Source organism: Pempheris klunzingeri, chromosome 17 (assembly GCF_042242105.1).
Source record: "Pempheris klunzingeri isolate RE-2024b chromosome 17, fPemKlu1.hap1, whole genome shotgun sequence".
Taxonomy (NCBI): Eukaryota; Metazoa; Chordata; class Actinopteri; order Acropomatiformes; family Pempheridae; genus Pempheris; species Pempheris klunzingeri.
Genome location: NC_092028.1, coordinates 8142992 through 8287170, shown reverse-complemented (window position 1 = coordinate 8287170; position 144179 = coordinate 8142992). Strand labels below are relative to the sequence as shown.

Here is a 144179-nt window from a genome sequence, read left to right as displayed (position 1 = left end):
AATATTGTAAATCACTAGCGCCCGTGTTTTTACTCTGCGCTGTAGATTTATAGCGTCTGTCTGCTCATGAATTTGTCGCAAGTCAACAGGAAAATCCATATGCTGTCTCTTCATCTTTAATGGCTTGTTTCATTTTCTGGAATATGCTGTAGATTTCAAATTATTTCCGCTGTTCAGCTCTGTTGAATCAGCCCCTCTCTGTCTCTGTCCCTGCTGCTCCAGTAACCTCATTTCTCACACTCATCATTTTAAGGGTCACTTGGCTAATGTGAAAATTAGAAACTGTGCACTGTCTCAAGGCCGCACCACCAGTCAATGTGAGTAGACTGTTGGATATTTTCAAGAAAAAAATAAAATAAAATCACACAGAAGTTTAGGATTCTGATGCCCACTTCAGAAAGGAGCCGGCCAACTAATCGAGGACAGTAACTTCTGTCCTTGCTCCCAGGCATGTGTGTGATACTACATTGCTCCTGACTGTTACTAGTTCCTTGACCCTTATTAAACAACTTTCTCCGAGCAAAGTGTACAGTCATAGTAAGACATGACACACTGGGCAAGAGACAAACGGCGTCATTAAAGCCTAGGGCTCATTATATTCCCTCCAAATCTAGATTACATTTCACCCAGTCATTTTGCGATATGTGGAGAATTTAATGAATGAATAGGATTGTGTTGCACTTTGCTTTTAAAACCTAAACTTCACAGTAATTGGAAATTAGCTGCCATTCAGTCTAAAATGGTAGCGAGATGGTGTATTTTACATCTTTGCCGGGGGATTTAAATTTCTAATATGAAAACACCTGATTCTGCATAGTTAAATGGGGACTTAAGTGAACTTGCAACAAAATCGAATTAAGGCTTCCTGTTGATTGTGATGGATTAACCAGCTCAAATAAAACCTTTATTCAAGTTGTTTGTCATAATTTACAATAATAGACAGCAGGTTTTTTTTTTATGACAGCAGGGAAATAACTGTAACTATGCTATCAGCTAGAGTGTGTGGAGTGTGTACAAATTAGAGTAATGCAAAGAAGGGGCCTATAGGACTAGTGATGTGATGATTGATGAGGATGATTGAATGAAGTAAAGCAACGTAAAATGGATAAGTAACAACATCCAAGTTCATGAAGTTCACTAAACCCCTCCCCCACCCGGTGATTGGGCAATCATTGCTTAGCAAACATAGCTAGACACGGCAGGCCTATCGAGCTCCGGTGCTGCACTTTTATCCGTCTTTGCTAAAGCCAAAAACTCCAGAGCACAAGTTGTTTACCACCGAGGCCTACCTCATTACACCTCGTTAGTTTGTCAGGGTTACAGGTTACGTTAAACAACCCTATGGCTGTATATGGAAGCTGGTCCTGGATGCTGTCAGTGATCAGAGTAACAACAGCAGCTCTTTCTGCCCTTTTATTAGATTATCCCACAAGCATTTCCTCTTAATGTCAACAGTGAAAGATGCTGTTGGAAAATACGACCAAATAAGCTAAGCAGGAGAGCAGGTTTATCTTAGAATGAAATTACAGAGTAGCGCCGCATTTTCTCTTATTATGTTCATTAGGACAAAGTAGCTCTGCACTGCAGTACAACAGCAATGCTGTTTCTTTATTTATATGTCTTGAATGTGGGTCATCAACATGCAAACTTATTTTTGTGTGCAGCTTTAGCCTCAGTCTTTTAGCACAATATCATGTATGTAACCACCACTTGCATATTGATATTTTTACAAGATTCAGGGTTTACAATAAGTCAGCTAAAAACATTTAAAAGTCAAACAATCTGGCTTGATACCAATATCTCAAGTGACATTCAACTCTACATACATTGAAGTATATTTAGCGCAGTATGGGTTAGCTGTATTCAGTCCACGGTGTCTGTATGACAGTATTGGCACACACAGGTCTTCATATGCCCATACGTTACTTTGATTGAGAGCAGCAGGTTGACATGTGTGAGGGGTAAGGGGACATGTGACACTGCAGGAGTCAGCAGCCGGTAGATTGACTAATCAAACCTGCATAGCTGGATATGAATAGGAGCATGTCTGCAGGGGGACATGGGGGCAGATGGAAAAGGGGGGAGAGGGGGGGGGAGAGATCACATCATGTGGAGATCCATTGGCAAACTTTCAGAATAGCCAAGCAGCCAGACTGGTTGTAGGTTTTCCAGGGATTTTATTTTTAATCATAATTGAGGCTTAAATTTATATATTATATATAAAAATAATGAAAAAGCCAATCATGTAAAATGGCTTGATGTTTTTTTGAGATGTCACTTCACCAGGTTTTATACATGTGCAGGGTTATATGGGAGCATGTGAGCGTAAAGGCCTACTGCTGGAGAACTGAGATAGACATTTCTAACAAAAGCCGTCACAGCTACGCTAAAAACTTTGAAATGCCATTATCATTGGTAAAATACTTCATCACATGTTCTGCTGCAGGTTGTGAAAGAAAGAATGTTGACAAAGAAAGAGATGCAGCTGAGAAAGAGAGACCAAAACAGAGCAACAGTGATAGAAGGAAGAGGAACTCTCACACCTGTGTTTACTGTCGCCTTTAAGATGTCCTATCTAATAAACCATTAAAAAGCAAGAAAATTATCTTTAAAAAAAAAAAAAAAAGAATCAGGCATAAGTTGAGGTGTAAGACAAAATCGAGAAAGTACTGTAAGTGGATCTTTGAAATGAATGACTTCACAGACAGATGGGAGCCAACGCATTCCATGGCCTCAAATGACCCCCTATGTATGAATTCAGAAATTGAATGCGTGTACTGTTTGTACAGAACATAAGGCTCTCTGTGTCTCTGTGCCACTTGTCTTATGAGCCTCAGTCCAGACAAACAGTACCCTCGTTTATTGTATATATTATTATCTGGTTTAATGGGGGCTCTGATTCAATATTGACAACGGCTTCTTTTGATGGTGTGTTTACTGATCTTTAGAGAGAGGGATGTCAGGAATGACTGTAGCTGGAGTGCACAAATAAAAAGTTCAGTCTAAATATAGTTTTCAATCAACAGTAGCATTTTATGAGGTATAACTGTACATTATCATACATCGAGTAACAACGGCAGGTGATTCAGTGAGTGAGGAAACTTCTTACAGTTACACGATCACATTTCCAAGTCCGTGAATGTCACTGGAGGGCAGCTAAATGAATCACTGAGAAGTGGGAAGAGTAGGACACAGCTGTAAATCTGACAAGAGAAGGTCATTCCCAAGAGGGATGATGTCCTGGAGTCCTGATCTCAATCCAACACAGATTTTGTGGTTGGACTTGAAGAAGACCGATCCCTACGCCACCTGACAGAGTGACAGCGCCTGAGCAGCTTTACAAAACTTCAAGGGGGGGGGCGGGGTATTAAAAATAGGAGCGTAATGGCATTCATTTTAATCTAATTTTAGTCTAATTTTTTGTTCTGATCAAAAACAGCCCATAGATAATTGGATAGTGAGGCAGGCGGCATTCATTAGGCTGTCGGTTAGTAAAAAATCTGACCTGGACCTTGGTGCCGATTATCTTGGATTCCATTGTCTCTATATCTAACTAATGATTATCATCTCATTGTTATACTATTGATTCAATATTTTTTTATGATTAGCAACAATAAAACTAAAGCAAAACAGAGGAACGTCATGACAGGTAGGTTTTCATGTGCATTTTAAATCATTTTTTCATAAATGAAAGAATAATTAAATAATAATTAGATAATTTAATCCTACAACTGTCGGTACCATGGCAAGGGCCTGACAAAATGGCACAACACTGTGGGTGCTGTAATGGTCTCACAGTCAAGTGCATAAAACCTAGAAGATGCTTTTAATTTGCACAGAACCGCAGAGCACAAAACTGACCTATTTTAAAGCAAAGTGATAGCATGTATGATTTATTAGATATGTTCTGGTCAAGAAGTGAGAGTGAGGGGGGAGAAACAAGTAAAGGGGTGCTGATTAAGAACTCCAAATTGCCTTGTGAGAAACCACCAATAAATATGTAATGAAGAAAATGACACCAGCACTACTGCAAAAACAAACTGCATTGGAAGAGGGTATGCCGCAGGCTTTATATGTACTGCACAGACATGACGGTGATATCGACCTTCTGATTTAACTCTTTTAGAAGCGTATTTCCCAAAATGACAAATCATCACTCAAGTGACAATTAGCATGTCCTAGCATATGGACAAGAAGCAGCTTAAAACAGCTAACCTGGCTCTCTCCAAAGTTATACTGCTCAATGATTCAAACACATTTGATCCCGTTCGTTCAATCTGTACAGAACGGTTTGTAATCTTAGAACTACTTTTGAACGGCGGCACAGTTCACCCTTTGCCTTGCACACGCGAAGTGTTATATAGGACATGTCGCCAGATGAAGCGAGCGCAGGTTTCAAGCAGAGGTGTCGGTACAGAAATGATGGAACCAAATTTAGAAGCCTCACTATGGTGACAAGATCTTCAGCATTTACAGTGTGTGGCTGCTGTTATCCACAAAATAGTTTTATAGTTTCGTTTCTCATGTAAGCAAACACATTTTAATGTATTCATTGATGAGGTTTAGAGGATATCGGCCAATTATTCGGCTATTGGCTTTTTTTCGTGCTTCAGAATCTTAGAATGTCGGCCTTTAACAATCCCACTATTGGTCCGTCTCTATTGGGACTCTGTGGAAATAAGCACTTTCATGTTAAATGCCATAATACTGTAATGCGTGAATGTATTAAAGATGAACTATTTACTTGTACATTATAGACAACACAAACTGGAAGATAACATAAACTACAAAAACTGAAATATAACACTACAAAATACTCAAGTATTCCTGTTTCACACATTTAAAAAAGATTGGTCATCGTTTTCCATCCTCAAAATGGGTTTCAGACCTCTGGTTTATATGACTGATTTCTCAGTTGACAGTCCTCACACCTACATGACCACACACACACACACACACACACAGCATGATTTCAGCAATAGTCTCAGAGAGCCCAATGATGTCTCATTCAATACTCCAATTTCTCGTACCTGAGCACACAAACACACAGGCACACGCAACGAGATAATGAGATCTCATCCAGCTCCATTCTGCCCCATGTGCCCTTTAATGCGGCAGCAGAGCAACTGGGCCACTTAGCAATGTACGTGAGCACCTACACACACTTCACTGAGCTGTCTGATTGGTCCAAGTACATCCTTGCTTCCTAGAAATGACTGGGCCACACAGCCACACACACACACACACAGAAGCACAAGTGCTTGTGCACATCATTGCACGCAAACAAGCAATCTGATTGGCTAACTTGGGCTCTGTGTCCTCATCGCTGCGTATCACAGCCACAGGTGGCTGGGGAAGGGTGTATGTTGCCGTGGCAACACGAAGCAGAGGGCGGGGAGAACTTATGGCGCTATGATGTGAGTAGACTATCAATGATGGGGGGTAATGCATGTGTGACTGAATGGGTGAGGGAGGGATGGAGGGAGAGGACAGAGGGTGTCTGAGGTAAAGCTTAGACGTTTTTGTTGGCAAAGTGACATCCATCTTTGTCTTTCTGTCCTCCCTCCCACATGGTTCTCTCCCTTTCCCATTCTCTGACTCCCACCTTCAGTCCGTCTCTCTTCGTAACCACTCCATCACTCTTTGTACTCTACTTTTCTTCTCCCGTGTCCTCCCACTTTGTCAAACTAGGAACACTAAGTGGCAACATTAGCAGAGTCCCAGATTGAATCGGTGTGTTCCAAAGAGTTAACATGCAGCAGCAGTGCTCTCATGAGCAGGTGTAGCTGTGCCACATTCTAAGTAGCTGAACACAGATCATTATGTAGGACACTGGACTACCTGCTTATTTCATTCCCTAGTGGGGGACCTAAATGTTCACGTTCATGTTGACATCTCCGTTTACATGAAAAACTGTGCTTGATGCAGGTTTTCCTTTATCAGACTAGAAAGAGAGAGAGGTTCCCTGAATGGTGAGCAATAGACTATTCCCAGTTCCTTCACTACAGTTGCAACAAGATTGATGAGTGTAAACTGGACTTAAGGTCAACTATGTCTTCCAAAACACTATTAATATATGCTTTTCCATTCCATTAGGATGCCAGAGTTTTTTTTACTACTGTTACAGTATGCATGGCAATTCAATTTTGTGTCAAATCAATAACATTCAAATATCAATAGCACCACTGACTGATACAGAAGCTAATCAGTATTACAGTTCCACCAATAAGAAACTCATACCTGATATTACGGTATGCTGCACCCCCCCCCCCCTCTCTCTCTGTCCTCCCCCCACCCAACATAGACCCCAACAGAAAGCCGCCCACCTCTGAGCCTGGTTCCGTTCGAGGTTTCTTCCCGTTAAAGGGGAGTTCTTCCTCACCACTGTCGCCTACTGCCTGATGCTTGCTCATGTGGGTATTCTTCTGGTTTGGATTCCATATACATTTTTTAAAAACTATCCCTTGGAGACCGTGAATGTCTGGAAACTCTGTTTACGCCTGACATGCACCAAGTGAAACATGAAAATCAGAAAAATCAATGCGTGTGCACATCACATCATAGTCTTAGGGTTGGTCCAAGCTACAAACTTCCTGGGGACTCGTATTTCAAACCAAGTCTGTAAGAGGTTCTGAGTTCTGGTTATGAGCGTTCTTTGGCAAGATGTATGTTATTGTAAGAGAGTTCAAATTCAGTGAGTGACCTTTACTGCAAGGCGTTTTTTCCATCTCTCTTAATCTCCTGCCTGTCTCCACTCTGGATCATCTAATAAGGCAGAAATGCCATTTAAATGTCAGTTAGTGATACGAATAAATGAAAAGATAAGAAATGAAAAATATGAAAACTAAAAGTACATTATGTTTATTCATCTGTATACAACAGCAAGAGATGAGAGCCAGAAAGAAACTGAACATGTTCACCTCCATCACCACCATCTTCACTAAATTACTGGTATACTGTTTATACGCTGGCCTGCACAGCAAGAAGAAAAGAGGGTGACAAATCAAAAGAAAGCATGCCGACAAACAAGCATTTAAAATAGAGGAACAGGAACTTACCGGTGCATCCTTTACAATCTTCACTTTCAATGCCTTTTTTCCCCTCTGTTTCACTCCGTTGACACAATATAGATCTTCTCAGGGTTTGCTCTTCTTACTTTCCATGGTTTGTAATTCTTTAAGTCAAATAAGCCAAGAAGTTCTTTATTCTTTGTGGCTTGCCCCCAGAGTAAGAAAAGCTGAAGAGGCTCCCAAGAACTGCTTCGTGGGTAGCTTCACTTCTCTAGGGGCTTCACGGTTTGAAGAGGAAGCTCAAAGCAGGAGGAACTTCTGAGTCTTTTCTGTGATCCCCGAAACCTCTTGGGCAATTGCAGATTTATTCTACCGCTTAGGTCGTGAGGCTCGTGTACGATGGGACTTTGTGGAGAAGCGAGTGGAGTGAAGTTGCCTGCCAGGCAGTGTCAGAGTCTCTCTCTATTTGCTTTTTTTTTGGAGGCCTCCCTTGCTAGTGTTGCTATACAACTGCCTGTAAGGTGAATGGAAGATGCTGAAGTAACTTGTCTACTGGGAATATTGAAGCACCAAGCTAGTGAGCACCTGTTATCTGCTTGGTAGACCGAAGCACCAGGATAGTGAATGCTGTTGCTGAAAAGTTCCCTTAAGTTGAGTGTCTACCTAGAAGCTGTTGAGGTATATAGTTGCCTGCCAGGTATATTTTATTGAAGGGTGAGGCTATTGTGAGTGCGTAGCTGCCTTTTCTGGTGATGTGATCCTTTTCCAGTAAGAACCAGCCTGAGGTCCCAGCTACAAGTGTGGATCAGTACAATTTTTAGGCAGTGAGCAGGTCGGAGTTGGCAGGTGGTAAGAGGTCCAAGGTCATTGCTGGTCGTCACGGTTGCAGTGAGGAAAACTTGAGAGGCAATACAGGTTGTCACGGTAATAGCAGTGAGAGGTCACAGGTGTGTTCCAGTCACAGGGTTGGTTGATTCAGTGGAGGAGGTAGGCAGTGGGAGAACATCCCTGAGGTAAATGGAGAAAATGTTGCACAAAGACAAGAGAAAAAAAGGAAGTGATAACGGATAATATCCTTTTCTATTTGTCTGGGAGGTAGAAAGTAGTAGAAGTGTCCTCTGACTGGATCAGAGGAAGAGGAGAGTGCGGTGGGAGGTAAAACTGTGCAGTGTTGTATCAGTCTTGCGTTAATTCTTCTGTCTTATGTCTTTTGAAAAAGACTGCTGGTGGTTTCCCAGGATCCATCGGAAAAAGTCTTCGCCTGGCTCTGCCTCTGAACATGTACAGGTGAGTTTCTTCAGTGTCGACGCCTATTAAAGACAAAACACAACGGCAGATTAGAACTTGACCCCAGCACAGCATTAATATTACTGTGATTATTGGACCAGGATTGGATGTGTCTTATCACTGACTCTGATTCTGATCTCTAGTCACAGTCTAGTATTGAGGCTCAGTTTGGCAACTTCATGACTCAACAAGCTCTCCAGACAGAAACAGCAAAGCATTTTAACAACTTTTAAGATTTTTTTTCCCTTTAAAGATTGTTTTTTCTGTATTTTCTGCGTGAGTGACAGGAAACTGTGTGAGAGAGGGGGTGGCATGCAGCAAAGGGCCTGAGCCTAATGGTACTCTACTGTCAAGTCCAGTTGTCCTTGACTTAGACATTAATAAACATAAAAGAAAAATATAGTATAATCTCTGTAGGGAGATTTGTCTGTCACATCTGAGTTGCACAGCAGCCAAACAGCAACACTGGGCAGAGGAATTGTGCAATTATTATCTTGGAATAAAAATAACTCACACAAGAGACAGTCCAGAGGACTAGCTGATTTAAAAACTCTGCACTGCACTTGAATGTGAATGGATTTGTCTGTATAAGTGTTGACCTTGCAATGGACTGGCATCCAGTGCATGCTGGGATTCTCCGGTCCGCAGTAAATGTAGACTTATTATAAGTGCGGTCTGTGCGGTAACATATGTACTGTACGTGCATGTTAGTGTATGTTAATAGTATAATAGGCATGAGTGGGCTTTGAGTGGGCTTTTGGCAGGTACTCCTGCTTCCTCCCACAGTCCAAAGACATGCAGGTTAAATGGTGACTCTAAAGTGCCCGTAGCTGTGAGTGTGAATGGCTGTCTGGTTGTATAGATAATGTTATGTTATGTTGATAATGCTGTTAATTGTGTACAGTATTCTATTATTTCAACATAACTACCACTATTTTGGATATTTTTGATGTAGGATTGTTTTTGGTGTCCTACGTATGTACTAGTTTTTGTTAAATGAGCTGTTTCATCCAATAGAGCCTTTAGCCTATTGGTCTATACACAGTATGGATGTGCTATCCATTTTGAACATTCTGACATGAAAAATATCTGATTACTCAAATGAACACATTTGTAGTTTGGAGTCAGTGTGCAGGCATCTTCGTTGACACTCTTTAGCTACCCGTGTAACCATGAACAAGCATATAAAGACTGGATGGAAGGAAATCAGAGGCTTAAACAGCCTTTTTTTTTCTCATGTTCTGAGTCATGAGGGGGCTGAGTTGTCTTCTTAAGCTGTGTTATTTGGTTGGATATGTTTCCAAAAAGGACACCACGATCAGACAGGTGCTTTTTCTACTGTAATTAGGGCACAGCAGTAAGGTGTAGTTAAGACTATTTGTCAAGCTGGCTCTGAAGCAGTGGTTGTAATTACCTGCATGCTGACGAAAGATTTTTGACGTGTATGTCAAAGACTAAAGACATCTTTGCACAAGAGAAAAGTGATACATGCACAAGAGTCTAAATAAAGAGTGTTTCTGCAATAACAAAAGCTACAGGACCAGTTCGGTATGCAAAGCAGCTTCTGGGTGTTGGCAAGCCACATTTGAAGGCATGGTATGTACAAACATACACACTCACACACACACACACACAATATGACAAGGTCTGTCCTCCATTTGAAGACCATTTCAAGACTCACACTCAACCTTCTTATGAAATATAAGGGTCATCTATTAACACTACAACTGACACAGGAACACAAAAGTGTGCCGTTTGTGGCTCTTCTTCTATCTCTTTGTAGTCATGTGTTCATTTTGTACTATTAGTGGCCCTGTCGTGTGTCTTTGTAGTTTTCTGTGTCTGAAGTTGTTTTAGACCTGTCTGTTGTCATTTTGTGTCTCTTTGTGATTATTTTGTGTGGAGAACAGAGCTGCAAACACAGCTGATGAAGCCCTCTTCAAAATCTTAACTCAGGGTGTGAGGGCCGCTGTATAATAACTCCTGTGCAGTCACAACAGTAAGGTTTGCACATGTGCACCTTTCCTTTTTTTTTCTTTCATTTCTATTTGTGGCAAAAACAACTACAAAAGACAGCACACTACTAGTTTCTTCTTCCTAACACACAGGAGCCTCAGAGGCAAACAAACGAGACCTCGACAGAGGGGCTAATTAACCGGCAGCAGGAAACGCCAAATGAAAGAGACATCAAGATTAATCTAGCGAGGGAAGACGGAAGGAGAGAGAACGGGGATGAGAGGAAAGAATCGTTTCATACAATATGCATCACACTGTAAGCAAGCGGGCAAGAAGGCAAGAAGGCTTCCCTCCCCCACCAGCTACTGTGACAGATGTACAGTACAGGCTGTTATCAGTATTTCACCAGAGATACAGTATGAGTGTCAGAATGCTAAAAGAAATCCCGAGTGTGAGGCTGGTTGGCTGCCAAACTGGCTGTGAACGTGGGGAAGAAAAGACCATCCTTAGCCAGATCAGCGCCCGCTTGGCTGTTTGAGAGAGAAAGAAGAGACAGATAGGGTGAGAAACAGAACGAGGAAGGAGAGGAGGTGGCTCGCTGGTGTTAGATATGTACAGTGTAAATGATCCGAGGCCTGAATCAGGCCTCTGGGGCTTGTCCTTCTTATTTCCTCTCAAATATTTCCTCTGTTGCTGACATTTAAGTATACTGGCAATTTTCTACATTTTTCCAACTGTCAATGTTTTTCCAACGTAGTAACAAAGTTCTTTTCAAACGTGTCCTGTCTCTGGCATTTAAACGTAATGTCACATTTTCAATATTTTTCTGACCGTCAAAAAAATGCCATGAAAAGAGCAAAGCCAACAATGTATTGATCCAAATAACAAGTATTATCAAATGCTTTCTCTACTGAATACCATTCCTTTGTGCCATAGTGTTCCATTTTGTCCACAAAATATCAAAGACACATTAAGTCACATTGTTGCACTGGGTGAACATGGGCATGAGTGGAAGGTACACACAATCAAAGAACAGTCTTGCATCCTGGTGTACTTTATTCTTAGAGGGGGAAAAAAAAGAAACTGAATTGTTATTTGGCAAAATAACCAGAGAGGTGTGTTTTTAAGCTTGCTAGCAGCGTGGCTCTATTGATGGTCCTCATGTGGTTTACAGTGAAATATTGGATCAACAACTATTGGATGGATTGCCATAATATTTGGGACAGACATTCATGCTAGGATAAAACGGCTCTGACTGCTAGAATGATTGTGGACTCTTAGTCTTGTTGGGTAACCCAGCCAACCCAAATAAACATTATAAATGCACATTATAGACAAAACTATCAATGAAAGGAATCATTCTTCATAGGCGGCAGAAAAAACATTACATTTCTATATCTGACTAAAACCAGTGTTATTGTACTGTAACATTTTTAACTCCTACTGTATTCTGCATGCTGAGTGGAGCATTTTAAGGTTGGTTGGCAAGTGAGTCCTTTTTTCCTGTATCTCACCCTGACCTTTGACCTCAGAGACGAGGCAGGAAACCAAAAAGGGAAGTTATCCTCCAGGCATCAATAAACTATCACATTGGTGTTTTCATTGTCTCTGAGCCCACTGACTTGTCTTTGACTATTAAGACTGACACACTGACCTAGAAAAGTGTGTGTGTGTGTGTGTGTGTGTGTGTGTGTGTGTGTGTGTGTGTGTGTGTGTGGTCAGCACAGACTCTTGGCTGAGGCTCTGTCTCAATATTTGGCAGCAGGTAGCAATGAGGTCATACAATACTCGAATCTAGGGCTACTTTTTTTCATGACTCAATTTTGAATGTGGATTTGGAGCCTTAAAAACACCTGCCAATCCGCCTACACACACTCTGCACAACAACGGGTGCTCAGCCAAGTGTGTGTGTGTGTGTGTGTCTGTGTGTAAGACATTTCCCCCCCGTCTTGGCAGTGCAATGTTACTCTGCACAAATCACACCAGGCTAAATGAAATGCTCTTCAGCAACTACAGCTTTACTAAGACAAGAAACACATTTGCTCCAAAAAGCTAAAAAAGATAAGAGCATAATATGTAACCATAATTGAAAATGTCTTTCGCCGCTTTGAAGCTCCACTTACATATGCGCATTTTTTAATTTCATAAGTAGCTAGGCTGTAAAATTAGGATCACATGCTTGTTAGTCTGTGTGTGGCTCCGCAAAGTGCTGTGGTGCCAGAGTGGTGTATATTTATTGGCTGTAAGCAAATATGAAACTACAGGGCAAAAGAAATGAGACATATGAGCATATGATCCTGTGGAACTGGTGGAGCATGTTTAACGATAAGAGTGTATGCTACAGTTTGATGGCAGTTGACGGCTACAAAGGACGATAACATCCCAGTTTTCATGTTCGGCGTGGTGCTCCTGATATGACTTTATAATGAATAATTCTGAACGTGTTCATGCCGGACTGGAGCTTTCCCCACATTCCCCGACCAGAAAATAATCTCTTCCCCTTTATCTGAAGGAGATCGAGACAGAGACAGAGTTGGAACTGCAATAAAATCTAGGAGAATATGCCACGGAATGAAATCATCCTATGAGAAAAATACTATAATCTCACTACGGAGCTACAACAAAAAAATTGGTATAGTAACTGCTTTGAAAATTCATCTGTGTAGAATGAGAAGGAAAGGAAAGCAAAGGCTTTATGACATGAAAGTAAAGAAGCCAACACACTTTATTTACAGGTCTGTAAATTCATAATTATTATCCAATAATTCCCAAAGTTTCTGACAAGAAGGAAGTAATTTGACACCAATTTTTCAATTGGCTCACTACGAAATTCAACGTACGTGTAAAATTAAGTTTCTAAAATCTAGTGAATGAGACAAATGGAGCAGTTCTGAAAATCAACAACCATTTTTATAATCAGCAAAGCAAGCTAATCTGTATGAACAGTCTCAGAACATCTCCTTTTCACTCAAAATGAATACCAAATCACAGCGACTTTCAACAAGTAATTACTAAACCGTTCGAAAATACAGAACTGTAAAACACAGCTTTATCGAAAAGAAAGAGAGGTGGCCTTCATCAGGTAAAGAGAGTGTCGGATGATGATACGAAAAAGCTTATCTTGTTCAATGCAACGGAAAAAGGGGAGAGACCTCTGATTATCCTCTGTGTACAAACTGACACCAGGCTGTCAGAGACCAAATAAACTCAGATGACACCCACGAGCCACAAATAAAACTCTGTTACGAGCAGAACCGTCGCTTTGCAACAGCTAGGCCTGTCACGATAACAAATTTTGCTGGACGATAACTTGTCCCAGAAATTATTGTGATAAACGATAATATAATAATAATATAATAATAATGGTAGTAATATGCAAGTACACCCTTTTAAAGATGAATAAACTTTTATTTCTTAAGAATATTTAAAATTGGAATTATATTATGAAAAAAGACACTGTAAATATCCCAAATGAATAATCAAAACAACCTAAAACAATAAATAAAATGGACTGTCAGTCTCTGTTAACAAAAAATGCACTTGAATAAAAACCACTCACAACTGATGGTCAATGGTATGGTATGGTCAAGCTCATATAGGGGGTCATGTTTGAGCTTGACCACTACGGATATGTGGATCATGTTGTTGTACAGTTGTGGAATTGCCACTTGTGACACGTATGTTTTCCCTGGCAATTCATACTGCCGGTCAAATGTTTGTAACATTTGTCGAAATGCCGGCTTTTCGACGGTGTTAAAGGGCTGCATCTCTTTGGTGATGTAGCGAACTACACCGCCTGTGAGTGCGCACCATTTGGCACTGTCACGTTTATATTTTGTTTGCTTCATAAACGCCCCAGTGATGGTGGACTGTCGGGAAGACGTTGATGGCCCCTCTGCCTCTTTCGTAGACGTTTTTTTTCCCAGTTGGGAAAACTGCAACGGGTGGTTGTGTTTGAGGTGAAGGTGCATGTTTGTTGTGTTGCCGCGTTTAGCATGAACTGTTTTAAAACAAATGCAACATACCGGCTCATTTATGTTTTGTATTTCACCGTGGTCATTTGGCTTAAATCCAAAGTGTTCCCACACGTCAGCTGTTGCTTTCGGCTTAGAGACCAATTCCATTGTTATCTATTCCTCCAAATCTCTGCCTCTACTCCTCACGGGGCTCTCATGCTGTACTCTGTGGTGCGCCAGGTGCCCCACCTCCCCACACAGAGACAGAGTGACTGACAGGAGGGTTCACTCCTCATTACGCTAAGGAACCGAGAGGAGTCAGTCGAGACGGATGCAGCGAAGTTAACTCATGATCCAGTGTCTTTGGTAAATTATCGAGCCCGGCAAACTTATCGAGCTCATTTTTAATTATCGTGCGATTAATTGATTATCGCGACAGGCCTAGCAACAGCAGTGTCGAGTGATGTATTCTGAACACCTTCCATGTGCACAATGGAGAGCTGAAGGGAAACTGTAGTACATGTCCTTCATAATAACATCGCAGTTAAATGACATTCAGAGCAACTCACTTTGTAACACATTTATACATTGTACATTAATAGTACAACAGTTTCACTAAACCCTATCATATACCGAAGTCCTTCTAAGATACAGCACTTATTGTAATATCATAAGGAAAGATAAGCTGAGGGAATGCAGCACTTAGCACACTCCATAGCATTTCCCACACCATGTATCACCCTTAACTCTCTATAAAAAACATCTTGAATGGCAAATGGAACCCAAATAGAGTGGGCTATTACGGCTGCGTGTTACCGACATGGTGATTAAAACTACATTTTTCACGTAGTCGTCTTCAAATATCTGTACCGCACTTTCTTTACTCATTAAATGAACGAGCACATCTGGCCTCTTTTGATCGCCGCTTTTGCTACAAACCAGAAAAGATCCACCTGCGGCTTGAGAGCTATATTTGAAGTGTATATCTTTTTAAAGAAAATGCCACTGGATGCTGTCTAGAATGGGTCTAAGATTAAAGGAGTCACTGCTGCCTTACGAATGTTTGAAAATGCCCATTCTTCACAAGTAACACGAGGAGACATTCACACAAAGTTAATATTCAAAATGATAAATGACAAATATATTTTAATTAATATCAATGTATTGAGGAACTGATGTGCCGTTCATGTCGAGCCAGTTAAGTGTGGAGTTTGTCTCCCTGACACACACAGGTTGTATAGATAAGAAGCAGGAAACCTGAACTGAAAGGAAGAAGCCGGATAAGGCTGGGCGACGGGACGGAAAGCCGATCTACAGAGCACCACGTCTGATTATCAGTCCGCTCAGGATGCTGTAGATGGAATTTGAATTTTACAGTAATGTCATGCAAATGAATGATCGATGGTACAAGATAAGGCTGTTAATGAGACCCTGACTCAGTCTACAATCCTGTGCACTGACAAATGTTACTCCTGGTTTTTAGATCGCAATGAGCGAGCTAAAAGAAAAAAGAACGAAAGGCTGGAAATCACTGGGAATCTTATCCGATACGTAGGGTATATGTAGGAACCCTTGAGTTGAATTTATTACCTTTCAAGAGCCTTTCCAAACATTTTTAGATCTACATTTACTGCACATTGATTGTTAGAATGTTTCAGTCTCATAACTCGTTGGATCAAAGTATTAATGTTAAGATTAAGAAGATTTATAAGAAAGAGTAATATAGCTAATACATGAGAGTTAGAAACAATATCATCCCTATCCCTACAAAACACACACACTCACACACATACATTAAACTCTGTTATATGGCTACTATATACCAATTCTGGGAGGCTTCGTGTCAAAATCTGTGCAGAGTTAAATAGGAAGATTTGTTGGATTAAAAGCTGTATTATATGATTTTTGTCAACTTCAGATCAGTAGAGCAAGCTGTGAACACATTAGTGATGTATCATCAGCTTACAAACATTTTAACAGTATTGTGCAATACTGTGCATACTACTGCAGGTGACATTTAAATTTTAGGGCAATACGAGACAAGTCAACACTGTGTCAGGTAACAAATCAAACTGAGAAAAGACAGGAGACAGTTAACTGTGCAACATGACAGATAAGAGATTGGTAGGAGTAACAGACAGTTTTAATATACAGACGAGTCTGAGACATTTACTGTCAGACAACAGGGACACGAATGAAAGCACCTGCAGGGGTATAAAAGAAAGTGAGATACAGTATGCAAAGTACCAGTGTGCACATTTTACAGGACTGAATTCATAATATTGACTAGAAGATTGTTAGGGACCCGTTGGCCCTCAGGGCTCGACAATAATTGTAAAAAAGTTGCACACACAAAACGCTGGGCTGATGATAATGATAACCTGTCAGAGGACCGAATATGAACAGAATGAATAAGGTATGGCAGACAAACCTGCACATAACTGTAAAAAAACAAGAGTTTAATGGACAGCATGGGAACAATAATGTATGTATGTAGGGTAGGCATGCATGTATACGTGTGTGTGTGTGTGTGTGTGTGTGTGCCACCATAGCTTCAAAATCACCAGAGACAATATAAATCAATGAATATCAATTAATCTACAATAATGACTCCACCTGAATGTTAATATACTGCCAATAAAGCCCACAACAAGTTCAATTATCTTGCGTGCACTTACTTTATTACAATTAGTGTCATAATTTATTTGCACATCAGAAAAACATGTTGGCAATTGCAGCCAATTATTGGATTCATCTTTCTGCATGCGTTCTGTTATAAAAGCGACTTGTGCAGTCACTGCTGGTCGTTGCGAAGACAATCCAGTGTGTGCATCATTTCAAACGCGTATGGGCGCACAGCTGGGGGATGATTGCTGTATGTATAACTTGGTTATGTCAGTTCCTGACGCAGCTGTCAATATAATAATAACAATAATAATAATAATGTTGCATATCTTGTGCAGCTTTAAACCCATTTCCTTCGTCTATAATGACACATCTCTTCTAACCACAGACCAGGACTATTATTTGCTGGGTGAGTTGACAGATAAACAGATAAACAGCAGGGGCTGCATCATTCACACAGCATGCAGCCTCCTATATCACCACCTAAATGACCTCAGGGGACAGTTCTACACGCAGGCCACACAAGGTCACGCACAGGCACACGCTGGATGAGGACAGCCACACGGGTATCACTGGTGTGTAGGACAGCGCACATAAGAAATTAGGAACACTCACTGATGTCATAGACACACACACACACACACACACACACACACACACACACAGAAGCTATCATTCACACCCATGAGTATATACAGTACATATGGGTAGGGATGTAAAATATGACCAAAATCTCATATCCTGATATAGGTCATATTTTACATCCAGATAAGGGTAAATATCACAATATAGCACATTTTCTGCAACTTCAATGATTAAACAGGCCATTTCCTATTATACATTGAATTATAGACTTGACAAATTAAAGGTAATTACTTATATCTGATTATTTTTCTGCTTTTATTTAGAACCTTTGCGCAAATTTAAGCATGTAAGAGAAATAATTAAGGTTTTCTTGGCCAGTCGGAGTCTATTTCCCTGCCAAGAATGATCCCAATATGTGTAACGCTGATTCTCCTTCATGTTTCTTTTTGTTCTCGCCCTCATGCGACTTTCCTGCCTGCACCGTGCCGAGTGGAGGAACACAAAGCCTTGTCCAAATAATCACAAATACTGCTGTTAAGAGTGTGATTTGCGGCACAACAAAATAAATCAGGCATAATCTGAAACAAAGTTTTTTCTGTTGCTGTGTATCGTTCTAACTCACAGCACGGGCTGGAGGCAATTTACCAGACAACACATTTCCATCACCTCTGCTTTGCATAAACTCTTTAAAAAACAAGCAAGCTTAAAGATTTTGTCACGTCCATGCAGCTTTTGTCATTGGATCATTTACAAAAAAGTGCTTGGATGGAAACGTGGTGTAATGAGAGTGGTGCTGCTCTGTAGAGGAATCGTGTGTAGTGAGTGTGTAGTAGTGTGAAATAGAGCGGCGGTGTCTCCGAGCACACAGGCGTTGTTTATGGAGACAAAATCAACAGTAATCTCACTCAAGATCTTACACAATTATTTGAAGCCAACTATGTCCCTCTAAACTTGAAACTAAAATCAGACATTTCTAGATGGAACCTCCTACCCTTCCTTAAATCTAACATCAAGGATTGACTCAATTAAAATGGTTATTCTTCCTCGCCTGTTATACCTTTTCCAGACACTACCAATTGAAATAAATGACCAGCAATTCATGGAATGGGATAAATTGATTTCTCGTTATATTTGGATTGGTAAGAGACCAAGAATAAGATACAAAATGATGCAATTAGCAAAGGAAAAAGGGGGTATGGCGTTGCCAATTTTAAGGGATTACGATTATGCAGCACAATTGAGACCACTGGTGTGTCTTTGTGATCCACAATTTAGGGCAAGGTGGAAGGAAATAGAGGAGGCAGAATCTATAGGACCCCCACTACAAGCCATTATAGCAGATAGTGAATTGACAAAGAAATTTTATGATAAAGACAACCCTTGGATAAAAGTAACTCTAAAAATATGGCAGAAGATAGTTAAAAACCATAACCTGAAGGGTGCAGAGAAGATGGTGGTGTGCATATGATGCTGATTTTAAGCCAAATAGGACAGACTCTAGATTCAAAATATGGAGGAGTACAGGGGTAACTGCATACTGTTGTTTTATACAAAAGGGAGTGGTAAAAAGTTTTGAAATGTGTAAGAGGGAATATGAATCGGAGAACAAAGACTTCTTCAGATATTTACAGATACGGCATCGGTTGAATGAGATCATGGCTGAGGGATCAGGAAAATTGGGCAGTGACATACTAAATGTTTTTAGTGACAGCCTATGTATCTGGGAGTGGACGTGGAATAATATCAAAATTATACAAACATTTACAGAACTCCTCAAACTCAGCATGTTAAAAGTAAATGGGAAAGAGAAGGAGGAGTGCAAATATCTGAAGAAGAATGGGAGAATATTTGTAAACTACAGTGGAAAACTACTCATTCACACAGCTGGAGGGAATTTGGATGGAAAAGTACCATGAGATTCTTTATAACTCCTGCTCAAAAGAGATATCAAGGCGCTGGTACAAATTGTTGGAGGTTATGTGGCTCAACCGTAGCCAATCATTACCACATATTCTGGGGTTGCCCGAAACTCACACCCTTTTGGCGAGAAGTTCATAAATGTTTGGAAACTGGATTTCAAATAATTATTCCATCTGACATTTTCACATTGTATTTGGGAGCGGTAGTACTGCATATTCAATCTGCAGCAGACAAATATTTAATGAGAATATTACTGGTGGGAGGGAAGAAGGCCTTGACTAAGAAGTGGTTACAACCAGATGCTCCAACACTAGATGATTGGTATAAAATTATACACGATATTTATATCACGGAAAGACTGACATTTTCTTTAAAGATGCAATCAGAGAAATTTCTGAGATGGTGGACAAAATGGGTCGGGTATATTGGTCCACGGAGAACAGACTTGCTTTAATTACCCTTCTATAAAATATTGATTCTACAGGATTGCCAAATAGATCGGGTTGTGAGTGTACCTTTATGAATAGATGGGCGAGAGTGACAGCTTCTTTGTTCATTTGTGTTTTGGTTCAAAAATGCATACATTTGTTTAGAATATAATTAAAAAATGACAGGGAAAGCCGAAGCTGAAAGATCAGTATTATTGAAACATGTCTTGGACTACTCAATGATACTTGTGCAGTGTATACTGTGTGTGTATGTAGATGTGTGTAATATCTGAATGTATTGAATCTGACATGAATATTCACTGTGTATGATCTCCCTGATTAAAAAAATAAATAAAAAAATAAAAAAAATCAACAGTTGCGTTGTCTTGTCGCAGTGAATGTACAGGTTAGATTTGAGTTTGCCTGAAAAAAATCAGCTGCAGCTCTTCAGTTCAAGCACAACGGCATTACTGTGTGTCTGTGTGTGTTAAAATATGAACCAAAAAAGACAATTAGCTCGTTAATCGCAATCTGTATGACTATTAATTGTCAATTAAAGTGTCATAATTGGGACAGGCAAGACTCTCTGTCTCTCTCTCACACACGCACGCGCGCACACACACACTCTCACACACACACACACACACACACACACACAGAGCAGCCAACTCAGACTGAGAGCACAGTATAGATGACCTTGAATGCCGTATGCTTTGCAAGCAGCCAAGCCAACAGAATGGCAGGGGGGGCAGGAGGCAAAAGCATGGTAGATGGATGAGGGGAGGAGATGCCGACGAACCAAAGTATGAACCAGGGCTCCCCCCGACCAAAGGTTTTCCTAGCCTACTAGTAGTCGCTAGTTAAATTAGTCGACTTTCTGTTTATGATATTAACAAAAAGAAGTGAAAAACTGCTTAACAGTCTCCACAATTCAGCACTAGCTAGTTCAGTGTTTTCACATGTTTTCAGCAGTCATTTTCTAACATGTGTAATGTGTTCAGAAACTAATCTCGGGGTTTTCAAAACCAAACCTTTACGCTTTACCCAAATGATTTGATGGGGAATTCCTGCCCAACTGTCTGTAATTATTACTCAGCGCTGAATACTTGATTGTGATTGGTCAATTACAGCTTTCACCAGCCTGTTTTTTCTGTATAGCAGACTACTGCCATGTATAACAGACCAGTGCTGTAGATGCAGTTCTGATAGCAGAAGCAGGAAAATCATCGTTAAATCAACAAAACCATTTTTAAGTCAGTAGATTGTGTCTTCTTCTGCACGAAGCCGTGTAATAAGCAGGATAATTCACAGCCAAGTGTTGCAAAGTGAGCCTCAGCACGGCGCTGCAGAAATCTTAAGTCATCCTGCTCTGGCTCGCTGTACACTATCCCTTACATAACCATCTAGTAACAGCCATGTAGGCGCTAACATCTATCTGTGAAGCCACTTCCTGTGTTGAAAATGAAATGTCCTCAGGCATATAGGTTATGACTTCATTTGGTAAGGGTGCAAAATGGAGTGTAGGTTTTTTTTTTTCTGTGACCAAGCAATGAATGAATGAAAACGTAGCCGACTGAGACTCTTCTCATAGACTAATGTTTGGTCAACTAACAGGGGGCAGCCCTAGTATGTACATATAATTTAGAAAAGAAAGGGAGATGATGAAGAGGAGAGATGAGAAGGAACAAACAATAAGACGGAGAGAGAAGGAGGGGATGATGGGGCGGAAGAGTGGAGGTGTGAAAAGCTACGTATATATAGATTAGCTGGAAATGTCTTAGAATTGTCTATAGTTGCATAGCAACCATACAAGAGTCATGAAAATGAAACCTGTGCAATCTGCCAAAAAGGGAAGAAAAGTACCACTCTGCCTTTCAGGCACTCAGAGGCTGAATAACCCCCCCCATCTGAGCAACATACACACACACACTCATACGCACACACACACACACCAACCTATGCACATACAAATCCTACACAGCTTTCGAAGGCAGAGAGGATGTGGCTGAGGAGGAACGAAGGAGGAACAGCTTTAGGGATGGGGAGATGAAACGAGAGAGAAACTGATGACAGCGGAGAGGAAGATTAGGGGAAGGAAGTTATAAAAAGAAAGGTGGAGGTGAAAGAGCTGGAAGCTCATTATTTATGAACAACACCACTTCCACCAGGAAAATGCTGTCTCCATTAGCTTCTAGATATTGTCAGGTGCTCTTAGTTACATGCAAAAGAAACGGTAAATAATCTGAAAAGCTCTCACACTGACGCTCACGTCTATCATTTAGGATCTTTAGATAAAGCAAATTGAGTTGGTCTGGTCAAATAACAATGACTGCACTTAAATAATGAATGAGCTGTTGTGGAGCATTAGCTTTGTTGGCAGTTGGAAGTTCCCTGAGCTTTGCTAAGCTTGTCTATTAGCAGCAAGAGGCTTTTGTTGTTTGTTATTTTCTTGCCAGCCAAGTTTTGTATCAGAATCTAAATCAGGCTTATTGCCACGCAAGTTTTCACTTTACATGGAATTTACCTTAGTATATTGGTGCATTATCAAGATACATAAACTGAAAAAAATAAAATGGAGATATTTACAACACAGAATATGAGAAAAAGATCATTGAAGAAAGTATTCTAGATCTGTTTCTCATTGCACAAGCAAAAACAGCGGCCAGTGGCATTTCAAATAATTCATGCTCCTTATCTTATAACCACACTAACTCCTATTTTTGTATAAACAGTGGATTAAACAATGAAACAGCAGAAAAGTATCACCACACGATGAGAACTGATGCTTAGGTTTTGTTCAAATTGATAAAGGTATATCACAGAGGTAGATGCACTTAATGTTTAAACAGTCAGCTGTGACTTATCTGCAGTTTCTTTATTACTTATAACAGTCGAATTTATGAAATGTACCTTTAACAAGGTGTATACTGGGTCGCCTAGTAGCGACGTCATCAAGCAGCGCCTGTATGTGATTTTGCTTCGAGTGACGATATGCACCCCCGCGCTGGTCGGACATGATTACTTCGCTCCTATTTTCTTTGTTTCTCAGAACAACAGTGATGGTTATGTGGTGGCAACTATTTTGTTCATGTGTGAGTCGATAGTAGCCGTACAACCGGGCTTGGTAAGGTTGGAGTGCTTATTAAAAACGACAAGCATCTGAAATCCCAGCATTTGTGTGGACGTGAGTTTCTGCCTGCCGTTTTCCTCCGCTCTCCACGGCCTCAACCGAGCTACACAGACCCAAAACCATTACATACTGCAACAACACAATTGCACAATTCTGAACTGCCAGGACAGCTGGAAAATACTCATAATGTAATATTTTGTTAAATGTGAGCTAAACTGCTCAGTAAGTTTGCTTTAAAGCGGCCTCTTCTCTGACCGACTAGTCCGAAGAACAGAACCCTGGGAGGCGAGTAGCACTTCATGTTATGACCTTCCTGCACAAACTAAGGGAGGAATGCAGTCATGCTTGGTGGATGTTTAGTACCATGTTGCCCATCAATACAGTCAGTCAATTTCATTTACAGAAATTAATGACAATTAAAGTTGTATTCACGGCCCTGTTTCGAAGAAATGCAAATCCAATATCCAATCTGTTCCAGTGTTTTAAAGGAGCGCAGTGAGGTCCTCCCCCACCGTGTGCGAGGGGCTTCCATAAACATAACATTTAAATTGGTTGGGCTCTATACAGCTGAAACTGAGCCACAAAAATGCCGTTTTTGACTCTAATCCTGGAGATCAGGAGATCACGACCAAACACACTACATTGTCACTGCCACTTCATTTGGCTGGAAAAACTAAAACTGGGTCATCAAACAGATGTCACAGCACCAATGGCAACCTGATGATGAGTTCATCCCACGGTCAGCTATCAGCTGGAGTCTTGACACTCAAATCAATCAGCCGCATCAACAAAACAGGGAGATACAGTGGATAAAAGAAGGGGGGACAATAGGACAATAAGGGTGGTGGTGGTGGTGGTGCTTTGGGGGACGCTCAGATGGGAACAGGGGTTTACTTGTCTGGGGTCCACCCTTGCTATCTGGGACTCACGCCAGATTATCCAAACCTACCCGGCAGCACTTTATGGTTTAGTAAATGAGGCCTTGGACACAACAATAGATGACGAACACTGCTCAAAGTACTGCATTATTAATGCTTCATGCTGCCCAGTGTTTGGAAAATGAGCTACAGAGTTTGTTGTGCTGTCAGAGCATTAGGCGCTCCAATCATGTCCTTGTCAGAATGGACAAACAAACAAACTTGTGTACGCAGGAGATACTGACACACAGAAAGACGTACACACACACACACACAAGTCAACCCCCACCACACGTTTACCGCACAGTGTGGAGACGCATGATATCTGACCGAGCTTCAATTTGGCCCGCAAAGTAAATGTCACACAGGCTTTGGAATGATGGACGGCTTTGCTAAGATGGTACGCCCACACACACACACACTATATAGGTTACAGAAAGAGTGACAAGTCTCGACACTGTATAGTTATTGCTATTTGTGTAAGAGTTTTCGTCATTTAGACACAGGAGTCAGTTCGTTTCAGCTTATTTCATACATGGCCAGACAATTACACTGCATAAGTAATGGATTTTATGGAACTTATTTTCCTGATGAAGCCTTGATTGATGCCCACTGTCAGTGCTTCTTGTAATGAATTCCCTTAATAAGCTTTCTAATCAGTTTGATCATTTAACATTAACAGACAGAACTCTGCTGACATGCTTTTAGGTGACTTTAGACTCTTTTTAAAAGACAGAGGGGTTTTATGTCCGACTGTGTGGCCACCCCTCAGAAAACATTCACTCTGAGCCTATAAACAAATACAGGTTTTGGAAAATCTGCACTATTTTAATATGTTGAATGACCTACCAGCAGTTCCTGTCTGTAGTGTGACCATGGATGTACAGAGAATTATCACTGAATTACTTACTGGTTGGAGAGAACATGAAGATTCTTAGGAAAGTTCTGTAGGTATAAGGAGCATCTTTTTTTATGTTTCCATGCAAAAGTATTCTTTTTTTATCAATGATGGAGAGACAGAGATAATGAATGATGAATGAACACAGTGGTTATTACTATAGTATACTACTATATGTTGCCTCACATCAACAAGGTTTCAGGTCTGAATCTGAATCTGAATTTGCATGTTCTCCCCGTGCTTTTGTGGGTTCTGTCTGATTGTGTTCTCTCACTCCTGCTTCCTCCCGCAGTCCAAAGACATGCAGCTTAAGTTAATTGGTGGCTAAATTCGATGTGAGTGTGAGCGTCTGACTGACTGGCGACCAGTCCAGGGTGTTGGCTGAGGCTCTGATGATAGTAAGGCCCAACATGTGTCTTTGGTTATCCGATCGCGTGCATGTTTGAACGCAGCCAAGACACATTGAGGACGCGTTGATGTCTGATTGCTTAAACAACATATGAAGGTGCTCCAGGCCACACATGACAACATTCTTTTCACCGCGTCTTCATGCATGCAAGACTACGAGGAACTACGAGGTATATGGTGGCTCCGCTTACAGCCCAGAAAAGAAAACCACGTGCAGAGGGTGGCTTTATAAAAGGAGTGTCGCTGTAACGGCAGCGGGCAACTTAGCAACAGCCAAGTTTCCATCTAAATTTGGGACAAAGTTTAGAAATTTGAGAAATTCTACAAAAGAAAATGCGGGTTAATGTGTGTTTCCATTCACTTCTGTTTACACGATAAATATTAGAAGTTGAGCACTTTGAGATGAGCCGTTGGTGGCGCAAATTCTCCAGTTGGTAGCGTTAAATCACTGCAGAGGGTGAGGCCGCAATGAAATAACATAACTAAAATGATACAAGACTTACAGCTGACCTGACAGACATTCTTCAGTCTAAAGCCTGAAGCACTGAACTCATTAGGAGTGATATTTACCGGTGACTGAGATTTATAAGTGATTAAACTCGCTTATTAAAAATCGTAAATCAAAAGGCTTGTGAGGCAAGTGCCACTTGGCATGAAAAGTTTGTACACTCCTGATCTGAAACATGCAGGAAAATGTTTCTCTGTGTTAACGTGGGATATTCTGAGGCACATCTGGGGCTGAAAACTAAACTTTTCGCTAGTTGGAAACAGCGCATTGCAAATGAGGACGTCAGCCGGGGGCCCTCTGGCTCTGATCTTGTGCGTGAATGAGACAGAAAATAAACCGAACACTTTGTACATGTTCTCCCACTGGATGCCTTTTTCTGATTGCTATGAAAATAGCATGGATTATTTTGCAGAATATGGGAGCTCATATGACTGACTCAACCAAAATCCCCCAGCGAAAAAACAAAGAAAGTGTTGATGTACTCTTCGGAGATCCCTGTGAACAATGTTACGAGGATTATCTTCCAAGATATCTATTTCTGCTCATCAGAAAGCAGAAAAAAATGGTGATATTTTTGCGAAGACGTTTTTTTTTATTTTTTAATTAATTCAGGCCCATGGCAAGTTCCAGTCTGCTGTTTGAACCTCTCATGCTATTATGTTCTTAACCTGGAATGAGGCCCTTTGGATGAAATCGCAGATCAAATGGTATGTGTGAGCTCATTCACTTCCTACTTATGGGTCCGATGATCAGGCCTGCTGCATCATCTACCTTTACAACATGTGCCAGTATTCACGCATTTAGTTGTGTGACAGCCGAAGTGTCTGTTTAGACGGCAAGCAGTTTTTTTTGCCTTTACAGAGAAACATTTAGGCCTAAAGTACATAAATATTTCAATATAATTTTGAGTGTTTTCTGCTTATATAATTGGGAAGGAATAAAGACAATAATATGACATTTAACATGAGAAGTTTTATGTTGGCATGTCAGATGTGCTACATTATTCTTGTCAATCAAATTTCAGATACATTCCAAATACAAGGCTAGAAATGACAAGAGCACAACAGGGATTGACCTGGAAATTATATTCCCACAAAATAAATACAATTTCCTGTTTCAAACCCTTGTACCTAGTATCTTAGCATCCCAGTATCTAGTATTCCATTCCTTCGGCTGTGGGAAGCACAGGGCAATTTAAAAAAGGACTTGTGACTATATTCAAATTCATTGTTGCATTTGACAAATATAATGAGGAGTAAATTAGGAGGGATCACTATTGCTCTTTGAACATTATTATTAGTGCTTAATATATATAATGTACTTCTTTGTGACAACTTCTTTGTTGAATATAGTCATAAAACCTGCCACAAACTGAATTATGGGATACACTTAGCTCTGAGCAGTGCTTCAGCTCTAACAGTACGGGGAGGAATTCTAAACCAATTCTTGGTGTGCCAACATGATTCAGAATGGATTCATTGGTTCACTCTGAAGTATTTAAGGTAAGTGTTTAAGGACAGACGAATACTCCCATGCAGTAGACGCACCCAGTACGCGACCGCAATTTGAATTCTTTCAAACTTAATAGTGGGGATCCAGGATGTATCTAGGGATACGTACAATAGAGCGATGCCAGAGGTGAGAGGGCAGTCAGACAAAGGGCAGGAAGTGGCTCAATTAGCTGGCCATTACAGGCAGTTACTTGTGGGTCTAGGGCAGCATGGATGACGAGAAAGAGCGAGTCCATCATTACACTTACCCCGCTCCACTCTCTGACTGCTGGATAAGTGGAGGAGTAATTAGCAAAGCGACTGACTGGCAAGCTTTCTGACGCACGCCGTGACTCACCTGACTGAGAAAAAGGCCAACAAACTGTTTGGAGAAGGACAAATTGTTCAGGTAATTGGTATGGCTATTAGAGAGAAAGTGCTTATCATTAACCTTTAGTAGTTTTTCATAGCCGTGGTGCTAATGTGCATCTGAGTGTGATACAGCCTTCCTGTTTCTATGAGTGAAAAGAAAAGATGGGTAATGATGACTAGGGCTGCCACAAACGATTATTTTGATAGTCGACTAATCACCGATTATTTTTTCGATTAGTCAACTAATCGGATCATACGTAAATTGAATGTAAAACATTCCGGTTATCGCACCAGCATGAAGCTGCTCTTATATAACCATCATTAGTTTTTAGCTTGAAGTGTTTAAGGTATATGCTAACTAAAAATAGACAATTAAGAAGATATGCTTGTCGTTAAACACTTGTTTAACTGTGTAGCACAAAGTGCAAACAGCTGAGTAAAATAAGGAAAAGGCAGTTGGCTAAACAACACAAAAATACTTCAGGTTTATTTTTTAGTTTTTTTTCTTTCCTTAATTTGTCTTTTGCATCAAACACAGCAACAATGAGGTAGGCACCTGTAACTAAGGAATTATTAAAGTTTTGGTCTCACTGACTCAAATATAACAAAAGTGCATTTTGTGCTCAGTGCTCACAACTATATTCAACTTTACTACACTCTGACTCTATATCATCCCAAACTGCACAAGGCTCTTGTTCATAGCCAGGAAAGTTAGCAGTTCTACATGTCTTGGAGAAAGGCTTGCTCTCTTTTGAGAGCAGATGTTCCCTGCTGCAGAGAAAATCCGCTCCGATGGGGTGGAGGTTGCAGGGATGCACAGAGAAGATTTAGCTAGCTTAGACAGTGTGGGGAAACGCCCCTCATTTTCACTCCACCATTTCAGTGGATCCTCCTTTTTAGGGAGCGAGGCCTCTCCAAAGTACAGCCGAACTTCATTTATCACAACTTGGATCTTTCTGTCCTCCTCAGATTCTCCATCCTCATTTTCACTCAAACTGCAGTCTGATTCCTTCTTCCAGAGTCAAGAACTTCAGCTTTCTGTATCTCGGGTCCAAGGCAGCTGCAAGAAGAACTGGATTTTCTTTGTCTCCTGAGATGGTGCAAATACTCCCCCATGTCTGTGTTATTCCTTTTTCTGCACTGGAAATGAAGGACTTTCCTGAGCTTGTCTCAAATTGGCTTTGGTGTACAGCCTGTGTCAGCCCTTTAACCACCTGTGGAAGACCTGAAATGGTTGTGTACTGCTGTCCACTAAGGTAAACAGTAGCAGTCTGAAAAGGTGCCAACCCTTGCTTCAATTCTTCAAGCAGCTCCCACTGCTCTGGCTTCAGGTTGAAGTAGTGTTTCCCCCTTGGAGTTACCTTGGGATCTGGCAGAGTGGCAGTGAGAGGCCAACGCTGTTCGAGGAGTCTTTCAATCATGTGAATGTACTGTGCATGTAGCTGGCTTTGTAACAAACCTGTCCATTGAAGAAGAACGTACTTTTTTAGCACTGAAACATAACGTTAGAAAACATTAGCGTTACCACATTTCCTATTCAAACACATCACTGTTGTAACGTTACAGAAAACATATGAAATATGTGTGCTAAGGGCGGCCAATGAATCAAACTGTCATCGCTAATGTTAACGTCGCAGTTGTGCTGCTGTGGAAGGCAAGTTCTGTCTTGCAGATATTGCATTGCACACTTTTCTCTTTTGTTTTCTTAAAATGCTCCCACACTTTTGAGCTCCGTTGCCGCCGGGTAGCCATGTCCCAGAGCCCGTCTGGTATAACTTCAGGTGACATCACGGCTGACCCCGATTACCACTACTGCGCATGTGTGTCAAAGGACAGAAAGGCAGACGCAGCAGTGGAAGGTGCCGCAGCAGTTTTGAGAGAAAAACAAAGATTAAAAAAAAAACAAAAAACGACGCGTCGACTGTTAAATTAGTTGTCGGCGATTTTAGTAGTCGACATAATCGTGACTAGTCGACTAATCGTGGCAGCCCTAATGATGACACATCTCCGCTTTTATGTAGGTTAATGCATTTTTTGCCTTTGGGTCCGTCATGTGCTCACATGTTGATATCGGGCTCAAAGCCAGAATTATTTATTCAGTGTTGAAGGGACCCTGTAATTCAAGCCGAGGGGAGAGTTTGTAGCTCACTGTACATGTTCAGTGGCTCTGAAAGGCCTCAACACCCACTGGACTGTAAAGACATTTAGCTGAGTGACCCAGCTGAGTGCATGTATACAACAGAAACCCAACACTACGCTAGAAAAGAAGTGGAGCTCGTCATGTCATGCTCCATCATAGTCTATGCTCATTTTGAAATCTTTCTTTGAGTTTTTGCTATAATTAAGCTGTCTTTCTAAATTTCTCCCGCTTGTTGCGTCTCATCTAACCTTGGCTTAATTTGCTGTTTTTAGCTTAAAAAGATTTGATTTAATAATTTAATGATGAATTTTGCAAGACTAAGGTATTTTGTGAATACTTCCTATCCCATCAGACACATCACAGACAGCAGGTTACATCAGCTGTAGATAATAAAAGGTTCAAATGTTTCTCTAGCTAATTTGCTTGAAAGAAACAAAACTATGACCGCAGTTGAACTAGACCTAACAGTTTGAGGAAAAATGTCAATTTCATGCATGCCACATCAATACTTTAAGCTGACCAGCGGCATGGCTCTGAATCAGGACTGCAAGTATCAAGAGCAAGATACGAGAAGAAACGTTGCTGCTGTTACTCAGCTGTTAATTAGTATTTCATATCTTGTACTGCTCGTCCCATTCTCATGTTGCAGGTTATGAATATTAACTAGGCTGACGCTAAAAACTGTAGTTCTGCCTTCTCAGCTGAGGAGAGATGATGAGAGAGTTTTAGTTATTTATAATTTCAGTTACCTGAAAATGTTGGAAGCACAAACTAATTAGATTTGATGAGATTTAAGCAGCCTCGATGCTGGATTCACATGCTGTAAAATACTGAAAAAAATGTTGAATCCGAACCCTACCAGACCTCAATATCACTGCTTATTTCAGCTTGCAGCCTCACTCTCACACGGTTTACAGTTCATGATGACAGCACAGTCGACACACTTCAGTGCTGAGTGCAGGGCAGCTTTGTTGAATTGAAAGGTAATATGACCATTCCTTAACCCCAACGATATCAGCCGGCCCAGTCATTCCAGTTTCCCTCAGTCCAGAGAGTCGGTGCGCTCAGTGAGATGACCACTACTCACAAAGCATGAGCCGACACTTGCACGCTTGTGCTGCTGCTGCAGGCCTGGATATTATCGTAAGACGCTGTGTGAACTTAGATGTACTTGTTACCATGGCAACGCTGATCAATTCTGATTTGAATGTTTAAAATATGACACACACGCAGCTCCACCGTGTTTGTTTGCTCGCAGACACTCAGGCAATTAGAATAATGTGAACACAGCCATTGAGGACATATGTTGTACATTTGCATCAGGGGAACTCCTAAGTGTGAAAATAATTCAGGCTGTGCGGCACAAAGTTGTTTCAAATCACATTAAATCCACTCTCCTGTCACACTGCATCAGATCGACGGAGCGTCTATGTGCGACCCATGGCTGCACTGATCTCTCTGCTCTGCTTTACCACACTCACTCAGCAGGGGCGGTGAGACCAAACAGCCATTATCAATTGTCTTTAATTCGTTCTACCAGGGGGGGTGCCAAGTGAAGACACACACACACACACACACACACACTTCATGCACTGCACTGCTAATCTAAAGACGGTGGGTGATGGTCATGTATAATAAATACAGTCCATCAAAGGATGATTAGATCTTATAAAACACATGCTGTCATTATTTATATACACTTCATTTGTAGTTACATTCACTATGCAAAACTGATTACCTAACATTTTCCATTACTCCTATCTGTAATCATTTAGTTTACTATAGAGTTGTGTAATTTTCATATCATAACCACCAGATGTTCCCATGTGTTATGAGTTCAGATAAAATGGTATTATTAGATTATTTCGCAGAAAAACAATAATCATTGAAATATCCGCAACGGTTGTAATTTTTTCATTTGTTAATGTAATTACCAGGAGCAAACATTATTACATAAGAAGAAAGCTCATTGAAAACATGTGCAGCATGTGATAACATGTGACCTTAACACACTAAATAAAAAGCTATTCAGCTTGTATTGTATTTTTACACCATTTCTCCCACAATGTCACTGTAAGCAGGAGGACTTTCAATCGGAGGGGTGATATTTATAGGATTGTATTAGCTATAGACCTACCATAGCGCCAAGGTTAAATTAAGACTAAGAGACTAAGAAGGCTTTTCTCCTTATGAAAGTCCCACCAGCGATTACCTGACCAATGAGATTCTAATTGGACAAGAGCATATCGACCAACCAATCAACCAACAAACGGGAAGACGTCAGCCCTTATGGCTTCAGTCAGGGAATCATCTAAATCATCAGGTTTCACTCTCTGGGAACCAGATTTTGCCCCAATCCATCCAATAGTCATTGGGATGTTTCAGTCTGGACCAAACGGGTCGGTGGACACACGCTGCCACCTACAGAGCCACCCTGGATGCTAGTGTGGCTAAAACCATGTCATCATACTGCAAAAACATGTTTGCCTGATATGGAGAGATACTGTACGAGCTGTTGTTGGAAATAGGCTTTTAAGTGTTCTGAGAAAGCTTGCTTAATAAGCTCAAGTCAAAGCACGTCTGGCATGAAACGGATCTAAGACTTTCTTAGCAAAAAGCTGGAGGGCTTCTCCCGTCTGTTGACTTTTGTTCTTTTCCCATCTTGCTGCAGCATGCTGAGCCATGCAGGCATGACGCAGTTATCCCACAACAAGGCGCTTCTGCCTGAAACCTTACAGCAGCACTGTGTCAACGTGCAGAAGGTGTATCAAATTAGCAGCATCATATGTTCCTGGTGAGAATCTTAACTTTTGTGTGCGCAGACATGTGCGTGCATGTGACTGAATGCTAGTTTCACTTTTATTTAGCCAGCTTTTCTATATCATTACATGTGTTTTCACACCTTAGATGCTACTGATGTTACACACATACTGCAAAGTTTCCCGTTGCAGCAAGTAATTTGTAACATAGAAAATATGAGCGTGTGAAATTGAAAGCCATCAGCAATGCACAGACACACTTACACTACTGGAGCATTAGCGGCTTTTAGTGAATTCGTGCATGTCCGAGACTTGAGAGAACAGGGTTTTGGTGGCTGGTCAACATGCAACCACATTCACTGCAATCAGGCGAACAGAAGAGAACCAACCTGGCGCTGTGAAAACGGAGGGCGGTCTCCCTCGTTGACACAAACATCACATGGCAGAGTGTCTTCATCGAAATGGATGCACAGTTCCGACTCCAGTCTGAAAAATCTGAAACAATAGAAAAAAATGATTTAATAAACAACAACTTACGTATTCATCTTTATCTTAGACATAGAAAACTAGAAACCACTGGAATTTGGCCAGAGAAAAGGGGGGGGCGGCGTAAAATGTGTTCCCCTAGTGCTGAGAAAGGAAGTAGCTCATTAACATACCATCAAGTTCACAGGTCAAACCTATTTAAATGTAGACTACAGACTGAATAGCTCCTTATTGATCCTGCCTTTTTAAGGCCAGCTCTCTCAGCTTTAAGTCATTTTGTATTAAATGGTAAACTCATGCCTCGAGTCATATCACATGGCTTTGATATCAGGGAGGATTTCCCCAACTAACGTGGAAGCAGCCACCGTAAGAGCTCTTCCTCCCAGCGAAACAGTAGGTGTGCATGATGTGGTGTATGTGACAAGCTGTGAGAAGCCGCTGGCCCATGAAAAATCCTGCATGAGGACTTAAAAAACTAAATGAATACGCAAACGTTGCAGTGACCCGAAGCCCACCATCACCGTCAGGCCATATGTTGTTTCCACTCCATTTACCTCCTATGGAGAGTCTGCTGCCACTTCAATGTACGTGTAACTGCCTGAGGTTCATATTATCCCTTTCACACTTGTCCATAATGAGGCAGACAACACTCTTCTGAATTATCAAAGCTATCAAAGCATTCAAAAACACGACCAAACACCTTCTAGCGTTAAACAAATGACGTCAGAAAATCTGAAAAACTGACAAAAAGAATTCATAATAAAATTTTTTGTTTGAAGCCTTACAATTTAATCCATTATAATTTAAAGGATGATTCTCCTTCTCTTTCAACTTGGACTTTACTTACTCTGTTGGTCACGATTGGGGCCTTGCGATATGGTGTGACGATAGAAAAACGTCTGTTGTTTCAGTGGCAGAGCTGGTCGTCCACTTATCGGACGATGTCCTAGGGCAAGATACTGAACACCCAACTGCTCCTGGCACTGCGCTTAGGCGTGTGAACTCTGCCCTTGACGAGGAGGTTAGCGCCTTGCCTGGTAGCTCCTGTCATCAGTGTACGAGTGGAGTGTCAATGGGTGAATGTGGATGTGGTGAAAAGACTAGAGAGGTGCTGTACAAGTACAGTCTGGTTACCAGTGTGAAACATGACCTTTCCTTCCATCTTGATCTCAGTCCCCTGCACAGCGTCCCTTTCCACTGTGCAGTCTGTTACATCTCTCTTAGTTGTGAAGAGCACAGAGATACCAGGAAAATCCTCCTCCAAAAGTTATGGTGTGAGCTTTGCTGTACATTATTGCTGAACCCCCTGGGGGGGGGGGAGAAGTAAAGGCCTCGACCTCCCCATAGAAGTTCATTCTGAGCGGGGAGTAGGTCCGTTTAATGTAATCCATGGAACACTTCCTGTTGTGGCTACTCCTGACGCCAGCCTCTGTTCTTGTCTCCACAGGGCACAGGGTCCATGTGTGTGTGCTGCGTTCTACATGGATCTGCGTCTGTTCTTTGAGAATTATTTGTGTATGTGTGTGTGAGCAAGAGCGCCCTCCCTGGAGGGGCCAGAGCTTGTTATGAAGTCTCTCTCTCATCTCACTAAAGCAGGTTTTTCTTTTTTGTCTTTCCTTTGAATCCCTTAAAACAATACGAGCCCCTGGAGAGATGCTACTGAAAGAAAAAGGGAGGCAGTGCAGCAACAGAGCTAGAGATGGAGGGACAGGAAATACAGAGAGTGTCACAGGCCAACGCATGCAAACATGCATTTAGTGAACTTCAGTACTGTCTACAGCTCAGTTTATCTTGAGGTGTTCTAATCAATATTTCCATTATTACCAGTGCTGAGGGTGCTGCTGCTGGAGGGAATCACAAAGCTCAGATGCAAAAATCAGATCTGTACCAAATTCTTTTAGAAGCAGTGACTGATGTACATGCTCCTATCTCCTCACGCCTTAATCATAGCAGCAGCCTTTGCTCTTGGCCAAAAAAACTTTGGAATGATTGCAGACAGTGAAGACCTTGCAGGTTCGATAACAGTACACCTGTTTTAGCTTCTTCACATTGGCTCCCTGTCTGTTTTAGGATTTATTTTAAGATCTTATTGATCACCTTTAAGGCTGCTCTTGGCATGACTCCAATTTATATTTTAGACCTTTTAGTCCCCTATGAGGATTTGTGCAGTTTGAGATCCTCCACAAGAGGTCTAGAAGGGCTAGAAACTAATGGGGACAGAGGCTTTGCCATCGGGACCCCGGAGGCTCTAGAAAGATCTGCCTGAGGAAACAAAGCTGGCTCAGTCACTGTCTTCTGTCAAGCCTCTTGTTATCAGAGAGCATTTTCTGATTTTACATGAGATGCCTGCTTTTTACTGCTTTTATTTGCATTTCTTTCCATCTTATTATTTTAACCTTTTTAAAAGGAGATAAGATAAAGCCACAGTTTGGTTTAAAACGTTCAAAAATCAAACACCTTTATCACCAGAATGTGTGGAAATATCAGTATTGGCTTTAGGTCCAAGACGTCCATGTACTGCGTTGAGCGACAGCTACTTAATGCTAAGCAGCTAGCCCCCGCCTGTGCTGTCAGGTAACACCACTTTGTACCTGGGGGGCTGCACTGAGTCTTTGTAGCCTCTAGTCTGTCTACATGAGACGAAAAAGAAGTAGCACCGCCCCAGCTAACAGCTAACTGACTGTTCTGAGAAACAGCCCAGGTGCTGCGTCCTTATCTCCCTCAAACGTCGCTACATTTTTGTTTTAATCTGTTATTTTTTTTTATTTCAGCATCCATCAGACCAGACCAGACCAGATGCTGCAGTGTGCCAGGGAATATACACCTATAGGCACTTGAAATGAAGCAGGGGGTTTGCATTAAGAGCAGCAGACCTGGCAGGCTCAGCCCATGGCATCTTACAACCACCAGCGAGAACAACGCTGCAGCGGGCAGTGCAAGAAGAGAAGCAGTAACAGACCAGAGCTGAGCTGAGCTGAGCTGAGCTGAGCTAAAACAGTTTGGACCCGACTGTGGTCGTGAGAGGTGGAGTGGACGAAATGGGAAGCAACTGGAAATCAGAGACTGTTTGTGCCGACATCTTTACAGACACCCTGATGCACATCTTTATAGAGTCCTGGCTCCATCTCAGCATCCCAGTTCATGCTAGCGCACTGCTCTCAGTGGGTGGACAGAGCGGGAAACTGTTAACGATGGGAGGCGGACTTGATGGACAGTGATTTCAACAGGAATTTCAAAATGCCACATACATATTAATGCAGTAGTACTGTTAATCCAGAAACATAGTATATGGATATAATAATACAACACTGACAGGGAGCATTTGCCTGCAACACAAGTACTTTTTCTTTCGATACTTACAGTGCATTTTGGTGATAAGTATCAATATGAGTATTAATAAGTATCGGTATTAATAAACAGTATCAGTATCCTAATGATACCCAACCAGGAAGCAGCTGATCAGACTGTACTAAGCTGTGTATGTGTGTGTGTGTGTGAGAGACCTAATGCAATTTAATCACATTGTCCCTTTTGACCCTAACTGTCACCCTTAACCTGGAAAGAAAAGCCTCTCCTTGACAACACTTGGTTGCTACACGGCCACAGTTTATTTTCAGATAATGTTACATAGATCCCATTTGGGAAAGCTACACATTACAGTGGGCAGTTTATTCTCAGATCACGTTTTTTTTTTTTTTTTCCTCACTTGCCCAATCAGACAACTGTACGAGGCATTCCACTTGCTCGAACACAGAGTTTACTTGCCCGGGGCAAGCGAGCAAGCATTACTGTCGAGCCCATTAAAAGTTAAAAATCAGTTAAAGCACTCTGCCATGGTCCTATAACAACACGTCAGGAGACTTCTGGTGATTCTCAACCTCGACCTTCTATAGAACTTATTTCCTGTCAGATGGGGGGAGCGTTGTCCTCGGCTCACTGATAAATGTTTCATTTTCTGTGTGGGATATGTATGTCTAGATGTCTAGATCTGGTGTTTAACGAATTTAATTGAATAGAGGCTGCTTTAAATAAAGATATTTCTGCCTTGACATAAAGGAACAGAACATTCCAAAGAAACTAGCACAAAGAAAGAGCCCGAGGCTCTTCTCTAATAGCCTGTGTCAGAGTGTGTGTGTGTGTGTGTGTGTGTGTCTGTGTGTGTGTTTAGGGTGAGGGAGAGAGAGAGAAGACTGGAGAGCTGTGCAGCCTGTTTTGTATGGCAGTCAGTCAGGCATTATGTACAGTATGTACATCCACCAGGTGGTAACTTCAATCAGCAGTCCTTCACTGCAGGTCACGGTTTCTCTCTCTCTCTCTCTAATTCATCCCTCCACCTCCTCATTTCTCTGGTCACATATCAGCCTGTGACAAAGAATCACTGCTACTAAACCTTCATTCATTATTTCTCCAGTGAATAGTTACTGGGATGATACACTGTCCTCCCGTAGAAGAAGATAAAAGGTAGAAAACCCTACAACAACCGCGGCGCACTGCGCAGCTATCCTCGCCGGCTGGCAGTGCTCGACTCCCTGCTATGGCGACCTCTTCTCCTCCATGCGGCAGAACTCCTCTGCACTGCATTCTGACTCATAAAGTGGCTCCGCATGCCTGATTCCAGCATTAAACCATGACGACCACAAAGCCAGTTCTAAATCGCCAAAGTGTCCCTTTAAACTGTTAGGGAAAAATATAGAAACCGGTGTGGATTAATATTCATTGATCCATTAATCAATTAATGGGGAGGGCACAATATTCCTCCTCTAAATTGGATCTGTTCTGGAAAAGACAGTGTATCCAGTAGTTACACATTGGCTCAATCACATGTCTGCTGCCACAAGTGGTACCTGCAGGATTCCCCACATTTCACTACGTTGTCTCAAGTCATTTGGGTAAAAGCCGCATACGCACGCGGGTGTTTCCACCATTTCTGCCCAACCGGAGCTCTGCTTCGGCTGAAGGTGGGCGGAATGACAGTATGCTGGGAACGACATAAACACTTGACATCGTGAATGAATAATAAAGGTGTAATGCATCACGCACTAGCACGCGCAACGAACCTCAAGTAGGTTGCGGGATCAAGCACAGTCTGTACATGCATGTGCACAGCCACGGGAACACACACACACACACACACACACACACACACACACACACTCCTGACGGCAAGTCTAAGTATAACTAAATTACAGAAATGTGATTTAAAGTGTTACAACTTTAAAGGCTGTTTATAATGTACATTACAGAGGGGGTTGGCAGGAGTATTCCATTAGTTGGCTTATTGTCGACCACGTGGACACACTGAAGCAGATTCACTGAGCCATCATAGCAGCGTCATTTTTCATCGCCACATGTTTTCAATTTAGCAGGGTATTCGCCGACACCGATGATGCAGATTGACACAGGCCTCTTTTTGTTTCAGCTTGTGCGTGTCAGGAAAGCGACGGAGTGCAAGAGAGCGTTCTCTGCTACTCGGGGAAAAGAACTAAACCAACATATTTCAGAGCACAGAAGGAGAAAACATTAGAGGGAATGGTATCAAATAATGCTGCCAGCAGAAAGGAAAGCAGCTCGGAGACTGAACTTAAAGGTTTTGTCAATTTGAGTACGACATGAGTGAAATGTGATTCTGATGTGGGTGAATGTCAGTGAGACAGTTTTTTGCTGGGCCTCAGTAAACAGTACCCCCCCCCCGGAGAGGAAGCGACTTGTGCCAGTGGCATCGTTGAGCGCTGAACGCTGTCATGGAGAAACTTGCCGTTTACTCCTCACTCCCAACAACATCATCATTCTGATTGGTCGCAATAATGTTTTTGTCATATGACAATATGGCCGACATCACCCAATCTGTTTCATCCAAGTTCTTCTTTTGGTGTAACAACATACCAACTAAGATGCCATCACAAGAAAAAAGGTTCTAATCTTTTACAGTAAATCAATTAATCAAACAAAATCATCTACAAAATAATCAATGAGAATAATTTGTAGTTAAAGCCCTGCACTTTTTGATTGAGATTTGCTGGTGCTCTCAGTTTCATATAAAGTTTTGACTTTTTGTGCAGAAACATGTCACTTTCAATTCTGGCGACTTGCGATTTTTTTTAGATTTTATAGACTAGAACACTAAATCAATTGAAAGAAGAAAATAATAATAATAAGCCCTCCACTGGTGCTGCCAAGTAATAGTGAGTCAATCCTTCACTTGCAGAGAGCCAAGGGGTTCAAGGAAACGGCTTAAACCGGAATATGCGGCTTGCAAGTACAGACTCAGGTCAAATTAAATTAGAGTACAAACTCACAAAAGACTGGATGGACGACTGTAAGCCCCTCCTCCTCTCTGTCTACACCTCTGTGATGTAAGCAGCCCGTGGGACCTCAGGGACTGGGGCAGCGGCTGCCTCCACAGCGCCTGTTATGTAACTGATTCCCCTCAGACTGAGGCAGGCGAGAGAGACAGAGACAGAGAGAGAGAGAGAGACAGAGAGAGAGAGAGAGAGACTGCTTTTCTTTTCTGCCCCCCCCCTCCCCTCCACTACCACCATGCTCGCTTTACATTAAGCCTCAAGCTCGGAAAAACCAGGACGCTGCCTTGCAGCAATGAGCTATGGGAACAGAGGGGAGAGGGAGGGGGCGGGAGGAATGGACGTCAAAAGAGGTCACGTCTGGCTGTGGGCAGAGATTATGGCTTTGTGTGTGTGTGTGTGTGTATGTGTGTGTATATTTATACACATGCATGGAGTTTCTTTTCTTACCTATTTGCTTTATGATTCATTCCTGTAACATTTTCATTGGGCTCTTTAAGAGGTAATAGCAGTATGTCTTTATTCAGTTTTCTTGGTATATACCCACCAAATTGCATTTTTTTTTTAGCATTATTTAGCTTTGTAGGCTTTATTATGTAGCAGACAAATATTCTTTCTTCCAAGAAAACAAGCCTGAGAGCGGGACTCATAAAGACTTAAAAATCATTGAAATGTTGCAGAAAACTAATAAAGCCCGCCAGCTACTAAAATCTTAACTGGGTTACTGGGGGAAACTCTTGTAAACAATGCGAGCGAGAGCGCTTCCTGTGTAATTTTCTGTGAGCTCTGGCTGCTGCACTCCAGGGAAATATCATTTGTGATTCCCGTTTTATACCCGGTTAAGAGAATATGAGAATCTTCCTCCTTGTCCACCCCTGTGGAGATGTTCCACTTGAAAATATCACACGCACGTTACATGTTCTGGCCTGCGTTTGAAGATTTTTAGACCAAAAAAAAGAATAAAAAGACGAACTGACAAATGAGTCACGCCATGACAAAACAATCATTTTGCCCCCAGCTGAGGAAGAGAACCTTCACCATCAGAGTGTTGTGCAGACGTTCTGTGTGAACACTGAACCCTCTGATTGCCTTTCGTGTCTCACACTTTGACCGGACAGCCCCACGCTGCTCTGATGTCTCGCCTACCTCAGCTGAGTCACACAATCACTTCTGATTGGTCCACAAATGAAGCAGATTCCTACATCCTGGATTTAAAAATGTAAAGAAAAACCATTATACTATTCCCCTTCTTCTAACCACACACACACACACACACACACACCTGGTATCAAGTTGAGCACCGCCTGCAGAATGGGCACCACACCTCACATATTGTGCTGTCCTGGAACACATGCATGATTCATATCAAGCCTCCGACAGCATACTTTGGCACACTTTGGCACACACTGACCTACTTGGATATGTCACAGCAAAGGAATGTGAACAGTTACATCACACAGTGGAGGGGTCACACACACACACACACACACACACATGTATATGGTACACTTACACAGCCCATAAACTGCCTACACCTTGGCATAAAGCCACATCCCTGCACCCTCGCATGTCCACGCTGCATTTAAGGCAGAGTGTAGGTTAACAGGTTTCCCCTTGCAGTGATCACACAGCCCCACCTGACCCTGCCCCCCTTCCTCCTCCTCCCTCCCAGTGTACCCACAGAGAAGGAAGCACATGGCAGGCATGCAGCAGGTCACAGAGGTGTGCACACACACAGCTGCCTGCAGGACACCGGCGGGCTGCTCTACGTGAACCCGGCGCTACAGCAGAGGGAGCAGGCCGGGTTGACGTGAGGACAGGAGCGGCGCTCACGCTTGTAACTTACCGCCGCCCCCGTAAAGCTGCCCCCACTGTATTCGGCTTTAGTGCAACTGCGTACAAACTGACACACTCACCGGGGCTCGACTTGTGGGAGAAACCCCCCCTCCTGCGCCGTCAACATAAAGTCCGTGAAGAAGGAAGAGGCGGATTAACACGTGAAGAAGACGCAGGACGAAACACGCAGAGTCCGGCAGGTCTTCACCGTCTTCAACGACGTTAGCTAACGGCTCTCCCGGCGGTAGCCCCCCCCCCCACCCCTATCAGTCCGCTATCAGGTGCGAGGCGACGGGAGCGCCGTGACTGCCAAGGCCATGGCCACGGTCTGCGGGGGGGACTCGTTTATTTGCTCTCCGTGCTCGGTCCTCCCCCTTCCTGCCTGTACAGTACGGGTGAATGCGGGTCAGGAGCAGCGGAGCAGCCGCGGGGGGATGATCCGTCACCAGGCTGCGCACCGCCCTCTACCGGCCGGAGAGGGGCACTGCAGCCAGGTGGGAGGAGGGAGAAGAGGGGGGGAGGGGGGAGGGGGGGGAGTTGCGTAATCCAGAGAGCCAGGAGAGTTAAAGGGGAATCTCTTCATAAGGCAAAACAAGTGGTGGAAATAAAACACACACACACACACACACACACACACACACACACACACACACACACACACACACACCGTCCTCACCAGCACTATTCTGTGATCAGCCTTCATTCTTCCCCAGGAGCAGCTCTCTAACCCACTACAGTCACCTAAACAGCCACACCGCTGCAGTTCATGCACACAGCATGTACAGTAAATTAACCTGATGGTGTCATAGGATACGATGCGTCGTTTTAAATTATTCCACCAATGCTGTATCATCTATTAAAGTTAGCTCCACTCATGCTACATAATTAAAATGCTGCTAACGTATTAATGAAGCAATGGTGATAATACGGATCATAATACTGCATCAAATGGTACCATGTCAGTGTTCAGGTACCTAAAAGAAGTTATGGCAGTTTTAAAGACATTTTGCAGATAACTCTAACACTTACAGTTTACTTAAGTGACTTGTAATGTTTTATCTCTGTTTAAATAAATGATTTCAGTGGTCGAGGAGGTATTCCAATCCTTTACTTCAGTAAAAGTACACCGCTAATACTACACTGTGCAAAAAGAAGACCTGCGCTTAATATTTTAAGTACAAGTACTTAAGTATGATCAGGAAAAAGATGACTTAAAGTATCAGTGCAGCAAAATGACTGATATGCTATTATATATTACATCTCTTATTATTACTGTTATGTATTATTATTACTATAACTATTATGCTACCATTATTTCCGTTATGTATTACTCGCAAATGAATGTGAAAGCCGGATTTTACAGTTGGAGTTGGAGCATAAGACTAATTGTTTCAGCTATACTTGTATATACTGTTGTGTAATTGAATTTCCAAACTTTTCCCATGTGTTTTTTATGCAAAAATCTTCATTTGTAAAGTGACCAGATAAACAAAGTGAAGTTAATAGTACAATATTTCCATATGAAATGTAGTGTGGCATAAAGCAAGTTAAGTACAAGTAACTCACATAAGTAAATGTACTTAAAATATCATAACCTAGCGTTTTGCTACATTTGCATTAAAGTATAAGGAGCATTTTAATGTTGGTCAAGTGGTTTAACTACTTTTTTCGTCAACTACTTTTACAGTGAGAGTTTAGTCTCTAACTAAACATCACGTGTATTGTGAGCGGATCATTTTGTTTCATGTGTTAAATTCTAAAAATTGAATTAATTAAGGTAAAAGTAGAGGTGCTTGAGTGACTGTATTACAGCAAGCAGAGGTGGAAGTAAAGCTGAGGTCCATTTACATTTACTTTTCAAGTAAAAAGTATGAATCCACAGTTTGTTCTGAGTCCAAAATAAATGAAAGCAGGCTCTCTCTGGTTATGGTCTGCTATGGGACATGATATCTCAGCTGAAGCTGGTTTTGGAGATGAAATGGGCTCCAGTGAGGTGAATCTGACCATAGCCTCAGAAGACCCCAAGGCCCTTTAGATGAGTGTCTTGGACCTTTTTAAAAGATCTATAAAATCACCACATTGATGGGATTACATTATGTGTCCATGAATATGCAGTGTGCTCTTACTCCCGGGCTTTTTTACGTCACACGCGTTGTTACACAGCCAATTAAACCACACACCAATATAGAAACAGCTAGAATCAGCTCCACCTTGCTCCAACTTCATCATTAAAATGCTGTTTATATCTGAATGCACGCAAGTATCTAAAAATGATAATTAAAAATGAATTCTTTTCTTTGCTCTGCCGACGTGTCTGTTCATATTTCCACTGATCCATCGATAAATAAATAATAAATGAGACCAGACAAGCAGCTGGAAGTTTCTTTATCTTGTGCATCTGTGCTTTTTATTGCAATAATACATTTGCATGTTGATATATATTTACACGCACACACTCACACATGCGCACACACACACACACACATATGGTTAGAGGAAAACAAGAACTCTGGACACTAAGCACTGAACACATGACATGAGAAAAAACCCCACTAATTAACCATCAACGGTCTAAACCTGGATTCAGATGCACGCTCGCACTCAAAAGCGCCACCACACACTCACACACGCTCTTACACACTGGACACATGCAGCATTTAGTTCCCCACACATGCACACGAGCGGACACAAGCTTGGGATCCCGCGAAGAACCACTGAGTTAAGTACTAACTTTGAGTCGATGCTAAAAGTACAGAATTTTTTATTTTTTCAAATCTTTAACACTGATGATGCCGTAGCTGCACGAGCTAGACTGAACTGTACTGTACGCAACACAGACAGACAGGCCAACGATCCAACATTTACTTTCACTATTACGGTTATCTGGTACAGTCAACATCTCCAGAACAGAAGGGAATCATACTGATATAGTAGGAAATAGACTTGAGACTGATCATTTAAATTACTCTCATGATATACTGCATTTTGTCTATATATACTATTTACAGAACGTGAGCAAGTTACATACTGTATATTTAAAGGGTTTACATTTACACATGGAACAGCTTCTTTTTTTTTTACAGCCACTACATATTCACTAAAAGCCTCTCATAGATTCACATTTTAAATATTCAAAGGGCTTCGGGGGTTTGTGTCACTGTCGGATGTTTATACTGCTTGTGTTTGTGAGGATACATATCACACTAACAACCACTATCTTTAGCAGGACAAGAGATATGCAACAAATACAACATATACTATAGCTTAAAACATACATGGCGGCTTGTTGTTTTTTGGGAATTTTTACGCACAATGCACAAAACAGCACTTTTTTTTTACAATCATCTATTGCAATTCCTTTACAGATAACAGATTTGTGTAACAGTACAACTTCCAGTAGTTTGCTGCAATATGTCAGTAAGTGAAGTAGACGGTGATGAGTAGAGGGGCGGTGTTGCCTACGGAAACATGCTGAGATAGAGAAGGACTTGTGTGCTCCTCTCTTTGACCAGGTGTGTATTTAGATGTTGACAGACACATGGACGGATCACTGGGTGGGTGGACTTCTTCTCCTCCTCTTCCTCCTCCTGTCCCATGGGCGGCTTGTGAGATGGTGAGATGCTTGCTTCATTTCTCTCCAGCCCCTCTACTCATAGAAGCTGCGATCACTAAGAAAAGAAAGACGAGCCGTTTCAGTTTTCCCGCAGTCGCATTATTTCATCCCACTAGAAATTCCTATTAAAGATGGGCCCCCTTTTTTTTGCAACCTCCTAATAAACTCCAGTGTACTCACACAACACCAGCACAACGCTGGGCGGTGTCTTGAGAAAAACAAAAAATGTTGACCAGGATTTAACCGGCTATAAAACAAGAAGAGAGCCACAACATGAAACCATCACTCAATGACCTTTTGCGACTGCTGCACTCTTGATTCTGATGTCTTATTCTTGGTCCTCTCACACACCATCCAAAAATAGTGTTAACAGACTTTTTTATCGACCAGTGATGACCAGGTAAGGGCTGCACCACCTATTTCTAAGCTCAGTACTAAATTAGTGTGTTAAAGGGATAGTTCAGACTATTTGAAGTGGGGTTGTATGATCTACTTATCCATAAGTAGAGTGATACTTAGACTAGACTGTGGTCAGCATGCTCCTAGTTTGGAGAAGCAGTCCTGGCACAGACACTCAACAATGTACTATGGATAGGGGTAGCAGAAAAAACGTGAAAAAAGGCCCACATATTAAATCAATATTACCTTAAGTGTATGCTATATTTAGAATATTCTCAGCGCATTGCCATCAGACAGTCCTTTCCGAGGGGGAGTTTAAGCCGCTCTCTCTCTTCGCTCGTTTCAAAGCCGCCAGGCTCGACTGACAGAAACGATCATTTTATCTTGAAGAACACAGGAGCTGCTGGTCTACCGGGACTCTTGCCCGCTCCTCCAAACTGGAGGCCTGCTGACTGCCACCCACTGTAGGTAACACACTATGACTATGGATGAGTATGTCATACCACTTCTTCCTAATTACATACTAATAGCTAGTTTCAAACTGGTGATTCACTAGATGGGATTCCACCCATACAGCTCATGAGGTGTCTTACACTGGGTTCAGGTCATATGGATTGTAGACATGGGAAAGGTGACATGGTCGTATGGTTACAGAGTTCGGCTGTGTGAGGGTATAACTGCTTTGAAATTGATTGTTGCGGCCCTGTTTTCTTATTCTTCAGGCACTCCACGTATCATTATTAAGCCCCATGTCGAACATATTGGAGCTGTTGGAATAATCAGAAATTCCCAGTTGTAATTATGACTTGGAATTCAACGTGTTGTGCTATTTATAAGTCATAAACTCATAATAAGCCTGATGTAACATGAGCGCAGCATCTGCTACTAAAGGCTTATAGTAATTCATAACTCAGTAATGCAGTTTAGAGTGAACTATGGAAATATTCTTTTCTACCTGATGCTTTTTATTCATGTAGTCTGAACTTATGAAGACCTGGTGCAAGCTACTCCTGACATAGCTGACATAGCTGTACATCCAATCACTAACATTCAGAAATAAATAAGGCAAAGGTAAAATGTAGATGATGTGGTAGTAAAAACTAAATGACTGCAAGACATTTGAAATGTCATGTTACATGATTTAAATAAATTACCAGTTTAGAAATATCACAAATGATAATGTATACAATGTAAGAAAATGTGGGTGGAGGGGCAGGTTAAAGACATTATTTAACCTAATAACACACAATGTCTCACAAATTACAAGCTGCAATTTGTAACTTTTTTCCGTCTGATATATTTCCAGCAGCATACATACTTCTGTCTAAATGTTAGCCTTCTATTGCATACACAGCACTACACACCGAAGCACAATCAAAACAGTTATTTGAAGCTTCTACAGCCACCAAAACCACTGTGAGGCAGGAAGATAATTATGTAAATGCTAATCTAACAGCAAGTGGCAAACTACAGGTTTTGTACTCCGAACCTTCAGGCACTAGTCTCGTTGCTGTTGACCTTACCAGTGCACAGCGAGAGTGACCGACAGCTTAAATTCGGATTTGATCGCCTTCATTCACCCTGGTGATTGCAAAATAAAGCCGTTAAGGTCAAAAAGTGGGTGAGAAGAAGTCAGTGATTGTTAGCCTTGTTCTGCATGGTTAGGACAAGCACGTCTACCCTGTGTGTGCAGCATGGAAATACAAGTCAATCTATATTGTACTCTTGTGTGCCTTTTGTGAGCCACGTTCAAAGCATATCCTGTCATCCTCCTAATGATGTTCGTGGAAATCACAATACACTAACACACAATGGTCTAAGCAGACAGGATAATGGAAGGAGAAACATAAAGATGGTTGGACGTGAGAATAAAAGGAGACGGTTTCAGGCTGTTTGACAAGCAATGAAAATGAATGTGATTGGTGCAGAGCGGTTGTACTCACGCGCCCTCGTCTCTGAGCAGAGACAGGAACTTGCTCACTCTGTAGTCCTGGTCCATCTGGAGACAGTGAAAGAAAGCAGAGAGAGAGAGAGAGAGAGAGAGATTGAAAAGTCTGTTGACAGTGGAAGCAAAGACGAATAAACATTCAGCGTGGGGCCTTGCAGTCACGGCAAAAATCTCTCGGCCACCACAGCTGGCGCCATTGCGGGAGTCCACTGGAGCACAGATAGCTAAATATCCCGTGACATGATCGAAGGCAGTGGCTGTCTGCCGCCCTCAGATGGAGGCGGGCTGTTTTAAAATGTTAGAACATGATTGCCATGTTGACCGCCTGCATTCTTGCATGCATGTTCATGAAGTCAGCTCAGCCAGCGGACTGTTTCACAAGCAAATACCTGAGAGATGAGGTGTCAGAGTGGAAATAAAACTAAAGCGGTTAAGATGTCAGGGGGCGAAAGTGTTAAACTAATATCTGAACATCAGATTCTGACCACCATCACGGCGGTGGTCCCTTTCTTGCCGACAGTTCGATGAGAAGATTGACACCGCTCTCTATTGTCTGGTAAATATACGGCTACTGTCAGCAGCCAGTTAGCTTAGCTGAGCATAAAGACTGTTGTTGTTTCTGAGTGTCATAAACTCCTTAATAATGACTAATCAGAAGTTTGAAAATTTGGAAAGTCTGGAAAAGTCGTATCATGGAATTACTTCATGCCATTCATGTGTGCAGGGCACCAACAGGAAGTCAGCCCGCCCTGTCAGAGGAACTTTCTTAGACGCGTGCTCTTAATCGGCTTGACCATATAAAGAAATTGCAAAGCATTGAAGTGAAAACCTGAAAAATTATTTTGTGTGTGTGTCCAGTGAGCAATTGACACAGGATTTAATGGGCTCTTCAATAACATTGAAAAGATGAAACAAGGCTATAGAAAAAGAACCACAATATGTGCAGTGGATGCTGATGATGTATATCAGACATTTCTTGTTTTGTATAATAGAGTGAAATCACAAGGAGGGCACTACGTCCTTAAATATTCACCTTATGTGAAACCTTAGGCTACAGGTAACTACTTAATGAGTCAGTGGTGGCTTTAACTGTTCTGTACCTGCAGCGACATCTCGATGAGCACGAGGAGCTTCTTGATGCCGATCCAGACTCGCTTCCCTTTGAGCTGCTGTGCGATGTTGGACCGCTCTTTATCTGTGAAGCTTCCCAGCAGCTACAAAGACAACAAAGACGTGAGAAAAGTGGAGATTTCAATGCAACCATCAAAACCTCAGAGTAAAAAGCTTCATCAAGAGAGACTACAGGTGAAAATAGCCTCTGAATTATATTTCAGCCCCATACATTTTTCCAGCACCTGCCTTTCAAAGGCTGTCAAGGCTGTGTGTGTGTGAATGTGTGTTCTTGAGAGTGGGGGATGGTTATGGATTCATCGCATTCATCTGTGTGTCCTCGTTTGAGTGCATATCTTAAGCACCTTAACCTTCAAGCAAACAGATGTGTTGACTACGTGGGTGCATGTGTGTCTTGTGTGTGCGCTGATACCTCTAAAGCGTCGACGAGCTGCTCCCCAGTAGAGATGTTGGGGATGTGGATGGTGGTGCTGAAGGCGTCCAGCATCTCCATTTCCTGCAGGACATCCTTCCTGCTGGTGGTGCCAATGATGAGCAGCTTCCGACCCTGCAGGTGGAATTAATTACTTGTTATGTACTTTGTTAATTACATCACATGGGAGGTCATTTGTCAGGCATTTAACAGTCATTTAACAGTCTGCTTAAAATTTCACACGCTCAAAAATGTAATGCTCCTGAGTACTGACAGTAACCACAGGTGAGGTTCGGGGTTTTCATTTTGGCATTTGGTCATTCTGAGATAAACAAATAGACGGTTCTGGCGTTGGTTTATCTAATTAGAAAGCAAAATTCGGAATCAAAGATACAGAGATATCTGGGACTAAGGACTAAGTTAAATTGTTTGTTGATGCTGTAAAAAAAAGTAAAGAAAGGAAATTAAAACTTTAGGGATGGAATTATGGGGTAATATTATTATTTTTAATAATATTATTATATTAATATTAATAATATTATTGCCTGATTATTACATATTATTCAAAGGAATAGACAGCATTTGAGGAAATACACTTTTTGTACAGCGAGTTAGGTGAAAAGATCATATAGTCCTGACAGAAAGAGCCAGGTTCTGTCTGAGGATTATTCCTGTTAAAGAGGAGTTTTTTTTCCTGCTCATGTTGGGATTCTTGAATTCTTAGTTTTGAATTCTTGAATCGTTGGGTCTCTCTTAATTACAGAGTGACCTGCTCTTTATGAAAAGTGTCTTGAGATAAGGTTAGCTGTGAGTTGAAGCCATCTAAAGATTGACTGATTGATTTAGGAAATGACTGAGCTTTTTTAAACTAAATACTTGTGAGCCGTTGGTACAGTAGGAATAAATGGGAGACAACGCAGGAATGTTGGAAGGTAGTGAGAGATGGACTACGGCGGTGGATTTGTTTGTTGACAGTAGCATAACAGAACATGTTGCAGATGAACTCTGACCTTTGGTGGAGCTTTCTTCAGCAGCACCAGTAGAGCCTGAAGCACGAGGTTGGAGAAACGAGGTCCGATGGGGACGTAGTCCAGCAGACGCTCAATGTCATCCACCACCACACAGCTGAGCTGTGACTTATAGGCATCATCAAAGACCTGGAACAGATGGAGGGAGAGACAAAGGAATTGAGATATGGGCAAAAGTAAAACAGGCAGAAATGATCCATTAATGGAAAAATTAATGAAAAAAAAAGTGTTTCATTGTTTGCTGACATGGTGTAAACACGCTGCAGCACTTACCTTTTTGATTGCCTGGCACTTGGAGATCTCTGAGTGTCCAATCATCTTGTCTGGAGAGCAGATCTTAATGAAGGGGAACTCAGAGTCCTCTGCAATCTTAGCTGCCAAGGCCGTCTTTCCACTGTGGGGCGGGCCTGGGAGAGGGAGAGGAGGGGTACAATTTACTGTCAGCGCGTGTTTGTATTTGCGTGTGGGAAACAATTGAGTGGGATTGTGGATTTGTTTAAGTCTTTTTCTCTATTCGGACACATTTTCAACCTGCCGTATTTCCCATAGGCCCCAGTGTGGCTTCTGGTGACGCTAACCTCCGTTGCAGAGACACAGCGAAACAACTTGTACAAAACAACTTCTGGTGTGTTACTGATTTCTTACCCTCCAGTAACACAGCCACTAGCGGTGTGCGATCGCTGTTCTTGGTCTGCTGCACCAGCAGCTCTCCATCATCGAGGACATGAGTGACTGGGTCACCCCATTTGATGATGCCGTTCATGATGTAGCTGGAGTAATCCTCCTGGTTTGTACCAAAGGCCTGGATAAAAACATGAGGAAGTATTAGGAGTGGTGTTGTGCCTCCTCATATTACAGGATCACACTGTATTCTACAGTCAGGAACACAGACTCTAAAAAGACCTGGTACATACAGGTTTTATGTCGTTGTTGAGGGATCCCATGAAGTCGTCTCTGGTGACCTGCAGCTTCTCTGCCCTCTCCATGTCCACTTCCACTGTAGAGGTAGCCTGCGAAAGAATATATAACCGCATCAAAGCAATGTCAGGACTAATGGGCCACAGTTTACTCTCATCACACTAGTGAGTACTGCTCAGCCTGTGAAAACATTGTTTTCTTCAGGTCTGGAGTTAGTGTTTCAAAATAAATCTGATGATACCATGTCATTTAAGAAGTAAAGGGGGAACCATTGTTTTTGTGTCTTGACCCACACCAGGTATTTACTGTCAGAGGCTTCATTGTGCAGATGTGCAGAATTACATTTTCATTGTAATTTGCCTTATCACTGCAGAGAATACATGAAAACATGTATCTGAAGTATATGAAATAAAAAATGTAGTTTTCTGAGGCTTTCAGTCACCTTATAGCCTTCACCAGGGAATGTACTCATTTGTCATAGAGTTGATTCAGGTGGATCTCATAATGACAGCTGAGCCAACTCAATGGCCACTAAAGTAATTCTGCTTGCTGATGAAGGCTGTGAGATGGGGATGAAAACTCCAAAAAAGGCGAGAAAGTTTTCCTTGAGTTAAGGTTATTTTTGTCAAATTCCCCAAGTTCAGCAATGAACATATACTGACTCCCTATTGATCACTTTTGGCTGTGCAAGCTGTTATTACAATGTTATTTTATAGAACACAGTGACTGTGGGTTTGAACATGAGAATATAAGTTTTTTTAATCTAAAAATGTTCAGTAGAAACTGGTTCTTCTAAACTGTGTTGCTGGCCTGTCACTACAGCAGCCTCCCCCGTGCAAGCTTTGTGTATGTGAAAGTGCCAAGTGACCTTGATGTGTCGGTTCATGGCGGTGGACTGAGCGGCCCTGACCAGCCCCTCCAGCTCTGCACCGCTGTAGTTCTTCGTGTCAGCCGCCAGCTCCTTGATGTTGACATCGGGAGCGAGCAGGTTGAAGCTGCGCATCTTGTTGGTGTGGATGGTCAGGATCTGGACACGGCCCTTCTCGTCAGGCAGACCTGGAGGTTAGACGATGAGGCAGCGAGGGGCAGAGGGGTGGAAGAAAGAACTGAGAGAATTAGTTAGAGGAAAGGATGATGCTGTACTTTAAACCTGTCTGATTGCATTTTACTACATTTTGTCATAATCTTTTTTTTTGACAACCCATTTGAATTGGCAATTGTTGATCATCCATTTTTGTGATCCTGTCAACTCCAAAACTACATATAAACACACATATTGTAGAACATTTCAGAGGCTGCGTGAAAAACCTCACACAAAAGATCATATCTGAGCCTTCTGAAGTCATGGACAGAGATTAGGGACACTATTCAACCAGAATATTAAATCAAAGCCTAAATTAAAAGAAGAGTGAGGAATCTTAACAGAGAGCAGAAACACTCACTAATTTCCATCTTGACCTCAAACCTGCCAGGCCTCATCAGGGCGTCATCTATCAGGTCAGGCCTGTTGGTCATACCTGCAGAGACAGAGAGAACAGCAGATACTGAGAGAAGGGCAGAATTATGTAACTGATGTTGACCAAGGTTATTAAAGCAAACTAAAACTGAGCTAAAAACTAAAACTAGGAGTGGGAAAATCATTTTAGTTAACTGAAAAAGTTAGTTTTAGCCTTTTGCCTTTTAGCGTGCGTTTGTTGTGATGGGATGTTTCCATGACTGTGAGTCAGCTGCCGTCATAAAGCATTGTGTTTCTATTGCAATACTGATTCTGAACTTATGAAAGATATAAATTGTAATTTAATCTAAAACTAATAGTGAAACTAATAGAACTAAACTGAAACAAGCAAATCTACTCTGGAAACGAAGTGAAACTAAACTTAAAGCTTAAAAACAAAATAAAGATAAAAACTAATGAAAAATACAAAACTCTGATGCTGTCTGACATTTACGGTATGAAATGTGAAAGTCGTTAAGAGGAAGTTGTCATAGTAGAGTCTGTGCAGAAGCATACAACACCAGGAGAAAACTGAGCTTATGAGGAGTAAAAACAGGACTTTCTAGCCAGTTGATTCAGATCCTCTCTACGACTACTGTGAGTGAATACTGTGAATAACAATTCCTATCCTCATGCACGGGTGGCACTCACTGAGCTGGAGTGTGCAATTCACAACTAGTTGTTGCAGTTGCAGAATTAGGAGAATCTGACTTGACACATAATAGACCTCACAGTGAGAGAGGTTTGACATAAAAATACAAAAAAGAGACCCAAATGTTTCTGAGCCTGCTGAGAAGGTTCTTCACACCTACACTGCGTGCACAATTATTAGGCAAGTTGTATTTTTGAGGATGCATTTTGTTATTGTACAACTACAGTGCTCTTGGTCAATCCAAAATGTTAACAAACCCTCAAACCTGAACATTTAAGTAGTAAAAGTGAAGTTTTGGCTTTCTTAAGAGAATATTTATACGTACACCATTATTAGGCAACTATTAGTGTGAAGAATTATTAGGCAACTAAATGAAAAACAAAGATTTTCCCATCTCACTTGTTTATTTTCACCTGTTAAAGTGAGAATAATAAACAAACTCAAAATTTACAAATAAACATTTCTGAAATTTAAAAAAAAAAAACCCTCAGTGACCAATATAGCCACCCTTCTTTTCAATAACAGTCACAAGACTTCCATTCACGGAGTCAGTCAGTTTCTTGATCTGGTCAGAATCAACTTTTTGTGCAGCCGCAACCACAGCCTCCCAGACACTGTTCAGAGAGGTGTACTGTTTACCTTCACTGTAAATTTCCTGTTTAAGAAGGGCCCAAAAGTTCTCAATAGGGTTTAAGTCAGGTGAAGAAGGGGGCCATGTCATTAGTTTTTCATCTTTAAGGCCTTTACTGGCCAGCCACGCAGTGGAGTACTTTGATGCGTGTGATGGAGCGTTGTCTTGCATAAAAATCAAAGTCTTCTTGAAAGATGCAGACTTTTTCCTGTACCACTGCTTGAAGAAAGTGTCTTCTAGAAATTGGCAGTAGGTCTGAGAGTTGATTTTGAGTCCATTTTCAACCCGAAAAGGTCCAACTAGCTCATCTTTAATAATACCTGCCCATACCAGTACCCCACCTCCACCTTGCTGGCGTCCGAGTCAAAGTGGAGCTCTGTGTCCGTTACTGGTCCAACCACGGGCCCATCCATCTGGTCCGTCAAGAGTCAATCTCATCTCATCAGTCCACAAAACCTTTGAAAAATCTGTCTTCAGATATTTCTTGGCCCATTCTTGATGTTTCAACTTATGTGTCTTGTTCAGAGGTGGTCGGGTTTCAGCCTTTCTTACCTTGGCCATGTCTCTGAGAACTGAACACCTCGTACTTCTTGACACTCCAGGTAGATTGGAGTTGTGGAATATGGCAGCACTGGAGGATAATGGGTTCCTGGTAGCTTCATGTTTGATTCTTCTCAAATCTTTGGTGGTTAATTTGCGTCTTTTCTTCTCGACACGTTTCTTGCGACCTTGCTGACTATTTGCAACAAAACGTTTGATGGTTCTGTGATCACGCCCCAATATCTTAGATATTTCAAGAGTGCTGCATCCCTCTGAAAGACTTTTTACAATATTTGACTTTTCAGAGTCAGTTAAATCTCTTTTTTGGCCCATTTTTCCTGAGGAGAAGAATCTGCCTAATAATTATGCACACCTTGATATAGGGTGTTGATCTCCTTAGGCCACACCCTCCCTCGTTACACAAATACACATCACCTGATATGCATTAAATCCAATAAGCATTCAAGTTTATACAGCTTGGAGTTGGAAATTATGGATAAAATGATGATATGGTCAAAATAATCACTTGCCTAATAATTGTGCACACAGTGTAGATTCAGAATATGGATGACAAATGAATGGAAAACCAAACATAAGGTGACATAATAAGGTGTTGGGTCACCAAGAGGCTCCAGATACGCTGCAATGCTCAGGCACAGATTCCCCAGAATGCGTGGAAATCTACCGCCCATTGGCTGCTTTAATGGTGGTGATTGCTCTAACACAGCATGCCAGTCCTCACAGAACATAGAATGTCATTTGACACTGAAAACGTGGAGAGAAAAGAAATATAACAGCATTTGGGGCTGGAATGGTCCTACAAGGCTCTTGCGTGCTCATGTACGGGTCACAGCGGTGCAATTTGATTAGAGAGAAGTGTGTGAAACGGGCCCCTGCACTCCAATCAGCGTAATGTATCATAAAACTGCTACTGACCGATGACAAGGATGTTGTTAAGCTGCTCCACACCGTCAATCTTAGACAGGAGCTGGTTGACCACGGTGTCATGCACGCCCGTGCTGCTGGCGCCCGTGCCTCTCTGCTTGCAGATGGCGTCCAGCTCATCAAAGATGATGATATGTAGGCCACTGTTGGCTCCCAGCTAGAGACAGGTCGAGATAAAAAATTCTAAAGTCAGTTCTGTTTTTTAATCGGACATGTCAAACGCTGCACTGAGCACCTCTCACCCTCTTCTGTTCTTCTTCTGCGTCGGCGAACAGTTTGCGGATGTTGGCCTCAGACTCTCCTACATACTTGTTAAGGATCTCAGGGCCGTTGACAACCTTCGGCTCACGGGCGTTGAGCATCTTGCCGATCTGCCTTGCCATCAGAGTTTTACCACAGCCTGGGGGCCCAAACAGCAAGATGCCCTTCACGTGCTTACACCCTAGAATAAAGAAAGCAGGGCGGGATGATGAATGCCAAAGGGAAAAAATGGAAGGTAAAAACAGCAAGAAGAAGAAGAGAGCGGAAAAAGCAGATACGAGGCAGGAGAGGAGGGGAAAAGACATTAGTTGGAGAAAAATGCATTGAAATTGTAAACTGATTTTATGAGCTCAAAGCCAAAGGGAAAAGAAACCAGATTAATAGAATGAATCACAAAACCACTGAATAAATTGTCGTCTATGTGTGTGTGTGTGTGAAAGAAATAACTGCTGTGACCCAAACCCTGTTTCCTCATTGTATTACCGCATAACACATTTTGCTACCACAGGGAATTCACAGTATACAAAATGAATAGCAAGGTTAGGTTATCCAAACCACATACACATTACTAATACGTTTTCACTATGATTACATACAGCTGCTGGTTGGAAAAAACAAATAATTTACAGCACATAAATGCAGAGAAAAACAAAGACATGCTGACAAATTGTCTTGTAATGAGCTAATAAAATGACAAAAGGCAGTCTGGCACGGCAAAATATAAAAACTGACAAAAAAGGGTGAGGTTAGAGGAGGTTTCTCACCCATCTGCTCCACTATGTCTGGAGGGAAGACTCGGGAAGCAAAGGCTCTGCGGAAAATGTCGGAGAATTCCTTGTCCAGACCTCCAATTCCCATCTTCTCAAAGTTCCAGTCTGGGTTGATGATTGTCTGTCGTGCCTCCTTGGTCTTTGCCTTACCTGTTAAAAGACATAGAGCAACTACTTGGCCAGCAGATCACAGATATATATTTTAAAGCAAGTGGCTGCATGAGGATAGAGTGAGATAATTAAAACAACAAAGGTCTGAAATGAACTGTTTCAGGATGTTGTCGGATGGACAGTAAGGGGGATTTCTTAGGGGCTCTGTAATGAATTAAAAACCATAAAATAAAAGCTAAACTTTGATCTTTAAGTCTTTCTTAGCCTTTTCCACTGCAGACAGGGGAGTGGAGACTTGATTTATGGGAGATGATGCCTTAGTGAGGGAATACTGTAATGTGCTCTTACTGCCATCCTGTGGAGGAAACCAATAAGGGAACATTACATGACGGCTCCATGGCGCTCATATGATTCAGTTGGTTGTACAGCAATGAAATATGTCATTAAAAAAAAAAAAAAAAAACTGATCCTGAAATGTCGAGAAGTGAGGAACGTACCAACTAGTGTGAGGGATGAACTCTCGGCCTTTTCAAAGATCACCTGGCTGTTGCCCACCATCAGGCCGATGTCGATCTGTTTGAAAATACAAAGCAGAGTTACATCCCTAACCCATCAGTCTGCACTTCATTCATTAGCTTCCTTCATTTGGCTACAAGCCAGCCATAATGGCATCAAATAGGATCAAATCTTCATGTTTAACTCATCGTGTGCTAATTGATGAATTCCTGAAGTCTTGTAAATGACATCCTTGTAAATACACAGTATTTGCCTCATTTCTGCATTTGGAGAATCTGTGTTTCTTTTATTTTCAGCATATATAACTATCTGTCTGTGGTGAATGAATTTCATCCTAAAGGGCCACTGTATTCCTTTGCATTAATAAATAATGAGCATAATAAAATGAAAGGGGGGTGGGACACTGGCTGTCAGATGGGTGTATATGAGGATCAAGTGATGCTTAAACATGGAATCAATTATTTTCCAGAGGCCATTAGTTATCAAATTCCATATCATTTAACAACAAGTTTATCATATGGCACAGTAATTTTCATTCTTTTGATTCATTGTGATTACCCCTGACTGTACCACAAATCCAAGTGATATGGGACAATTACATTGCTCAAAAGCAACCCAATTTCAAGCTGATTCTGTATATAAATATGCTCCGGTGATTAGATGCTCCTCTCTGTCAGCTGTCACCTTCTGTTTCTTCCCAGAGGCTGGCTCTCCTTTGAGGATGCTGGCATCCATGGCCTCTATATCCTTCACCATCAAGCCAAACAGCTTGTCACAGAAACTGAACACTAGCTGGGAGACAGAAAAAGCAAGAGGATGATTAAAAAAAAAAATCCACAGAGCAACATCAAAGAGCACAGGGAAAGCAAAATGTCTTCCCATCTGTACATTAGTATGCAGTTGTTTGCGTGTGTGAGATAAGATATTTTAAAATAGGAACCTGTTGGGTAACAGAGAACGCCTGGTTGTTGAACTGTTGGATAAACTCGGCGGCCATCTTGTCTGAGTCGTAGGGGGAAGAGTCGGTGCTCTTCTTTTGCAGGAAGTCAATTTCGATTGTCATAGCACCGATGCACTGCCTGGACTTGTCAAAGTTGTAGTTGGCCACTGAAGGAACGAACAGACAGATTTTAAACAGTTTGAAAGGCAACTTTTTTATTATTAGCCTTCAAAAACCAGGGTAGCGTAACTTAGCACACCTGGCTACCCTCAGTAGCTTCCTGCCTACCGTAGTTAGTTAGCATGTTACTTTAAAAGCTTGAGCTTAGCATATCACTAACTAGCCATTCAAATTCAAATAAAAAAAAAACTTTATTTGTCCCCAGGGGGCAATTAAAAGGCACATAGGCAACAATGACAAAAAAATATAGCAGCAGACAAGACAACAGGCAGTACAGCTGTAGCACAAAAAGAATAAAAGCCATGTTAACTTTGCTCAGCTAGTTAGCTTGTAGCTAGTTAGCTTAAGATATTAGCCTGAGATGTAAAGCTTTAGCTGGATGTATTTTAGGATGTGGCCGGCCAAACCGGTATGTCTAGTCAACGTAGGTTTGAGGCATGATGGAATGAACACTTCTGCCTGTATTCAGCTGACCAGATCCTGCACAGGCTGAATATGAAGCTATGATGTTGCTGTTAACCATCATTTGAAGCAATCAAATAAAGAATGTTGTACCTTCCACCTCCTGGCCAATGGAGAGACCGGCCCATTTCCTCTACAAGAGAGATAAGGGAGAGAGAAATACTGAGCATTGTGCAACCTGTAATAACACTGTTTTGGTATATATTGTATAGTTATATTTTCCTTTTTTTATATTTTTTATATTTCTATATTTTTTATATTTCTATCCGGTATGTGTGTATGTGTATGTGTGAACTGCTGCTGACAACAATGTGGATTTCCCCACTGTGGGATAAATAAAGGCTTATCTTATCTTATCTTAACTACGTGTGTGCGTGTGTGTCTTTCTGTAGTTATAAGAAAAAACTTTGGTTTTAAACCATTGGTGTGAGGACACTCCTGCATTGTGAGGACATTTTGCCTGGTCCTCACAACTTCAAAGGGCCAATTTAGGGTTAAATCTTAAGATTAAGGTTAAAATTAGGTTAAGGTTAGGGTAAGAGTTAGGGTTAGGCATTTAGCTGTGATGGTTAAGGTTAGGGACTAGGAACTGCATTATGTCAAAGTGTGTCCTCACAACTGTAAAAACGCAAGAATGTGTGTGTGTGTGTGTGTGTGTGTGTGTGTGTGTGTGTGTGTGTGTGTGTGTGTACCTGTGGCAGGCTGAAGGCGATGCTCCCAGGCGCCACAGTGTGGTGGGTCTTGACTGTAAACACAAACTTGTGGTTGGGTGTGGTCTTCACAGTCACGTGTCTGCAGAGAACAGAGACAGTTGGTGGTGTTTTCCCTGCCATGTCTTCTTCCCTGTTTAGTTCTTTGTACCTTTCTGTGGCCTCATGTTGGAATTAAAGCTGCATTTATGGACGACAGTACAGCACCGACACCGACATCTACAATACTGACATCGCAGGAGGTTAGGGACAAAATCCACATCAGTGTGTTTGGACACTATGTGGCACCAATTGGCCAATTTCATAGAAGCATTACTGAAGGGCTGTGATTGGTTAATCTCCAATGGTTACTAGGATACCAGTATATTCTTCTCACATAAAAGCCACCCCACTTCTAACAAGGCTCATCAAGAGAGTTTCTTCCAAGTCTGCCTACATGTAGAAACAGGCTTGGAATAAAAACCTCTTCTAATGCTGATGCTTAGGAATTGATCACATCACATTGCTGCAGTGTGTGTGTGTGTGTGTGTGTGTGTGTGTGTGTAGCTCCTTCATTTTAAAGATTCAAGTTTCCAGAGAAGCTGCTTTACTCAAGAGAACGCTAAGATGAAAAGATGGTGTAATTTTACATAACATTTTTTGCAGCTTTATCATTATTACAGTATCCAGTGAATCATCATAATCACACACTGCAGCTTGTGCGGCCTCATATCAGATTATTGACCCGGCCTCCTGGATGACTGATGAATGATAAGGTGGGTGGATGGATGGGAGTTTTGATAGATGAGAAAATGATCCGAGAGGCATGTGCCTGTACCGACACAGGCACCGGTGAATGGGCGATAATGACTACTCACTGTCCTGACTGCAGATCCTTCTCGCTCACCACGGCACAATTAGTCAGCGACAGCTCATCTGTCGGGCATCGCGCCGCTTGCATGGTCTGCAGGCAGAGAGACGGGGGTGCAGGAGAAAAAAGGGCAACGTGTAAAAGATACTGACAGTGACGGAACAATTTGAGTTCAACTATATAACTCAACATGTGTATGCTGACAAGTCAGTCTTAATGCCAATTATGTTTCCTTAGAAACGAGATTAAATGAGTTACACTAAAGCATCATCGTCCATGTGATGCTTTACAGTGGTACTCTGGCAAGATTGCTTTAGTAATTATAACTTTATGGAGTAAGTCTAATTTTGAGGTACTTGTACTTTACTTTACGATTTCCATTCTGTTGTATATCTTGTATATTTCTAGTATACTTCATTTCATTTATTTGGCAGCTTTACAGACAAAGACTTTAGATCTTTAGTTGTTATGGAGTATTTAAAATGCCTGAGGTTAAGGATCTGAATGCTTCTTCCACCACTTTAGGTAGCGTAACCTAAGATTTAATTAGGAAGATGGAGGATTCATATTGTACTTCAGGAATGGCGATGAATTCTTCACCTTTCTAATTCTATAGAAATTATTAGAAAGGTGAGAATTATTATTGAAGTGAAACTCTTCACACAAGGTTACAGTGGATTTTTTTGTTGTAATATTTGCTATTAGCATGGAAAAAGCAAGCAACCATGGCCTCAACCTTAAAAAAAAATCTCTTTACGTTGCACTGAAAGAAAAGACAATATTGTTCAGGTATCAGGGCAATTTGTGGATAATTTCAGCCTCTACAGCCTGCTAAACAGGCAGTAAGCAGCTTCACCAGATGGTCAGAGATGGGCAGATAATATTTGGGACCTTTTGATGTTTCAAGTGGTGCCGACGTCTTCTGGTCGTTTGGTCAATATGCTCTTGTGCGAGCAAATTTACTGATCATTGATCGCGCAATCGTTGGTGTTACTTTCATAAGCAGAAAGCCTTTTCAATCTATAATTTACGATTTACTACTCGCGGAGGACTGGCACTGGATTGAAGGGAGTTCAATGTTCTTCTTGCTGATTCACACTGATTCATTCACTGCACTGTCAACACGAGCATGTACTCCACTACTGCTGCGTCTTGTTCTTCGTGCTCTTCTTGTGCTCCTTCAGTGGATGAATCAGTGTAGCGGTGGAATAATCGCCCTCCATGGATGTATTGCTACCCGCCCACATCCCACAAGAAGAGGAACGCAGCACAAGCAACCTCTACTACTCTCGAACCAATTGACCAATCAGTTGGTTCAAGTGTAGTTGGAATTTCAGTCAAGCAAGACTTTTTTTTAGGTTTGCTACAGCCTAGTGACTCAGACTAGACACAGAACACATAGAGCAGGAGAAGCCTCTTCTGCATCTTCTGCAAACACCTGCATTTTTGTTATATGCTTACTGTTTTATGTGTTTTACCTTGACTTCATATTACAAAATTCAAAAACGTCATTTGAGTCTGTAATTCCTTATCTTTCAGGAGCATTCCACTATCTTACAGGTATGATAAGAATATAATTTGACTATACTTTCTCCCAAGGACACACTGCTGTGTTCTCATTTTGACACGAATTGAAAAGCCTTTGTAGTGCAGCGTCTCCGTGGGACTGAAGAAAGACACGAGAATCAACCACGAGGCTGAGCAGATAAAAAAAAATACCAATGCTCGCTGCAATCACTGCAACCTGAGCACACGAATTGGTAACCATGGCAACTGAATTAGCGATTGGGTTGTGCCTCCGATGACAAACTGCTGGCTGATTTATCATGGGCTCTGTCATGGCACTGTCCCTCAGAGACGGCAGAGATTACTTAATAAAACACAAATTGTTTTAAGTCGTTTGTTCCAGTGAGGTTTTACAGCGAATGCACCAGATCTGTACCCACTATGAGCACTGAGAGGTTACCTCCTCAGTGCTTCCTATTTGATCAGTGCACTGCTTCAACTGAGGTGTTTCATTTAAATTGTGAAGCCTTCACAGTCACTGTGTAGAATGAAGTAATGAAAGTAATGTTCATAATTATGTTTTATTAGCGTATAATCACCTGAAACTAAGTACTCTTTCGTTTTTGTTGGCTTCGAATGAGCCCTTCATATCAACATAGGGAGTGGGTCCTCTCCCAAGGAGCCCACCATGCTGCATTGCTAAGTTTTTATGGTAGCCCTGAATGGACAAACCAAATACTGGCTCTAGAGAGGGCCTTTCGCATTTTTTACGTTAAAATTGCAGCCATCATAGGTTCTCCTACACGCTTGGAAAAGGGAGGGTATTCATTTAGTGGCAATAAGCGTCCTCACCGGTAGACACCACTAAATACTACGCACTGGTCCTTCAAAGAGCAACTTAATGTCCAGCTTTAGTTGAGCACGACCACTTCACACATTAAAAAAATGCACCGACCCTGACACACTATAAAAAATAACTTCTGTTGTAATGAACACCAGGATCAATTGATAGTGTTGTTGGGCCATTTTTAGCTCTTTTTTGGTCTCTACCAATTCCTGAGAGAAATATCTGGCTGAGCGCCCCACTATGTTCACCAGCTAGTCGCTAAATGTGTCTGTCTACTGCTAGGCAGTGTACGGTGGATTTTTGGAGAAGAAAAGAGCTGCCAGCTTAAAATGATGCTATGAGAACGGTGAGGGTGAACCAAAACAGCAATGTTGTGCGCTGGTCATGTCATGTAAACCTCACTGTGAGGGCATCAACTTTCCTGTAACTTTCTGTGTTTACGTATAGATTGCACATGAACAATTATCCACCACTGTCAGTGCTTTCTGGAACTTGCAAAGCTGCAGCCTCTGCTGCAATTTAAGACCAGCATTTGATCTCCTGCCAAAATAGCACATATACGCCGTGTTGTTTGGTAGCTAAATGTCCTCATTAGGAAAGTAGCTACGGATGGAAAGCAAAAACTGACTGTTGACGCTGGTAACAAGGTGTTTGTGATGTTTTCTGTCCTTTTTAGAGCCACTAGAATACATTTCGATGTGTATATAATATTGCCAAATGAGATAAAATGGCAAATTGGATGTGAGATCAGTTATCAGTCACATGTAAAAGAAGACAAATCGAAACAATCACTGCATGCCTGATGCATTAAGTTCCCCTGTATCTCTTATACAGAGAGACACTACTGCATTTAATATTTTGAACACTAATTGTGTTTCTCTACATAAGAAAACGACAGGACAGTCGACAAAGAGAGGATTTAGGAGAATAGCAACAGAGAGACAAACTGTTGGAAAACACTGCAGTGCTGGCAATGTGCCCATATCACCTGCTCCCCGGGTGTCTGTCCAGACAGAGGTGCAGACAGAGCACGACCAACGTGTCAAAAAAGCCTTAAAGGGGCCTCTCACTCAAAATATATAGCAATTTTTCCCATTTCTTGTCTTTAGCCATGTTTATTTTCTCCTAGAGGATTTTATGGTGGTTACTGGACAGATATTTGATTCTAATGTTTTTTTGTTTACTACGAAAGCATTCATTGTTCTTGGTTCTTATTCAAAAATCTAGAAATAATATATCATTTTAGTCAAAGAAATCCTTCAATGCATGAGACAGCCTTTAAGTATAGGCTTTATATAATCAAAGCACAACTGCACTGGTACATACTGTTGAATCTTGATCAGCAGATCAGCTTTTCTGTTTGGTGCTTGGCAGGTATATGTATTATACTTATCCAGGTTTATCAGGACTGCTTTTGCTGAAAACATCTGCCCACTGTAACTGGAAACAAGGTTGATCAGAGTGGTTAAAATGAACCAAAAGTGGGTCACAAAACCAAAACATTGAGCTGAAAGACACTACATCGCTCTGCAAAGCTTAGGGACACTGCAGAGTCTGGTGACAATTTTCTGTGCATTCATCACAACGAGTGATCTTTTTTACATTACACACAGCAAATTGATCCATTGTGAATATAAAAATATTGATTATTGCAGCTTTAAAGTTTCCCATTTGATTGCATTACCAGCCAATTAGCCAATATTGGTCAATATTCAATACTTGAATATTCAATTTTTCTACAAAAAAGACAGAAATGGGTTAATCATAAGGACTCATGTATCATGTATGCTATTGTGTATCAATTTACACGTTTCTTGAGCTATGTTACTGTTACAAAAGGTCCGATTAAGAGATCATTTGGCTCGTTCAGATGCAGTTGCATCATGACTACACTGTTGCCCATAAAGTTAGAATAAAATGTTTTGCTTCTCATGAAATGATTGTAACAATGTGATTTATTCTTGATAAATAAAGTGTATATCTTCTCTTCCTTTATTGATCAAACTCTTCCAAACCTATCACAGTGAAACTTAAACCACAATTAACCTTTGCAAACCTTTGGCTTTAACAAAATTGAGGTTATTGAACAATTATTCCAACTTTAATCATAATCAAAATCTCATCTATTATTATAGACACTCAAGCAAAACCATTTTCTGTTGAAAAGGGTGCGCCGTAAATCAGGGAACAATAATTCCCCTTGAGGAATGGTAATGGGGATGGGAATTGCTTTCATTAGGGAAAGTAAAGTGGCAAAAAAAAAATCAACATGGATGACAGAGAGGGCATTCAAGAGCAAAAACATCACGAAATGGAATACAGATGCAAGATTGTCATGTTAGCTGCAAACGGCATCCCATCTAGGCTACCCTGGAAAGCATCTGGGTAACCTAGAAAACAGCGAATATCAAGAGCCATATAAAATCAGCTCTTGTAGAAGTAAACCCGAGTTGTCTTAGGCATTTTGTCAGACGTGGTCTCAAATGATGCAGAAATTCTTCTGCGCAAATAAATTGTGGCTCAAAGGTCCACTAATTTTTTCTGGATCTTTCTACTGCAGCTCAAATCATCAGCAGTTTGGCATCATGTGACCCAACAGCAGCCTGAGAAAGACCAAGGAGGCCACTTACATCTGACAGGAAAGGTGATTAAAGGTCATGTGAAAACTGAGCAAACGTCACTGATGAAGACCATGAGAGAAAGCCTGGGTAAAAGCAAATACAGTGTGAGGCATCATTGTTTCGTTCCCAAGGTCAAGAATGAAGCTCCTGGCGATAATACACACTGGCTCCAGAGGATATGTACTGTTGGCAGGAATTTACAGAACCTGAAGGTCCGGATCAGTTTGGATGGGTTCTTATGGTGACAAGTTTTCATGCCAAAAACTGGATGATCTAAGCCAGGGGTTTTCACAGTGAGGAGCACCCATTAGACAAAACCGATACTGCGGCGTACCAACACCTTCTGTCTTGGTTTTGGCAAATCAGCACCATTAACAGTTTGCCAAACTAGCTATTGGTGGTTCACGTTTTCAATGTACTTGTGATTGTACAAACAGCTATCACTGGTTTATTTGATACAGAAAAAACATCTTTTCTTTCAATGGTTTCTAATTGGCTTATTTTCCAGCATGCAGCTGTGCCTTTCACCTCAGACAATATATTCTCACATCTGTCCCTCTGCTCTGCCTGACTCAAACAGTCCTTCCTGAGGAGGTGCAGCTCATAGTTGGAAAATCTCTAATCAAAAAAGACCCCTGACTAAATGCAGTTAGTTATTCTAGTAAACTAAGATGCCTACCACGTGGCCCATTTTTTACAGGAGGACATAGTTCTTCTGAGGGGTGTGCAAGCAGGAATGCTGCACTCGCTACAGAAGAAATGTTCTTTTCAGGAGAGAATTTCCATGAACTCACTGTGGAAGTGTTGCTGTTAAAACATTTGAAATAGCTGAAATACTGAAACAGTTGAGGTGGCAGTCAAAATACAAATAATTAGCTGTTAAACTTGTAGTGTTCTAAAATATACAATGATGTTAATGGAAGTGAGTTGCATTTCTAGTACTGATAAAATTGATACATAAAAAGAGATCGTTGAGAATTTGGAGTTACCCATGGGTGCTTGGTTTAATCTGTATTTAGACTGCCTGGAGGCTTTATCAAGATGGTGAGGTGCTGGTGGAACAAATCCATTATGCTCTGGGATTCTGAGACTACGCGTTTTGAGTTGAAGTGACACAGGGGAGACAATTAATGGATGTTAATGAGTTAACATTTCCATTCAGTCAGCATGACACCAGCTTGACATTGCAGCTCAGTCACTGGGTTGCAATGGTGCCACACGTTCTAGGGCTGCTGCTATATGTACGGTCGCCCGTCTGCTGAGGTGCTAGCCAGCTAACCGTCCTGCAGCAGGGGGCTGAAAGCAGTGACATACTGTATAGCCACTACACAACCACCTCCAGTCAGCACGCTAACGAGTGGAAACAGCAGAAATACTCCACATGACGAGGAAGGCGGCAGCTTGTTTTGAAAGTTTAACAGGTGTGTATCCATACATACCTTGAAAAATATTACGACCTTGTGGGAACCAGCGTAGGCAAGCAGAGAGGAAGGACAGAAGACAGTATTTGAGATGGGGGCGGGGGGCGGGGGGGGGGGGGGGGGGGGCGGCTGAGGTGCGAAGCTGTGGTGGCTGAAGACAGGTGCATTCAAGTGACACTCACACAAGTGGGCCACACTCACACACACATAGAGAGATCATGGAGTCAAGTGCATGCAGGCCAGAGTTGGAGGATTTAAAACCGCTTTTCAAGCAGAAAACCAATTTTTTTTAATTTCTTTTTGTAACTTTTGCTTTTTCAGCTGCCAAATTTACACATTTTCCAGTTAAAAATGACACCCCAAATCTGGTATAATGATGTGAGCTACACGCAGAAAGTCATGCCAAACATACGGTGTGATGTTAATTCTGAAGCTCCATCTCTTCCCCACATTAGAGACAAAGCGCCTGCTGTCTTACTGTGGTAAGAGATGTGGATGCAAGAGGGAAACAGCTGATTTTGTTCTGTGATGGGTCAATGTTTATTGATGACAGAGCGCTTAACTGTGATTATGCCCTTGTGGTAATTTAATTGCATTCAATCAATAAATCAATTCATCGTGGACATTTGAAAATCCATTATTTGCGAAACTGAATTGAATTCCCTCGTGGTGAAGGGAGGGCAGTGATTCACACCAGTACTAGTCCTGTTAGTGCTTTGAGTTTTGGCTACCGGATCAGTTAGCATTAGCCAGCATGCTCAAACAGACAAGACATCACAGGTATAGTGGAAGAACAGCAGAAGAAAACACATGAACAGGTTTTTAACAGGCTGCGTCCCCCGAATTCCCCCATTTGACTTTCTGCTCCAGTTTCTGAGCAGAGCTGCATCTATCGTTTCCTCGAGGAATCTCTGATGCACCTCTGACAGCTATTTAAACTCACAAGGGACAGCAGTTCCAGAGAAAGTATCATTGTCGGATCAGAAAAAGATGGAAACCACACAAGTCATAGTACATCTTTGTATCTGTGTCACTTTTATGTTTATTGAAATCAATGCACGTTTTTCTTAAATTTCATAAAATACTTTTGGGGTCAATACGTTTATTTGCATTTTTGTCGCACGTTAGATAAGACTGCTAACGGGGAAACAGCTAGCCTGGTTCTGTCCAAAGCTAACAAAATGAAATCTGCCCACCAATACCTCTAAAGTGAGCTAAATAACAAGCTTATACTGTTCGTTAAACCACAGAAAACAAACCCTAGAAACGGCACATTTGTGCCCATTTCTTGGTGTGGTGCAGCATCTTCCTCAAGTCATCACTGTTTTAATCCAATAGGCCAGAAGAGATTAAACTTGCCAGTAAATCACCATAAAAAGCAAAGATTAGATTATGATTAAGTACATTAAACATACCAGTAATTTGTGTGACAAAGATGTATCTTATTTCCTGTCTAGTTAACAATCACGCAGCTTCACTTTTATCTTGTGACCCCTTGGGAGATTCCAAGCCTCAGGTTAGGAACCACTTTTCTAGAACGTTTTGCAGCATCCAGGATCGTGTGACATTAGGATTGTCCTTCCCTCTTTCCATCCATTCATCCGTTTGTCCCTGTTCATCCGTTATTAAAATATTGACAGTAGGCTGTTGCCTTTTGAGAAAGTGTGCTGTGACTGCAGCTCGGCTTTTGCTCTTTGTTTGATTACTAAGAAAAAGGACATCTTCAGCCACTGTCTCTGTTTGTCTGTGTTGATGATATGAGAACATCTGTCGTCCGAGGAGTTCCTGTGAGTTGCTGCCTGTAAGTCAAAGAGAACTTAGAAAAGCAGTTCTATCTGTAATCTCTCTGACATTTGATTGCCTCCTCCCACTGAATCATCTCTGGCTTCTCTTTCAGTTTCTTGTCTTCAATCACCCAATGCTCCCTCCGGCTCCTGTCCAAAGAAAAATAATCTGTCCCTGGGCTTTCAGTGAAATGATTCCAGTCGGCCTCATCCAATCAGTTATTGCGTTCATCATCATCTCCAGCAATAATCATTTTAAAACCCTCAATAAATTTTGTTCAATCATATTCAGGTACATTTGAATTTCACTAATTACTTCCTCTCCTTCCCAGGTGCTTCTAACAAATCTGTTGTATGATATTATATCTCATCAATATAATATTCTAATATGCTTCCTGTCTCTTGGCAGTGTACCCCCCCCCCCTTGCTCGCTTTAAATATGCCTCTTATTCAAAGCCTCTCATTAAATTATTCATCCTGCTGTGCCTCGGGGGGGTATATCCATGCAGTCAGATGTCTGCACCGGCAATCGATGGGTTATGAAGCCGCCGCTGCAACACATCCGAGGGTTTAGGCGAGCGAGCGACACCACAGACAGCATGCTGCCTGCTGTTCCCTGTGGGGCCGGACTACAAAATCAGTCCTGAATACATTTTCATCCATAGTCCATGTTAGCAGTGCTCTAAATTACATTCTTATGTTAAATAATAGAACCTCTACCTTTACATACCCTTAATCTCTCTCTGAGATTTAAGTTGCACTAATCAATATCTTTACACGAATCACTTGTAGAGAACTAAAGCCAACTCAGCAGTGTCCCACACCTCTAAGGATTTTTTTTAGTGTCTTTCAGCCCGTTGTTTAGAGATCAAAAAACCTAATGATGATCCACGGTCCTTCAGTCTTAACCACTTGAGCTGATGCAGCTCAGCCTCTGGGCTCAGTTTGGCTTCATGATCTTGCCGCAGGATACCAGAAAAATCAATGTCAACCAAATTTGTTGCGTTTACGTCACTTCAATTACATTTGAAACCACCGTTGTCTGACTTTTCCCTCCAAGTGAATGAAATATGAGCCATGCCCGGCATCTTCGAGCCTTGAGTTGTGCTTTGGAATTTGTGCGACAACACGACAAAACACATTTGATATACAAATTACAATATCTCTCTCACAGAGCACATTATGAAATTAATAAACTACCTATAAGAGCCAAACTCACTTTCCCATTAAAATAAATCACACTAAGTAATTCCTTGGCAGTCGTCTGTGAAAGATGGCATTAAGTCAAGAAGGTTTCAGGGCACGTGGTGATAGTGCTTCCCCTTTCGAATTGAATTTGTTATAACTAAGTGTGTGTTATTAAGAGGCTCTTTATCAAAGTTCATTAAAAAAAAAAAAAAAAGCCATTATAAGCATAAAAAAGGACGAGCGCAAAGTAGGTATAAAAATGTGTTCATGTTGCAGATGCATCATAGAAGAAAAGTGGGCTGAGTTGTTTTTAATTAAATGGCCCATTAATTACACACATATAATCAGTGCAGCCATGTTTAGCTGTGGGGCTATTTTAGGTCAATAACCAATTATTAATCATCCCCCTTCGCTGTGCTTTTTAATCTTCTAACTCTCACTTCTTTGTTGCACATTTGTCGGTCAGTGAAGTGAGCTCAAGCATCCAGAGCAGAGAGCGGTTCACGGTGTCATTTGAAGGCCAATAAACATCCGCGAGTGCACTTCAACACCCGACCGGCTCGGTGTTCACAGTGAGAAAGCAAAACCTGCGGCCTGAATCGACAGGTTCTGCTGCAGGAGAACAAAATGCAACACGTATCAACAGTGAGGTAAGAAATACACGACTGTGAAAGGCAGAATCCAAAAAACCAGAGTACTGTCTTAGCCAACATGGGCAGGCTGATGTTTCAGAACAATTGTATGTATTGTATGTATATTTGTGTATTCAGTGTCCTTTTAACTGCTCACTAAGGCTAGGCAATATGTTCTTTTGACTTTATGTGGAATTGGGGATCGGCATATTTCTGATAAATGTATTTGAAATACACAATTGTATTTGATGAGTTTCTACTTTCTATCATAATATTTTTTTGTTCTTGTATTGAAAATACTTTGATCCATGCAAACTGATGCAGTCAATAGACCAGACCAGCACATACCTACTTCATATACCATGTGTCATCATCTGTGACTTTGCAAAAGTGAAAACTGAGGATTCTGCAGATGTCAGTGCCGTTTGATGTGTGTCCTGATAACAGTTTTGACAGGTTTTATGATGATCAGTCGGCCTTCACGCCCCCCCTCTGTGTCCCCGTCCAAGTGGATCAGCGAGCCAACACTCTGGCCAGACTTTGCTTACCTGGGCATCTCCACAGATTTGATCGCATCAGCAGGTAACATTAGGCTGAGTGTTGTCTGTAAATAACCAACCTGTCAATAGACTGGGCTGACGCGATTTGATTCGACTATACTGTATACAAGCTCCATCTGTAGTGACATTTGGATGTTTAATTTGATGCACTTGCAAATTGTACATTCTGAATCTTGTGTCAAACTAGATTTTGATCTATTCTGGCCCATCTCTTTGTGGAATCATATCACAGTCATATGACCACATTGTATCATTGTGCAGAGTGACAAGTGGAACTAGCAACATTAGTGTTGACTCTGTTCCAGCAATTCAGCAATTATCAGGGCCAGACTGGGATAATGACTCAGGCCGCAGATCTAACGTCATCCAGGCCAGGGCTCCTCAAGAAGCGCAGAGGGGGAAACAGCTAGCCTGGCTCAGCTTATAGAGGTAATAAAATCAGCTATAGACTAGCAACTCTAAATCGCAATGATTAATGCATTATATCTCGTATTAAATCGTACAAAAGCAAACGCGTAAAAGCAACGATTTCTCGGATGGAAGCGTGGACTTCCTAATATCTTCACTATAATCCGCTGAAAATGTTGTAAAAATGTTTTCCTTTGACGCATATATTAAACAAACCAGCGAGGCTGAGCTAACCAGATGCTGGGATTAAAACTCACCAGAAATGCTGCGATGTGAAAATCAAGAGTAAAGGACCAAATGAACAAAATCATAGAAAGCCAACAGATCACCCAGCAAGACATGAACCTGTGCAGAGGACAGAAGAAAACCGAAAGGCAGCTGGAATTTGACGGCAATGTGCCCGGTGGGATTTTGGGTTACATGCAGACATATGAGCAGTATCCGGCATAACTCTTGGCGAGACAGCGATAAAGTACATTTATCAAAATGCTGAACAAGTCCTTCATCATTCTGAACAAATTGTACTTCAAATCTTACAAAAGTACTTATTCATAGTCAAAATCTCCTTGTTATAGATCCCTGTGACAGTATTATTATCACCCAGCCCTAACTCATACCATCAGTCTTAGTCCTTGTTTAATTCTTCAGCCAGACAAATTAGAGCTGCACCCCCCCCTCCCAGCCTAGAGTAACAGAGCAAACACAAACACAAGCACACCACCACCCTCTCTGACGGTAGCTCCTGTCGTCAGTGAACACACACACACACACACATTGTCTGCATCTGTGTATTTGCTGGTGTGTATGTTGCTGTGGTGGCTGCCCCACAGCTCTCTAAATATAGCTACAGCTCCGAGCTCCCAGAGGAAGGCCCTGCATCAAGAGAGCTGAGGATTAACCATTACTCTCTCTGTCTCTCTCTCTCACGCACAGACACAGACACACACATACATTCCTGGACACACACCCATTCTCATACTAAGTGCGTGTACGTGACACACGCAAGCGTACACGATGTACTCACAGGATGTCATAGGTAGTGTAATCTCTGTATGTGTGGATCATGCTTGTACATGAGCATGTACACATGAAGAGGAAGCATAAGGGGCGATGCTACTGTTACATTTTGTCGGGGGTTTGCCGGCATGCACATACTTAATAACCTCATTGATGAAAACATTCAGGTGTTTTTACATTCAGCTACAGAACATTCAGCTAACTGGACAATAAAATGGATCCATGAATAGATATATTACATTTCAAGGTATCTTATTAACTGATAAATACAGGGTTAATGAAAAGAAGAATTTTTCTAAAATGAATATATTAATTCATCAATACATTTGTGAAATTAAAAAAGAACACTTTGCTTGTTCATGCTTGAAAATAACTTGTGCCGGTAAATTATCCACGTTGTTATTCCCTGTATAATAATCAAATCATGAAAAGGTTTCATTTTAACAATGAGTTGGGACTTTGGAGCCTTACATGGCCATTTGGGGGAAACAACATTCTTTTCACATAAAGTGGTTCTAAATGACACTCATTTAATGTGGGTAATCTATGACGAATGGTGGCATCTGGACACAAGTTAAATCTGTGCTTGTTCTTGCAATAGCAATATTTCAAATTCATGAAGTGGGTGATTGCTGACTTAATGTATACTGGAAACGAGGGAAATTACCTTATTCATTTAGCAAGCTGATACATTTCAGAACTCTTTGCAGTGCTGTGATATGATCTACACACCTATGTGTGTACAAGTGTGGAAACCAAGGAAAGGAACAGAGAACTGAGAACGTGTTGGTGCTGCTACTGTTGTAGGTAGAACAGGCTGCAGGTCCAGGCTGCCATGGTGCAGCTGATTGATCTGGATTGTCAAAAAAAAAAAAAAACAGACGGAAAGAGGGAAGGTTGTCTTTGTCAAATGCAGAAGAAGAAATAGGCGGTCAAACAGCCTCCGACCTTTAGTATACAGTCTGCTATCTCTGAAATTGGACGTGGGCGCTAAAACAGAGAGGTGGGAGCAACGAAACAAATAACATGTTGGAAAGTAAACTGCTCCTCACTTCGTTAAAGCCGAGAGAGAAAGAGGCCGTGGAGACACAGCTGCCATCTTTTGTAGCCCACTCACTTGTTCCATTGCGCAAGAAGGCGCCTGTTTCTTCTTCCGAGTGTGGGATCGGAAGCACCCCGGCTCTATCTATTGATTTAGACACAATTAGATCAATCAGATTGTCCTTGGAACAAACTCTGCACTGTTGGGGAAACTAAATAAATGTTGACAGCAATGAAGAGAATTTCAGTTTAAACTTGAAACCATCTGTCATCGGTTGAATTGAGTTTAACGCTTCAATGTATGGCTGAAAACGTAACTAAATAGCATTCCATGTCATGATTATCTGTGATGACAGCATAGATTTTGGCCATGGATGTCATTCTTGGTATTGTTTACATGGTTCAGTCTTGTTTAGCTGCTCTAATCCAGCGGCTTTATGAAGGCCAGATGGCTGGTGAGACTGTCGAGTGGGCAAGGTCGTCTCACAGCCAGGCTGTCCAAGTGTCTTACTGACCCTTTTTGCTCCTCCCTGCACCTTAAACCGCCCGTTTGCTTCAGGATAAAGAAATAAAACCCCCCGTTTGAATCCTGAGGCCAATTTAAGAGAGCAGATCAATACTCTATCAACGTCTCACCACACTGCACAAGAGCCCATTTAAGATGGACAGACTGATCACACACATGCAACCTAATCTTAAAGATGTAAGACACGAGCTCCCAACCCGGGGGTCCAGACCCCTCCAAAGATAAATCTGAAAAGCCGTAAGAGGATTAAAACTTTTCTCTTATCTTGTGAAATACTCAGTTTTACCTCCTCATACCTGCAGTTGAAGTTCAAATGTAAGAATCTGAAAATCCTTCTGTGTCCTGTTCCCCCACAGAGGGCTTCATTTTAAAGGAACTGTTCCACATTTTGGCTCAACCTATTCAACTTATTCTGTGTTAGAGTCTTAAATGAGATGATGTCACTCTTCTGTCTGAACGGTTAATACTAAGTTGCAGCCAGCAGCTTGTTAGCTTAGCTTAGCACAGAGACTGCAGAGTCAAAGTGACAAATTGCGGACACACTACTTCTTGCCTTTAAACAGAAGAAATTAAATTAAATTGCTTCCAGTCTATATGCTAAGCTCAATGGTTCTTTTGCAATGCCCCTGGTGGGTAACTAATCCACGCAGCAGATTTTTATTATACAGTTCAAACCAAACTCAATGCAGTTAGCTGTACTATTAAATGTCATCGCTGCTGGTTGTGCTTAAACTGGTAAATGTTATATGGGCATGGTCCATTTTTAGAAATACAATATAGATAATATCAAAAGGATGATTGTCCATCAAAAGAACATAACAGATTTATCAAGACTTCAAGTCCTTTGGAGAAATTCTTCAAACTGTCTTTTCAGTTAAAGGGGAATTATTCTCTTGACTGGTGACTAATAAAGCTGGTATAATTCAGCATCCTCATCAAAAAAGGGCAAATTCGGTTAATTAAAAACAGCGTATGCACGCAGCATCCCTGCATCCTCCCACACTGCTGGACAGACAGCGAGAACAACGGGCCGACAGCAGCAGACAGTCCAGCCTGGGATCAGCATCCAAAGGGGCAAACCACAGCGCTTCTCATTTTGGCATCAGTGATGAATTCTCTTCTTGCCCTCTCCTTCTACTGGGAAATCAGTGCATCATAGGGTCAGATACAGGAAGTCGGTGCCGGAGGCTCGTCAGCACACACCACACACACCACACGCACCACGCACACCTTCTTCTCTCCCCACTGAAAGCTTTCCTGGCAAAGTGATAATGAGAACCATGAAAAATTCAAGACAGCATTCGACAAAAAGGCTGTGAAAGGCCATCACCTGCTTTGGAAGTGAGAATTGGAAGAGCTGATGTACTAAACACTGTTGGGTAAATTGGTGACGTAAACTGTGATAGAGATTTATCATTCAACATCATATTAACATCAAAAAGGTTCTCTTTTGGAAGTGATGCTGAGTCCTTCATTATGTCAGCCTGTGGAGCTGTCTGTTTTGTCCTGACTCCTTCTGACAAGCTGCAGTATGCCCAGCAACAGTACATGGTCTGCTGGGCATGTGTGTGTGTGTGTGTGTGTGTATGTGTGTGGACACATTTGACTCATGCTGGATGACCAAGAGGAAAAATGTAACACTGCACCACCACTACACATTCCCATGTACATACACACACATTTGTGTTACATCATTAAAATACCCTCTACTTCGTGATGCAGAGTCCAGACTGAGCTGATATCAATACGGCAGACAAATCAAGATTTATGTACTTTTACATCCACATCCAATTGTAAAGCACTGCATTGCAATTTTTCCTGTCACTTTATATCATATTGATTGCATCTGGATGTGGCTTATCATGCATGACCAATGTACAAGGGGTGGCGAAGGAGAACATAGCAGGTTCTGCATTTATCTGCAGAAAATATTCCCCCCGTGCATCCATAAAGGCCACTGGCCTCAAATCAGTCCTGTCAGTATCATTTCAGCCAACTGTGGAAAATACCAAGAATGTCATGCAAACACAGCATTTAACACTCAGTAGCTAACAAAAGAGAGAGGCCAGGGTATGAACTGGACAGCAATATATGAGCTTTGACATACAGCACAGTGTTTTTAATATTAGTTCTGAGCAATAATTCAATATTCTCATATGTTGATCTTTAGTGGAATCATATTTGGACAATGTGATCATGTGCAGGCATCTTTTTTTTACAAAATCCTGTTGTCCAAATCAATCATTCAAAGCAAATTTAAATTAAAAACGAATAAATTATCAACTAACAAATAATAGAATCAAATAATCCAGTAATTGATTATTTTATATGTAATTTTACATCTGCTTAGACTAGTCAAAATGACCAGAGAGGCGCTATACAAATACAGACCATTTACCATTTTAATACTCACTATTACTGGGACTAACTAGCACCACAGTGCAATACAAGAACAGTGCTCTGCCTTTACCTCCATGTGTTCTACATGAATAATCTGCTGGTGAGGATGCTGACTGTTTGCCATGGGCATGTAGCTCTGACCTCAGTTTTAGCAATATCATGCATGTAGCCACCGCGTGTGTATGTAGGAAGCATTTTGACAAGATTTTCATTTTAAAAGCTTCAGCTGGAAACAATAACAAGTCAGCTGTGAGAGTTATCGGTAACTCTAATAAAGCTAATAAAGTTGTTGTATTAGCCACCAATGGCTACAGCTGATACTGGCATAGCAACAGTTACTAAGGGGAAACAGGGCTTAGCAAACCCCACAGCCACCTTTCTCCTATCAAAGCATGTTTTAAATGTGATAATGGCACGATTCTGCTCTGTAATTCTGTTATTCAATATGTAGCTGAGGTCTTAGCAGACTTTCTCTCCCTATGAAGCAGAATTTGCAAAGGCTACATATCCATAACATTCACATTCATTTGAATATGTCGCAACACTGAGTTTTCTTTTAAACTAATTATATAAAGAAGTAATGCATGAACACATTCCTCATCTGGCAAATGAAAACAGTCCTTTAAAGCAGTATTGACGGAGCTCCCCTGGGACTCTGCAGTAAAAATGGACCCAGTGCCCTGGCAGGTCAGCGCTTCCCTCCAGCTCAGCGCTAAAAACAAACTACTGCAGGGAGACGAGACGAGCCAGTTTCTCTGACATAGTGTAATGTAGCAGTTGCGTTTCTCCTGTGAGACAACTCTGATAAAATTCTATACACGAGTGGCTCGAGGCTCTATTGGATGAAAGCACCCACATGCCGGGAGATACTAACACTGGCACTTCTGGGTGCGTTCGCTTGCAAACAGTGAACGAGAGACACTAGTGAATGAGCTGATCGTGATCTGCACACCTGCTGTGAGGGGTTATGAATAAGCCCCCTGCTGCAACATACTGAGTCCGCCAGCACAAAGGTCCACCCTCATGCATAAATACATACAGACATACAAGTACATAATGTGTGTTCACTCTCTCTGTAGTGTGAGAGGGGCACAATGAGAGAAAATTGCTGTGTAATGCTACAGCTAGCAGCACCTTGCATCATGACTCTGCATGATGTCTGCACTATAGAAAATAGACAAGAGATGGACGAAGACGCCCACACTTGGATGTAAAGCTACATCACACCATTTTAAGAATAAAATGGCCGGAGCCTGGGTTCAAAACTTGGGGGTCGGGACCCCTCCAGGCGTCACAAGATGAATCTGAAGGGATGTGAGAGGATCATATGTGTTTTTATTATTTGTCTATTTTTTTTTCTTGTGATATACTTCCTGTTTTACCTACTTAGATGCGAGAATCTAAAAATCCCTCTGTAGTGGACCAGGAGGAGTCTCAAGTACACGCTGCTTAATTCTAAAGAGGTGCCACTGACAGGTCTGCAAGGTAAATATGAAGCTGCAGCCATCAGCATGTTCGCTTAGCTTGACAAAAAAAGACTGGAAACTGAAGAGTCAAAGTGTCATATTGCATTTTTATGAGCTGTTATTTCTTATAGCTCATAAATGGCTCATTTGAACTATTTCCTTTCTCTAAACCGTTGCCAGGCAACCGGTCGAGACTTGAGGAAGTTACAGATTTTTTGTTGTACGAATTAAACAAAGATTTTTATGAGTGAACGTTAGAGTTGCTGGCAGTGGCATTTTTCTACCACTGGGCAGAGCCAGGCTGGCTGTTTCCCCTTGCTTCCAGTCTTTATGCTAAGCTAAGCTAAACGGCTGCAGGCTGCAGCTTCATATTCGGCCTACAGACATGAGAGTAGTACCGATCGTCCACCAGATCTGAATCATTTATTTCCCAAACTACGGCGCATTATTGGGAACCCCTGGAATAGAAGACTGACTTACAAGAACATAAACCAATTTTTTTTAAAAGACCTTTAAGGTTAGGATGTTTTTTTTTTATTTATTTTAAACATGACAGTGGAAAGTGTCCTCCATCATGAAACCTGCCTCCTTCATGAATATAAATGTACACACTGCAGCAAGTGTAAGTGCTAGGTTGCTCTACCCATATTCATTTTAGTTTCTTGCTGATTTTTCAATCAGGAGATGCTACTTTTATGATGCATTATATATATATGATGCATATATATATATATATATATACATAGCAGACAATTTGGGGGACTTCCAGTAGCTCTGCCCTGTCTGCAGTAGGAGCCTTGATGAGACTATTGATCATAAGAATGTCAACAATAAGTATTATTAGCAGACATAACAGGGCAGGGTGACGCTGACTACCTGATACCATCCTTCCTACACAGCCAGTGAAATTAACATGCACACAGTCCAGCAGCCAGCCAGCCAGCTCTGCTCTGCTCTGCTCTGCTCTGCTGCTCCACACCGCAAACACACTGCAGACTGGATCCTGGAGCAGCAAAGCGGACCCCTGACCCTCTTTGTTGTGACCAGTCCCACCAAACACACACGCCGACACGCGGTGTGACCACCCTGTCACACATCACTTCAGATGCACGGCTCGTATAGAAGCTTTTTCAGCGGCCGCCTGTTTTACGCAGCCTCCGTCGGCTCAAGGGCAAGCAGAGCCGACGGATTAGGCGGAGAGACTCCCGAGGAGGGCAGCGGTTAGCGGGCTGGTGGGGGGTGTGGAGCTGCAGCTCGCAAAGCCACACGGTCGGAAACCAGTCCTCCTGGCACCCTGCAGGTGCTTCATGAGAAAGAAGCTCCACATTCTGCTGAGGCGGTGACATTCAAGGCGCTACAGGCACCGAGGCTGCGACCAATTTGAGGGCTCGCCCGACATTTTGCGCCTCTGGTAGCCTGTGTTTTCCGGTATCTCCCCCCCCACACACACACATATGTATATATATATACATATATTATATAATCTTATACCATGTGAATATATATCTTACCCGGGCCGCCATCTTAGCGGTTGCGGTCGATCAGGGATGCAGCTCGGGCGAATATTTGACAGGACAGCGGTGACGGTGCGCGGAAAGGCTCGGCAGCAGACGGGTTTATAAGCCGCAGCGCACCTTGCTCTGATTGGCTGATGGGAGCGGAAGCGCACGGACGGGGACACCACCGTGAGCTCGCGTGCGGACGAGGAGAATCGCTCGTTTTTTTTCGCGTCTCTCCGCGAAACCTGCGCCGTGACAAAACACTCACGTGGCACACTGACATCAGTGGCTCACACTGGAACCAAGACGTTTTACTGATGGCAACCCCTGCACGTGTACATGCATTTGACTGGTGACGTGATTCTGTCCATGCATCTGAAATATATATATATATATAAGCTACAAATGTAAAATGTTCTGTTTCTATACCTCTTATTTCCACCCAGTGACTTTGTAAAGCCATCATCTATTATTCTGGTAAATTCAGCACCGTGGACAGCGCCCCCATGCACATACTGCGCCCTCCTCTGAGGAGGGGGGTGAAGTCCTGCAGAGGGAAGGGAGATCAGTGTCAGCACCCAAACAGAAAAGTAAGTAATGGAGCAGTAACATGTATCATGTATGCAGTAGACAGCTTAACACAATAAGAGCGATTCAATTCCAACGCCTAGTCAGCACGGTCAGCAAAACAGTGGATGCACAGAATACTGTCTCTGCCCTCTTCTTTCATATCCTGATGGAAGCTGTGAGAAGATAAGACAAAGCTTTATTGATCCCCAACGGGGAAATTCGGTTATTGCAGCAGCACAACAATAGAAATGAGTGCATATGGTATCAATCAATCAATCAATCAATCAATCAATCAATCAATCAATCAATCATTCTTTATTTATATAGCGCCAATTCATAACAGTGTTATCTCAAGACGTTTTCCATAAAGAGCAGGTCTAGACCAAACTCTTTAATTAGAGAGAGACCCAACGATTCAGGATTTCAATTTTAAGGATTCAAGAATCCCCACATGAGCAGCATCAGATATTATATATACACTGTTGCCCATAAAGTTGGAATAATTGTTCAATACCCCCAATTTTGTTAAAGCCTGAATACACAGTTTGCAAAGGTTCATTGTGGTTTAAGTTTCACTGTGATATGTTTGGAAGAGTTTGATCAATAAAGTTGAGAAGATATACACTTTATTTATCAAGAATAAATCACATTGTCACAATCATTTCATGAGAAGAGGTAAAAAACATTTTATTCCAACTTTATGGGCAACAGTGTATATATACTATATATACTGTGTGTGTGAAAAAGTATTTGCCCCTTACAGATTTCTTCTGCTTTTGCTTTTTTGTCACACTTACATGTTTCAGATCATCAAACCAATTTTAATATCAGACAAAGATGACCTGAGTAAACACAAAAAGCAGTTTTTAAATGATGATTTCATTTATTAAGGGAAAAAAGCTATCCAAACCAACCTGGCCCTATGTGAAAAAGTAATTGCCCCCTAAACCTAATAACTGATTGTGCCACCCTTGGCGGCAACAACTGCAACCAAGCGTTTGCAATAACTGGCGATGAGTCTTTCACATCGCTGTGGGGGAATTTTGGCCCACTCTTCTTTGCAGAATTGTCTCAATTCAGCCACATTGGAGGGTTTTCGAGCATGAACGGCCTGTTTAAGGTTCATGCCACAGCATCTCAATTGGATTTAAGTCCAGACTTGGACTGGGTCACTCCAAAACCTTCATTTTGTTTTTTTTTTAGCTATTCGGAGGTGGACTTGCTGGTGTGCTTCAGATCATTGTCCTGCTGCATAATCCAAGTGCGCTTGAGTTTAAGGTCACGAACTGATGGCCGGACATTCTCCTTCAGGATTTTCTGGTAGAGAGCAGAATTCATGGTTCCATCAATTACGGCAAGTTGTCCAGGTCCTGAAGCAGCAAAGCAGCCCCAGACCATCACACTACCACCACCATGTTTGACTGTCGGTATGATGTTCTTTCTCCCAAATGCTGTGTTAGTTTTACGCCAGATGTAACAGGACACAGTCTCTTTCTTATTGTTGAATCATGGACACTGACCTTAACTGAGGCAAGTGAGGCCTGCAGTGCTTTAGATGTTGTTTGGTGTTCTTTTGTGACCTCCTGCATGAGACGTTGATGCACTCTTGGAGTAATTTTGGTAGGCCGGTAGTCCTGGGAAGGTTCACCACTGCTCCATGTTTTCTCCATTTGTGGATAATGGCTCTCACTGTTGTTCGCTGGAGTCCCAAAGCCTTAGAAATGGCTTTGTAACCCTTTCCAGACTGATAGATGTCAATAACTTTGTTTCTTGTCTGTTCTTGAATTGCTTTAGATCGGGGTATGATGTATTGCATTTTGAGATCTTTCAGCCTACTTCATGTTGTCTATTTAACCCTTCGGTGTCTAGGACCGCCACAAGTCACATGTCGCACGTTTGAAAACGTAAAGCTGTGACACAAGCACGCAGGTGCTCAATTCAAAGACTGTTGGAAAGCAGACACTTCAAACTTTTTACAAGTGTTTGAATTTTGTCGATCGGCCTATTAAGACTAAATTTATGAAGAGCTGAAGTCGCGCACTACAGCTCTTCTACGAGTTAGAAGATGCTGAATCTGCGGAAGAACGTTCTGATTCTGAGGAAGACTCCTCCACTGGAAGACTCTGACTCCAGTTTCAGAGGATGAAGTGGATGCTGCGTGTGAAGACGAACGAGAGGAGGTGTCCGCGCAGACCCCCACTCCTCCAAAGATCCAACTAGTTCCTACTCGGATTTTGTGTTTCTTTTGCACTTTTACATACAGTGTGTCCATATATTATGTCAAAATAAATAAATACTTGTAGAATCACATAGGTGAGGTTTTGCTGAAAAGAAAGACACAAAGAAAGGCAAGCTAAGTAGTTTTAATGGGAAACACAAAGGTAAAATGAAAAGTAATAAAAAACGCCGTTTTACCCCAGACTCTGAAGGGTTAAGTGATTTCTTGATTCTACAGCTCTGGCAGGTGTGGCAAGTGAAATTGAACTCGGCTTTCAAGAATGTGGTTAATCACAATTAATTCATGATTTAAAAAGGAGGGGGCAATTACTTTTTCATATAGGGCCAGGTTGGTTTGGATAGCTTTTTTCCCTTAATAAATGAAATCATCATTTAAAAACTGCTTTTTGTGTTTACTCAGGTCATCTATGTCTGATATTAAAATTGGTTTGATGATCTGAAACATGTAAGTGTGACAATAAAGCAGAAACAGAAGAAATCTGTAAGGGGGCAAATACTTTTTCACACCACTGTATATATAGTATAGGTCTATCCATCCATTCATCCACTGTCAATGCCACTTAGCCTTAAACACTAATTCCAGCTGACACCGGGCGATGGTATAGATAGTAAATAATAATAATAACAAGAAGAATGAGACATGTATAAGTTGAGTAAGAGTAAAATACAATATAGAAACTACACAAGAGTTGGAGACCAAATTGAAAAATGACACGGTAAAGTGTAAGTGGTGTGATGAGTAGTGGCAGAGGCAACAAGTCTACAAGTCTATGCACACCACACGCATATATGATATGATGGCATCTGTTTTTACCAGTATTAGTAATGTAACATTAAAATAGTACACTACAGTAAGATCCATGATGAAATGTTGTTAGATAGTATAACACAATATAAAGTATAGTACAGCAATACAACATAGAATAGAATATCAAAGATAATCAGTATAGTATGGGTATAGTACTGTAGGCTATAGAAGCAAATATGCACTACTCACAAAAAGTTAGGGATATTCCACTTTCAGGTGAAATTTATGGAAAATGGAAAAAGTGAATGCTACAGTGATATTATATCATGAAAGTAGGGCATTTAAGTAGAAGCATGCAATGGTCATTTCAGTGTCTCAATAAATTGGGATGTGGCCAAAGGACGTCCACTCCTCTCCTTTCTGTGACTCTTCCAGTCTCTCTGTATCACTGTTAGAACCTCCTGATGACACTCTGTGACCCTCTAAGCTCAGTGAACACCTCCGTCTGAGGACTTCCTGTTTGAAGGCCCGCAATGGCGAGGTGCTGTTGATCAACTGTTAGGTGTCGTCTTGGTCTCATGATGTCAGAATGTGAACAGCATGATGAGGAGGACTGTTTAAATACCAACTCTAACTGAAGCAGGAAATGTATTGGTCGATTCATGGATCAAACCTGTTGTGAATGTTGCTGTTAAGCTTCTTGTTAGAGAACAGCAACTTGTGCAAAAAGTACTGAAACACTGAACAGTTGGACATGTGCATTCAAAGGTTTAGAGAAGGTCACATTAAGTTCACCTGGAAAGGTTAGAATGCATTTTAGGTTCATCCTGAAATTTCACCCGAAAGCTGAATATCCCTAACTTTTTGTGAGTAGTGTATATCAGCAGATATGTATAATAATCAGTCCAACAGAGACAATGAATGGGGGAGTGAGTGAATCATCAAGTGTCTCATTTCTGCTGAACATTTAGCTGTTATGTCTCGTCGTGTTTGTTAAGTTGTCTGTGTTCACTGGCGTGTGGTCTTGTCTCTCACTTCCTGTTTTATTGTGAAAGCTAAACTCTCCTCTCGTTTCGACTTCCTGCCCTTGCGTGTTTCCCGCCTGTGTGATTGTCCGCCCTGCCCTGATTGTTTCCACCTGTTCCCCTTGTGTATATATTGTCTGCGTCTCCCTGTGTCCTGTGCCAGATCGTCTTGTCTTGTCGAGCGTTCAAGTTGCCAATTATATCTTGCCAAGCCTTTGGAATCTTTTGTGACCATTGTATCTTGTTAAGTATCTTGTCATTGCCCACGTCCGTAAGTATTGGTTGCCTGTCAGTCCTTATTAAAGTGTTCACCTGTCTGAGAGTTTCCTGTGTCTTGCTTTTGGGTTCTACCTGGTCCAGTGCCTAGCTGTGATATTAGCAACCATGTCAAAACTATATATGAAGAAATAGTAAATTAAGGAATGTTTTAAATGGCCTCACACCACATTATCATGGTGGGGGTGTTCATGTGCTCCTGTGATCCTGGGAGCTGTGTTGTCGGTGGCTATAGCCTCTGGTGGGGTCTCCTAAGGCTAAATGGTTCCAGGGGAGGGACCACAATAAGAGATTCAAAAACCCCTGCATGAGGTGGATCCAGAAGAACTGTGCCCCCTCTCCAGGTCTGGTCACCAAACTGGAGCCTCCTCCTGGAGCCAGACCTGGGAGGGAAGTCCACAGGGCCCAGGCCCCAGCTCAAAGGAGCAATGTGGAGCCACCACCAGCCCACAACTGCCAACAGGGGTCGGGTGCATAGAAAGCCGGGCAACAGGGGTGGATGAAATTGGCCCTGAGATGCTGAGGATTCTGGACATTGTCGCTGTCTTGGTTGACATGGAAACTGACTTTTTTTTTAAAATGCAACTGAGATCTAGATGTTACAGCAGCCTGGACAAGCAAAGAGAGCACCACCCACAGTGACATAAATGCTTTAAGCACTAAAATACAAATGGGTTGTTTATAATTGATTCATTCTTTTTTTTTTAAACACAGTCACCTGTAGAAGTTTTATACAATTTATTTTCTACCTCATTTACTTCTATCCTGCTTATGTGAGAATACAATTGGAAAATGTCAGTGTATATTCTTTGGCATATACAAGGATTAGAAATAGTTTGGACAAACCCATTTAAACAAGCCTGTGTAAACCAGTCTCCTGCTCTAGCAAAACTGACTCTATAATAACTTCTTATTCTTCCTTTTTACTTCTCCGTTTCTTCGACTTATAGAACGTGTGAGCTGATCATTCACTAAGGTCGCCAAATCAAGTTGTTCAGAGACTTTGTTGGCTTGCTGGCATACTTCCCAGCATCCATTGTGCTAGTATTACTACTCTTAAGGATATAACTAAACGGCTCTCCTTAATTTCTCATCCAGCTGAAGCCTTTTGCACCACTCCTCGTTCCTCTGTTTCCTGTTATTGATCCACTGTCCCTATTCAATAACAGCATGAAATGCCACTACCCTTTCTATGCGATTCAGTATGTTCAGTTCAGTTTAAGGATTTTGGTGTTTAACATTTGTTTGTACATGAACTGGGGACTTACAGTGAAGTGACTTGACACAGTTAAAGTTTAATAAACTCATCACAGTGTGTCGGGACTGTGTTCATATAATCCAAGCCTGTATTATGCCCAGATCATTTCAGAATATCCATCCATTGGTGTGAGTTGAACTTTTCCTAAAGTGTTCACAGGCTGCTGCCTCCTTGTGGCACTTGGTATTGAAATGTCATCACCTCAGCTACAGTTCCATTAATCTTTGAGGGCTCTCTTAGTACATCAGAACAACCACTGTCAACACCATACCCATTAGGTGCTACAGAGCCAGCAAGTGAAAATTGCATATCCTACTATGGGGCTTCTTACTGGGTAAGAACTGTCTGTAGGGTCATAACGTCTATCTATAAAATCACACGACCTGAAAATAAACCACAAAGACCATGCTTGTAAAGGTTTTTATATAAAGTACTTGTAACAGTTGATCAAATTATTCTTATTTCTCACATACATATTCATACATCCACATAGTAACAGACTGCAGCATCAACACTCTAGTAACACTAGTAGCCTCGACTTTTGTTCAACAAAGATTCTTGTTTACACAATAAGATTCACAAATGAAAAGGAAGGAAAACCATAATAACTTCATCGTCATTATCATAAGCTTCATATGTTACACGATAGTTTTTTGTCTTGTACGTGTTGCAAGATAAAATATGGCACATAGTTATGAGTTGATCGATGATGATGAGAGCGTGTATAGGAGGGGTGTAGTTCACCTGTACTTCCCTCTCGAATGCTGGAAAAAAGGTTCATTCAGAGGATAAGTTTCCTTTCCTCGCCTGTTGCTTCCTAGGCTCTTTTTTTTTTTTTTTTACTGTCCCTGCACAGCTGGAAGGACCGGAGCAAGTGGAAGCAAAAATAATGAATCAAATATCAAGGGAGTTTTGCTCATGGGTTCTTTTGTTTCGCCGATAAATACATCACTGCCTCTCATCTGTCAAAAGCTGTCATCTGACATCCACATAGTATTGAATAATCCAAATATAATCCGGTTAGGTGTGTGTTGTATTAGGTTTTCTTCTTTCTAGGATAGGGTGTCATATTTGATAAAAATAGTTGAATTGACTATTCACTAAATCTCAAACAGTGTTTGTGTAATCAGCTTAGCAACTGTAAGTAGGCACAGATAGCCTGTCAAGCTTTGGATTTCTCTATGATGTATATATTAGATATAGCAAGACATGGAATTTCTTTGCCTTTTCACTACAATACAAGAACAATTCTTATTCTTTGTTTGCTTGTCTTCTACATGGATCATCCAAGTAGGCGAGGATACCTGAGATCCATTAGCTTTACCCTCGATCATTTCATTTGTACCCATCAAGTGCGTATTTAAGATCCTTTTTCATGATTTTAAAGGCCCCATATTGTGCAAGGAGAGATTTCCATTTGTTTCAGATTATAAAGCAGGTATAGGTGCTGTATAAACACTGTACGAAAGTATCAAAGTGCTCAATCCACAGAGAAACGCACACAGCTCGTATCCAGACACTGTGCCTTCAAACAAGCAGCTTGGACTTCCTTAAGATTATGATGTCACAACAATGCAGTCACACTAGCTAAACTTGGTTGGTTGGAAACACCAACAAAGCTGCTGTGGAAACAGCATGACCAGTGCCTGCTCTGTGGTCTGGACCCTCCAAATAAAAGCACAAACCTGAAAATGAGCCTAATATGGGACCTTTAAAAGGAGGAAAGAATAAAAAGTCAGCCAGGGACAGCGTTTTTAACCGTCTCACTGAGGTAACATTAGCTAAATTAGCTAACTACAGCTGATATTATTTACCAGCGACTCCTAGGGTGCGAAATCAACCATTGCCTTTTGTCTGACTCTTGGCCTGGAGTTTCATTCATCATAATTTGTGTTTGCTGCATATCTGCTGCGCGACAACAGAAAGCTTGACAGATGTAGCAACTGTAGCTGAAGGTGGCAGGACTTAGCAAGTGGTCAGTTGTGGTCGAAAACCTTTACGATTTCCCTCAAACAATCCACACTGGGTAACAGTATTTGAATTCAACATAAAAATTCACCATCCCTCTAATACATCTGGGTGAGTTGTTGTACAAAAACATACAGTGACGTCTTTTACTTCACCAAATGTCTCGTCATTTCTGAACACATCCCATCCTTCATCCCACTGTGATATAATTCCCACCAAAACCTACTATTTGCAGTTTGGATCTTCAAGTACAACAAATTAAGAACAAAAATGATCAGAGAAATGCTACTTGTGTACTGCTCAACCCATCAGAAACAGCTAGGAGGAAGGACGTGTAAACAAGCTTGTTTGTCATGGATTTCATTCTTCGTGTGCATATTTGTCTCTTGAGGTCTGACTCTGCATCAAGGCTACATTATTTTTTACAGCATGGTTCCTACTGCAGCCCAATCAGTTATCATCTGAGCACAAAACAACCAGTTAAAACACCCCCTGCACCGTGGAGACACCCAGTGTGGAAAGAGGAATGACGTTCTGCTTTCCTTACAAGTTTTTAAAATCCCATTCCTCCAGTATTTGTAAATGGGAACTATTATTTGAGCGCAAGCCAAATGTCTTTTTTTTTTCCATAACTCACGAAGTCACTATCAGAACGCTGAATGTTCCAGCTTCGGATGGGTCCAATTTTGGCTTCCATTTTGCAAAGTGACACGTAAAACTTCATCGTATATTAAAACCACAGGCTTTCCATTTTCACTCCATGTCCTCGCCATCGGGACAAAGTCCCTCTTTTCCGGTCTACATATCTGACATGTGACGTAGTAACATCATGTAAAAGCTTATTTGTAATTCATTTATAGTCTTTCGTGCCCAGCAGTCAGAGACTTAGAGTTGGCTCATGTTTCTTTGTGTTACATGTTTGGGTTTTTTTGTATGAAATGATGAGTCTTTAGAATGATATGGCACAGGAGCTCTGCCCTGTTGGAGAAGGCAGAGCTTTTCTAAAATTGTAGACAGTTTATTGGCTGCAGTTAGACTTAGTGATGTGACATCATCAAGGCAAGGAAGGCAATCCGTTGATTTTTTTTTTTTTACAAAGTTCAGTTGTACAATGTCTTCAGTGGCCGTGGAGGGAGCTTTCCAGAGCTCTGGTGAGGTGTCATCAAGGTCATCTCTGCTTGGGCTTGAGGCTTGTTAACAAAACGCCTGAAGGTGAGGATGCAATCCGCTTATTATGGGAAATGTAGGATGCATCATCTTTGGAGCTTCTCCCATACTGGGGAGTAAAACTCAAGATAGCATATCTTGGCATCTGCTGCTTCAGTTTTAACCATTCTGTTTCAAATATGTCTCTCGCAAACCCCTCAGCTTTGCTGAACTCCAATCCTGAATCGCTGCAGTACCCACTCAAAGTGATCCAAACTTTTTTAAAACCCCAACTAGGCTATAAGTGTTTTCTGAAAGGAGAAATGAAGTATTTTATCTCGGAGGGATCTTTTAGGCCCTTAAGCAACATGGAACCAAGAAGAGCGGAAGTCCCCATGAGGGGCTGAAGCTCTGACTTGCCTTTATCTATGAATGTGCAGCATAGGCAAGAATACAACCATCCTTTTACACGCTTCCATCACTAGAGAGTCCTCGAGCTGGGTCCCTTAGATGTCACATCACTGAGTCTAGCTTTCAGCAGTTCAGCGTGGCAACCGCTCAGTCTCTTCTGTAACATGTGGTGCGGTGTGCCCAACACAAAGCAGCATGCTAGGAAACCTATAGAAGCACACATGCATGTCAAACAACTCATTGAATAAGTAAGCCATCGGGTCAACAGACCGGAGAGTCTCTAAATATGGGACAGCTGGATTGGACTGGACCGCACCAGACAGGACAGGACCGGTTCAGACCGGGCCAGAGCGGATGGATGGAGAGAGAATCTGTGTTATTATAGTTTGTCGGGTTGCCCTGGAGAATAATGAGCGGAGGGAAGAGGAGAGAGGTGGGGAGGGGGCGCCGACACTTCAAACAGCAGAGGAAGTCCCTCGTGCCGACGGCGACATCAAAGCATTTTTTTTGGAAGAAAAGTCACACCTAAATTTGCAGTGTCTGCCCCCGCCCACGCACACCTGGAATATAATCTTTCATTCTGACGTGTGCAGCCATTGGTTGAGACGAATCACGTGACACACTCTCTGAACACGTCCATCGGCGACCCAGCTCCAATCATACATACAGTATGAAGTATGCAACATGTGTATGCAGCAGTGTTTTCAAACAGAAATCGCTTTCTTTCTTTCTTTCTTTCTGTAAAACGTTTTCCTGTAGTCCTTCAGGACAGCACCAATATGGACTGCAGGAGAAAGTGCAGGAGAACAGGAGGGAGTGAAATAATTCCCTGTGTAAAATATGCCCTGGAGGGGTCAGTATTGCATTTTCCCATGTTTTTGTTAATGTAAACAGATTACAGAAGGTTAATGGTTATTAATCTGTGCCCAACGGTTTAGCATTTCATAAAAGTGTATAGATTATCTCCCAATTCACAGCAGATTTGACTGGATAAACCCAAATGTCCCCTTAAAAGTACAGTACTTTATGTAAAAATGTGGATGAATTAATCCACAACAGTACACTTGCACCAAATGTCGACTTCAATTTCACAGTCTGACAGGTCTGCAGACTAGCTGTGGTTGATTCTAGCTCATGTATTTAATGCTCTTAAAGTTTCAACAGTGGACCTCACAGGCAGTGTTGGTGAGTGCAATAAGCTTGGGCAGGACGATAGGAATAAGGTACAGTGGAGTTGGCAATAAGCAGGTGGTCATGTGCGGGGGCAAATGAAGTGACCTCATGCAAGGTGGCTCTTGGTTTTCCTTACACTGACATTTCTCTATAGCGAAATGCCTGGATGCTATCACACAATATAATCTTGTTTCTTCATATTTATATTATCACCCTTAGTACGTCTGTGTTGTCTGGCGTTTCTAAACCCTTTAGTTTTCAATCAAAAGACAGAAAATATACTTCAGATGAATCAGATTTCACTTCAGATCTCACTAAAACAAGGTACAGGCCAGACTTTATCTGACTTTTATCTTGTGCCTCAGGCACAAAATAAAAACGATAGCTCTTTCCCACAGGCTGTTATCCTACTGGCCCCCTCTGAGTTGTCAAATTGTTCTTGAAAAACTAACGATCATATCTCTGCCTTAAAGCGTTTTATTGTCACATCCTGAGCTGAGAGACCCTGGCGTTGGATACCAACAAGTAGCCTGTCAGTCATGAGAATCTAATCAGATCCAATCATGTCAGATAATGTGGCTGATGGTGAGGCCAGCACCACAGCAAACCTGATTTGATCTGCTTTGTTGTGTAAAAGTGCCCTGTGGGCCCAGTGGGGCCTTCAGGTGAAGCGCTGCAGATCAGTTACTGCCTCTGTCTGAAAGCCTGTTTGTGTTTAAGTGGGTCATTACCCTCCTTCAGATTTAAACGCTGTGTTTAATCCCAGAGACTCTTCGTCCATGGTTACAAGCAGGAGATTTGGTCAATAATGAACCAGTAGAGACGCCAGACAACAGTTCCATGGTTTCACTACACTGCATTACATTAGTCCATCCATCCTCAACCTGTTAACTCCATCAATCTTTCCTTCCTCCCTTCCTTCCTTCCTTCCTTCCTTCCCCCCTCCCAGCTCCCTCTTATCGGTCAAGGCCAATGAGGAGTTTGGTCTTCTCCTCCTCTTTCTTGCTCTCATTCTTCAGGTCAGCAAACACCTGGGTGAAGAAGTGCGGGTCGGTGTTGATCTGGAGCATCTTGCCACTCATGCGGTTGATGATCTCCAGGCAGCGGTCCCAGAAGGCCTCCTTCTCCGCCTCCACCAGGAAGGGCTTCAAGGGGTAGGAGATCTCGTTGCCCATGTAGGAGTAGGACAGGTAGAGGCAGGTGAGCAGCGAGGCCTGCAGCTCTCGCTCTGAGGCCACCTCGGATGAGACCACATCGCGGCACAGCATGTAGAGGAAGACCACATTGGCCGGGGTGATGAAGCCCTGATCCTGCCACCCCTGTAGGAGGAGGGAGCGGTCCACGCTGCGCAGCCACAGCACTGGATCTGTCGGGGAGAGGCGCTTCAGTCGGTAACACCGGCGGCAAAGGAACTCACCCAGGCTGCGCATGAGTTCGCTGGTGGAGGCCTGGGTTGGACAGAGAGATGGAAAGGGAAAACAGGAGGGGAAGAAACAGGTAAGGTGATGAATTGGTGAAATGACACAGCATGGATCTTAAGGAGTGTCAATTTTTCTGTGAACACAAAAAGAGACCAAATAAGACATGGTTAGGGTTACCTGGACAATGACGCGCTTTGGCGTGCCGGCTGCTGTTGACGGCTGGATCCCGGAGCCTGTGAGAGAATTCTTTTTGGCAGCGACAGTAACTACGTTAGCCAGGGTCTTGGAGGTGGGCAGGTGGGAGGAGGTAGTGGTGGTAGTGGCTGAGGGGTCCTGGCTTGCTGTGTACGATGAAAGGTTAGCGCAGGACTGAGACTTCTTCAGCTTCAGGCTGTTGGAGCCCGAGTTTGCCGTGGCGTTGGCGTGGCCATCCGGAGAGCTCCCTTTCCCACCATCCCCAACGTCTGACTGCAGCTTCTTGGAGCCCTTCCTCTTCGCCGATACAGCCACAATGCGTTTCCATGGCAACACATTGATGATGGAGGGGCGCTTGAGGGACTTCCCGGCTGCTGCTGCAGCATCCTTGGCGTTCTTGCTGTTCTGGACTGCTGTGTAGTGGCCTACCGTGGCCGGGCCATCCTCAAACAGCACTGCCTTGCGGTAGCTGGGAGACAGCGACAGCACTGTACCCATTATGCCTGTGCGAGGGTTAGCAGTGGGACAGAGGAAGGATGGAGTGGGAAGCAGTGGGGGGAAAGCTCTTTGATTGATCTAGACAAAGAGCTTTGAGAAGACCGAAGTATCTCACTTCTGGAGGAAGTCGAACCTGTGAGCAAACAACAGGAGAAGGAGTATTCTCCATTACATTATATGTAATAAACAAGACACTATTGAGCCATCAGCCTTTTCTCAGTGTTTAAATCCTCAGCAGATGGAATTTAATCTGTTTTCATGAAGACACAGAAGTGACAACTCAGTGAACTCTATCTGCAGAGGAGGACAGTGAGATGAGGTTGAAAGCACCAGAAAAAGCTAATATACAGACGTGAAGATATTTTTGTCAAATAATGTTTGACTGACGCTGATATTTTACTCATTTTGTGAGGAGTGAGCCGCATCTCACAGTCTTCCTCAGCTAACAGAGCTTGGGGAACAGTATAAGTATATCTAACAGATAGATTTTTCCATTAGAACCGCATCAACCGAGCAAATCCTATTCCTTGAAGAAGAAGACGCAGCTGAAAGTCCCTAAAAAGCCAGAAAAGTGGACTAAGAGCTCAGGGCTTTCAGATTCACTTTCAGTTCAGATTTTTTTTTAACTTAACGAGTAGAAAACCTATGAAGGTCCACATACAAACCATGAAATTAGGTTGAAAAGATTCACACAAGCCAGCAAGTGGACCTTGAGTTATTATTATCATCATTATTGCTTGGATTTCTGTTTCCTTGGAAAGTGAGTCAGAAGAAACGGCAATGGCAATGATAGAATTTTATAAAAAGATTTACCTATGATGAACTTACAGCAACATTGCATATAAAATCGTCTCACTATGTTTGATTGAGAGCTCCATTATGCATTCTATAGCTACATAGTTGGATTACATTCCTTCACAGGACTACAGCACCTTTCTTGTAAATGCTAAATAGTGGTCACACAAACGAGCCTGCTGTTTTATTTCCTCGCCAAACAGAATGAGCACGGAGGGGACCTCAGAGGCCGTGAATTTCATCTCAACTCCTCCGGTTTTAATCTCCAGTCTAGCCTGAGCATCGCTGCGGAGCTCCCTCCACAGAAAGCGGATGCATTATCTCTCGCGTCTGCGTAACGCGGGCCTGCCTGTTCATCAGTATTATATAAGAACCAAGGTGAGGCCACGAAGGCATGAGGAAGAAATGTGCGCAAGCATCCATCTTAGCTTCAAAATGGAAGCCTTGAAAACAGCCCCTCCAACACCGGGCAGCTCCAGAAGCATCAGCTGATAGGCCCCGTGCTCTCATCCACCCACAGAACATCAGAAACATGGTGCTGCTCTCTTCTGCGCTCCTATGATCCATTTCTGAGCCACATAAATCACGGAAATATGACGAATGGAGCGACCACACACCTGTGTGTTCAGTGATCGTGTCTATATTGTTGGCTCTGAGCATCATCTCGGCCTTGTCATTAGGCTGTCTCATGTTTTTTTTTTATTCAATTTGCAGAGCTGAAAAAAAAATGGTGTTACCACTCTCCTACCTTCTTATTAATCGGCTCTTCTTGTGAAATCCATGGATCACACCTTGACCCCCCTCCCCCTTGCTGCTGGGCAACTGCGGTCAAAATGCGAGGACGCTCTCCACCCGTTCCGCTGCTGGTGTCCACGCCGCCAACCAGGGGCGTAAAAAGCGGTTCGATCCCCGATGTTACAGAAAAGCCCGGAGTCACAGGTTTGTCTCCCGGGGGGGTGCTGCCTTCTCTTTCAAACCGTCATCTAGAAAAAGTCCCTCGATCTTCAATTGGAATACAGATGCGGAGGAGATGCGAAACGCGCTTCCCTCCCTCGCTCGCAGCGAGCAGGAGATGTCTTCCATTGAGAGCCGAGAATCTCTACGGTGACGGCTGTTAACAGCGTGGATGAACTTCCACCCGACAGGAGCAAGTCAACACATATCGGTCTGAAGCCCTAAATCAAAACAAAGGCAGAGAATATCAAAAAAAAAGAGGGGAAAAATGGCCACTATGAATTCCAAAAATAGACAGCAGCTTATCCCCTCAGCTATGCAAACCTGCCAGAGAGAGAGAGAGAGAGAGAGAGAGAGAGAGAGAGAGGAGGGGAGGAGGGTGTGGGGGGGTCCGTCGCCTCGATGCGGGCATCTGCAGTTATTCGGGTTGGATGCGGGAGAGAAGCGGCGCCTCCTCATTGGCTGCTGCCGGGATGCTGCTGCTGCCGCTGCCGCTGCAGCCATTGGCCGCCGACGCGCTCCGGCCTATCGGAGAGGGCGCTGTCCGAGGTGCTGATGCAGCCGACCAGATGTGTTGGAGCTGCTGCCGAGGCAGAGGAGGAGGCCGAGTAGGCTGCTGAAGAGGAGCGCCGAGGATTTTGTGAATCAGTTTTTAGTGGGCCGAGCCCCCGCTACACCTGTGCTGACAGCTTATAGGCTCCAGTCACTCTCAGGGAGAGAGAGAGAGAGAGAGAGAGAGAGAGAGAGAGAACTGCATCCACTTGGTTATTTACTAGAAATCATCCACTGGTGGAAAAGATCTGCGTACATTTACTACATGTTCTCCTACTTTCTAATCCAGGGAATATTGTTCTTATTACCGTTTCTGACTGAGGGTTTACATGATACACAAAATATAGTAGTGTTTATTACATAGTTAAAGATTAAACCAGTGGTCTCTAACCTTCTTGGCTTCAATCAATCAATCAATCAATCAATCAATCAATCAATCAATCAATCTTTATTTACATAGCGCCAATTCACAACAGTGTTATCTCAAGATGCTTTACATAAAGAGCAGGTCCAGACCAAATTCTTTAATTAGAGAGAGACCCAACGATTCAGGAATTCAAAATTAAGGATTCAAGAATTCCCACATGAGCAGCATCAGATATTACATTGAGCAACAGTGGCAGGAAGAACTCCCCTTTAACGGGAAGAAACCTCGAACAGACCCAGGCTCAATGTGGGCGGCTTCTGCAGGGGTCCGCGTTGGGTGGAGGTTGGACAGAGAGAGACAGAGAGAGGGAGAGAGAGAGGGAGAGAGAGAGAGAGAGAGAGAGAGAGAGAGAGAGAGAGACAACACAAACAGCAACCAACGTACTAGCAGTGACTATAGCACTAACAATAGGAGTGTGACTAAAAGATTAGCAATATGATATTATTGAAAAACATGACGAGTGGCCGACGATCCGCAGCAGTGATTCATGAAGCAGAGAACAACATCAGCAGGACCAGGACCCACAGGAACCTGAGAGACCTGAGAGACCTGAGAGAGCTTGTGTCTAATGTCTCATTGGGACACTTAAAAAATGAATACATGCATAATTGTGTAACAGAACTTTGTTTTATTTTTGCTTTCCTCTCCCATGTGATCAACTCACAATCCCTCTGGTTGATTTTGTGACCGCTTGGTGGCGGTGACTCCTAGGTTGGGAAGCACTGGACTAAACTACTTAAAGGTCCCGTATTTACATGGCTGAATGTTCAAAAAACCAGCTGGTCCAGAACGCTGCTGCTCGTGTTCTGACGAGAACTAAAAGAAGAGACCACATTTCTCCTGTACTGGCTTCTCTTCATTGGCTTCCAGTAAAATCAAGAATAGAGTTTAAAATCCTTCTCCTCACCTACAAGGTTCTTAATGGTCAGGCTCCATCATATCTTAAAGAGCTCATAGTACCGTACTACCCCACTAGAGCACTGCGCTCCCAGAATGCAGGTCTACTGGTGGTTCCTAAAGTCCTCTAAAGTAGTGCAGGAGCCAGAGCTTTCAGCTATCAGGCTCCTCTCCTCTGGAACCTCCTTCCAGTTTGGGTTCGGGGGGCAGACACCCTCTCTACATTTAAGAGTAGACTAAAAACCTTCCTTTTTGACAAGGCATATATTTAAGGGCTGGCTCAGGCTTTAGACCAGCCCCTAGTTATGCTGCTATAGGCTCAGACTGCCGGGGGACTCCTATGGTGCACTGAGCTCCTCTATTCTCTATCCTCCTCTTCCTCTCCATCATTATGTCTCATGTCAGCTAAATGTCTGCCTCTAACTGGCTATCTTCCCTGGAGCCTTTCTGTGCTTTCTCATCTCTCAGGTTCCTGTGGATCCTGGTCCTGGTCCTGCTGATGTGGTTCTCTGCTTCATGAATCACTGCTGCGGATTGTCAGCCACTCGTCATGTTTTTCAATAATATCATACTGCTAATCTTTTAGTCACACTCCTATTGTTAGTGCTATAGTCACTGCTAGTACGTTGGTTGCTGTTTGTGTTGTCTCTCTCTCCCTCTCTCTCTCCCTCTCTCTGTCTCTCTCTGTCCAACCTCCACCCAACGCGGACCCCTACAGAAGCCGCCCACATTGAGCCTGGGTCTGTTTGAGGTTTCTTCCCGTTAAAGGGGAGTTCTTCCTGCCACTGTTGCTCAATGTAATATCTGATGCTGCTCATGTGGGAATTCTTGAATCCTTAATGTTGAATTCCTGAATCGTTGGGTCTCTCTCTAATTAAAGAGTTTGGTCTAGACCTGCTCTTTATGTAAAGCGTCTTGAGATAACACTGTTGTGAATTGGCGCTATATAAATAAAGATTGATTGATTGATTGATTGATAAACGGAACGTTTTCACACACATTAGTTTAAAGATGGAACTGAAGGTGGTCTTTTCTCACAGTTTGATGGCTTCCAGACACATCAGCGACCTTTAACTGTGCTGTGTATTAGTATAAACATTAGCATTCGTATAAAAACCATTTTTGCGAGGTTTCTCTATTTCTATGTGGTTAAACAAACATAGTAGGCCTGAGAGCAAAACTTTCCATACTGCAATTAGTTCTACTATTAAGACACAAAAGTAACCAGACAGAAATAGAGACCGTGTTCAACCAGTAGAATGCAAATGAAACATAAATCCAGCTACATGTAGTAGTAACCTAAAGAGGCTTCTATCTGTTGCACAGCAGTTAAAATGTGTGTACTGCCAAGCATACAGTTCAGAAAATGACATTTTGAACAACAAAGGAATACTGAATGTATGGGTGATGATAATGATGATGGGGGGGAGCAACTATAGTTCTGACAATGGGAATATGACTAATAATGAGCAATATGGTAACACTGAAAAACACAACAATAGTTAATATATGAATAATAATAATATGAATTATGTATATTATTAGTGTTGGCGGGTGTGATTCATAAAGCAGAACCACAGCAGGAGAACCAGGACCAGGATCCACAGGTTCCTGTGGGTGGAGAAACGATGGTGTATGGAGTGCCACTTTAAGGCTTCACTTTAAGGCTCCTCTTAGCCAGGGTCTGATTTGTAATGTTTGTCACTGTCTTCTACCATCAGGTCTCCTGAAGTTCTCCTGGAAGTCTGCATCAAACTAACCCTTCTCCATGTTCTCTCTCCAGATCAGAGTCATTGTACAGACTCTGTGTCACCCAGAGGACCACCTGCAATCTAATGGCATCAACATGTTTCAGTCATCACCGAGTCTCTATAAAACCAGCAGGGAGGATAGAAAGGGGATTTCTCTGAATGGCTTTCTTCCCAATAAAGCTCCGCACATAGGCAAAGGAGGCCACTCAGTTGGAGGAAGTGGGGTGGGGGGTGGTTACCTACACACTGTGAGTCAGTCAGCTGCCGCTGGATGACTGTGTAACATATGGATTAGAACAGTAGTGGGATAAAGCTACTCGCTGTAAGGAACTGTGTACCCGCCCCACCTCCACAACACAACTGATGGTCTCAAACACATTAAGAAGGCAAGAAAATCCACAAATGAATTCTTGACAAGCCACACGTGTTAATTGAAAACCATTCGACCTCATGAAGCTGACTGAGAGAACGCCAAGAGTGTGCAGAGCTGTCATCAAGGCAAAAGGTTTAAAGAATCTAAAATATAAAAAATATTCTGCTTGGTTTAACACACGGGCTGCATTATGGCTCTGTCTCTGAATCATACTTTTATGCTACCTTCTAAATGTCTGACTACAAGATCAAAGAAGTGACTTTAAGATGATTCACTCCAAAGTATTTCTGCAAAAATATAAAAAGGACATTGATGTGGCCTGCTCATTTTGCCAACTGATTCCGGAAGACTTGTAAATTTACTTTAGTCTTGTCCCCACGTCTGTGGCTTTTTTTTTTTTTTTTGCATTTATTTCCCAATATACTGATTCTGAATTCACCTTTCCAATGAAAATGCAATATTTGGCTTTTTTTACTTACACATCTACCAAAGGAAATGATTTTATTACTTGCAAAATCAGTTTTCCAACCATAATCATCTTTTTTAATGAGCTGATCCCATGACATTACCTGATTATGTATCATTTTTTACATGTTTACCATGGAAACAATAAATAAACACCACTTTCATGACTGCTGGTCGCCGTTAAACGCCGATAGACGGTTAAACCGTTTGTGTCAGAGCTAAACTACATTACCCATCATGCAATCCGCGGCCGCGCACATTAACTTCCGGGGCATGGGGTTAAAAACTGCAATGTTTTGTTTCTGAAGTTTTCACTCCGTTTGGCCAGTTTGACTGAACGAGACTTTTTATGTATTTAACTCTACACTTGCTTGTAGCGCTACACATGGACGCTTTGCACAGACACCGTTCACTTTATAAAGGAACGACGCCGCCATGGAAAGAAACGTACCGCAAGGTGAGAAACTCGGCACTTAGCTTAGCTAGCTAGCTAGCTTTGTGGGGGGAACTGCTGCATCTTGAGATTAATGTCTGAGATTAATGTTGTTCTGCTTATGTTTTTTCTTGTTGTCATCTCTGTAGCGCTGCGTAGACAGACTGAAAAACAGCCGTTCGAGGCTGCTGGAGAGGTACCGGCAGATGGGAGAGAGCCAGCAGCGCAGCGGCTCCGGGGCCTCCATCATCGTCCAGGAGGTGATGGAGGAGGAGTGGACCGCCCTGCAGTCTGAGGGCCGGAGACTACCCTCCCTGTTGGGGCCACAGGACATGGCAGAGGTCGGGCTCTGTGTCTTCCTCTCTCTCACTTGGTTTACTTTCTCTATCCCTAGATCTGTCAAATGCACGATCCCAGACACAGTTACTTTTACTTTCAGACTGCTCTGCACCTTTTCATAAAAATAAGTATATCATCAGAAAGTGAAGGAAATCTACTCAATAAGTAGCCTTAATGAGAGAGTAAAGACCACAACCATCTCTGAGTTCTATAACCAAGTGGAAGTCTGCTTTCATTACTTCTAAACAGATGTTCAGCATCATGAAGGACTACGATGAGCTGGCAGTGCTTGAAGAAATCCAACAAGAGCTCATGTCTCATGGTAGGAATGTTCTACCAAGGAAACCATTATTATTTTTATTATTTATGGTAATACATTTCTATGAATGACCCATCAAAACCTCCACAAACGCATGTCCAGTAAAGTGTGTGGGAATGTCTGTAATACCTTTACATATCCAAAAAATACTTAGAGACAATAGTAATTAGGGTTGACATATTCCTGCAGATCTATTGGAAACAAGAGTGTAAATAAGCCTGTTGATTCTGAACCTTTTCTAAAGTTCTCTTTTCTTTGGGCCACAGAAATGTCTATCATCGAAGAATACGAGAGGAACCTGCAGTTTGAGCAGCAGTACATATCGTCTGTGGTGGAAGGGATGGGAGAGATGCATATTATCTGCCCAGTATGTCACACGTGAGTCACAGAAATGGCTGCTGTGAATCAAGATAAAGACAAAAGCTGATTTTTCACTCACTCCTATCAACTAATGTGCCTTTTGTGTCTTGCAGGAATAACTTGAACATCAACAGCCATTTCATCTCCTGCACCTGTGGAGTGTACATTAACACTAAGGTTTGTTTATCCAACAGTATCCCATTAAGACAAATGAGGGCACTTGGGTTTATGTTACATGGAATGTTTTTAGCAATCATATTAGCACAACCACAGACCTCAACCAAAGTTGTGAGAAGGTTGTTTTCATCTGAAGCAAAGTATGTTACCTTTGGCGCCTGATTGAGCTAAGAAATCATAGGAAAAAATATGTTCTTTATAACTCCAGAACTTCATCAACATGTTTTTCATTGTAAAAGTAATTCATATGTCGACCTTGTCCACCTTTTAGAAGCAGAACATCACCCCTGATATCCTGCAACATCTCCTGGAATCCAGGGTGTCTGAGCACATGGAGGATTGTCTCCACAACCCTGTTTTTTCTGTAGCTCCCAACACAGGCGGCTCTGCCAACCTGATGATAAGCTGCAAGGTACGACACAGTCAGTGGAAAGTCATTTTTCCGAAGTGTGTCAGGAGGTTTTTAGCAGAACAAATCTGTTGGTGCTGCTGGAAACCTAAAATACGTAATGTTTGTCATAATAATCAAAGTGCTATTTTTCCCTTTTATTATTGAGTAACAAGTTTTTGTTTTTTTTTCTTTGTTTTGTCTGTCCTCAGGTCTGTGACTACCTGTCCATCGTCTTGTGAAGGCAGACGTGACTCATGAGATCTGATGTCGAGCTTTTTGTACTCTGTATGTTTTGTGAAATAAAGGCTATTTTGTTATGTGTAGATGTTTATTAAACTGTATGCTTATCCATTTTCCTGTCAAATGATTTAAATAAAATTTATTTATAATATTTAAATGTATTGTTTTGTCCGGTGTGAAATTTCCCTATTTATTTACTTTTTTTCCTCCCTTTTTTAAATGTGGACCAAGTGATCTTGGCCTGCTCTGGCTTTTCTGCAGCTACAAAATCAGCCCTGTTGATGGTGCGTCCACAGCTGCTAATCAAACATTGTTACTAGCATATATTGATCTCTACTTCAGCTATATTTGTTACATGAGATGACATTCTTGTCATGTAAAAACCTAATTATAATCCATAGTATAACTGTCTGAAATGCAATGCATAAAAACTCACCTTAGAGACATGAAAAGAGTTTGCCTGTTGAAACACTCTTCCTGGCACTGATCAGTCTAAATCACCATAAGCTATAATAGACAGATCATCTATTACAAGGAAGCAGACACATCAAAATGTGAAATCAGAAATGATTAAGGATTTTAATAGTTGCTGGAGGTGCCTGTACTTCTCGGCAGGCGGAGCTCGGCATCACCGGTAGGGGGCAGCATTGTTCCGACCATGTGAACGACCTGACCGGAAAACAACCGGGCAGAGCGGAGCGGAGGCAGGCAGAGGAAAGATGGCAGCCGCGGCAGTGGCTGAGTTTCAGAGAGCTCAGTCTCTTCTTGGAACAGACCGGAATGCCTCTATCGATATCTTACATTCAATAGGTAAATATAAACTACATAGTATGGCATTGGAGAGAACATAGTTGTATGCTCAGACGCTAAAGCAATACAGCCCTCTATCAAATGTGGAGCAGCTGGGTTAGCCATCTTTGCTGTTAGCCAGCTAGCAGCTAAGCTAGGTTAGCTAGCCCAGTGCTGGCCGTGTCTTTTTTCCTCGTAGCTTGCACAGTGAGTCAGCAGCAGTGGGCTAGCCGGCTAGAAGCATACCGGCTAGCTTATCAGACAAGCTAACGTCAGCTAGCCTGGCTCATTCATTTGACTGGAGCTTGGGTGACAGCTGGCTAGTTAACATTAGCATGCAGCTAACGTTGTTAGCAGCTAGCTTTGCCCCGTCTTGTCAGATGTCAGGCCGTCAAAGAAATTCATTTGAAACTGAGTTGACTCTCTTAGCATCACCTACTTTGTCACAGCTTTTACTTCATGCTCATGTACCGTATCATGTCTTATGTTGATTACTAAAGCGCAGCTATGTCGCTGTCACTAACGTTTATTGTTTAATTTGACAGGTCCGATATTTCACAGCTTTCTGCTAGCCCCTTGGCTCCTCGCCATCCAACCAAACCTGTCCATGTTAAAACATGACTTGATGCTAGTCTCCAGAGACACGGGGAAGGATTTTGCAACAGCAGCATTCTTAATGTTTGTATATCGCGGCGATTCGTGTGAATACGGATCAGATTACATCATGATATGTGTTTGTGTGTGTGTGTGTTGTAGTGAAGCGGGACATCCAGGATAGTGATGAGGAGGCGGTTCGTGTTAAAGAGCAGAGCATCCTGGAGCTGGGTGGGCTGCTGGCCAAGACAGGACAGGCTGCAGGTAACATGATGTGTTCACACTTCTAGGTCCTGTTTGATTTGCGTGCCCACAATGCATTATGTGATACTGTTTAAATAGGTTTGTTTTGACTCAACACTACAGGTCTCAAACCCCAGCCACGCACACACACACACACACACACACACACACACACACACACACACACACACACACACACACACACACACACACACACACACACACACACACACACACACAAGTCATGACTCAGTGTCCACATGATGAAGAAGTGACACTCACTTTGGTCTAATTGGATTGTTCTCCTACTGACACATCTTGTAACGTAGTTTGATTTTGCTTACAATGAAGACTCACAAAAAAATTTTCTCTCCCAAGTTGGACAGATTTTTAACTTCTGTCCATTGTGATCTGGTATTGTGGTCAAATCGTGAAAGAGTGCTGTCAAATGTAAATATTAACTGTTCACCTCATCTCAAAAAAACTCTCTGTGAACCTCTGTGTGGCAAAGAAATATGGGTGGACTAACAAATCATGTCTCCTTACAAAGCCTTATGAGGGAATCCTGACGTCATTGGCTGCGGACTGCAACTGAGTCCATTGACCTAATATTTGTTCACAACACAGGACTTTTCCTTTGATTCAGCATAAATAAAAGTTGTTTTTTACACAAGTACAGGATCCAGGAGTAAAGGATACTGAAGGAAGAGATCGGATTGCTGTATTTATTGCAAAAAGCTGCCACATAGTTGTATGAAAGTGTCTTTTTACAGGCTGTATTAAGACATTGAGTCACTTTAGTACTAGATCAGGAATGTTTGTCAATGGAAATCTCTTAAGGAAGTTGCTCTTTAAGTTTAGATATAAGCAATGTCAGCAAACCTCTTGTAAGATATCTGTAGACTTTCTTGTGAAAAACCTTTTAAAAAAGCAATGTAACTGATGAAGGAATAGGCTTAGTGTCCTTAGGATTTAAAGTTTGTCCCTGCCTCAAATTTGGGCCAGTGGAAATGCTGGAATTCATCAGAACAATGGAACGGAAAGAAAGCATGACTGTCATGAAGTTAAGTGGCACTCTACAGGCCCAGGTTGGGTCCGAAATTGCTCCCTACTTGCAAATAAGACTCGATCAGAACCCCTAACTTTTCCCCAAATCATTAGACTACTTGAAATTTCTGTGATATTGTGATTAAAGAGTTTTAATTCTATCTGTTAGGAAACATTACAGAAGTAGCAGAGTGTTTTGCATCTCTTGAATAATCTGACTTACTTAAATAAACTGTTTGCAATCACTAGCCATTGTGGCAGATTGACCATAAGCTTATTTTCGACTGTTTTTCTATTTACACAGTTTTTTCTTCTTTCATTTCACCCTCTTCCCAGAGCTTGGGGGTCTACTGAAGTATGTGCGTCCCTTCCTCAACTCCATCTCCAAGGCCAAGGCAGCCCGGCTGGTCCGCTCCCTGCTGGACCTTTTCTTGGACATGGAGGCCGCCACTGGTCAGGAGGTAGAACTCTGTCTGGAGTGCATAGAATGGGCCAAGGCTGAGAAGAGGACCTTCCTCAGACAGGCACTGGAGGTGAGGCCTGGTGGTGTCGCAGGGCTTGTTCACATTAAGCGTTTTTGTTCAGCCTCTGGAGCTCTCTTTGTAGGTCGTTCATATTCAAGTGGCACTAGATAACTAGATAACTTTTCCAAACAAACAGCAATATGACTCACTGGTGCTGTTTGTCCAGCAGCCCAGACAGACAGGCCACCTCAATGTTAGGATTAGCTTGTCTTCTGGCGGCTGTCTGGTTTAGCGAGCTGTGTGGAAAAAAACTTTCTTGGGCATGAATCCAATCTCCCGGTCAAAGTGAAAGTGAAGTGTTCTATTTGAGCAGGAGTCTTCAGCAGCTGGACTAGACACAGCAGTGCAGTGCAACAGTGCATAACTTAGCAGATAGTCTAGCCCTTTTTTCTCATATCTAAATGATTGGGCTAAGAGTTATCTAATTTTTCCTAAAATTAAGACATAAATTAGACATTAGACAAATTAGCATTATTTGTTGTGTGTAATATTTTAAACTTCTCTGGCCATTTGTACAATACAGACAAAAAGTCATTCATCACCACAATCTTAAGTGTAAAGGGCAATCCCCATAGGCAGCTTTTTAGAAGTGTTTTTGATGTCCATAAATCGCGTCTCACAGAACAGACACGCCTCTGTGCCGATTCAAGTCCCTCCATGTTTTTTTACACTTTGAGTCTATTTTTGTGGCATTTAGTGGACAGACGGCTGTTTTAATCACACAGCCGTCCTACTGTTTATGTGTTTTGAACTCGCTGTGTCTCCATTGATCAAGGCTCCCTGTCTGTGTGTTAGCTGTATGTTTCATTTACTCTCACACACACACACACACACACTCGCCAGGTGGGCGGGGGAAATAAAATCAATAAATCAGCAGGCTACATGAAAACACTGTTGATTTCTTCCCACGGAGCTGACATGAAGGCTGTTCTAGTTCAGTAACTTTCTGCTGTTGGTCAGCCGGTGAAGGCAGGCCAGACACCGCTCACAGGAGCAGCTGCTGCCAGATGCAGGATGCTGTTTACAGAAGAAGGAGTCAGTGTGGATTCAATGACAGAACGATAACACGCCTTAATTTACTTTTTTTGGGGGCGATTTTTGCTCCAGCAGTTTAAAAACACTGTTATTAGATGTGAACTTTGTGTTGGGCCACTTTTTAAAATAATTAACCAACTGTTGATGGTTGTTGCATCAGATAATTATATAAGGAAGTTCTTGAAAAATAAGCATCCCTTCCTGTGTGTGTAGGCATATTATAAACTGCTCTTCACTACTCAGAACGTTTTGCGTACTTTTCCTGGGCCGTGAAATAACCTTGTTCTCCTCTCTCCTCAGGCTCGTCTCATCTCACTGTATTTTGACACAAAGTGCTACCAGGAGGCTCTACAACTTGGTAAGCGTTGTTTTTGGTTATATCGGCAGTTAGAGAATGTTAAGAGGACTAAAGAAACCTTGTTTATAAAACACAAATACAGGATGGATGGGGAATGTTGGCTTGAGGATGTTGTTTTCTGACCCCTGCAGTGCCCTTTTTTAGTTCTCATCCTCATATTTGGGGTAAAATTTGTCATTCTTCTAATGGGGGTAGTTTCCCATCCAAAAACAAAGGACTAAAAACAGCTCGTACACTGGGTCAGTGTGCCGACTAAACACAAAGGAACCCTACAGAAAGCAGTGCGCTGACTCTAAACGCCCTCCTCTCTCCAGGCTCCCAGTTGCTGCAGGAGCTGAAGAAGATGGACGACAAGGCCCTGCTGGTGGAGGTTCAGCTGCTGGAGAGTAAGACATACCATGCACTCAGCAACCTGCCCAAGGCCCGCGCTGCTCTCACATCTGCCAGGACAACCGCCAACGCCATCTACTGCCCACCCAAACTACAAGCAGCTTTAGACATGCAGTCAGGTACAGAGCAGGACTTAACCAAATCACTGTACTGCATGTAGCTCTAGGTGTACATTCTACTTGTTGAACACTACTTACTCCTTCAAACACAAGTAAACCAGAGTGTATAAGTTCATAAAAACATGGTAGGTGGAGAAAACTGAAGTAGCTATTTTCCATTGCAGTGAACCTGGCATTTATGTGTGTGTTTGGTTGTGTTCCAGGGATCATTCACGCAGCGGAGGAGAAAGACTGGAAGACGGCGTACTCTTACTTCTATGAGGCCTTTGAGGGCTACGACTCCATTGACAGCCCCAGAGCTATCACAGCCCTCAAATACATGCTGCTCTGCAAAATCATGCTCAACGCGTACGTGGTGCGCCACTCAGATACATGATAGACTGCCAAACCCACGCTCAGAACCACATCACGCTACACAGGCTTGCACATTTAAGAATAAAATAAGTATTCATCATGATACACGTTTTCTTTATTCAGAGAATGCTGGGTTTTAAACAATTTAATGTAAGACGTACAACTTTTTTTTTTTGCTCTGCTGTGTCTGATGTCTCTCTGTTATATCTGTTTCAGGCCAGAAGATGTCCAGGCCCTCATCAGTGGCAAGCTAGCTCTGCGGTATGCTGGCAGACAGGTAGCACTCTCCATTCCTAATTTGAATTTGATTCCATTTTAATTGCAATTTAACTGACCGTTTGCTAATCCCTGCCCCAGAACAGTGATGTTCCAATCGCAGCTTAGCCACAGTAACCAGGCACGGCCGCCACACCACCCTAAACACAAGCTAAGATTTTTAGCATGTCCGGCTAGCTCACTTACTACCTACATCTGACCAAGACCAAGAACACGTTATTAAATAACTACATTTGTGGGGCCACAAGGTGTGTCTGCTAGCTTCACTGTGAAGGTGTTTCCCACTGTGTGGAGTCCAGTCCTAGGTCAGGAGGTCTGTGCTTTATTGGCTTTGCAAAGGTTTACACTGCCAACAACCCCAATTTCTTTTTGCCTGGTGGACACAGCACATTATCCCATGTGTAGCCATTCTTCAGTCTCTCTTGATAAAGTGTGCCCATAACCTTTTGTTTGTATTGTTTTTCTACAGACAGACTCGCTGAAATGTGTGGCACAAGCCAGCAAGAACCGGTCGCTCGCAGACTTTGAAAAGGTTTGTGTCTACAGTTTGATGATGCCCTGTCACAGCATTGCGCATGAGACGGAACACCGTCCGTCTTTCTGTGTGCTTTAAATGTCTTTCTCCCACCTCCCCCCAAGGCACTAACAGAGTACAAAGCAGAGCTGAGGGATGACCCCATCATCAGCACCCATCTGACCAAGCTGTATGACAACCTGCTGGAGCAGAACCTCATCAGGGTCATCGAACCTTTCTCCAGGGTCCAGGTAAGCTTTTTTTTTTTCATTTTTAGTTCAGAAAAGATATGGGACCTTAAATATGCCGACTTTGCTCAGTGCCCCAGAATTCATCCAGATTTAGTTACATTATCTCAGCAAAGTAAGGAGTTAATAATGTTGTTGGTGAAAATCAGTGGTTGGTTATATTAAACTAAACATCCTCAGTAAATATGAGTAAGCACACTGAGAATACTTGGTCTGAAATCATTATGCTTGTCCTTCTTGTCTCGAATAGATAGCACACATCTCCTCCCTTATCAAACTCTCTAAGGTAAGACTTTGCTCGTCTATGTCAGCGTTTACACTCAGACTTTCACTTTCATTATACACAAGTTGCCTGCACTGCATTTCATTGCGCCGTCCTGTCCTATGTGACGGTGAAGGTGAACCCTAAACCTTGAAGCTCGATCCTTGTAATTCGCCAGCTTTTTACAGTGACCTACCTACAGTCTGACTGTGTCTGCCTTGCAGGGCGACGTGGAGAGGAAATTATCACAGATGATCCTGGATGAGAAGTTTCACGGTATGAGTCTGTGCAGCTCTGTTCGTGTGCGCTAAATATTGTGTTGTAGTAGTGTTTCCTTCTTTTTTGTGGTTGTTTCCAACGGACGGATGTGATTTGCACTCAAGCTAAAGTAATGCTTAAAAGATTTGGAGGTGTTTCATTGCCGTTGCTTTGTTACTTTGCCACAAATAGTTTTTTTGATGGGGGAAATTAACCAAGCTAATTGGGCGCTCCTGTAATTGGCAGCTTTTCACCCCCCCCCCTCTGCTTTCACCCCCTTTTTCACCCTCCCTAACAGGTATTTTGGACCAAGGCGAAGGTGTGCTGATTGTCTTTGACGAGCCAGTAGTTGACAAGACGTACGAGGCGGCCCTGGAGACCATTCAGAACATGAGCAAAGTGGTCGACTCGCTCTACAACAAAGCCAAGAAGCTAACATAAGGTCAGCAACAGATGTAAAGATGTTTCCAGCGGTGCGCGCCTGTCCACAGTCACTACCGAAAGCTGCTTTTGCCAGTCTGGCCCGGTGTACCAGCAGTTAGAATTTATACGAGCTGACTGAGCTGGCATTTGGCAATATGAAATATTTTGGCAAATTATAAAGGAACCTACATTAGCAGCATGTGCCAACAGCACTAAATGCAACTTGTATTGCATTAGTAATAAGCAATGTGACGACGTGATTAAAATAATATTATGTGTGTTAAGGCTATAAACGGAACCTCTAGTGGAGACCATTGAAAGGTGGGCGGAGGGAAGAAAGCGTGTGCGGTTTAATGAAAAGTTCGTGTGCACTCCAGTTTTAATATCAGACTGGTTTGAAAGTGTTTAATTGGCCCGACTCTAGTCTCTAAATAGTAAACAACTGATAAAATTGAAGTTTATTGAAATTAAAAAATGAAGTTGGCAAGTTCCTCTCTTCGTTTTCCACCCCCTGGTCGTCCCAACCTTGTGTGCAGGGGCTCGGTGTCGCCCCAGGGGGCCTGTCCCCTAGTTTTAGCACTAGTTTACAAGTTGCCACATACACTGTCCTGGTGTCATACATACTGAGCAGCTCACCAAATGTTACGAATGCAAATTCAGTTTAACTTTTTTTCCTGACTGATAGCCAACCCTTGTTAAGTGTTCAGATTAAAATGTACTATTTAGAAAGAACTTGCTGCAGTGGATGGTCAGCGGTCCCATAGAGAAGTGTTGCTGCCACACTATTAGAACATGGTGCGAGCTCTATTTGCCACTGCTGCGAAATGGTCCACTGCTTAGCACCGGTGTGTGGAGAGGTGCACAGACGCCACATTGTGCTCTGTATCTCATGTGTTAGGTTAACTTTTGGTAATACTTTTGGGATTTTTTTCACAACACTTAACTGATAGTATTCATTGATCAAAATTCTCAGTCACTTAACAGCTCGAGGGCTGATTATTAACATCCCGAATATTAATCCTGTCATATCTGTCTGTTAAATATAAGAATATATCTAACGTGTTTACTATAAACACAAGATTCTGTAAGATCTCAGCTTTCACTCTCCCCACTCAACCCCTTTCTGTGCAGAGAGAGTGAAACCATCGGTCCTCCTGTCCGGGAAGATGCGGGCCAGTCAGACCGCCGTTGATCGTTCACTTCAACCCGGGAGGGACGAGGGGAGGAGGACGAGGAGACCACGAACACTTCAACAACCCAGCAAGCAAACAAACCAGCTGACCAACTGAAGACAACCCGACAGAATAACACAAACTGAGTGGGTGGACGTGCCGCTCCTCCTAGTCCTCCCTCAGCCCTCAGCCTTCTGCTCTCCCTCCCTCCTGTCTCTTCCTTCCAATCTGACTGGGGTTGATCTGACACAACGTGCTCCTCCCTATGGACAAATCCAGGCACTGTGCCCCTCCTCTCTCCTCCCACCACTGGTTTTTACTGTATGTAAAATTGGACAAGTCTCCCTCATTTGTCCCCTCTGTTTCTCTCTGCACTGGCCATCAGGGAATCTTGTAAAATAACAATAAAGAATACATATACAGTACTTATACATACATGTATTATATATATTAACAAAAACAAAACAAAAAAAAAACCACACGCTCGGTCTGTTCTCGGAGTGTAACCGAGGGTAAACGTGGGTTGGTTGGTCTGTTTCTATCACCGAATTCTACCTGTTCCGTTCGATTTGCCAACCAACCCTGAAACTGAATGTCTGAATTTCTGTGATTTTCTGCGGTTTTGAAGAATCACCCCAGAGTTAAACTCGGTCACCTGAAGAAAGGCTTTGAAAATGGAGGCTGTCAGAACAACCCCTCCCTTCTCACATTCTTACTATGACCTTTGCCCCCACCCACTCACCCTTTTTTCACCCTGAGTGGTCTCACTCGCTCACAAGGCATTCTGGGATTCGTGGACCATACAGGGAATTTGCTCTTCTGTCCACTTGGGACCATGCCACAAGGAGAGGAGGACATTCATCACCCCACTGGGGTCTCCTATACCCCCCCCTGCCCCCCTGCCCTGCACTCCTACTTCCTGTTTGTATATAACATTGCCAAGCGCCTCTGTTCATCCAAGGCCCGATGTATTCACACTGTCCCCTTTTTTTATAATGCGTAAGAACAGAACAAACCTCGCCACCGAGAGCTTGGTCAGTCACACAAAGTGCTTTTGATGCTCGATATGTGACCGGAGAGGGAACTCTGCATCCTGAGATGTGACGGTTTGTCGTGCAGAAGAAGGCGGGTTTCGCTGAAGAAAAATCAAGCTGTACATTTCTGGGAACTTAATTTTGCAAGGACTCGAGGGTTTACCATATATGACATAGAGAAAGACAAATGCTAATAAAAAAATGTAAAAAAAAAAAAGAAACCTGACAGTTTTGTGATTTTAGGATCCTGGATATGAAAATGTGTCAGAGGTTTTTCCTCTTTGGTTCATTAAGCTCCTCTGTACTGTTGTGAGCTTCCGAGTGTCATATGAGGTTACATTGTTCTCAGTCAAGTGTTCCTGTGCCCTCGTATTGAGCTGACTTCCAACCGGGGAATGCTTGTGCAGTTGGCGAGGAGTATGTGGAAACATTGTGGTGTAGCTCACCTTAATTGAAAAAAAAAAATCTTCAACAATATGGTTTAAAAAACAATCTGCAAATCATATAAGATCTGAACAGAACACCTTTGTGACTGAGTGAATGGAAACACAGTAATGGATATATTGTCAGTGTATTGCAAAAATGAGTTAACAGGGAGTGCAGGTAATGTAGCTGGCGGTCACCTGGAGTCTTCTTGTTCCCATTTCATTTCAGTTCAAGACTCAGCAGTGACATCTGGTGGTGAATGTACGTCACTTCACTTCACTTCTATTTTTATTGTAGTTAGTATGTGTAGATTGTAAAAAGAGTGAAAAGGATTTTAGAACACATCTCAGATATACACAGTCAGGTTTGACTTGACACCGAAATAAATAACCCTCAGCTCGTTTTTCTATAGATTTGGTCTTTATTTAGTAACTGCAGCAGCCCCATGCAGTGTCACCACCATGTGCCCACTTAGGAATGCTACAAACACCCAAAGTTTATTGTAAGTTTATGGTGGCTGTTTTTTTCCTCTCCCCTGGGGCATGGGAGAAGCCAAGTCAACACATGTAAAGACGGAAAAGCTTTTTTTTAAAATAAGCCTTGATTAAGTGTAAATAACTCCCAACGTGGGTCGACAGCAGCACTTGGCTCCGTATCTGCATGTGAATGGGAGACGGCACCCTAAAGCTAATGCGTAAACACACCTTATCACATCCTCATTATGCGCGCATTGCTTCCTTAATCTTCCATCTACTCCGCCGAGAGTCGTGCCTGTTGTTAAGTCTCCCAGATATGTGGAGGTAAATGTTAGTTGGAGGACTTTTACTGGCTTGCCAACTGTTTACGCGCTCTGGTGCAGGCCCGAGGAGAGGCTTACTGGAGGTTTCTGTGGGGAGAAGAAGGGAGCCAGACAGGCGACAGTCAGCGCTGTCTTGGCCTCGGGGCAGAGGCAGGGAGCGAGCAGGCGAGCCAATGAGAAGGAGACATCCACTCCCCTCTGTCCTGCCCGGCTTGGCTCTGCTCGGCGCGCCCTGTAATTACGAGCTCTAGTTGGGTTGGGCGCCGCCACGGTGGACAGCCCGGCTGCTGCGTCAAGGGAGTTTGGGAACGCCAGCTTCAGACTGCGGGGACTTGTGAGCACTCCTGGGTTACAGTTTAGAGCAAACAACAACAACAACAACAACAAAAAAGGGCTGAAAATGAACGGGCAATCCTCACCTGCCTTCGAGGAGAAGAAGCCTTCCCTCCCCGTGGCTGGGAGCTCCATCTCGGCTACCAAGGATTCCCCGACCCTGCCGGAGTCTTCATCCACAGACATGGGCTTCTTCAGCGGCCAGAGCGCGCTCCACAGCTCGCAGGATTTCTACGCGGCGCAACAGCCGTACGCGGCTCAGCACATGAACCCGTACACGTACCACCACTATAACCTGAACGGGATGGGTGCTGGCGGCACCTACCCTGTCGCTAAGGCAGAATACTCCTACCCCCACGCAGCCTACAGGGAGCACGGCGCGTTCAGCAGGGAGGCACAGGCGACGCTGCAAGACGGAGGTACGTTAACGCCAATATGAAAAGTTCGAATGTCTCTAACCGGAGCTGGGGGGCAAATGACTAAAAACAACGTTACACAGAGAAGAAGTGATGTTTTCCCCTCCTGCTCAGCTGTATCAGACACCCTCTCCATCTTTGCAGAACTGGAAAAGCCACACTGACCACCTGAGGCTGATGTGGGACAAGTGCTCACGTCTTGCCATCTAAATTGCGCACGAGTTTTACGCACGGGGGGGAAAAATGAAGTTACTGTGATTTCACTGCTGCATGTTAGTCACATTTTGCAGCATTTAGTTGATGCTCTCTCAGTCTTGATCCTCCAAATCTCCAAACCATTAGAGGACTTGGAGACTTACTAAGGTTTAAAGTGAATGCAAGACGCAAGAGGGGGAGACCCGGGACTTGCCTGAAACACTCACTCCTGCTTGTTTGAGTTGTCTTTTCAGCTATAAAAGTAAAGTTTGTACCAAATGCATTTCTCCAAAACTATCTGAATTAATAGATCAACCATGGGGCTGCAGATGTAGCATTTATAATCAATAGAATTTTATTTAGCTGCAAGAAGAACTCAAATAAGCTCAATCTATCATTTATTGCCAGTGGAGCAGCTTCTTCTTTTACACCAAGGGCTGTGGGGGGGTGGTGGTGGGGGGGGGGGGGCAAGAGATCATTTCAGGGGAGCTAAAGGTTCAGCCTGGAGAATGACAAGCTGCAGGAAGTAAATTCTCCAAGTTATCGTTTCTTGTTGCTGTTTCTGTAACTAACCTGTTCATCATCTCGTCCTTGAACTTCTTTTAGATTTCATTCTGAAAGGAAAATAGAGTTCAGCCCAAAGGCCTTTGGATGGACGCCATGGCCTAGTTGTAGCTTGTGACTGTTCTACCTCACCTATATTTGGCACGAAGTAGTAATTCTTTAACACACAATTGGCTCATGTGCACTAAATAGATACACTAACTGATCTATGCTAACACAAATAAACTAATCGTACAGTATTATGAACAATATGGTAAAATACCAGTATTCACTAACAGTACAGGAACATAAAAGACAACATTTGGAACAAAAACCATCACTTAAGCTCCCCTACAGCCAGACTGCGTTCAAAAACCTTTTCTTCTGGCTCTTTTTTTTTTTTTTTTTGAGATTGGACAATGTGCAAACTACAGAGGGAAAACAAACCCGACAGACGGGTGTACTGTTTTTGACATTCCAGTTGGGAGTTGACTCTTGGAAATGGCCCCAGGGGACTTTGGCCCACAGCCACGTACGTCAGGTGTCACGACATGTCAGTTAGCCTTTGCCTTCGAATCATCCAGAGGGGACGGCGCCTTATCATGCGACGCCTGTGGCAAACAAATAGACAAAAAAAAAAATGAATGCACAAAGAGGTGACTCAATCAGGTGAAAAATATGACAATAGATAAAAAACATTACAAATAACTAATAATAAATAAACCCTCCAACAAGAAATAATAAGGTAATGATGACTAATGTGAGTAAAGTAGCAAATAGATGGGGAAAAATAAGTACGGGGCAACAACTAAGCAACAAATAGCAGCCAGATTTTTAGATGTAAATGCACCCCCACCCCCCTTAGAGTACTTCTTAATCTTTCCTCTATATTTCTTAATTTTCATTTATTCAATCAATTCAAAACACTTGTAGATACTTGTTTTTAATTGTAGAATGTAAACTCATAGAAAAGATACTGATTACATTACGTCAGTGTGCTCAGTGTAAGGTAGTGCAGACGTTTCAACAAGTTATAGAAACTGATAAGTGAAATTCACATTGAGTCTCTATTGACACATATGAAAATGTATGTTCATTGATGATAGATATGGACGAAGTATTAAAAATGAATTAGGATTATTTTAAAACATCTTAATTAAATCTGTTCAATGAATAAAACATGTGTAGATATTATGAAATATGATACTGAATTATGTTTCTGATATAAACTGCATATAAAAACTGTCTGTCTGGTCATTTTAAACGTACCGTTTCCCACCTTAAGCTCATAAATAATACATGTTCTGGTTGGTCGCATAACCAAAGGAAGACACGCACAAAAAAAAATCAGATACAAGAATAACAGCACGAACGAGGAGGGATGTATACACGCGGGCCTCTAGGCTACATGAAAAGCACCTATAAATCTCCGCCTCCCTCCCCGGCTGTGGGACACACTCAGACCAAAATTATAAGTTCAGAGTGCTGGCGGAATTTCTTTGAAATTTCGGGGTTGTAGCAGCCGTGGCTATTTTTGTGCTACAACCTCTCTGCACAAACTGCCCTGTGGAGGCCTGATACAAGCTCATTTCTCACTTCGTGTTACATTTTCCATGAAAAGGTGACGGCACCACGGCGTTTTTTAACTGAGAGCTTCTACAAACACACAAAAGGTCCCTACAGGAGTGCAGGAATATCACATGGCTTTGTACTGTTCCCCCCACAGTGAAGGAGGAACCGGACGTGGAGGTTCGGATGGTCAACGGGAAGCCGAAGAAGGTGCGGAAGCCTCGGACCATCTACTCCAGCTACCAGCTGGCAGTCCTGCAGAGGAGATTCCAGTCGGCGCAGTACCTGGCCCTGCCGGAGCGGGCCGAGCTGGCCGCACAGCTGGGCCTCACGCAGACACAGGTGAGGCTGCAGTTCAGCATATATGCTGAGTATATAATACAGTGAGAAGGCTTCCACTGAAATAAATCCAATACACGTAAATACATGCGTAAAAAGGCTTCAAATTGTACTTTTATACATGTGAAATGTTAAATTGGAGTGGCAGTTTAAAGTTGAGGCACTTAAAACAGTTGAAATTGAAGCACTGAAAGGATCTGAAATACTTTAAAGCGTATGAGCGTGACCCCTGAAAGCATTTGCGCTGTAGTCAGACTGTAAGTAAGCACTGACATTTGTAGAGTAACTGACCTGTCATTTGATGTGAATGTGAAGAGATGAAAGCAGTTGAACCGTCATATAAAGCAGCTGAAATGTGAACGTCCCATCGAATCGCCTGGGATAGTGTGAGTGCACTGAAAACAGCTGAAGTGACAGTTAATGTGTACGGATTGACGTCAGCTGGATGGACAAAGAGATTAGATTGAATTCATTTTGAAAAATAGTGGAAGTGTCGGATGCACAGGGCTGAAAAGCAGAACTTTTAATTGAAGGAGAAATTCCCGAGATAGTTGCAGAAGAGTGCAAACAGTTCTGAAGGGTGGTCGCCGATTTAGGGAATAAATACAACAGCGTACGATGCAAAACCGCTCTGTAACATTTAACAGAATAGATTAAGAAGAGAGCAGAACACAGTGCGTCTGGTCCAGGCAGCCCTCACACTTGTCACCGCTGTGTTCGTCTGGTTTATGCAGTCACACTGTGTCTGGCCCCGCGATTTACTGCCACATGAATCATCTTCACTCGGCTGCTGCTGAACGTCATCGTCCAATATCGAGCTTTGAGAAAACAAAGGCACGATCCCAGTCAGCGTGAAACCTGTGATTGTCCTGTCACTCGGCTTTACCGCCTTTGTGGACTTGATGTTGTTCCATTACAGCAGCTCTCACATTCTCTTCAAATTACATTTAAAGGAGTTGTAAATAATTGGGAGTAATGACCAGTAACAGATAATGTTTGTAAAACTATGTAATATCTATTATAACATACTTTTTACTGGTTGCATGTGATGAATAGTGTAGATCAGAAGTGGGAGAACAAACTTGATGACTATTGTACTTGCTTGTGTAAATCACGTTAATGAAGCAAGCCGACAGAACATTTCTGTAGAGCTGCATTACACGGCTGCAGAAGAGCAAGCTAAAAAGCATTCATGAAGTCCAATAGTCACAAGGAGATTTCCCTCCTGGGGATGGTGAAGACCAAAAACAGAGCTAAAACAAGTGAGGGAAGAGGGAAGAGAAGAGTTTTTCAGTTCTTTAATCTTGCGTTACCATAACATTTGATGCTCTTCCTTCCAGGTCAAAATTTGGTTCCAGAACCGTCGCTCAAAGTTTAAGAAGCTCTACAAGAATGGAGAGTTTCCACTCGGGGATATTCCTCTTGACCACAGTCCAGATGCCAGCGACTCCATGGCCTGCAACTCTCCTCCATCCCCAGCTGTGTGGGAGAACAACATGAGCAACAGTAACAACAACAACAACAGCAGCAGCAGCAGCAGCAGCAGCAACAACAACAACAACAACAACAACACAGGCAGCAGCAGCAGCATCAAGAGCAATGCCATGATGGAGCCTACCAGCAGGGGGCAGGCTCACTATCAGCCCGCAGTGGATTCCTCGCCTGCCTGCATGGGAGAGTACTCACACCAGAACTGGTACCAGCAGCAGGGTGCACATTTAGGTCTGCAGCAGTCGGGCCAGACGCACCACACACCATCAGCGGCGCCGGCAGCCACGCAGAGCATGGGAGCCGTCTACTGACACTGAAGCACGGACTCCACACAGCAGTCTGACTGCAGGCCTGCGGGATTTGTTCGGATGATTTTGAGCGCCGCTGTGACCAGACACACGTGACAGTGATCATTACGCACCAGTCATGACTATAAAACCTGACACACATGTTATAAAAAAAGAGGCTCTTCTAGTGCTGGTGCCCTGTTCCCCTCAGCTCTGAAGTTTATGAACTCATTACCCAGAAGTTAGAGTGGAGGGTGACTGATGAGGGTTTGTCAGTGCTGAGACTCTTACTGACATTTCAAATAACTGATGATGGATATTATTTTGTCTATTTAATATTTTTAATATAACCATATTTATGCCAAAAAAAACCCTTGCATTGAGTCAGTCTTTCCCTTCATTTTTTTCTCTCACACAGCATTTTCACTCTAAAAGTAAATACTACTGAAATTCCTCCAGACTTTGGCCCTAGGAAATTGAAGCCCCCACCCACAAACTTAAAGAAAATATGACTGCTTGATGTACCTGTGTTCAGACACCATGTTGAAGGTGACCAACACTGAAAGGCTGATAACCTTTTAAAATAAAACATCGCTGTCAACCAAACCCAGGAGACAAACCGTGGAGACGCTGGAATGATCCACGAGAGGGTGTTTTTTTTAAAAAGGGACAATTCACAAACTGAATTTAAACTCATTTCCACTAGAAAAATGTAAGAATTACATCATGGACGGCAGCGCAGGTCCTACAGGACATTCAGCGGATGATTTACTTCTACAAACAACGTGTGCATGCCATATTTTTTGCGCAAAGGGTTTTATTCCCCTAAAACACACCTGGAGCAGGAAAAAAGTAGAACTGCATCAAAAATGTAGAAGGCTTTTGGTCTTTTTTTTTAAGTGCAATTGTAAATTGGTGGAGTCCTCTTTTAAGGGCCTTTAAAATGTTTGAGCAGCTTCAAGGTGTTTGAAAAACACCACATGACCCTGTGCTGATGCCTTCTAATCAGCGTGAACACGAAAACCAGCGAAATAACTCGAGGCCACGTTTTTCAAGCTGAACTGCAAACTGACAAATAATCTGCATTTGAAGACTTGTGCATCATTTGCCAGCGTTGCTCTGACAGTATGACATAACTAATATTGCAATGCCATTTTATTCTTTGGTGTGCAGGATAAATGTTAGAACAGAGAGAGTTATATGATTCTTCTTCCAGTCCGTCTCGGTTTAGGATCTGGATTAAATTCTTGAATATTATGCCAAACAAGCCAACTAATTGTTGGGTAAGAGCAGTGAGAGCTGGATGACGTGTGGTGGAAAAGTAGTTGAAATATATATCTCCGATAAATTTGACCAAACCTTGTAGCAGTCGAGCTCGTAGGCGACTCCATAGTGTCGACTCCATGTTTAGTTTTTAAGGCAGACTTTGTGGTAGAAATTCTAAACCTCCACACCAATACTTACATAACCCCGATGACATCACTATTGCATCTTTGGGGTAATTCTCTCAGACTCTCAGACGAAGCACCTCCAGAGCCACGAAGGACATCATGCTTCGCGTCTTTTCACAGGCTCAGTCGTGCTCTTCGTGATGAACTTTCCTTCTCACAAACACTACAAGAACCTGACCTCGAAAAAAAAAAAAAAACTATCAAGAGCTAAAGTAATCATGAGTTGGTGCTTAAACATTTGAAAAAGAAGTTGTTATATTCTGTTAACGTGCTGTACTCAGGTCTTTTATTTATAGTGTCAACTGTAGAGCAAAACAGTTTGTGCCTTAGGAACATTTTTGTTTTCTTCAGTAAAAAATAAAGTGTCTATATTTGAATGAGCTACTAGTGTGTTATTTTCTGTGTGTATTTACACGCACAGGCACACACACACACACACAAAGGCATTGAAAGCGTGCTGACGGTGCTTTCCTGGTGCGCCCGTCAGAGTGAGTCAGACAACAGATACAGGTTGCACCCATCTATATAATATGCACACACACACACACACATGCAAAGTGCGTGTAAAGAAGGTTGTGGGAGGTGACAGTGCAGCAGACACTCTGGAGTCTCTGGATACTAATAACACACCACTGACACAGAGAGAGACGGGTGTACACCGCTTTCATGTGGCACACGGTTTGTAAATGGGAGGAGAGGCTGTGTGTGTGTGTGTGTGTGTGTGTGTGTGTGTGTGTGTGAGACAAACAAGCTGCACTCCAGGCTCTTGGCGCACAGAACCAGGTTAGCCAACAACAAGAGGGCGTTAGGAGAAAAAGAACCACGGACATGTCTGAAACAATGGTACAGAACCAAACCCTTCCTGCACCTGTGAATACTTCAGATGTTTCTCTTTATGTACAAGGTGTTTTAGTCATTTAAAGAAATGATTCATCGCTCAGTTAAATTTGAGATTGCGAATTGGATAAGAAGACTGATATCACTCTCATGACTGTGTGGCACATATGAGGCTACTGCCAGCAGTCGGTTAGCTTAGCTTAGCATAAAGACTGGAAACGAGGAAGTGGCTACCCTGCAAAGGGAAGAAAATCCACCAGACAAGCCAAACGGAGACTCCGGGAACTTAACGCACCTGATCAAGACCGGGAAATACTTTGGGTTTAATATGTTTAATATCTGCTTTAGAGGTTATGGTACACTGTTTTTTTTTTACATTATAGACATACCAGAGGTATCCATGTCCTCATCTACCTCTCGGTAAGACGGCACTGAAGCATATTTCCCAAAATATGAACTGTACCAGCATCTCATATATATGATCACAAAGATTCATTCGAAGTTCCTCTTCCCCTCATTCACTTCCCCTCAGCCCATGGTATTGCTGTGACAGCATACGCTACACGGAGGCCACTTGGAGAGCAGAGGGAAAGTGTGCCAGGGGGGGTTAAATGGAACGCACCTGCCTTTGCACATTCATCCCAAACTGTCCAATAGGGATGCACTATAGTCCCTCGGCCCTCAGAGGGTCGCTCCCACCAAGTTCCCTTCAGTTTTCCCTTCAGAAAGGGGGGAACACTTGCGATGGTGGCAGGGATTCCTCTGAGGGCAGGTGTTAAGGGGAAGTCAACGAGGGCACGTTGAGCTACTAATAAAACGCAGTCCATATGTGTTTAGCCTAGCTTAGCACAAAGACGGGAGGCAGAGGGAAACACCTGAGCTCATGCAGCACCTCGGAAACTAACTACAATGCATCTTGTTTGTTTACTCTTTTGTGATTTGTTGCTAGAGGTGGTATTTCTTATTTTAACAGTTTATCACATGATGATCAGACGCCACGGTTTGTCCGGCATTCTCAAGTCAAGTATTTCAACATTCCCAACCAAATTCTTTCAGTTTTCAACACTCACTCCCTATATCCTGCTTTTTATCACAATTAAAATGTTTATTATAATGTTAAACTTGTTTTCAGCTAGAAGTTTAGAATGTCCTGTCCCACTCATTTCCAAACTCAGTATGAAACCGCAAACACTGCACCACACATCTAAATTCAACAGTGATTGGCGTGTGTGTGTCAGTCAGTGTGTTGCACAGGCAGGCGTCACTTGCAACTCTTTCCAACAGAACCTGTCTGTATGACAACAGTTAGCTGACGTGCTAAAGAGGAATCCGGCATTGTGGTTTTAAAAATTTGCGCTTGGTAGGTGTGCTAAGCATTGAAATAATGCCCCCCCCCCCCATTCTGATTGACAGGCCTATGGTGTGCGTGCAAGCACATACGAGAGACCCACTTAATCAGGGCTATCAGGGTCTGAAGATATGGTCACCCAAGTTACCGATCTGAGCATCACTTTCTGTGCAGCAGATCCGGCTATAAAACAGGTTGCCAAATGGGTTGGTGAGCAGATGTTTTGGTCTTGAGGTACCAAACCTACTAATCTCATCGTGATGTCAAGTCTTTAGAAGCTGTGCAGCCATTACCCCTCCGTCCCAGCACGTAAATCCTCCGAAGACCGTAACATCCATAATTTAGGTTTTTCTCTCTCTCTGCAACACCAATGAGATAAATGAGATACAGCGTTAGCTAGTCGGCTTTAGAGACGTTTTGATCAAAACCAATTAACACTAGGAGAGATGTATAGTGCCATTGTCTTGCAGTGTGGAGAGTAGTTTAGCTTTGAAGGACTGTGCTGCTGATTTGTAAATGAAGCAAAAGCGTTACACATTAAATTGACTCCTAAAATGCAAAGCAGCTGGCGGAGGCACTCCGGACACAGCTGAGCATGGCAGCTTCACTCAGCATCTTTCACTTGAAAAACTGCCAGGCAAAGTTAATAATGCTGACTGAGGCTTTAGCTTCATCCGACCCTCTCTTCAGATGCTCAAGGTTGTCCTCCCTTTGGCAAATTAACATTAATTACAATGTGTGTGTGTGTAGTAGCAGTAGTAGTAGTAGTAGTAGTAGTAGTAGTAGTAGTAGTGTAGGAATACATGTGATTTACAATATCTGGAAGGGAAACATCCGCATTATCATATCGTGTTCACCTGGACCCACAAGAGTGGGTGGGTACCCAAAACCACAGATCCACTGGGACACCTTCCATGTTTGTTTAGGCTCTTACCTTCCTGTGCTGAGCCCTCAGCTTCCAGGTGTCAGAGAGGAATGTGTGTGAACATCACAGGGAGACAGACAGAGAGGGCCAACAGGGACTTGTAGCAACCTGTGACTGGCACTCCACAGGGAAAACAGTTTTCACCAAAGCCATTGGGGGTTTCTGACTAACAGGTTACGCTTTAAACAAACAACCAGAATCATAGATTTATGCAACTAACAGCGAAGACAAATCACGAAGACAAATCACGCCAGGTGGATTTGTCCAGAGAGCTTCATCACTCTCAGCCCAAAGCGCGTGGAGAAAAGGAATCCCACTGATCGTTTATAACGCTGCGAAAATTTGGACCGAGTGTTTGGAAGGTGAGCTGAGGTGACAGTTTTACACTTCTGCTCTTTGGCTTTCGCAGGCTGGCTGAAGAGGGTGAGACAAGGTGATGACATCAGCAGCTGTGAGCTGAGCGGAGAGGAAAACTCAGCAGCGGAAGGAAAGTTTATAACAGTGTCATGAAAGATTTGGAGCTGACGTTACTTTCCGTTCCCTGCCTCCAGCCATAATCTGCACACTGCACTTGGACTGATGTGTGCTTTTGAAAGCCGATACTAAAGCCAACACCTGTATTGTTTTTGACAGAGGAAAGCCAATACTGTGTATATAGTAACGATGAATGAAATGTCACATTTTGGAAATAATAATCTGAAACAGCTTGTAGACCTTTTATGTGGAGCTCAAAAACTACAAAAACACACCACGTCCATTCAGTGACAGGGACACTGTGGGACTCATTTCATGACATTTAACACTTTGAACCCAGTTGACATGACCCCCACTAACCCTTCGCAACAGACTGCTACAATTAGCTGAACTCCTATAACATACACACAGACGCCACTAAATGTGTTTGGAATTTACATCGAAAGTCATTTATAGCTTCACATCTTGCCTGATAGTCAAAATCAAAAAAAGTTCTTCTGTATTAAGAGCAAACAAGGCGGCTGTACATCCTGCTAATTAGTCAGCTTTGGGACACAGCCAGGCGAGCGGTCTTTATGCCTAACCCTAGCACAGTAAAGAAATGAGAGATCATCTCATCTAACTCTCTGTGTGACAGTGAACAAACAAACTATTCTTTATTCAAGATAGTTCATTGTTTACGTCCACGTCTATTTGCTAGTAAGGCATTACCGTGCGTACTTTATTCTTCCACTGTGCACTTTTTTAAGGGCCAAATTAGGAGAGAGAAATCCAAATTGTGGATGTCATGAAGTGGCTATGCAGGAACAACTTGCATGTCTTGGGCGGCGCAAAAACAGAATCGGGAGGGAAACTTGTTTTAGTCGAACAACCGTACGTGGGATGGTGAGCCCTGGTGCTAAAGTGGCTTTGTGCTTGTAGAAGGAAATGCCTCATAAAACAATAAAAGACATATGTCGACTATGTGATATGACTGTAGCCGATAAGAAACGCAAACAGAACTCGATATATATATCGTCTCCCTATAGGCGAAGCCTGCCTACACTTTGGCTCTGGACGGGCTCAGTTCAATAGCTTTATGCAGCTCTTGCTGAACGTTGTCGCAATGATATCATACAAGTGTGTGAAGTCAATGTCAGTGCTGCATGTGTGTGTGTGTGTGTGTGTTCACACGCTGTTATTATTCTACAACTGCAGTAAGATCAGTTTTGATAGCACACATTGCCTTCTTCACCGTGTAGGTTACTTGCACCAGAATGGGAGGAAAATTCCGACTGAAATAGTCGACCAATGGCAGACTTCTGCTCACAGCCTACTTCCTGTGGCTCGGAGCAGAAACATCCCAGATGCTTTGTTTGTTGTCTTCTACGGCGATGCCCAACATGGGATAAAATGGCAAGTTTAACGCCTATTAGTCAGCTACTTTTACTCAAAATAGAACTCCTAAAACAAAGAATTCTCACAGACATGACTGTTAGTATCAACCGAATATATCGGTCTAACTGTTGCATAGTGCATTACGCCACCCCCCCCCATGTGCATACACACACACACACACACACATACAAATGCTCTCACACAAGCAAAGGCTCTGCTTTATCTCAGTTGCACTAAGCGTGTATATGTTTTTGCACCGCATGGGTCAAGTTTAACAAGCAAATATAAAGTGACCCCCGTTGTTTATGACTTGTTTTAATTAACGTGTTTTTTTCCCCACGTCTCTCAATACGTCTCATTCTATGAATCTCTCTCTCTCTCTCTCTCTCTCTTGTGTGTGCTTTCTACTCTCTAGGGGGGTCACATGCTGTCATCTGCCCAGTAGCAAGTTGTGAAGTCTTCAGTTTTATGGTTTTTACATTTTTGTCCTCACGCAAGCTCTTGAGTTTTGCCCTTCCATTTCCTATTCATCTTCCACATGCTTGGTGTTTATTCTTCTGCATAAACAGTAATGTACATACTTATCCACAGTCGACAGTTAAATGTATGAGTGAAAATCCTATTCCTGACATCACCTCTCACCTTCATCCTTCTAAGTTTCCATATTAGAAAACGTGGGGGATAGCTGCTTTAATAAACGCTATTTATGAACATCTATTTATGGACAAGCTCATATCTTTTGCACAAATAAAAGTCAGTGGTTTTGTGTGGCGTTGCTAAGCAAGTCACATTAAAATCTTTGCTTGGGAGACTTTTAAAAGTCTTGAATTAAATTTTTGAAGATCTAATATAGGCAGTGTTAGTTCTAAATTGTTTTTTTTTTATGTGATTGTGTGCTAACCAGAGATGGCACACACCTATTAACTAAACTGGGATCGTTGTGTCACTGGATTGTGCTGCAGGAGGCTGTTGAGCTCATTTGTTCTGTCTTTTTTTTTTTCAGTCCGAACCACGAGACTTAAGGCGAACAGCTAATGGTCAGCTAACGTGCTCAGTTTTCCACATTGTTCTCCACATTCGTACAAAAAAAAAGGCGGGGAGCTGCAAAAGAGTGAGAGAGAGAATTTGATGTGCTCAATATGTGGACGAATGCAGGCAACAAGAACACAGAAATGCAGCTACTCTGGAAATAGAGAGAAGGGAAGATAAATACGTCACAATCAAAAAACTAGAATTTGCATTATTGATAAATAGCACTGAACATGAGACATTCTAAAATGATGACATAAAGCTACAAAACTAATTTCCAATATTCACAAGGGTAGACATGTCCATTGCACTTTTATGTTCAGTTACGGAGGGTGTGTTTCATTTTAGCGCAAGGGCACTCAGTGGCTTCAGCACCCCGCTAGAGGTGCATTTAGTGAGCGTGGTAAGAGTTTCAGCTCACGTCCACATTCGGACACCCGCGCTGGTCAGGCCGCAACATTTGGGGAGTAAACAAGCAGCTTATAAGGAACCCAAAGTGGTAAAAACACAGCCTGTGGAGATGAAGAGGGTATCCTGCTGAACATCAACGACACCAAACACAAAGAAATTGAGCGAACAGCAAAAGAAAAGAAACAACGTGATAAAAAAGATAACTGGAGCAGCAGGGTGCTGCCGCGTGCAATTCAAGAAGAATTCATAGAAGCCAAAATGCTTTTAAAGGACATAATTCAATTCTCACATTTTATATATAGACCCTGTGGTATTTTCATTGTCCAGATGAACCACAACACTGTATCAAATAAAGTGAGTTAAATCAAGTTGTGATGGTTTGCCGGCATTAGGATCTCAGCGAATGATCAAATAGTGGACGTATAGTTGCAGCAGTTATGAGACACTAATATTTGGTGTTGGATGGACGTCTTGCTGGGTTAATGTGTGCTTCTATAATGCAAGATATGTTTGGCAGCCACAGCAGAGTCAAACCAGTGATAATGAGATATGGTGGGAGAGAGTAGTGATACCAAAAACACAGCTTTTTGCCAAAAAAAAAGCTGTTTTCACATGCATCATGCTGAAGAGGGAACGTCTCTCTGTGCTCCCCTTAAACCTGAGTTTAACAGTGAGACTTTTTCAGTGGAGTAGTGACATCTTCCAACTGGCAAACAAAACCTATTTGCATTTTCATAGATTCTATATTATGTTCATTGAGGGAAAAAGTGTGGGTATAATTCCATTTATTAATATATGTGGTACCCTTTTGTGAAAAAAGAAAGGAAATTAGTCAAAGCAGCGTATTCTGTAAGTCTAGAGGGAATCTTTAATACAAATCTTACATATGAGGCAGTTATTGGTCACTAACTCTGTGGACACACCATGTGCTGCTAAGGAACTAATTCCACAGTCCACAATCTAGGTATGCCGCTTCAAAAGTCTTCCCTGCCACCACTTCTCTGTGTGAGGTCCTCTGCTTTCTCTTTTTTGTTGTTGTTGTCTTCGTGTTTCGCCCTCTTTTTAGCCGATGGTGTTGTGTTGCCATGTTCCCTCAGCCCCCAACGGGCTTCCATCAGTTCATTAGGACAATACGACGTGTCTGAAGTCTGTGAAGCAAAGTATTCCATAAAACTCCACGGTGTGAACTTCCCCAGAGGCAACAGGATGCTGCTCCAAGTAGCGGATTAAATAAGTGGGGGCCTTCTCAAAAATTCCACTGTCTGGCTTTTTGAAAGACATGTTTGATCCTCGGAGGAAAAGAAAATAAGGAGCGATGTGTAAAATATAAATGATGAGGGCTATGAGGTGCAGGAGGATAGAGTCCAAAAAGAAATGTGATTTCCTCCAACAAGCAGCTCTTAATCCACCCCCCCCCCCAACACCTACATTCAAATGAAGTCATTTCTATTTCCGTGGTCCTCTGATATCAAAATGTTCAGGTTCCCCAACATGTGTTTCCCCTTAAAAAGACTGCAGTCAACTGTCTCCACCAGATTAAAGAGGAAGAGGAGGAAAGTCTCCCGTGTGAGGCAAACGGTGTGTGAAGTGTTTCACACCCAAATCTCTCCAGACAGTTCAGGTTCAGGCTTCTTCACTGAGTGGCGCCAACAGGGCAGCGATGTTCTAACACTGTGGTAACACTTTATAAGCACTATACTTACAGAGACAAGGACATTCTAAGTGTTTATTGATGTTTTTACTAACAGCTAGGACTCCTCGTTCACAACAGTTTCATATGTAGTTTTATGTCTTCATCAGTTTGAAGTCTTTTCTAGCTGCAGACATTTCTTAAGTTTGCTTTTTATGGCGGCTGTCATTATATTCATTGTTGTATTAGATATTAGGCGTTAGTGGCACAGCCAGTGTAAAAGTTGAGCACACTTTAGAGCAGGTTTGTACAGTAACTATTTATATACATGTTTGAAGCTACTGAAGACGTATGATTGTGTATTGTTACAACTACATTACCCTGTGTTATCAAGCATTTATCAATCATACACCACTTGCAAATGCCTCTTCAAACTTTAACTCATAAAAGCAGCTGAATATCTGATCCATAACTGCACAACAACTTTACAGTATACTTGTATTTAACTCTTCACCATCTATCTAATGATAACTTCTGCACCCTACTGTACGGCTATTAATGACTTGTGCTGAAGCCTATCCTACATTAGACTAGAACTCTGTCATTGTACGCTGTCTATTCAGTACATATCTAATATGAATATGTTTAACATTATCATTATTACCTATAAACACTACACGTACATGCTACAAAACTATGCAATGAATGTACATACATTTAGTGGTGGAATATAACTAAGCACTTCTGTACAGTTCTGAGCATTTCCATTTTATGCCACTTAATAATTCTAATACTCTAAAATATTCTAATTCTTTTATGATGTGTTACTATAGGTTAAGCAATTTTTAATAAAATTGATTAAGATTGATAAATAACATGTCATACTTTTGTAACCATTTGATATGAGCCCCACTGGTGCATGTGAAATATAATCTGTCACTGTGTGTCATACGGTTGGCCACTAGGCGAGGGCAGAGAGAGGCGCACACCGATGAATCGAATACTTATCAGTTGATTAAATCCATTGAAAGAGAGATGTTTTATCATCGTTTTAGGTGAAATGACATCTGGTGCTCAGGGTGATCACGTGCTGTAACGCACTGGGGGGATTTCAGGGTTCAGCCTTGCTGACTGAGGAGGGTCACTGCTGGCTGGTAATGCTACCTGTAAGCAGACGCTACAGGGTGCTAATGCTACAAACGAAGTGGGTCCAAGCATCAGTAGTGAAATGGAACCACGTATAGCTACTCAAGTGCTGCTCTTACTGTATGTACAGATTCCAGGTACTTGTACTTCACTTGAGTATTTACAATCTTATACTTCTACTCCCCTACTTCTCAGAGTCAGATATTGTTCTTTTATACTCCACCACATTTGAAACATACTTATCTACTGTTATTGTTATTTTACAGTTTCTGTGATTTTGAATTTGTCTGGCAAACTGAAGGAGAAAAATGTTCCGTTATGGTTTCCTCCTACTTTGACCTCATACAATATGATGCATTGCTGTAGATGAAACCACCAAAAGGTTTATAAAGCAGTTAACATTAGTGCAATCTTAAACATCTATAGCAGAACAATGCAACATATTCACTGATGCAACAGCAATATTACACAGGCAGGGACAGGGACTATTTTACTGCATTAGTACATTTTTCTGACAATATTTAGGTACTTTAACCCAAGTAAGGTATTTAACGGAGGAATGGAGTATTTTCACAGTGTGGTATTAATACTTTTCACTGCCCATGACATATAATGGGCTGCTGGAAGCATTTACAGATCATTCTGAGAACAAATATCACAGTGATCCTTTGTGAGGATCTGGAGTTTCAATACCATGATGTTTAGCCATGATAGAGCTCGAGCCTCTAGGCTAGTATACAGACCACCTACACAGCTCATTATTTTTTACTAGCCCCATCGTTTCATCCCCTTTTTTTACCAGCTGCAATGAGTGTGTTAAATTTGCAAACAAACCTTTTGCTCTGAACATGAAGCGCCCTGAGATGATTATATGACGATAGCAGTGATGTATAGCATGACACTGTGGTGTTGTGCTGTTTCACTTCACACTTCAGAAGTGCAAGAGACTTTTAAACCTGCAGTGTGGCCGTGCAACAACGCCTCTGTCTGCCAGGAAAAATGATTTTATCACCTTTTAAGACACACAAATGCAAGCAAATTCTCTCAGACACGCACCTTATATTATCATGGCCTTTTGTTCTCACATTAAACTGCACCTGAAGGTAATTTGGCAAGTTTTCTTTTGTCCATTTGACCAGTCAAAGCAGTGACTTGAATGTTGGGTTACTCTAGTGAAGTAATGGAATATACTGTGAGTACTTGAAAAAGAAAAAAAAAAAACACAGAAGAAAATGACCTCCAAAAGGAGTATTTAATTAAACCCCAGAAGAAGAATAACCTAACCACAAGCAGCATCATACAGAAATGTAGGAATGCATTTTTGTAACATTAATTCCACGGATCAATTTGTTGTGAAAGGATTAGCTCTCAGTAATCCAGTTTGATGTAATCCACTACTTCCTAGTCTTTTCCTTTAGGGCCCCGAGGCAGAGGGATATTCCCTTGACTGACAATTACAGATAATTACAGCGTCGGAGTGAAAGCTTTATTTAACAAGCTGTGTCCTAAATTACCTATAATTGACGTGGTCATTTTATAAAATCATTGACGATGTTTGACGACTCTTTTTGCTTTTCCAGATGTTTGTAGGGCGAAAGACGTGACCCGCTTCTTCTGATTTACGACTTTAGAGAAAATGGCTGCGGGCCACTGGGGCACACAGAGACCTTACACTGAGAGGGAATATGTTATTCTAGCAATACATTACTGAAGCCTCTGTCTGTTAAAGGTGCAAAAACAAATTATTTCCACTGTTGGATGTAAGTTAAATAAAGAAAGTCAAATAGGGGGGCATTGATCACTGGATTTGATTTATTTCAACTAACATAGTGTAACCTGACCCTGAGCCAATATATTATCAGCAAAATATTACTTCAGGATTTTAAGAGGTTGTTGAACAAATTCCAGTCAACGGATCAAGAAACAGGAATCATGAAACTGAAGTTCACGAGGAGTTTCCCACTTTAGAAGGTTGCAAAAGAGGAAAAGAAAAAGTGTTGGGATGAATGTAAACTGACGGCAGCCATCACTATAATGTACTGGATAATAAAAGAAAATAAATGTCTAATTAGAGTGACGGGCAACATCATTTAAATTTGGTCAAATGATGGCAAAATCAACACATTAGTCTCAAATGACCAGGTGTAATCTTTTATACATATGTCATTTCAAATACATTTCTGGTATTTTCTTTTTGGCTTAATCTTTTAACTATTTCAGACCTTTTACTATAATGAAAAAATATATATAAAATCTGACTCATACAACGAAGTAGAATGAAGTGTCCACTCAGTGCCTATTTTCCATATCCCCCCCTCGTTGGTACTGTCATTAACCGTTTCATAATGGCTCTTTCACGTCTATTAGCCACACAGAACATTAATGGTGTTACACCCTGTCAGAATTTATAACACACACACACACAATGGTCGGAATCAAGAGAAATGTTCTTCTTTTCTTTAGTTCTGCTCACAAACCGAAGGGTCCTTTGAATCAGTACAGTTCCATAAGGAACAATTATTAAGACGCCCTGAAGAACCCTTTATGTTACACATATACCTGTCCAACTGTAGCACACTGAAAAGACAGGAAAAAAAAAAACCCTGAAATGTCCAGAAACAGAGATGCAGGGCTGGAAATACATTTGGGTTGTAGCTTTATCAAAAAAGGGTTTTGCAGGCAGAGCTGCTCTGGAGGCAGAAGTAACTTGACTGGCTGTATTAAAGTGAGACTGTGTTAAGTCTTGTGAGAAGTAACACACTCTCACAAACGAACCCTTTCTCTCTTTAGTAAACTCAGGGGTTGTCATGGACGAGCAATCAGGTTATGGTAACTTAAGTTAGCTAATGTTTGCTTTGGATATTTTATGATATTTGCTCTGAGTCTGTTTGCTGACTTTCTTACTCTAATCTACTGCTGCTGTAAAGCTACATTTTGGCATTTACCATTATTTACCATTATTCTGTATATTAGAAGTGCACATGGTAACTGCTACAGCATTTTCTCACCCGCATTCCACAAAGACCCTCCTCTGATTGGCTGGTCACAAGGTAGCCCCACCTTAATGCAGACACTGCTTTATCGTCTATTTTAGTCTAAATTAGAACTGTTATTTACAAAATGAACATCATGCTGTGTTGAAGAAGACTTGAAACTAATGACTGAGACCATAAACTTATTAACCTATATAAAGGTATGTTTACTGAGCTACAAATCCCATTAGAAATAAGATCATATTCTCATAGACTTCCATACAATCGGACTTCTGTTTGGAGCCAGTGATGTCACCCTCTCTTGGCCAATAGAAAGAATACAGGTTTAATGCACTCTTGCATTTGTTTCACTTTTCAGACCTGGAAGCTACATCCACTTCTCCTATAAAGTTAATGCTGGAGGCCAAAGTGGGTGCTCTGCAAAAGTAACACAGTCTCACTTTAAATCTACACAATTTTCAAAGTAGCAAAATAGCAAACACTTGGAAAAGCATATGGAGTGCTTGGCTTTGTGTGGCATCAAATTATCTCTCAGCTCTAAAATCCTTTAAACAGTTTAACCACTGACCTTGACCTAAATGAACTGAGCCACAAAATCTTTTCACTACAATTAATGGCTGCCAGATCTATTATTTTTGCCTCCAGAGCGGCTCAGACTCTTAACAATGCCTCTGCTCGTCACAGCTCCAGAGAACTTGCTGGTATAAATCCGTTATTTGTCCTGGAAGCGCTGCGTCCTCCTGTCTGTCACATCATCTGAGTCCTCGGGATGGAGTCCTGCTGGTGTCCTGGGTACCAGTGAGCAAAATTGTTCATGTATCCTCCAGAGTGCACCGGCGCGCCTTTGGCAGCCATGCTGATGTCCCACAGGGAGCACGGGGAGGAGGAGGACGGCGGTGGGGGGGCGAGGTGGTCTCCCTCAGGTCCACAGGGCCCGTTCTTCATGATCTTCTTGTATTTGGATCGTTTGTTTTGGAACCATATTTTCACCTGAGCGACAAGTAAAAGGGAAAGCATTAATAATAATAGTAAATAAAATGTATGCACCTCATTAGGTCAATGCCACACAATGGGAAAAATACTCACTGTGGGTGTAACTCTGCATAAATGGTGCCTTAAGTTTGATACTGTTTGGTAAAGGGGAGGCAAGAAATAAATGGGGAGAGTCGACTGCAACAAAGGTTCCTCGTCCCCAACCAGACTAAAACTGTGGACCCTGTGATTATATGGTCCAAACCAGGAAGCAACTCTTACTGAGCTGTGATGTGTTTTTAGGTCGTGGGCCAGTGAATGTATTGTACACTGAAGAGTTATCACTGAGCAACGTATTCTGGTCCATCAGTTCGTGAAGTTCTCTTTTTAACAGAAATATGATTTGACAACCTTTTTGCATGTTTAAAATGAGATGAGGCCAAAGCGACATAAAAAGTACTTCAGAACTCAGAACAAACTGTATTAGTATTCTTGTGAGAAAATAGTGCTAAAATAACAATTGTGAAAGATAGACAGATGAACAAGTTAATAATAATAATGCAGCCTTATTCATTGGCTAACATTAGCGTTATGGCTGTGCCAGTAAGGTTAGCTAACATACCCTTAAACTTAAATTCTTGAAAGAGACCAATTTGAGGACTAATTGCATTCACAATCCCACTGAGAATTAGACAAGAAGTAGCAACAGGTGAACTAGAAGAAGCTATGAAAACATGCAGGCTCAGACAATGATGGTTATCTAACATTAATGCACCATTATCAAGTGCCGTGCTGAACGTGGATGTGGATGTTTCGTGGTTCGAGTTTGTTGAACACATATTACGACATTCACGTTTTAGCTGCTCCTCTAAAGTTAAACCCAGCAAGTGAGCAGTTTTGTCAACAAATGCGCGAATCCATGAACACTGAAATATATATAATATAATATAACAGAGAAGTTTCAGTGAGATACTGAGAGACAACAACCGAAATGAATATTTTAAATATTTAAAGTGATAAAAAAAATACCATAACTTCTGATGAAGTCGTACTACAGGTATTGCATACCAACCACAGGTGCACCGCTGTGAGAGATAAAATGCCATAAAGAAGCCAACGCCTGTGGCAACAATGAGCCAAACAGATGAATGATTCATTAAAGCTTAACAAAATGCCGGTAATATCATTGACAGAAACATAATTACAGTCAGCTTGCTTACAATAACGTGACTGTAGCATTGACTACCACGGACACTGGCCCTGCTGGAATATCATGGTGGTACCACAGGGTACGGTTATTGTAACACTGTGATTCCTATAGACACATGGTCAGTCGAATATAGGCTGATGACATGATCACAACATATGAGGTGTAACATTAAAGTAAAGAGTGTTAAATGGAGTCCAACACTGATGCACTGCTTTAAGAAATGATACCATCCAAATTATAAAGCATATTAATTCCTTTGAACATGTCATGCAGCAATCCCATGATGACAATATTGTGTAAGTGTGAGAATAATAGGGACTCAATACTCGAATATCTCAAGATGTTGAGTTCAGCATCACTTCAATCATTTTTCTGTGGTTGGAGATGATTCAGTTGAGTTGGTGTTTCCAGCATGCTTGCAAATTGAGCATCAAATTACAAGAAAATGCCTCTCGGGCAACCTGTCAGCTTAGCGGGAACAAATGAATCATAAATAATTACACATAGTCAGTGAAGAATACTTTTGTCTCAAACAGGTTTTTAACTGTGCCGAACGGCCAAAGGACCGGCGCTGCGAAGAGAAAAAATCGCTGGGCGGCAAAAGAGGAGAGAAAGATAAAAGAGAGAGGAAAAGAAGAGAAAACAGTTTTGGCGCTGAAGTTGTTTTCTCCTCCATGCTGACAGTCCTGGGAATTATTACCCAGGGATTTTATGGGTATTTATGAAGATGGTTGAAGTGGTTTATGGAAGATATTTGATTCTATAAAAAAATCTCATTTCAGACTGGTCTAATTGACTCTAAATATGTGGAAAAAATGATCCCTTTGCCCAATAATCAAAAAGGCACCCAGCTTTTCACACCCAGCATTCATCTCAAACAGCCAAGAAGTCATGCAGAGTGGAACTTGACATTTAATTTGATCTCTATTGTTCCAGCGTATCTGCTGACGTCAATCACAGCCCGTTAGAGCTTAGTATGGTGGCAAATGCGTAAAATTAAGCTATCACTCCATAAATCTGCAAACCGTTGCAATTATACACCACATGATGCAGCAATTCAGAAATTAACTTGCAGTTGAGTTAATTTGACTACAATCAAAAGGGAAAGTTACGTCTGAAATCTGATGAACTTAGCTGTCCTTGCAGTAGTTATAACCATGCTTAAAGAGCAACTTGCAGGTACAATTTTTTCCTGACATATATATATTTAACCTGAAAATGAGTATTTTTTCAAGGGTAATGCAGGATTTAATATGTTTTACAACATATAAGGGCAGAAATTCAGAGGAGAAAGTGGCCGCTTTCTGCAAAGCTCCTAAAAACGCTCTTTTTCCCCCAGAAACTCGTCATAAGACGTAACATAAGGGAGTCGCTGCCTACTGCAGTAGGAGGAGGTAGTGAGTCTGAGCGGCCTGTTACAGTGAGCTGGTGTGTTTTCAGTAGGTTTTAGTGGTATTTCGCCACATATCATCATCTGATAGTCCACAGTTTTCCCAGCAGGAAAAGGAGCTGCTGGCTTTGTGCATGTGTGCGTTTAGTGCAGGAGAGGAAACGGGACTCGAGAGTTTTATCACTGAAAGCTGCTGCTGCTGCTCCTTCAGCGCACACAGCAGCTTCTGATTCTGCTGCAGCGGCAGGCGGAGACAGACTCAGCTCCCCCAAAACGTGCTCTGTGCACCGCAAGTCTGGTTTTCTAACTTTTGCTAACTTCCAAATTGTCAGCACAATGATTTCAGCAATGAGAAGCAGCGTGGGACACGTAGTAATTGTAATCAGGCAGCGATCTTTCTCTCTCTCTCCCTCCCTCCACCCCTCCTGCTGTGACGGTAGAGCACCGTAAAACGCCACATAGCTGTGGAGTTATATCAGGCATTGTGACACGCGATACGAGCTGATCGTAGCGCCTTACTTTCTGTTATGGTGACGTATCAACACTCCAACAAACCTGACACATGACAGCAAACTTTACAGTGCTGTGATGTGAACACAGCCTTAGCTGTAGCCCAGAGATATGTACGTGTAGGGTTTTTCAATCTATAAGCTGATGCCCATCCCTCCCCCAGGCACCTGCCCAGTTCTCCTCTGGTTCTCCTCATACCACAACTCAGTTCCTCTTCTCTGACTGTTATTCCTTCCAGCCCTCGTCTGCATCTGATCTCTTGGACACCCAACAGGCTCATCATTATACGGCTGTGGTCCGTCATAGTCGTATGAATAAATATTTACAACCTCCTCAGTATTAGAATTAGCCTCAGATCCATTTCTATTCTATTAATTTCTATTGTGTAACTCTACCGCTCTCCCTTATGTTACGCCGCTTCTGGTTTGGCTTCTTCACTGTGATTCCACAGTCACTGTAGGGAATATGTTGGTATATTTTTAGGAAAAATATTGTTACACATTGATTGGATGGGATCTCTAACCTGCAAGTTGTAATCTAGAGACGAATATAATGCCTGGAGTATAATGATTACCTGGAGTGTTACACCACTGTGGTAACTCATGGATGAAAACCTAAAGTGAGTTGTGGAGCGAAGCTTATGAGCCAAGCAGTCAATCAACAGCACGTTAAGTTAATGCAGCCTCAGTGAGAGGATTTCTGCTGTAATTATTGGTTTCATATTCCAGCAGCAACATGGAGCTGACAGCTTCCCTGAGAGCGCGACTAATGACACCGACATTAGCGGAGGAGGGTGACTGAGAGGCAGGCCAGGTGCCACTGACTGTGTGTGTGTGTGTGTGTGTGTGTGTGTGTGTGTGTGTGAGTGTGTACAGTATGTGCCTGAACGTGATACACTGAAGCAAAGCTCGCAGTGTGTGTCTGCATATTCTTGAATATTCTTGAATACTGGGCGAAAATAGCTTATCCGTGTGGATTTTTAGAAATAAAAGGCTTCCATTTGGTGGCTGTATGGACAGGGTGTGTGTGTGTGTGTGTGTGTGTGTGTGTGTGTGTGTGTGTTTGAGACAGAAAAATGTAAGAACTGTGCTACGTGCCATTTCTCAGCTGCGTCTGGGAACATTAGAGATTTAGATGGAAAGTGGTCAGTGGTTGGCTGCTGGCCTAATGGCATGAAGGCAGGATAGAGATGTGGTGTATGATCACTATCTGTAAGTGTGTGTGTTTTTGTTTCCGTCTGTGTATGTGTATGAAAAATGCACACAATGCACATATGTTTGAGTGGACGCATGGGTGAGTGTGCACTGTGCATGCTGTGTGTGTGTTTGTACGGCTACAGACACACACACTAACTGCAGCTGACTGAGAGAGACATGACTGTGTGTTTCTGTTTACCGTGTCACTACCATAGGAGGAAAACAAGCCTGCGTTTAATATATAATCTTTTCCCACATAAGCCCATATTTACAACAATAACGTTTAATGCAGCTCTAATGAAGAGATGAGTAAAGAGCTAAATTGAAATTAGCTGCTCTTCAAATGTAAAGATATGAAAGTATGAATATTCCTGAGAAAAACACATTAACTTTTGCCTGTAATTGGTATTGTGCCGTAAGATTGCTACACTCAGGTCACTTCAAAGCCAAGTCTACCACAGTGGCTGTACTCAGTATTATAGTAGAACTTAACGCACAGTGGCCCAGAATACTTTTTCCCATACACAATCACTGGAAGGAGAATGACTGTATAAAGATGAATTTATTTATTTTTTTGTCACTGGGTGTCACAAAACCCCCTAAATAATGTTGATCTAGTCAAATTAAATTCAGATGATTTCATTATTTTACCTCATTGATGTCTGTGGGGAACCAATAGGAAGTCACCCGGCTCGGTCAGAGGAAGTTTATATTAAATAATAAGAGAAGGACTGCATTGTGCATGTTCCCGATACTTTCAGAGTAATTAATGTGTTCCCAACTGGAACACGGACTCCAGAAATATCCTTAGTTCCTTTCTGGCCCAGAGTGTGATGAAAGGGTTGATACCACGCCCATGTATGTCCAATAAATATAATGTTACATTCTGCAGCTGGTTAGCTTAGCTTAGCATGTCCAAAGATCACGAAATCCACCTATCAGCGTCTCTAAAAGAGCAACACGTTCAGCGTGTTACCTCACTGACACTGACATGCTACGTCATGTTTGTTTAATCTGTCCACAATCCAAAGTGGGAAAGCAAAAGGTTGCATTTTTACAGGAGCTTATGTGCTGGACTGTTCTGCGGCTGGGAGCAGTGACTGGAGTGGTTGCCTGTCATAAAGTCCTAATGTTAAACTGAAACATTTGTTAGCAGGCAAACTGTGGGGAAACCTCTTTGTAGCTTCGCTCCATCTAAAAAAAAAAAAAAGCTCTAGTAGACACTGACTTGACACTGACACTGAGGGAAAAAAGGTAAAGGAAAAGCACTTGGTTATAAAAACACCTGCGTTCTTTATCCCGAGCCTACAGAAATGTTTCTGAATTCCTAACAGTACAGCCAGATAACCTTTAATTGCACTCTTATGATTATTCTCATTATTATGACCCTCTGTAATGCCAGAGCCGCCTATTACTCCTCATTAACAGAGGAAAATAAAAACAGAATGTTGGCCAGGCTGACAAAGAGCCAGAACTCTACTGATCCATGTAATCCTATAGAGCTCAGTAGTAATGACGATCACTACTAGAGACTATTAGAGACTAACTTCATCACCTCCTGCCCTCAACAGGCTTGGTTCTCTGGCTTCTATGGATCGCTGCTGTGGATCGTCAGCCGCAGCCATTTTTTACTATAATTAGTCATGTTATTATTCATATATTAACTATTGCCATGTCATTCACCGTTACCATATTGATCATTATTAGTGATACTCCTATCATCAGTGATATAGTTACTATTTTTATGGTTGTTTGCCGTGCATCTCCTCTCCAACCCCCCCCAACCACCTTCTCTCTTGAATTCTTAATTTTGAATAGTTGGGTCTCTCTCTTAATTAATTAAACATTTGTTATGAATTTAAATAAAGATTAATCAATTGGTTGATTATTAATAACTGATATCAGAGTGCAATGCAGTCCGTCAGAGCCCACTTTCCCTGATCCAAAACACCTCAGTGAATATACACAGAGGAAGGTAATCATGCATGTGAGCATGACTTGCAGGAGACCACATTCAAAACCACTGTGCCACTACAAAAGGCAAAGACAAATGAACAGATCATCTTTTACTCCCAGTGCAAACATAGCTGCAGCCGTTAATTCATACAGGATTAGGACAGTTCATCTGATGATATCAGCTGCCTGTGTGTGCTCAGTACACACATACGCAAACACGCATGTATCATATTTCAAATGAGATATTCCCAAACAATTTTTCTCCAGTTGGACACCTTATCAGTCCTCAAACCTTTCCTTTTCACCTGTTCCACATGTGTAATGTATCTTTAATAATAGTACACAGAGCTTTATATAAAAAACCTCATTTTACTTCCTGGCACAAAGCTGCACCTTTATGTTCCTGCTGATTATAATCCCAGCCAGGATGGTAACAGCTCTAAATAACAGTGGTCATGCATTACATACTGTATGTGTGCATCCTTTAAACATTTAGGAAAGGTTCTTCCAGTGAAAGACTAAATTTCTGACGATGTCATAGGATTCATTTACATTATAAGGACACTGCCTTACAAAGGCAAACATGCAGTAACTTGCTTGGTCAAAGGCTTGAATCTGCATTTTTGACACATGCTTTACTGTGTGAAATATTATGTTACTATGTGAAATGTATTATGTCATTGAAATGTATAATTTCTGTGAAAACAGTTTTTTTTTTTAAATTTGCAGTAACAGAGCTAAAAACCAAGCCAAAGCTAAAACTAGATTCCCTGGCTCTTATCTATAACTAACATAGCCATTTGAATGAGAGGACAAATTCAGAGTTTTAATTAAACGAAGCAGCAGCTGTATTCAGTTGTTATAAAGAAAGAACTCTACAGCTAACTTGCCCAGCTTGATCTCAGTCGCTGCCATCTTAGCTTTTGACAAGTGGAATTCATGTGAATGGTTTGTTTATTGTTCCTTTAAGTTACATATCAAAACTATGAAACAATTAAGTAATGAATTATATCGATGTCAATATAGGCTTATTATGCCTGTCACAGTAAACAGACAGACTCTTGCCATTCCTAAACTATGGACTGTAAATAATCAAGATAAAGTTTTTCTTTTTAACAAACTAGTTCAAATGGACAGGAAGGCTGAAAGGGCATATTTTTTTGAATTCTGCAAAGGAGCAATAAAATATTTACATTTTTCAGGTATTATGTAAATGCAATTGACGTGATTTCTGTCATAAAATCCAGTCCCAATATTTAAAACCATTTATTGCCAACTGTGTTTAGAGCAAATATCAGAGGTTTAAACAGCTTGGATAAGAGTTGAATCGCTATTGTTTAATATCAATGGAGTGTGTGAGTGTTGTGGATCATTATTAATTCCGAGCCGTCCAATAAAAATGCAAGATGGTTTTCAGATGTTCGTTCTGGTCAAAGTACCGGCATTTAAAAAAAACTGGCTTAAAAAGCATCACTTGTTCAAGCACTGCAGCATCCAACGTGGGTTCACTGACTTCATGGGACAGACAAAATGGCCGCCTTAAGGCTTTTATTTGCCTGTGACTGCACGTGTGTGTGTGTGTGTGTGTGTGTGTGTGTGTCTGAGAGACAGACAAATAAAAAGTATTGAAAGGGAAAAATGAAAAGTGGCAAAAAAAGTTTCATTATAACCTCGGGTGCAGACAAATAAATGTACATCCACAGTTACACTCAACACACACACACACACACACACACACACACACACACACACACACACAGGCTCTATTTGTGGAAATTTGTGACCTGTTGTCTGACCCTGTTTTGTTATCATCAGTTTCATGTCCTTTGCATTGTGATTTCATGACAAATGATCCGTGACTAAACTTCATGTGACATTTTAGTTTATCTGAATACATGCCAGTATGTAATTACACACGGGAGCGTGCAGTGACACCGGTTAAAAAGAATGTAACAGTGCCTATTTGGGTTCTTACGTTGGTCTTGTTGCCCCTGCACTGTGAACCAATGGACGCTTTAATTACATATCTACAGAAACAATAATAATAATGTATTTTCCATTGAAAGAAAATGCATGTAGGTCTAGACGTTTTATTAATCTACCCATTCCAGTGACAGCTCAGGTGATTCCCTCACGAGCTACTTTAGAGGTGGAGGAGATTCACATCAATTAGAGAAATTAGCCAACAGTTAGTTCATATTGGAAATACACTACTGTCTACTCTTGTCATCACCGATATGTTCAGTTTTACCCTCATTGTTACCATATTTTTAAAGAAATCCCTGTATTAGTATTAAATATTAATTTTTTCAGTTGTTTTTATCATAAGGAAATGTATTTCTTTTTATTTTCATGCATCTTGAATTTAAAAAAGGCTAAAATAAGCTATTCTTATGAGATTTTATTGATTTTGAATGTGAAAGAGTGGCCATAGCCTATGTTGGCTTGTTTGGGTGTATTTCAGTGTGTGTGTGTGTGTGTGTGTGTGTGTGTGTTATCCACCACAGTACCTGGGTCTGCGTCAGGCCCAGTTTGGCCGCCAGGTCGGCCCTCTCGGGCAGGGCGAGGTACTGGGTTTGCTGGAAGCGCTGGTTGAGCGCCTGGAGCTGCAGGCTGGAGTAAATGGTCCGAGGCTTCCTGATCTTCTTCCCCTTCCCGTTCAGCCTCACCTCCCCGTTTTCTATCACCGCCGTGGGCTTCTCGTGTTCTGGAGGGGAGCAGAGTCAAATACCAAGATGGGAATTTCTGTGGGGACAGAGGTTTGGCCTTGGCATAGAGTAAGAGCAACACATTTGTCATATTTCACAGGAAATGTGTTCGCATTGTGAAAATATTTGAATAGTTTAACCGTGCACATAACCTTAAATATCTAAACGCAAAATGGAAAACATAGCATATAAGTGGACTAAAATACAAATGTTTAATGATGTTACAAAACACAAGCTTTACTGTGTGACTGTGTGACACAAAATCTTTACAAATTCTGTGAGAACATTTGTTGCTGAATTTAAGGCTGCTCAGGAAAGCAGATCCACAAACAAGGGTAGTGTTCAGTATTATGAAAATAATGAGAGAATCATAGTAATAATGAGTGTATAATGACTTTATGACAATGGATGCAGGTAAAAAGAAAAAAAAATCCTGTTTGTCCTCTTCCAGAGCCGTTTGGTTTACATGAGAGCTGAGCTTCTCTGCCTCTTCTTTCTTCATTCGACTAGTGTATGTTCGCCCACGCTGATCTTTGTTATGACATGAGCTTATAGCCTGCAGTGGCAGGAGAGAACAGCTGCGAAAGGCCGAGGCCCCACAAGATGTTCAGATTCTGTTACAGAGCCGCAGCTCAGCAGAGACGAGCGCATCAACGGCGGAGAGGAGAGAGCGATATTCAAAAGAAAAATGTAAAAGAGTGTAAATTTCCAACTACCTCGACTGGATTTGAACCTTTGCAATTTGTTGAAATTGGCTTCACATTATTGGTTGGGGTCCCACAGACTCCAGGTCTCTATATGAAATAATAACTAATGTAAAATCAGGCATTTTTTCCCCTTTTAAATGTTTTTTTCTCTATTTTTTTCCAAATGTATTGATGTGGTAACCCTTTACTTGCGGACCTGAACATTTGATAAAAATGAGAATCTGCAGAAATAACCAAAAAGCGCTGTTAGTTCATTTTTTAAAATATGTTATATGGACTATGTGTGAACAAATATACACCCGTTTTGTTTTCTCAAGCTCTGCGGCATGCTGTCCTACAGAGTGACTGTGTTTGTGCTCGACCTCGTAGAAACAAACTGTTACAAAAGCCCAATAGAAAAAGAGAAATGTAATTACACTTATTTGGGAATTGTGCTGCATACAAAGTTCCATCAACACCAATCGCAGATACAAAGAATATGAAAATCCATTGAATGAAACCAGCAGACAGAACTAATGTGTCAATGTGTCATCACTTCAGAGTCATGTTTATATGCAATTGTCATATAATTAGGACATTCCATGAAGTCTAATGCTGATAAAACAGTGTTTCCGGGGTCAGTCCGTTCACCGGCAAACACAGCACAGCAAGTTTTCTTTAAATTGTAATATAACTTTATTTAGACATGATATAGAGGCAGGCTGATGATGTGGGGCTCACACACACTATCCTATTTGTACTGTAAAATCAATGTCAATGCAAAAGTTGGGATAAAAATCACTTTACATGTATAAAGACTGTGTTCTAGTTTTATTTCTTTTTTCCTGCTGCATTTGTGTGTAGAAATAGTGGAACCATATTTTTGTATGATAATATTTCGAATGATTGTCACTAAATATTAGTGCACTTTTAGCGCTGCTAGTTTGCCTTCCTGAAACATTTAGAAATGAATCAACAAAACTGAGCTGAGTGTGTGCGGCAAAAAGGATACCGTGCATGTGAGGTAGAGAAAGAAAGAAAGAAAGAAAGTGACCGCCTTGGCACAAAAAATGTGTTTGTCTGCAGTCAAATATTTCTTTTTTTGAATGTGTTTAGACATGTACATGTATTATTATTATTATGATCATTATTATTATTATTGTGATCATTATTATTATCAGTAGGATATGATCAGACTCTACATCTGTTAACAATAATGGAACAGATATGATGTTTGACAAATAGCCACTTCAGCCTGCAGTAAAGTATCCTGCTCTTCTCCACAGCCATGATGTGCCATATAAAATGAGTGGATTACATGAATGTAACATCTTTCATTTTAGTTTTCTCAGTGCAAGCTGGATATCTACAACACACACATCAGTAAATACACATTATACACAGAACATACCTTTGTGTAAAACTCTGCAATCTGCTGTCTACAGGGCTGCATTTATCTCAAGGGGTCTGCAGTGAGTTGGTTTAAAGTATGAACACGACAACCACAAAATAAATGTTTAGAACTAATGTTGTATTGATTTGAGCTAAAATAATTCTTGTTATTTTATTGAAACGACATTTAAAGCTATGACACACGGAGGACATTTCGTTTAAATCTAATAGAGCAATTATTTTTTGGCAATCCAGTCATGTGGGGTAATAATACTAATAATAATACTAATAATAATAATTATCAGTGTGTGGCAGCGCAGGCAGCAGACAGGGTGGATGTTATTTGGGAGATGATGGTTTGGGTTTGGAGAGCGCGCAGCTCGCGGACCGCAGCGGGACACCACAGGGCCGGTGTCGGCTGCTTCTTGTGGAGAGTCCCACAGTCTGTGCAGGCCTTAAACTCATCTCCAGTCCAACCCCAAAGTACACTGAACACGACGCTGTGGCCGACCTGTGTGTGGATCCAATTATTGCGCTCCGCTGTGGTTTATTTTCATGTTTTTCAGACTATAGAGCCACTTTAATGGGCCTAAATTGGACATCTGAGGAGAATAACATTTTTATTTACTGCCTATTGATGCATTCAGTGTCTGTGACGGTGCGGACGGCATCGTTTTCACTTGATCGGCCACGTTGGTTTAAATTGAAGACAGCACACAGAATGATGAATGAAACACTTCTATCTCTGGAGCAGCGGGGAAAAATAAGCCACGACCTAATTAAATAAAAGGTTTTTTCTTCGCTTTTCTTTCTTTTCCTTTTTCCTTTTGTCTCAGATCTTTCAAGTCCAGCTCACCTGAAAATCAGTGGGATCGTTGTACCCACAAGACGCCACATGGTAAACACATTTGGTGACTGTGCAAACAGCAGATGCAGAGGGGGAGTGCAGACATGAATATTCCATATGTTTCCTATTCTAATGTCCTGCGTAAACCTACCCGCATCCTCCAGCCTGGTGTGTCCGAGCGCGCCGCCGTGACCCCCGTGCTGATAGGGCAGGTAGGCCCCGGGGTGGTGCGCGCTCACGGGGCTGTGATACGGCGGGTATCCCAGCGGGCGTCCGTACGAGGATGCGCCGGAGGAGAAGGGCCCGTCGTGCTGCGAGGGCCCGATGGCGTGAAGGCCGTGGACCGGGTAATGGTTGTGGGACAGGCCGGGGGAGGGCTGCTGGTGTCCGGGGTAGCCGTGGCCGCCGAACTCCAAAAACGCCGATTTGGACGGATCAGGCGGGACTAAAGTGTCCGATATAGAGCTCATAGTCATCATTGGGGTGAGGGGCAGTGATGAGGAGGGAAATAAGGAGAGTCGGCTATGACCTCCGGGCGGGGGTCATCGTAGAGAAACCCACCATCAAAGAGACTTTCAGAGAAGTGTTTCACTTTCCATGAAGCAGCAGCAGCCGCTTAGATTCTCAGTTACCTTCGACAAAGTCTGTGTATTCCTGCTGGAGGACGAAGCGGGCTACAGTGGCTCTGTCCTCCGCTACATCCCAGGTGAAGGCTCCAGGAACGTGACGCGCAGAGTTTAACACCATTGACACGGACAAGGCGCGCGACAGGCAACGTGCAGCCAAAGACGGAAGAAGAAGGGAAGAAAGAGAAGAAAAGAAACTCCGGTAAAAGAAAAAAAAAAAGCCTGTTAAAACGACTTAATTTCGAATGCGGTTATTTCCTTTTTCTCTCCGTCCACATCGACCCGTCCGCCGCTGGATTCCTGCTCCCGTGCTGTGCAGAGGCGCCTGGCAGCAGCAGAGAGGAGCTGAGAGTGTTCCTCCTCCTCAGTGCGCACTGTGCGCCTGCACTCTCCACATCTCCGTCTCCACTTGGCACACACACAGCGCGCTCATTGGCTGCAGCGCCGCGCCGTGTCACACAAATCAGAAGGAGCACCGGCGGTGGACCGGCTCCTGGCGGGTTTTGGCGGACAAGAGGCCTTAATGCCCACTTTTTAAAAAAAAAAAAAAAAGAAATGCTCCGCTCTGACGCTGAAATATAATTCCGCAAGTGTGAAATTCTGAACAAAGAATCACTTTTCGCGAGGTGAACGATTGACTAAATAAGCTGTAATTAAAGGCCGCCGGGTTATTGAAGTTAATACCTGACTGATAAAATAAAATAAATAACCCAACACATAAATAACCCAATAAATAAATAAATAATCCACCCAAGAAGGCAATAAAATCAGGGCTGATAACTGCTGAAATATGAGGTTCAATGAGATAAATTACAATACCAGGCTACCAGTCATCTGTGAGGAAGTGTCTCCTCTTGAATTTCATCATTCTACCTTTGCAAAATAATGCAAAAATTTAAAAAAGGTTTGAGGACGCACTTTTCAGGTTTAGATATCGAACAATAATAGTTTCTGAGGCCAGATAATATGTGCTCTGTGGCATAAACAGACAGCAAACTAAAAAATAATATATATGTTAAAAAAAAACAAAAAACTATTTCTAGGACAATAGCAGGTTGGCGCATGAGAGCCAGCGGCTTTCCAAAATAAAATTTCCTTCCTGTCTGCCAAGAGCAAAATAAGGCGGATCAGACCAAATTATCATCATAAGCTGCTGCTGAAAGGCCGCAGACCTTATTATCCAAATTAT

General features: G+C 42.1%; 6 protein-coding genes across 6 annotated transcripts; 3 read left to right on the top strand and 3 right to left on the bottom strand.

Annotated features, from left to right (window-relative positions):
* Positions 1 to 46961: 46961 nt before the first annotated feature.
* On the bottom strand, positions 46962 to 78510 carry nsfa (N-ethylmaleimide-sensitive factor a). The gene is made up of 19 exons (XM_070847980.1): positions 78451 to 78510; positions 59530 to 59615; positions 58655 to 58754; positions 58056 to 58095; positions 57321 to 57487; positions 57065 to 57172; positions 56362 to 56437; positions 55748 to 55903; positions 54965 to 55164; positions 54714 to 54879; positions 51902 to 51976; positions 51328 to 51515; positions 50456 to 50551; positions 50187 to 50343; positions 49815 to 49948; positions 49524 to 49670; positions 48514 to 48648; positions 48071 to 48184; positions 46962 to 47021 (listed from the first exon to the last, which is right to left on the bottom strand). The coding sequence occupies exons 1-19, from the start codon at positions 78460 to 78462 to the stop codon at positions 46962 to 46964; spliced, it is 2217 nt and encodes a 738-aa protein (XP_070704081.1). The 5' UTR covers positions 78463 to 78510.
* Positions 78511 to 90207: 11697 nt separating this feature from the next.
* On the bottom strand, positions 90208 to 91365 carry LOC139217225 (cyclin-dependent kinase 5 activator 1-like). The gene is made up of 2 exons (XM_070848538.1): positions 90850 to 91365; positions 90208 to 90699 (listed from the first exon to the last, which is right to left on the bottom strand). The coding sequence occupies exons 1-2, from the start codon at positions 91363 to 91365 to the stop codon at positions 90208 to 90210; spliced, it is 1008 nt and encodes a 335-aa protein (XP_070704639.1).
* Positions 91366 to 97863: 6498 nt separating this feature from the next.
* Positions 97864 to 99989, top strand: rpain (RPA interacting protein). Its single transcript, XM_070848369.1, has 7 exons — positions 97864 to 98036; positions 98162 to 98353; positions 98601 to 98673; positions 98937 to 99048; positions 99144 to 99207; positions 99479 to 99619; positions 99808 to 99989. Exons 1-7 carry the CDS (start codon positions 97929 to 97931, stop codon positions 99835 to 99837), a joined length of 720 nt encoding a protein of 239 aa, XP_070704470.1. The 5' UTR covers positions 97864 to 97928; the 3' UTR covers positions 99838 to 99989.
* A 553-nt stretch (positions 99990 to 100542) lies between these two features.
* LOC139216902 (26S proteasome non-ATPase regulatory subunit 11A) lies at positions 100543 to 108875 on the top strand. Its single transcript, XM_070848135.1, has 13 exons — positions 100543 to 100648; positions 101384 to 101485; positions 102848 to 103044; positions 104371 to 104428; positions 104743 to 104937; positions 105141 to 105285; positions 105508 to 105568; positions 106037 to 106099; positions 106207 to 106332; positions 106580 to 106615; positions 106816 to 106867; positions 107148 to 107291; positions 108404 to 108875. The coding sequence occupies exons 1-12, from the start codon at positions 100558 to 100560 to the stop codon at positions 107288 to 107290; spliced, it is 1269 nt and encodes a 422-aa protein (XP_070704236.1). The 5' UTR covers positions 100543 to 100557; the 3' UTR covers position 107291; positions 108404 to 108875.
* Positions 108876 to 111103: 2228 nt separating this feature from the next.
* Positions 111104 to 115900, top strand: LOC139217197 (homeobox protein Dlx3b-like). The gene is made up of 3 exons (XM_070848506.1): positions 111104 to 111455; positions 113917 to 114101; positions 115439 to 115900. Exons 1-3 carry the CDS (start codon positions 111104 to 111106, stop codon positions 115898 to 115900), a joined length of 999 nt encoding a protein of 332 aa, XP_070704607.1.
* Positions 115901 to 129733: 13833 nt separating this feature from the next.
* Positions 129734 to 143112, bottom strand: LOC139216839 (homeobox protein Dlx4a-like). Its single transcript, XM_070848070.1, has 3 exons — positions 142516 to 143112; positions 139242 to 139438; positions 129734 to 130487 (listed from the first exon to the last, which is right to left on the bottom strand). The coding sequence occupies exons 1-3, from the start codon at positions 142841 to 142843 to the stop codon at positions 130245 to 130247; spliced, it is 768 nt and encodes a 255-aa protein (XP_070704171.1). The 5' UTR covers positions 142844 to 143112; the 3' UTR covers positions 129734 to 130244.
* Between the last annotated feature and the right edge of the window lie 1067 nt (positions 143113 to 144179).

Bases quoted from the DNA above. Each gene is read 5' to 3' on its own strand.
- nsfa (XM_070847980.1), bottom strand. The intron at 54,880-54,964 runs GTGAGAGGTGCT...ACCTGTCTCTAG, and splicing joins CAGAAGAAGAACAGAAGAGG to CTGGGAGCCAACAGTGGCCT. The intron at 51,977-54,713 runs GTCAGTAGCAGT...CTGTCTCTGCAG, and splicing joins TAACAACATCCTTGTCATCG to GTATGACCAACAGGCCTGAC.
- LOC139217225 (XM_070848538.1), bottom strand. From the start codon at position 91,365: ATGGGTACAGTGCTGTCGCTGTCTCCCAGCTACCGCAAGGCAGTGCTG. The intron at 90,700-90,849 runs GTAACCCTAACC...TGTCCAACCCAG, and splicing joins CAAAGCGCGTCATTGTCCAG to GCCTCCACCAGCGAACTCAT.
- rpain (XM_070848369.1), top strand. From the start codon at position 97,929: ATGTATTTAACTCTACACTTGCTTGTAGCGCTACACATGGACGCTTTG. The intron at 98,674-98,936 runs GTAGGAATGTTC...TTTGGGCCACAG, and splicing joins ACAAGAGCTCATGTCTCATG to AAATGTCTATCATCGAAGAA. The intron at 99,208-99,478 runs GTTTGTTTATCC...TCCACCTTTTAG, and splicing joins GAGTGTACATTAACACTAAG to AAGCAGAACATCACCCCTGA.
- LOC139216902 (XM_070848135.1), top strand. From the start codon at position 100,558: ATGGCAGCCGCGGCAGTGGCTGAGTTTCAGAGAGCTCAGTCTCTTCTT. The intron at 104,938-105,140 runs GTACAGAGCAGG...GTTGTGTTCCAG, and splicing joins AGCTTTAGACATGCAGTCAG to GGATCATTCACGCAGCGGAG. The intron at 105,569-106,036 runs GTAGCACTCTCC...GTTTTTCTACAG, and splicing joins TGCGGTATGCTGGCAGACAG to ACAGACTCGCTGAAATGTGT.
- LOC139217197 (XM_070848506.1), top strand. From the start codon at position 111,104: ATGAACGGGCAATCCTCACCTGCCTTCGAGGAGAAGAAGCCTTCCCTC. The intron at 111,456-113,916 runs GTACGTTAACGC...TTCCCCCCACAG, and splicing joins GGCGACGCTGCAAGACGGAG to TGAAGGAGGAACCGGACGTG. The intron at 114,102-115,438 runs GTGAGGCTGCAG...TCTTCCTTCCAG, and splicing joins TGGGCCTCACGCAGACACAG to GTCAAAATTTGGTTCCAGAA.
- LOC139216839 (XM_070848070.1), bottom strand. From the start codon at position 142,843: ATGATGACTATGAGCTCTATATCGGACACTTTAGTCCCGCCTGATCCG. The intron at 139,439-142,515 runs GTAGGTTTACGC...GCTCCCCTCCAG, and splicing joins CACCAGGCTGGAGGATGCGG to AACACGAGAAGCCCACGGCG. The intron at 130,488-139,241 runs GTACTGTGGTGG...CTTGTCGCTCAG, and splicing joins TGGGCCTGACGCAGACCCAG to GTGAAAATATGGTTCCAAAA.